The following is a 112,951-nucleotide window of genomic DNA, read 5'->3' as shown; positions in this document are numbered from 1 at the left end:
TTTAATTCATAACTTATAATATAATACCTTTATTTTAATGACAGTTTCCAATTTTGAGTTCTTAACTCATAAATTTAGTCTTCACAGCCATCTCATGTGGAGGACTTTTATTTGGGGGAAGGGGACAATCGTTAGAGATGAGAACACAATACAAGCAATCTACTGTAACCTGCAGTTATGGAGCGAACTCCTCAAGACAAAAATTAAGCGAAAATACATTTGTTTGGCTTAACTTGTATTTAAAACTGTGACTTTAAAATAAAAAACACCGCGCGATAAAAAACATTGTTGGAGCCAGAAAAAAATTGCTTTACTGTATCATTTAGCATACTTTTACGTCACTATACACGTGACCATTGTCCACTGATGTATGACCGCCGCATCTAGCGAATTGCTTTTCCGCATTTGACAATTCATTCTACTTTATACGTCTTACTGATTAGCGGCTTGAATCACCGCTCTGTTTATCGCTGTATTTCTGAGATTTGTGGCAGAGGTCGGCCCTCGTCTATAAGGTCAGCAGCCTTCCTATAGCTCCCAACAACCTCTCCACGCTTCACTGGTGACCCCCTTGTTCTTCGGAAGATATCTGAAGACAGAACATTGCAATCAAAATCAGGCAAGTCTCAGAAAAAACGGACTAAAAATCTCGACAATTAGAGAGACGACAGTCAATCGTCTCTCCTGAAGAAGATACATCGCTCTTTCAACGGCCCCCGGGAAGATCCTCTCGTACGAACAGCCCAGGATTCCTTCACATTCCCCGCACCGGCAGCGTGCGACCTTAAAGACGACCTAGCGTCAAAGGATTATTTTGGAGGAACGGAACCGGCTTCGTGTACGACCTTGTCCCCAGGGAACTTCAGAAGGACGTGCGATTTTCTTCACGTCACAACTATAAAATTAGTAAGATAGACAAGGGATTTTCGTTCGAAAATAACTGATAGTTCGCTTGTCGAATTTTCAAATAAAAATCGTCGAATTTTCCTGCAAAATAATTGTGTAAATTTATCGCATAATTTGCATTAATAAGTTTACGCCCATTGAATGTTGTGTGTTGTGCTGAATGACTGTTGGATTGGCATTTTAATATTTCGAGTAACTGCTTAATATAAAGCGCTTAACCGTAACGGCAGGCACAGCGAAATTTGGCTAACACCAAAATAGCTTCCGGTTCTCACGCTCTAAACCGCGCTTAACCGAGACCGGCGTAAAAGCTTGTTTACGCTATAGCTAACTGAGAAGACCTCTGTTTTCTGTCAGAAATCGAACTCGAACCAATAAACCTTACTAACCCCTCCCCCCTACTAACTACACCACCAAAATGTCAAAACAAAAGCTCACAACTGAGGAAGTTGAAAACCAAGAGACCTTACAGGCAAAGGTTGAATCACTTGAAAAGAATCTTCAAGCAACAAAGGTATTTGACAGCAGTCACAAGATCGTCAAGCAGAAGTGGAAGCTACATTGAAAAGACAAGATCACAAATTGGAAATGAACCAAAGCAGCAAGCCGACCATCTCGAACAAACTCGCTTGCTGGAAGAAAAAATTGAACAACTCCAACAAGCTCAACTCCAAAGAGAAAAGGAAGCCGAAGAATTATCACAAAAGATGAGCAAACTGCTGCGACAACAGGACAAGTCACAAATTCCTCAACACAAGGCCTCAACACAAGAGGAAAACCACGAAGATCAACCAAACACATCGGGACAGCAGTCACTTCCAAAACCAAACTGGGAGAAACTAGGAGAAGAGCAGAAGACACCAGAGAGAACAAAGACATCAACAGAAGAAAGCAGACAAAGAGTTGAAGGAGGAGAAAACGACAAAGACACTCGCTCCGGAGACAGTGACACCGCATCATCATCCTCGTCTTCATCCTCATCATCAGAGACAAGAAGGAAGTCAAGGAAGGCGAAGAAAAAGAAGAAGAAGAAATCAAAGCACAAGAAGAGGCGCAAACGCGACTACAAAGTGCCTGACATGAAAAAAGGCAAAGTAAAACAATGGTTTGATATCGCAGACGACACCTTTGACCGTCACAAGGCAACGGACCAAATGCGATACGAAGACTTGTCAGATGCCATCCCTAGCTCTATGTTTTGGACACTCACCGAGCAAGTGAGGAAAGCAGGAAGACACCCAACTGACAAGTATGGAACTTTAAAAAAAGCACTTTTAAAAGCCTACGGTTTCGAAGACGAATCAGGTTGGATGGATCGACTGGAAAAGACAAGACGCAGAAAGAAGGAATGGCCTTCGCTTTTCGCTGACAGGCTGATTCGGGTGATTGGAGGTGAAGATGAATTAAACATCGACAAAGTCAAAGCTTCAGCCAACAGGAAATTCATAGACGAAAACAGCGCGCCACAATAACTGCAATGGATCCACAAGACTTGGCCGCAAGGGCACAAAAAGCGGACCAGCTTTGCAAGGAATCTCGCATATGGAACAATCAGAGCAGCGGACAAAGCAGCGACTCTGACGACACCAATGACGACACCAGCAATGAGGCAAAACCAAAGACAAAAGAACAAAAAGGAGTACAAAAACAATTCTCCAAGATAATGTTAGAGCTCTCACGAATAAAAGAAGAGAAAACAACAACTCAGGTTCCAGAGTCCGACAAGACGAAGCATCGACAATTTTCCAGAAACTGGAACTCGAAAAGCGGCAGTTGGAACTCAAAAATAAACAGAACTTTTCAAGACCAAACAAGAAGAAACAACAGTTGGAATCAGCCACAGACATCAAGACGCCCATAAGTCCAAAATAACTCTCGATACTGCTGGAAACACAACAAGTTCGGCGCCGAATCAAGAGGTTGCATACCGCCCTGCGCTTGGAAAACAGACCACCCTGTGAAAGAAAAATCAGTTAACAACGTCACAGGAAATGATACAGCCACTTTGCCATTTGTAATGGACAAAACGACTGGTCAACGGTACCTCATCGACAGCGGAAGCCCTTTCTCCTTCATACGCCCAAAACCTCACGCAAAGCCAAATAACAAAAACGACTTTTCGACGACAACGGGAACGCCAATCAACACGTATGGACAGAAAACTTTAACTTTAAATTTGGGATTTTCCTCAAAAATAACACATACATTTATTGTAGCCGACGTAGCCTACCCAATTATTGGATGTGACTTTTTGGGGAGAAACACACTCGATGTGAGCATTGCTGACCAAAAACTACGCAATACATCGACGAACGAACTGATTGACATACAATCAGACCAAACGGAACCACAAAGTGTAGTCGAACGACGTTTTGCCAGAATTCTAAGTTCTTTTCCAGAGCTAGTAAACCAACAGCCAGACTACCACAAGGCTCCGATAAACAAGTACCAAATCAAGTTAGAGACTACGGGAAAACCTTTTCAAGGGAAACCCAGGCGCCTACACCCAGAAAAGTTCAAAGCACTAAACGAACAACTTGATACCTGGGAAAAACAAGGCTTTAAGCCCTGTGAATTTAGTTTCCAAACCGAACGGCAAATATCGCGTCACAGTGGATTTTCGCAAACTGAACTTAGCCACGACGAACTCAAGCACCAACAAAGCACTCCCAATGATACAGGATTGCACTGATTTTCTCAGAGGTTCGACAATTTTCTCAAAACTCGACTTAAAAGACGCATATTACTCCGTCGGCGTAAGGCGCGAAGACCAGCAGAAAACTGCCACAATAGCGCCGGGGAGAAAACCATTCGCCTGGACAAGACTTCCACAAGGACTGAAAAACGCTGCAGGATGCTTTCAAACATTCATGAATGATGTGCTAAAGGAAATACCAAACTGCCTGGTATATCTAGACGACATCCTAGTATTTTCAACAAACGATGAACAGCACGAAACTGACTTACGTCGTGTGCTTGGCAGACTCGCCGAATACAATCTCTATGTCAACACGAAGAAATGTGAGCTCGCAAGACGGGAATTGCAATTTCTCGGACATGTGATTTCAGGCAGAGGAATTCGACCGCCAGAACGCAGAATCCAGGCACTGCAAAAAGTTCAACTCCCAAAGACACAAAGGCAACTGCGACAGCACTTAGGAAGCTTAAATACTTTAATTGTTTTTTACCGAAGTGCGCGGAAACCCTAGCACCCGTGTATGCAATGCTAAAACGCAAGGGGACAAGACAAGCTTTGACCTGGACCGAAGAACAGAAACAGGCCTTTCAAGCTTCAAAGGACAAATTATCAGACGCCGTTGCACTTTGTCGTCCGTTATTAGATGCACCACTGTCAATAACGAGTGACGCTTCAAACCTTGGATGCGGCGCGGTTCTACAACAACGTGTAGACCAAAAATGGGAACCTTTAGCTTTTTTCTCAAAAGCCTTCAACAAAACCCAACAAAAGTATTCCGCGTTTGGACGCGAATTACTTGGCATTTACCTTGCGGTGAAACACTTCATATATTACATTGGAGAGAGAGAAACAACGATTTTCACCGACCATCTGCCTCTCGTTCACGCTTTCACATCGAATGCGGATCGCATAATTCCACGAGAAGCGAGACACTTGGCCTTTATCGCCGAATTCGCCTCATCCATGGAGCATGTAGCAGGAAAGGATAACGTCGTAGCCGACCACTTGTCTAGAAACGCGCTCAATCACATTCAACTCAACACGGAAGCGATCGACTGGAAAGCCATCGCACAAGCGCAAGAAGAAGACCCAGAATTGAAAGCCCTATTGGACAACGGCACTGGCATGTCACTACAAAAACTCACTCCACCAACCATGAAGACGGAATTGTGGTGTGACACTTCCAGCTCTGTGCCAAGAATATACATTCCGCAAGGGTTCAGACATCACGTCTTCCGGATTCTACACTCCGTGACCCACCCAGGAATCAAACCCACCATCCAACTGATTGTAAAACGCTATGTATGGCCACATATGAAAAAGCACGTTCGCATCTGGACCAGACAATGCCACGAATGCGCGACTTGCAAAGTGACACGGCACAATTTCACTCCAATTGGACGATTCCAACCAGTTGAGAGGAGATTTGAATGTGTGCACGCCGACATAGTGGGACCGTTAAACAACAGCAACGGTTACCGGTACATTCTAACCATGACTGATCGTTTTTCTCGTTATACCGAAGTTTCACCTCTAAAAGACATAACAACCGAAACTGTGTTAGAAGCTTTTCTATACACCTGGATTTCAAGATATGGAATATGCAACACTTTGACCACAGACCGTGGATCTCAGTTCACATCACACCAGTGGAAGGAAATGATATATATATTTGGGGATACAACACAATACAACCACCTCATTTCATCCACAAAGCAACGGCCAAATCGAAAGATTTCACAGACAGCTAAAATCGTGTCTAAGAGCACAGACTTCAGCAGAGGACTGGTACTACAACCTGCCGCTCATTATGCTGCAATTACGATCAACGTGGAAAGAGGATCTACAGTGCTCGCCAGTAGAACTTCTCTACGGCCAAACACTGAAATTGCCCAATGATGTTTTTGCCACTACGCCGCCAGAAAGCGAGGCAACAGCAGGAAGCATTCTTTGCAAAATTCGCTCCTACATGGACAAACAGCGATACAAGCCGACACGGCCGCGAAATAAAAGGCCCAACTACGTCGACAAGGCATTTGATGACCTGCAAACACGTCTACGTGAGAAACGACGCTTCAAAACCAAGCCTGGCCCCGCTCTATGACGGGCCATACAAAGTTCTTGACAGAAGCGACAAGTACTTCAAGCTTGACAAAAATGGAAAACCTGATAACGTTTCCATTGACCGCTTGAAAACCGCTTACGCTATTCTAACTGTTCAAACACAACCGTTACCCAACGATGTTTCAACAGATGCCTCCGAAGATGAAGACACTGAAACACCACCTGAAACGGAACGGACTACTGCTAGAGGACGAAACATCCGCCTCCCAGACAGATACCGTGATTAACGCATCACGCAAACAGACTAATTTTTCGTTCGTACTGTGAAAAAAAAAGATGCTTCTCCACTTCAAATAAAGAAAAGATGCTTCTCCACTTCAATACTCAAAAGAAGCTTTTCCGTTTGGAATTCCGAAGCCTCGCCATTTCGTTACACACGTGGAACCTGTGTGATGAAAATACATTGAGATGCCTTCGAGTTCCCACAGCTTTCTGTGACCTGGGCGGACTAATTTTCGCCCCACTACGCTGCAAAATCCCAACGAAGGACTTTCAACCCCCACAAAACTTTACACTGGATCGATACTCTCCTGTGGGTCGAGCGCTCAATAACCTACAGGACAACGTCGAATCACAGCTGACACGAATAGTAAGCGAAATCAATTTGCTCGAGTGTCAGATAAAACGAAGTGCAACTATGACATTAAAGATGCTTTCACGCGTCTACCCCAGCGAGGTTCTTTCAACCATGAAGGACACGAACTCAGCGGGGCTATCAAATTCGGACACAATCAGCCAACTTTCTTGCCGAACAATAGATGGGAAACTGATCACTTCTCTGACACACAACGGCAGGTTCGCGAGGCGTCCGCTGATAAGTTATCGTCACCCCGATGGAACCACTCGAACAGCACAGCTAGGTTACGATGGCTTTGCATACGACCAAGTGGAAGCCCTCGAAGATTACGTTCCGAACAGAGTACAAAAATTTGTCATACAAGGAGTTCTTTACATCTTCAAGAACTACACGTTGGAATACGAAAACGCCCCAACGACAACGCTAATAATGCATTTCGCAATAATTGCGTTGAACTTCACAGCTCAAGACTACGTGGACACGCTCCACACTTTTGCTTCAATGTCTTCGAGTTCAACCGACCTCAGCACTCTCGTGAACTCCATAGAGGAATCACGTCATATTGCTAAAACAATGAAAGCTTACTTCACCGACCTGGCAAACACCACGTCGTCAGGCGGAACAGGCGCAAAACTAAGCTATCTTGCAAAAGTTCTAGACAACGCGCTGATAAGCATGATATCATCTATATCAAGCCCTTGGATACAGGGAATAATTTGCTTCCTTGTAATTCAAGCGTGCATTTGGGGAATGAAACTGACCATCGCAGCTCTATCAGAAAGGCTTCAACAGCGTTTCCCTAACAACCCATTCGAACAACGAATGGCGAACATGCGGATTCGCATCTCAGAGTGGCGCAGTCGCCTACGCAATATTGCTAGGAGAGACCCGAATATGCCACCCTTACAAAACAACACAAATAACCCTACCCAAACCCCTACCCCTAACCTACAGTCGGCGGCAAGACCGTTGACAAATTCGATCTCTGACAGCGCGAACAGCGACACAGAGGCCTAAATTAACGTTTGCTAACAATAACTTTAAAGCCAAACGCTAAGCTTACCGAATTGTGCATGAAATGAATCGCGATGTATCTATTATTCGATGTATCGCATTTCATCAACGTACGCCTGAAATTCATTTGTGTCACAAAGGGTCCGAGCGACCAAGAAAAATATTCGTTCAAACTTAGTTTATCAAACAGACAGCCTTCAGCTGTTCATTTGAGTTGCCGCAGCTTGAAAGAGCCCGGCCAAACATTTATTGCTTCCTGTATTGCATTTTCAATCGTTTGTGTACATCTATATCACGGAGAAAAATCTTTTACAAAATCGCCCCCAAAAAAATTATAAAAACACCCATAAAACGTTGCTCTCTTGAGTTGTAAATATATTGTTTTCTTCCAACGCCACGCTTGTTTTTCGCTCGCCATTTTTGCATGATATTTCTCTTCATGTCCCACAGCTTTCGGACATGCACCCAAACCAAATCCTAATATCAATCTTTCAGATCTCTTTTCCAATTAATGAACAACCCTTCCTACGTCTGGCTTGTTCATTGGAAGGGGACTTCTGTAGCATTTAGCATACTTTTACGTCACTATACACGTGACCATTGTCCACTGATGTATGACCGCCGCACCTAGCGAATTGCTTTTCCGCATTTGACAATTCATTCTACTTTATACGTCTTACTGATTAGCGGCTTGAATCACCGCTCTGTTTATCGCTGTATTTCTGAGATTTGTGAATATACTCTAAGAGCAACTATCTACTAAGTGGATTGTCTTTGCTCAGAGTACAAGAAGTTAAGGACAGGTATTCTAGCGGCCTGCTCCTTTGGAGTCGGATTAAGAACTTGTAAGAGACTTAGGCAGCCGTCGGCCCTCAGGGTCAGCAGCCTTCCTATAGCTCCCAACAACCCCTCCACGCTTCATTACATAGGGAAACTTGGTTCGGCACCAGATTGGAAACTTTTAATTTTGCGAAGGGGAGACGATTTTGCAGCCTGAAATTGACAAATAATAACAACATTATTTGTAAAATTTGCAAGGCTTAAAATGAAAAATGGAGTACTATACTGAAATGGATAAATACCCCCGCGCACGCCTGTAGGTTTCCTGATGTTTAATCAAACTATGTTTAATACACGACTCGTGTGGTAGCAGTGTTTGTTCGACTTGTCCGATACTCAAGCAAACACGTAATCCCGGTACCAAATGGCGTACAACATAAGAAAAATCCGCAATAAGTTTAAAAGTGGAAATTGCTAAACCTCTGCACTAAACGCCATATTAAGCAACGTCCAACGTTAAACAAATCAGTAACCCGTTTGAAATATGCTTACTGTTCAAAGTGCGACAACAAATGCGATATATTGCCAACTCTGCCCAAATTTCGCGTAGTTAAACAATAAATACTGTTAGACGTTTTAAACTGGTCTACTTGGAACGTTGCACACGATCGGTAACAATACATTTCATAACATGTGATGTGTTTTTTTGCGTTTACCGTATAGCCTATTGTAAACAGCAAAGGCCCAGGTTGGAAAGTTTGGCCTGCGCGGGGGATTTATCATTTATCCCCCGCGCAGTAGCACTTTCAGCCGCGGTCACAGCCGCGCATTTTATAGAAAATGTGTTCAGCCGCGCAAATCTGACTCGAGCAAACGCGCAAAACTTCAGCCGCGCAAACTTCTGTATGAAACTTAACAAGCACAAAAAAAATTGGCGGGCCGCATACTGAAGTTGCATAACATTTTTTAACGTAAGTCCATAAGACGTATATAGTGCATCATATAGAATCCCTTGCGAAACGCTAAAAACGCACAGTTCGGCGTTTTGGTCACGCATCAGTGGACAACGGTCACGTGTTTAGGGACGTCAAATTAGGCAATATCGAGTAATATTGCATATCACATGCTACACTATCAAACGTTTTAAATATTTAGCTGCGCCCGCACACCAAACAAAAATTGCGCAAAAGTATTCTATGAACGCTGTAAGTTTAATATAATTTCGCAATTTACAACTTTCGGTAGCCTGATGGTTTATTTTCACCCGCGCAAGTTCAAGTCGAAATTTTATTTTCAGCCGCGCATTTTTTCAGCTGCAAAACATCTCCCCCGCGCAATATCCAAAGTTTCCAATCTGGGCAAAGGCCCTGTCGTCCCTTGACTGTTTGCCGCTATTTGTACACAATAAGACTGGAAGCTACATTGAATCGACAGGCGTGTAGTATAAATTATTATTATCGCTCTATGCGAGACTGTATAATATTAAATTGAATTATTCGTCTTGTGAGATTAAATTACTCTTTTTATATAGTTTTTTTATACATGCAACAAAGTATGTAACAAAAACAATGTTTTGTGCTACCAAACTGCATCCAACGTAAAAGTAATGCCATTTGAAAATGATTATTGCTTTCTGTTAAAACTTCCGTAATAAACGCAGTATATTTACCCGTTTAATTTTACGTGGTAAAGGAATATTGGCGTTCTTCCGTCGATGTAAAACAATTACAACTGCAATAAACGCTATAGCAAAATCTAACTAGATTTTGCGTGTTTAAGCCTATAAAAAAAATAATTATGATGTTGGCTCCTTATCACTATTGTACATTACGTTGTAACATGTCCGTTTAAATTTGTTAGCCTCATAAAAAATGTGTTTGCCTCGTAAATAGACTATGACCATGAAAGATGAAAGGGGCAATTGACATAATAACCATTTGATGTGTGTTTTTTATGTAGCGGTAACCATTTTTGTGTTTTTATTTTGCTGTGATCGGAAAACATGTATCCTACATTGTAATACAAAAAAGGCGGTGATTGTCGCTTTACTGTTGACCGTATTTTGTGTCTAAAAGGATATAACTATAAATGTTTTTTGACTGGCGTGGTATCAAAGTTTGCTGAAGTTTAAATAATATTGTGACATTCAAGGAAAGTGCAGCGTTGTGCGCTATTTCTCTAATGGTGCGAAAAATACCCAACTATAGCATACAACGCATCCATTGTTCGCATTGCGTGATATTCAAGCAAATACAGTACGTAATCCCGGAAAATTGGTTGAAACCACCGCATTAAACGCGATATTTTGCGAACTTTGCCTAAATTTTGCGCGGTAAGATACTAAACATAGAAATAAGTTGGAAATATTAAAATTTATTTTTTTTTAGGCAATTTACTGCAGGTAATTGCCGCTCGAATAAAAAGTTTTGTGCGGTTACATTAAAAGTTTTACGATATATCGCGCGCGCACTTTGACTTCACCTATCCTTTCGTTCGGCGACGATGACGTTGCCCTGTCTGCCTCTTTCCACACATGTCAGTGACCGAGCGGCGAACATATGGCGACCGGCGACCGACGACCGGCGACCGGCGGACAAACTTTGCCATTTATTATAAGAGATAAAATTTTCGAAAAGTTTCGCGCAGTGCCAAAAAAATTTCGGTTATAATTTAGTTCGCAAAAAAATGAAATAATTTTCTTCAAGGTTTTTTTTTTATTGTTTCACCGAAATGTTATTGTCATTTTTACGTTGTTTTAGAAAAATAAAATCCGCTAGAGGTCAGAACCTGCAAACATATTATCGTATTGCAGTGTTAAATCAGGGAAACAGAATGGTGATTCGCTTTTGACGCTCGAGGAGTGCGCACCTACAATGAAGAAGGCGAGTTATGCGCAAGCGACGGTGAAAAGCGCAGGGAGCGCGATGAAGCGCCCAAACTGTCTATCGTTTAGAGCTGATACGCTCTTGAAAAGAGAAGATTTGTGGAAGCTGTTAAAGGACATCAACTTTCCATTGAACAAAGTTCTAGGAATTGCGGAAATGAAGGGAACACAAATTGAAGTAACGTGTACAAGCCGAGAAAATGTACTAGAGCTCCAGAACAAGCTTGCCGAAGTGTCATATCTACGAAATGTGCGTCTTTTCGAGAGTGATGTTATTAATGTGGGTATCGGATGGGTGCCAATTCCTTTCTCTAGTGAAAGTATCGAAGAAAATCTAAGCTCGCATTTTGGCGAGGTGAAAAAGATGACTCATAGAAAAGATAAACAGGGATTACTGTCAGGCATGAGAATTGCAACCATGAATAAAGCAGATGTACAAGAAAATCCCATTCCGAGCTACATTTACGTGGATGGGTTAGAATTTTATGTAACCTACCATGGGCAGCAGTTTACATGCAAATACTGTGGGGAAGCTGGACACAAACAAGTAAAATGTCCGAAAAGGCTGAACGACTTTCCAGAACTCCTAAACCAGGATACAGACAGACAACGGAAAGCGCCGTTAGCTGCCAGCGCACAGCAAATTAGAACGCCTCTCTCGCCTGGTTCGACTGCTTTGACGCAAAAACAACCTGCAGATCAGACTTGTGCTGATAAGCACTTGCATAACGGACAAGCCGCTCCAATGATAACTGATAAGAACGTACACCTGAAGGCTGGCGAAGGAAAAGACGACTCCCAACAAGATTCAAGAAACGAAGCAGCATCGAACAAGACAAAGTTTCCAACAGCAAACTTCAAGAAACGTCTCCGCACGAGCCCTCCAGCTTTGCCAGATAGCAAATCGCAGAGCCTCTGCGAAGACACCATATCTTTGATTTGCTCAAAATGTAAAACGGAAAGCACAATGGCTCCGGATTCCAAGCACTTTTCCTGTTACAAGTGCAAGAGTGATTTCAATGTCGTAAAGGCCTGTTGCGAAGATGCTATGTACCTGGTCCCAGCCAAGCAAAGGGAATTCTGTTGCCCAAAATGCCACTCCAGCATGCGGTGGATGCCATGTTGCCAGGAAATCCAGCCGGAATTTCAAGTGGACGGAGACGTTTTCGAATGCATCCAGTGTGAAAGGTACTCTATTGCTTGTGTATGCAAAACACTTAATGCGGTTCCAAAGCTCACTACGAGCAAGGAATGTACTAACCACCTGTGTAAGTTTAAACTTGTTAACTGTAGCTGTGGACAAAAGTCAGCACAGCAAATCGAACCTAGGTGCCCATATAGATGTGCATGTGGCTTTGAATACGAATGGGACATTGACTTAGGAGTAGAGCGGGTGTAACTCTCTTAGATGTAAGTGTTTTTTATTTTTGTTTAATCTTTATACTTATGCCTTTGCTTCTTTTAATGTTGCCGGTATTCGTGATGGTACCAAACGTAAATCGATCTTTAATTTTATCAGAGACAAAAAATATCATATTACGTTGCTGCAGGAGACACATTGTTGCCCCGCGGACGAAAAATTATGGCGGATGGAATGGGGCGGAGAAGTCATATGGGCACATGGAACTAAACGTAGTAGTGGTGTGGCTATTTTGTTTTCCAAGCGCCTAACGTATTCAGTAACAGATTTAATCGCTGACCCACTTGGAAGGTTCTTGATTGCCTCGTTGATAGTTGGGGATAGAAAGATTACACTAACTAATATTTATGGCCCAAACTCTGACAGTCCGACATTCTTTGATAGCGTATTCTCAAACCTAATGACGTCAAGCAGCCCTGACCTTATAATAGGTGGTGACTTTAACGTTATACTAAATGAAAAATTAGATAAGAGTACAGGCCCACAGCACGCAAACCGCAACTCACGCTCTACTATAAGAGCGCATATGAACACGCTAGGCTTGCATGACGCGTTTCGTGTCTTGCATCCAACAACCCCAAAATATTCCAGGATTCAAATTAATCCAAAGGTAGCAACGCGTATAGATTTCTTTCTGGTTTCCCAAACACTTATGTGTGATGTTTTGACCACCGACATTGTCCAGGGAATCATGTCAGACCACAAAATAGTGACAATTTCTATTAAATTAGCTCCAAGCCTACACGGAACTGGTTATTGGAAGCTTAACAATAACTTATTAGGAGATAAAAAGTACCTCACTGAAATTCGTAGTACAATTAAAGATTATAACATAACCAATCCAAAAGGTCATGTCAACCCGCATGTTAGGTGGGACGCTCTAAAAGCAGTTGTACGTGGGGTATCAATTAAATATAGCTCTGAGTTTAAAAAACAAATTAAGGCCAAACAATATAACTTAGAAAAAGCCATCGGAGATCTCGAACATGAAATAACGACATCCACTCAACCCCTATTCAACAAAAATGATGAACTAACAAAACGTAAAAACGAACTTGACATGTTAGTTGAAACTAGAACAAAGGGGGCTATTATAAGGAGTAGAGCACAGTGGGCAGAGATGGGAGAAAAAAATACAAAATATTTCCTCAATCTCGAAAAAAGACACACCGCTAAAAAGGCAATAAATCGCTTAAATGTGGGAGACACAATATGCACAGATCAAACGCAGATAATGGAAGAGCTAACAAGTTATTTTGAACAGCTTTACAAGACCAACAACAATAAATACTCACTGCCGGCAATTAAATCACGGTTAGCTAAATTAAATCTTCCGCAACTAAACACGGAACAGTTTGCCGCAAGCGAACTGCCTATAACTGCACATGAACTACATACAGCGGTCCTTTGTATGCCAAAAAACTAATCCTCGGGGCTGGATGGGTTTCCGGCAGAGTTTTATCAAGCATTTTGGCCTGAGATTAAAGATATATTCCTCGACTCCTGGTCGCATACCGAAAAAACGGGTCGTTTCAGCCCAACGCAATCTCAGGGCGTAGTAACGTTGATTCCTAAACCTAAAAAAGACCATTTGTTTACAAACAACTACAGACCAATCACGCTGCTGAATACCGACTATAAAATCGTATCAAAGGTAATTAACAATCGCATTAAGGCAAACTTACAACATCTTGTAAGTCACGACCAAAACGGCTTTATCACGGGTAGGTTTATAGGAGATAATCTCAGACTTTTATTTGATATTATGGATCTAACTGACTCTTGCGAGATCCCGGGAGCCGTGCTATCCCTAGACATATATAAGGCGTTTGACACTGTAGAGTGGGATTTTATATATGAAGCTATGCAAAGCTTTGGTTTTGGAAACAACATTTTACACTGGCTGCGGTGCTGCTACAACAACCCATCATGTAAAATCACAAACAATAACTTTCTATCCCGGGTATTCGGAATCGAACGTGGTGTGAGGCAAGGCGACCCACTCTCCCCTACCCTTTTTGTACTGTGCATAGAGTGCCTGGCCTCAGCACTACGCGCTGATGAATTTGTTGGTATTAAGCTTTTTAATAATGAGTTTATAGTATCTCTACTTGCAGATGACACCTTGGTTTTCCTTAAGGGTGATCAGGTAGATTTCGACAGAGTTTTTAATGTTCTCGACGAATACGGCCTAATGTCAGGTTGTAAAATTAACATGAATAAATCACTTGCGTTTTACGTCGGGCCCGGGCGACAGATTAGGACGGAGCGACCTTTTTCAGATAAAGGGTTAGCTTGGCCTGCAGAATCATTTAGGTATTTAGGCATAGAAGTTCCAATCATGTCACGAGATGATCTTTTTAAACTAAATTTCGGTAACTTCTTAAGCAATATAGGTACAATACTTAATGTATGGTCGTCACGAGGGCTCACCCTTTTAGGGCGAATATGTATTCTCAAAAGCCTGGTTATCCCATCACTAATTTATAAAGTCAGCGTCATCCCGATCAACCTTCCAAAAAACTTCCTGCGCAAACTCAAAACAAAACTTTTTCAATTTATTTGGGGCTCTAAATGGGAGAGGATAAAACGAACAAAATTGTGCGCTAGCGTTGCTCAAGGTGGCGCTAACATGATCGATGTGGATGCCTACATCCTCGCGCTGAGTATGAAATGGGTAACAAAACTATTCGATGACAGTTATGAGGCGCCTTGGAAAAAACTGGAAAGAAGTAGTATAAGCAACAATGAAATAGAATGTTGGCTTCGCGGAAGCCAGTCTGCCCTCTCTCAAAAAGCCCGAAAACTGATTCCTTTGCAAACTATCAGAAAAACAATTGCGGACTGCAAACAGTTGATTAGCATAATGTTTACAAATCTAAGGGACGGTAGACCGTTGTGGATTAACGACCAGGTTCAATACCGTAAACAAACCTTTTTTATAAAGACTATGATTAATGCTGGCATATTGGATTACGCGCATCTTATCAACAATACAGATCATTACATGTCTTACGATAACCTCGCCCAATATTACAGCTTTTCCACCAACAATAATGATTGTTTAGAACATCTAAAACTAATTTCGGCTATCCCTGGAAAATGGGACTTGAATGAACCTAGTAACATATCCATGATTGACAACAAGTTGCAGACTTGTACCAAATTTCTCTTAAAACTTGATACAGTTAAAGAAATTTATTCACATATTAAAGATGCTGGCTTGTCCCCCCCAGTCAAACAGCAAATCAAGTGGGAACAGATCTTGCAAGTTTTACCAAACCGAATCCCTTGGGACAAACTTTACCAAATTAACTACGACTGTACCGTGGAAAACAAACTTAGAAGTTTTCAGATAAAATTAAACCTTAGGGCCATCGTCACCAATGACGCCCTGTGCTCATTTGGAATTAAAGACTCAGATAAATGTGTTTTCTGCTGCGATGCATTAGAAACTGTAGCGCACGTGTTTTATTTTTGTACCAAAGTAGTAACTTTCTGGGAAGAAGTAACTGCCTGGATCTCGGCGAAACTTCTTATTGATTTACGCCCTGACCCTGTTCATATGTTGTTTGGTGTTGTGGCGGATCAATCCGAAACCCTTTTGAATTGTTTGTTGTTGTGTGCGCGTTTCGTAATTTACCGCTGTAAGTACGCCGAATCCGTGCCGAATTTCAATATGTTCCTAAATATGGTTAAATCTGTTCAGAAGTCGGAACATCTTATCGCCATTCGGAATTGTAAAATTAACGACTTTCTTTGCAAGTGGCAAGGGCTATTTTAACGCTCACTTCATGTGACTCCGAATCCCCAACTGTATTTTAATGCCTTCCTGCTAGTTCGTCGCTTTCTGACATGTGTTTTATCTCGCCTCTTTTTTTTCTTTCGCACTCGCTTTATTGTGTCGCTATATAATAATAAAAAAAGACGCGCTGCAAAAAAAAAAAAAAAAAAAAAAAAAATAAATAAAAATAAATCAGGGAAACATTCCAAGTCTGGCGCTCGTGGAGTGCGGAGCGAAAAATGGCAAGCAGAGCAAGTTACGCTTAGGCAGTGAATAAAAATGCGGCCAGCTTTAAGAGGCCGAATTGCTTAAGTATGAGGACAGTTAATTTATTGAAAAGAGACGAAATTCTGAATCTTATAAAAAGTATCGATTATCCGCTGAGGAAATTAGTTGGGATTGCAGAAATGCGAGGCCAAAACGTCGACATATCTTGCACCAATAGACAAAATGTTTTGGAACTTTACACAAAGCTATGCGCAGCAGAATCAGTAAAATTTGTTAAACTATACGAAAATGACAAGATTAACATCGCAGTTGGCTGGGTGCCTATCCCTTTCCCCAGTGAACTCATAGCAGAGGAAATATCGGCAAAATATGGAAAAGTTGAAAAGGTGACACACAGGAAGGACAAGGTTGGGTTGCTAACCGGTATGAGAATCTTGACAATGAATTCAACGGACGTGGAAGAAAACCCTTTACCAAGTTATATTAGGGTGGCGGACTGTGAATTTTACGTAACATATCATGGGCAAGTGTTCACTTGCAAGAATTGTGACGAGAAAGGTCACAAACAAGCAAACTGTCCCAAACGTCAAAAAGATTTTCCTCGGCTAGTAAAAAGACAAGAAGAGCACAAGCAAGCCAAAGCACACGGAGAGACAAACGATAACGCAGTTGCCCCCCAATCTAGCGCTGGCGTCAACAACGCTGATAACAATCCATACTCTACAACAGCCGTAAGCAGCATTCTAAACGATGCTGATAACTCCCCGGAATTCAACTCTGAAAACAACGCCAACATCAAGTCAAGCACACCGAAGCTTACCAACAACTGGTCAAGGAAAAGGCTGCAACGAAGCCCAGACGAGCTTCCTAACAGCAAATCTATTAGCCTATGTTCGACCAGAATTTCGCTGACATGCCCTGGCTGCCAAGCTGAAACTGTGGTTTTGGCTCAGTCGAAAACTTTTGTTTGCTGGAGTTGTTCCAACAAGTATTCCGTAGCAATGAAGTGCTGCACGGACGAGTTATTTCTGGTCGAAGGAGGGTAAAGAAACATGTCAATGTCCTTTATGCGAAGGGACATTCAGACGTATGCCGTGCTGCGATAAGCATCGATTTTTAATTTTTTACGTCGTAAAAAGTGTCACGTTGCCCATTTGCAGGAAACCCATGGTAGTGCTAAGCACGAAAAGTTATGGGTATGGAATGGGGAGGGGAAGCGTTTTGGGCGCACGGCACCTCAAGCAGTAGAGGGGTGGCAATACTAATCGACAAAAACTTATCCTATTCCGTCTCAGGCACAAGGGTAGACCAAGAAGGTCGATACTTAATGGTTGAAATTACAATAAATTCAACCCAATAGTAATTGTTAATGTTTACGCGCCGAATAAGGACGATCCAGAATTTTTCATCAATTTATCTTTTCTTTTTTTTTTTTTGCTTTTCCGATGCCCCAATAATCATGGGAGGGGACTTTAATCTAGTTCTGGACAATGTCCTAGATCAAAATGGAAGTAAAAAACATCGTAACCGAAAAGCAAGAGAAAGTCTTTTGCAATATATGACACATTACAAACTAACAGATATTTTTCGCCACAAATTTCCAACCGTTAAAAAGTTCTCAAGGCTTCAGAAACTACCAGCGGCATCATCGCGTTTAGATTTCTTTTTAATTGACGGATCTCTCGTCGAAAACGTTAAAAATGTAGACATAATCCCCGGTATAATGTCCGACCATAGTATAGCAAGTCTAGGGGCTGACGTTAACCCAGCACCACGCGGTAGAGGCTACTGGAAATTTAATACATCACTATTAAACAGGGAGTCGAACCGTTTGACTTTTCCGGTTCAGGTTCGGTTCGAGTTCAAGGATTTTATTGGAATCCGGTTCAGTTCCGGTTTCGGTTCGGAAGAATTTAAAAGTTCCGGTTCAGCTCCGGTTCAACCATTGTTATTTCAAAACCGGTTCATAAAGTTCCGGTTCAGATACAATATAATTTGCGTTAAATCTCAAAATGTGGGTCGATAAATGTAGAGAATAAATCTAAGTTACGTCACTTATTAAAAAAACAGCAACTCATTATTAAAATATCTAAAACACACATAATCAACAATTTTTTCATTCAATATTTATATTTTTTCATAAAATTTCGAACATGGCGTAACTTGACTCTGTAAAATACAAGTTGTGACGTCATGCTGGAGTGAACCGCTTTTATTTACAGGTTCGGGTTCGGTTAAGGTTCAGGTACTTTCAAATTATTCGGTTCAGTTCCGTTTCGGCTCCTTAAAATCTTATAAAAACCGGTTCAGGTTCGGTTACGGTTCGGAAAAAATTGACCCAAAACCGGTTCATAAAGTTCCGGTTCGGTTCCGGTTCGACTCCCTGCTATTAAATGACCAGCGTAACAAGGAAAAAATAAGAAAGGTAATCACTTATTATAAAGGAGAAAACCATATAGGCGAAACCGACCCACATGTAAGATGGGACGCCTTGAAAGCAGTTGTTCGGGGAGAAACTATAAGATATGCGGCCGAACTAAAACGAAGGCTAAATATTAAGCAAATCGATTTGGAAAAACTGATTGGCGAGACGCAAGGCGCTATTTTAAAGAACTCTGAAACAGAATTAGGCCCCTTACACGAAAAATTGTCCAAACGGAACTCGACCAACTAATGCTGCGCCAAACTAAAAGCGCCATAACGCGAAGTAGGGCTCGCTGGGCAGAGGAGGGCGAGAAAAATACAAAATACTTTTTAAATTTGGAAAAAAGACATTGCGAAAAAAAGGGTATTAACAGACTTTTTATAGATGATAAAATAATAACTGACCAAAACAACATTTTGGACGGTCTAGTTGACTTTTACAAGCAACTCTACAAACAAAACGGAGATCTATTGAACAAAACCTTAATCGCCTCAAAATTAAAAACACTAAATCTCCCAAAAATTAAGGCAGAACAATCAAAACTATTAGAAGCGGAAACAACAGAAGCGGAATTCTTCACTGCTCTCTGCAACATGGGTAAAAATAAATACCCTGGGCTAGACGGTTTTCCAGCAGAGTTTTATATCACCTTTTGGGACAATATCAAATGCGTCTATATGGCAGCTTGGTGACATACAGTAAATACAGGAAGGCTATCAGCTTCTCAGTCATGCAGTGGTAACTCTACTTTCAAAATTTTTGCAGTGGTAACTCTACTTCCAAAAGCTTATAAAGATCATCTTCAACCGGGAAATTTTAGACCAATAACGCTTTTGAATGTAGACTACAAAATTGCTTCAAAAGTAGTTAACACCAGGATCCGAGGGGTACCAAACGACATTATCTCGCCTGCGCAAAATGGTTTTATTCCAAAACGATACATAGGCACTATAATATTCGTCTTTTGTTCGATATCATTGACTGCGCCGACTATTACGATATACCTGGCGCGATACTGTCTTTAGACATGTTCAAGGCCTTTGACATAGTAAACTGGGACTTCATATGTACAGCCTTAGCTGCTTTCGGGTTCGGGGACAAGATTATTAAATTGATCGAATGTTTTTACCAAAATCCTTCGTGCGTAATTATTAACAACAACTTTTTATCAAAATCGTTTAACGTTGAACGTGGCGTACGCCAGGGAGACCCTCTCTCTCCAACTTTATTTGTCCTGTGCATTGAATGCCTTGCCGCTGCGTTAAAACAGGGCCGCCAAAACGGCATCACAATAAATGGCAAAGAATTTAAAGTGTCCCTATTTGCTGACGACACTACAATATTTCTATCGGGTAGTGATCAGGATTTTACAGAAGTCTTTCGGATTATTGACGACTTCGGCGAAATGTCAGGCTGCAAGGTCAACATGTCCAAATCAAACGCCATTTTGAAAACTGTCACAAACCCATGAAACAAAGTGGTCTTCTATGGCCATCAGGCACTATTTAATACTTAGGCGTTGAAATTCCCACTAGCTCGAGTAACGACGCCGATCTAATTGAAAAAAACTTCACACCACTTCTGAAAAAAATTAAAATAGTATCAAATATTTGGTCCGCGAGGGGTCTCTCTCTTCTCGGAAAAATAACAGTTATCAAGACCCTCATGATTCCAATCTTAACCTTTAAAATGAGTGTTGTCCCGGTTAGTATACCCAAATGCTTTATCTCAAAAGTTAAACGAATCCTCTTTACATTCTTATGGGGGTCCAAATGAGAGAGGGTGAAAAGAGAGACTTTGAGTGCGAGTATTGCAAATGGGGGGTCAGGAATGATCAATATAGATAATTACTTGTTAGCCTTACATACGAAATGGATCTCTAAACTACTTGACGAAAACGCGGAAGCTGATTGGAAACAAATCGAAGGCCACTTTATCCAAGGTAACAGATTAGAAGCGCTTCTTAATGGGAACATAGGAACAAACAATGCAATCATAAGGCGTATACTTCCTATGCGAACGTTACGTTGCGCAATAAAGGCGTGCAAACAACTCTTGGAAATTATAGATCCAAAGTCAAACAGCCGTCAGCTTTGGCTAAACAAAAAAGTAAAATTCCGCTCAAATGTTTTTTTTATGCCATCACTTATAGATTCCAATATAATTTTTCACCAGGATTTATTGAATAGAAACGGCGAGTATCTACAATATGACACATTAGTAAATAAATTTAACTTTACACCTAACAACACAGATTTTGTCCAATTCATAAAATTAATATCGAGTCTCCCAGAAGAATGGGATTCGGGTAGCGCAACAACGTTCCGATCGTATAGAACCCAAACATTAAAATTATTTATCCAGCAGTATAACTCCACCAAATCGGTTTACGAAAATATACAAACAACAATTCTCTTTCCTCCAAAAGCTCAATTAAAATGGCACTGGACCTTAAATTGCGGGAGTGCACGTCTGCCATTGGAGAAAATTTACCGCAACCTCTACAATTCAACAATCGAAAACAAACTAAGAAGCTTTCAGATAAAGCTTAACTTGGGCGCAATCGTTACAAATGGCTCCCTTTATTCGTTTGGTAAAACCGAATCTAACCAATGTACTTTTTGCAAAAAGGCCACGGAAACCCTGTACCACTTGTTTTATTTGTGTCCTGTTACGTGTCTATACTGGGAAAACGCGAGCAATTACTCTTTGGAGTGCACAAAAACGAACCGTGCAAAACATTTGTGAATTGTGTCCTTTTATGCGCGCGATATGTTATTTATCAATGTAAATATGCCGACACTGTTCCGACTATCTTACGCTTTTTACTGTTGCTATCTTCTGTGCGAACTTCCGAGCGATATTCGGCTTTAAAAAGAGGAAGTATGACAAAACACAAAAGTAAATGGTCGTTAGCTGCTTGAGAGCTTCACTATTTTGATTTGTTTTTCTTGTTCGTTTTTTTCGCTATCTATTTTAATAATAAAAAAAACAAAAAAAAAACAGGGAAGCATTGCGAATGTTCAGAACATTTTAAATATTTGCACTGTCCTATATCCACAGCTTTTGCAATCCTAAAATGAATAAAATATACATATTGCACTTTTTATCTTGTTTCAAGTAGGCCTATACACATTTTTAATAGGTATGTGCACATAATTGCCACTCGATCGTCGAAAGATGGAAGCAAAACATTAATAAAAACGACGCAGTTTTAATGTTTTTTTCCAGGAGGAGGTGTAACTTGCTTTTTAAGGAGACTCAAATCAGTCGAATTAACGTTAAAAATGTAGGCCTATATCTCATCACGGCAAGTATTTTGATCTTATGCAACAATCCAAGTGTAATTTCATGGTCTTCCATTAAATTTAAAACTTTGTTAATGACAATGCTTCTATCAGCTTCTATAACTAAATATAAAATATTTCTATCAGCTACGGATAACTAAATATAAAATAGTTTTTTTTTACTGTTTCAACCAGAAGTACACACATACAACAAATGTTTTCAAACTTTGCACCAAAGTGAAAAGGAAGATTAACCATAGGCTAGAAACCCATAAAACGTCATTAAAAAGATTTTGCATTGCGTGACTGTATAATTAGTTTTTGCAGCTGTTTCGAAAAAAAAATTCAGCAAAAAAAGAACACAGCGTCAATTTCAGGTTTTATTTTTTGAATTATATTAAAAGTTTTCTGTTCTGAAATCAGGTGTTACAAGGGGCTACAAATTTCAGGACTTCAACCGGCTTCAAAAATTTTAGGGATTCTGCAAAAAGACAAAGAAATGTAATACAAAGCAACAATATCTAAATCAGAATAATCAATATTACCATAGTATTAAAACCAACGACAAATTAAAGTCAAGTGTGTAACAATATACCGTAGGCTACACGGGAGAATAGAATTTGGCAAAAAAAAAATTAAAACTCTCGGAATAAGTCCGGAGTTCATGGGAATAAGCCTAAATTGACAAAATAACACCTGGACTGTAGAAAGAGTGTATGGGACGATCGGTCTGGCATCGCGTATTTTGGTGTCGATGTTTTGGCGCCTTTAGTTTAAACGGCGGTTACGGCCCCGCTGTTTTTGCATTATGGGTTGTTTAATGCCTCTGTTTGGGATTAGTGGTTGATTATGGGTGTGGTTAGAAATCATTAGGGGTTGCAATTAGGGAGAGTTTGTGATGTAGTTATGAGTGGGGGTTGGGGTCATAGGCGTAGCCAGGGGGCCTGAGGGGCCATGCCCCCCAAAAATTCATAAAAATTTATTCTTAATAATTTGTTTTTAGCATTGATGAGCAGTACCATAACATTCGATCACAGACATACAACACCTTTAATTGTCATGCATTGTTACGTCACAAACGATATAGTTAATATTACGTTTGCTATATATTAATGTAGTTTTACTACTTTTAGACAAGGGAGGGAAAGAATGCAACAAGACGCGGGACGTAAATGATAATGACGGAGAGAGGCAAGGAAAAGAAAAGGAGAAACGCACAGAAGCAAATAGCATAGAAATCAGAGTTATAGAAACATAAATCATTACATTCATCCCTTCTAGATAAAATACCCTTCAGACAGTCCAGTCTCCGTAGCGGACGGGAGCCCGACGTTCACGACCCGATCGTCGGATGTCGGGGAGAGGTACTTGGACTTCAGGAGAGGAGGCGGGTTCCGAGGTCGGTTCATCTTCAACATGTACCGGTGCCTCGCCTTCAGAGGTCCGAGAGATTTCGGCGTCGCAAGGGCGAAAAGCGTCATGGAGCGACTCAGGAGAACCAGGACACCGAGCGAGGTCGGATGTAGAGACGGTACTTTCGCGCCCATCAGAAAACCGAACATGGGCGTAGGATGGATTCGCGTCGAGCAACGTGACAGGGTCACACAGGGGCTCTCCCTTGGTTCGAACAAACCTACGTAAAAGAAACACCACGATTAAGTAGCCACGAAGGCATAGCGGTTCCGGTTAAAGCTCGTCTCGGGAAACGTAGGAGTATTTCAGGAGGTGTTTCATTAGTCGCCGTACAGAGAAGCGAACGAATAGCGTGAAGAGCCTCTGGCAACACTTCCTCCCAGCGGTTGCCTGACAGACCACGACTGTGGAGGAGAAGTTTAATAGTTCTCCAAACCGTTTGGTTTATCTTTTCGCACTGACCATTACCTTGTGGATGATAGGGCGTCGATTAACTGGTTGCAATGCCCCACGTAGTAAGAAACTGAAGAGTTTCTTTGCTGAGAAAAGAGGTCCCACGATCACTGTGAATATATTCGGGAAACCGAATAAACAGAAGAGGACGGAGAGACACTCGATGACGGAGCTGGACGCCATGTCTCTGCAAGGAAAAACAAAAGGTTATCGACTATACTCATCAACTAGCACTAGAAGGTACGGATTCGGTCCCCGTACAGGACCCTTGAAGTCCATGCTCAGCCGTTCCCACGATCTCGTTGCTTTGACCAGATCCCGAGGTTCCGGTCTGTTGAAACGTGGTTTTAGTTCGGCGCAAGAGCGACAGTTCCGCCCAACGGCTTTGGTTTCTTCGGGAGTGAACGGTAGGTCCTACTTTTCATGAAGTGATACATACGGGCGTATCCCGGATGTCCCATCGCCTTATGTAACTCCTCAAGATTTCGCGTAGAACCTGTGAAAGCACATACCCGTGATAGAGCGTCGGGGCCCACGTTTTGAACACCAGGGCAATGACGAATATCGTAAGAATATTGGCCCAACTCTAGTCTCCATGTAGTGATCTTGGCGTTTTTAATTTTTCCTCGATTGGTTCGGTCAAACATATAGGACACAGACTTTTGATCAGTGACGAGAGAAACACTACGGCCCTTTAGGAAGTGAGCCCACTTGCGGACTGCTTCGACGATGGCGGTCGCTTCCTTCTCAATAGCAGGATAGTTCCGCTCACACAAGTAGAAAGGAGAACGAGCAGGTTCGATAATATCAGACTCCAAGAGACGCGTGATCTCAGCATTGATAAACTTCCAAGTCTTCTTTACTATATCGACGAGAGCGTGCAGCTATGGGAGTACAACCTGGAAGCAAAAACTCAAATAGGCGAGGGGGGAGAAATCATTGGATCTAATTGTCAGGGGTGCTTCCGGTCCACCCATGAAGAAACTAACCTCGACATGTTTCTGTAGAAAGTCTGCGCAAAGGTCATCTAAAACACCGAAGGTTAGGAGGTATGATCGACCTAGAAGGGCTATGGTAGCGGCGGTTCTTCCCGAAGTAGCAATAGAGAGACGAGAGGAGGCCTGGAAGCAGCGGAAGCGTGCTGGGCCCATAACCCAGAGGTCGATGGAAATGGAGGAGTGGGGTCCGAAGGTCTTCAGACGAAGCTTGGTGGCTAACCTTTGTTGACAAAGTTTTCGGAAGCCCCGGAGTCGATTAAAACTTGGACCGGAGTGGATTGCAGAGTCGCATCGACTAACGCAGGACCCAGACAGGAAGGAGCACCGGCCAGAAATGAGGGCGGAAGATGACCGGAAATCATGGAAGAACCAACGGCGGTCGGAGACGCGGGTCATGAATTCACTCGGCGGGAGGAATTCGAAGAACGACTCTGGCAGACTCGCAAAATATGTCCCTTTTTTCCACATTGGTATCAAGTAGCGTTACGTGCAGGACAGGTCGCGCGGCTGCTGTGCTGTCCACCTCCGCAGAAATAGCACAAGTTACCTTTGGCTTTTAATCCTCTGTCAACAGCTGCCAGAGAAATAGACTAGGAAGAAGCGGCGGAACTTCCATTCCCGTCGCTTTCCAGCTCTTTTAAAGGCGGGAACAGACGCCAGAGAAGGAATTGTCTTGCCCATCAAAACAGATTGCTGCTGCGCTTTGGACAGGCTTTCGGCAAGCTGAAAAGCCTTAGTGAACGGAGCCGAAAGACCGTTTATGAAAGCATCTCTGGTAAGATCGTCTTTGTATTGATGAGCTGATACAGGAAGAAAAGTACAATCCTTCGCTAAAAGTTTTAAGTTCCCGCAAATACTCCGCGAGTGTCTCGTCGGGGCCTTGATGACGACTTACAAGTAGATAGCGAGCGAAGACGTTATTTTTCTTCTAAACGTACATTTGTTTTAAAGTACTGACGATTTCTTCGAAGGAGTCAACATCCTCTACATAAGAGAATATGTCCGGAGATAAACAGTTGACAATGATGCGCTTCCTGTTTGCAGCGGAAGTGGTGTTATCGCCTTCGTCGAGATGGTCGATAATACGCGAAGTATTAGGCAGCTCGATCGTCAAAGTTTTAGGCCGCAAAAGTTGTCGGTTTTCCATCATGGAAGCTGTTGTTAATTAAATTGAAGTCACTAACAATAAACGTCGTCAAGTTCGTTTACTATAGCTTTAATTAACAATTTACAACATAGAGTGCTGTAACAAAAAGAACGTTATTTTTTTTTTTTTTTTTTTTAACAAAAAGAACGTTATTAGTAACGAATATAAAAGAGTACCCAATAAGAGAAATTGACAAAGACTGACGAAGCATAGTAAAGTTACACGAGTTATAAAGGGAGGGAAAGAATGCAACAAGACGCGGGACGTATAATGAAAATTACGTAGAGAGGCAAGGAAAAGAAAGGAGAAACGCACAGAAGCAAATAGCATAGAAATCAGAGTTAACAATAGAAACATAAATCATTACAGCACGTGACCGTGGTCCACTGACGCGTGACCTAGCGCCGAACTGTGAGTTATGCTGAGCGTTCGCAGTTTATTTAGTTTATACGTCTTTCTTATGTGCGGCCTTAATCACCGCTTTGTTATATCGTGTGTTTCTGAGATTTGTGAATATACTAAACGAGCCATATTTACTGAGTAAAGTGACTTTGTCAAGAGTTCAAGAAGTTAAGGAGAGGTATTTTTAGCGGCCTACTCCTTTGGTGTCAGAAGTACGTGTAAGCGACTTTGGCAGGCCGTCGGCTCTCAGCGCCTTTTTACTCGTAACTACAGCCCTACATTCGCTAGACTGTATATCTTTATTTCAAACAAATATAAAGTAAACAGATTAAACTAGCTTGTAGTAGGATGCTTGTTAGTCTTTTCAAGGAGTATTTGGCCAGTCAATTTTTTTTAAATGATTTGTTTAAGCACACTTAAAATAGTAAACTGCTTAGCTAAATTTTGCAGAAAAGTCAAGCTGTGGTAGAATTGAAAGAGTCTGCGTGCATAAAACATTGATGGCAAACCTGAAAAACAGATTCCATTTAGCTCGGTTTGCATTTCATCTAAACACTTCCTGGTTCGATTAAAGTACTGGGCAGAACAGCTGTTACTTGTTGCAACGTACATTTCATGGCTTTTGTTGTTTGCCAAACTTGGTGCCTTTCTGATCAGCTGTTAGATTTTGCCTTCCCACAGTTTGCTTGTCATTCGATTTTTCTCATCTGCCTGACTTTTTCATTACATGTCCCTGATTATCGTACCGTTTTCCACTGGGCCTTGTTTTCTTATCAATGGCACTTGGTTGTCGTTCTTGTATCATTATTCTTATTTTTCTTTGGTGTGGTTTAGATTTTCAGTTGAACCAGTGTGCTTCTCAAACAAATAAAACACATCGCAAAAAAGTGGTATAACAGTATATGTTTAAATGGTTTTGATATGATCGTTGTTTTAATTTAACCATAGAATGCAAGTGTTTAACAATCTACTATTTTTTTCTGTGTCGCTGTTAGCAATATGTTGTTAAATCAAAAATTTGATCAATTTGTATTCTCGTGAAGGAGATCTTTAATCAAGTCAATCTGTCATTAAGTTTATGAGAAACAAAGCAGAACTTTTCAGAGTTGCAGGAACTTTTCAGAGTTGCAAAATTGGCAAACTGGAAAAAAGTTGTAGATTTTACATTTTATTCATTGACCTCGGACAACAAATATACTAGTCACCCAAATACAGGCTACTTAAAAGGAACCACCAAAAGTAGTGAGCAAAGCTGTTTTGACAACTTTTAAAGTTCTGTCTAAGTTTAATTTTGATTACCTTATCTGATGAAAAACAAGCAAACCCCATTGTTGTGCAAATTGTGTGGTAATTTATACGGGCTAATTTTTGCAACATGAGGTAAGCAAGTCTGGAGGTTATTTGATTCAGCTTTTTAGACTTAAAGTTTAAGACTTAAACGAGTTGTAGCCTACTTTTAAACAGTTGGCCAAAACACTTGCAGCATTGTGAAGTACAATAAAGTCTAAAGTAGACCATTAACTCTATGTGACGTCATAATGCTGCAAATTACGGAGCTGGCAAAGTTATACATTTGATAGATAAGCGTTCAACATCTCAAATTTTGCAATTGAGATATAAAATTGTAATATATTTGGCGGACCGGCAGGAAAGTTGACGCGGACCGGCGGGTTGGTCCGCCAAATATATTACAATTTTATATCTCAATTGCCAAATGCCAGATGTTAAAGCTCGTCCATCAAATATAGAACTTCGCCAGTTCCGTAATTTGCTGCATTGTGACTAGGGATGTTCAAAGTAGAATCCCAAGGTATTCTAGAATAATAGGTTTCGAATCTAGAATAACGAATCCAGAATAGCGAATCCTAGTATAATTTTATTAAATTATTTAACCTCGATTTTGTTTGGGGAAGGGATTAATCTTAATCTACCCTACAGGGCCCACAATCACAGCAATAAATCGCCCAAACAATTTTCTAACATGTGTACATTATAATTAAAAAACTCTCTCATATGTTTAACATTCTTAACAACTGTCATCTGAAGCCGTTCTGTAAACTGTAATATGTCAACTGTCCAGGTTGTGTCCAAAACTTATATTTTTGCCAATAGTGAGAAAATGCAACACTCCACACAGAAGTCTTAAGCAATTCGGTCCTGATTTTGAAAGCATTGTTAAGTCTTATTGCTTCTTTTTTGACTAACATGATCTGTTATGCAGTCAAATGATGTACTGCAAAGAATACAAAGTTATTATTGACATAACGAATTCTTGACAATTACGTTGTGCATAACTGCATTACTTCCCTGAATATTAGCCTAAAGTTGACCTCAAGTATCCCCATAGCGCATTTTGTGGACGGCCAGCACGTTTTGCAACGCTATGTTACTTTTGCAACTTAACGCATTTAGGGAAATTGCGAACTCCACACCTGACATTACACGTTAGCCGCTCGCCCAATAACGCTTGATTGACACTTAATTATTAGACGAACGTTATCGCGAGACGCGGTAATTGGTCGCCCGAAAAAACGCAGACACTGCACTACGAGGTTACATTTAATGCAAGCACTATAAATTGGTCGCCGCGGCGACAGGCCAACTTACCACACGCGTTTGTGCAATTAGGCGCAACAATCCGCGGTAAAACATTAAATTATATCGGTTCCAATTACCCGAAATAAATGGCAGAATTGGATTCGAATCCCATCTGGATTCGAATCCAAGGATTCGATATTCTACTTTGAGCATCCCTAATTGTGACGCAACAAAGAGTTAATGCTCTACTTTGGACCTTATTGTTCGTCACAATGGTGCAAGTGTTGTAGTAGGCTACAACTCGTTTTAGTCTTACGCTTTAAAACCAGTTGTAGGTGAAAAACTTTAATGAACCACATAAAACACGTATGATATAAAAAAGACAGCAGCAAATTGCTTATTAAATTGACGTTTCCATTCTTTGCTTTTAAGTTGCATATACTTTCGTCGTAATTACATTTTGGGTTGATTTTGATTTTTGAAGGTCCACCGGTCCGCAAACCTTGTTTTGAAATTTTACCGGTCCGTAGGCTAAAAAGGTTGAGAACCACTGGTCTATATACCTAAAATTAATTCGCACAATGTTATTTTTTTTTAAATTAAAAGACATTATAACATCAAGATTCATGAAGTTCTTGAAATATTTATACTGCTGGGCACATCCATCTGTAGCATTGGTTCTCAACCACCGAGTCCCACAGCCGCATTTGGCTAACTATCTTGTTTGCGCCTCCCATAACAACAAAAAACATGAATCATTGAGTTTTATCGAGCTAAATTGCATATTTTACTTCTAAACATTTAATAAGTCTGCAGTACATACTCGCTTGGCTTGGCAAAATATGGCACAGGGTTTAATGAAATCATCAAATAAATATAACATAAACCTTTTGTGACATCACAACAAAAAAATGTAATTAGGACTAATTACAAACAGATAATCTTTCATATGTGGTCATACTGCAGTTTAGTACCACATAACCAGAGGCAGATCCAGAGGGCACCAGGCCCAAATTTTGTTTCATGAAACTGCATGATGTTTCTGCGGCTCTCTTTAAAATCAATTGTTTAAATTTGTCTTTGATGCTAATAAGATTGAGAACCACTGATCTGGAGAATAGCTGACTTCTGTGACAAGAGTTATTCTATTTTTATTAGGTTTATATTTTCTTTTAAACCTCATACACAAGTAACACCTTGGTCATAATTTTTTCTGAGAACACAAATACTCAGTGACTTATTTCTTAAAGAGCACTACAAACTGTCCTAATGGCACCCCTGGACTTTATCTTGCACTACAAAACTGTAGTTCATGCAATTGACATACAGAGAAATCACCACATCAATGTTTTAGTCATCATTTGTGAAATCATCATCCCTATGAATGGGGGAATAGCATTTTACTACATGTTTGTGCTGCAAAATAAAGCCTCCACAGAGATAAAACCACTTCAAGTCGAAACGAAAAACAACCTATTTCTACCTAGTATTGTTTTAAGTTTGAAAAAAAAAATAGAAAATGTTTTCTGTTTTTCTAAGTTAAGCATGGAATGACCTTTTTTCCAAATTAAATTAAATAAACAATAATTATAACAATTGTTTGGTTACCTGCATTGGAAATACTAAACATTTAATTTAAAAAAACTTAGAATTTCAAGCTTTTTAACCTGTTTTGTTATTTGATATTTTAGCACATACCATACTGCCTTATAGTAAAAACAATAATAAAAACATGGGACGTAAAAAGAAAAGACCAATCAAGCCTTGGTGTTGGTATTGTAATCGAGTGTTTGATGATGAAAAGATCTTAATACAGCATCAGAAAGCAAAGCATTTTAAGTGCCATGTGTGTCACAAGAAGCTGTTCACAGGTCCAGGCCTGGCCATTCATTGTATGCAGGTAAGTTATATTAAATATTACTTATTTTGTATTTAAGCTCTGAGTTTCTTGGTGTGTTGTAACTTTTATTACTGGCACCGGGATTAGGAGAAGATCCTGATGACCAACAAGTTTTTCCTTTCCTGACAAACATCAGACCAGTAAGCGCCATGAATAAATAAACCTAAGGATAATGTTTTTTATTTTTGATCGTGTATATTTGTTATGCCTTAAAGTTTTGAAAACATTAGGTTTACAGTAACCTTTTGTTTTAATTACACCTAAAGCGTGATTAAGTATATAAAGCATATTAACAATGATTTCTGGGATTTACCACTGGAACATCAACCGAGAAGCATTTGTAAGTCCGTATTTTGTTTTCATCTTTGTCAGTTTCAGTTTGAATTAGACTTGCTGTTTTAATAAATTGTAAATCTGAAGCAAGTAACATTGTAAACATACTGTTTTAGCTAGCAACTACATCAAAACATCAGATTATCTTCAGGTACTGTGACAAAACTTTTAGTTTAAAATAGAATTTTGTTATGTGTTGTTGCTAATTCTACAAAACTGTGTAATACCTGCCTTAGTTCTTTAAAAACAAATAGTGTGCCATGTTTCAGGTAGGTAGTACCATAACACTAAAACCTAACTTTATTTTATAATAGCTTTGTAAACAAATATCCTCTTTTTAATTTTAAGCTTTTTTATACCCTGATTAGCTAGTAATGTGATACCGGTAAGTAGAGAAGCTGACAGGGTTAACACATTTTTTGAACTATAACATATTGTGTGTGTGTTTTGTGTTGCAGGTTCATAAGGAAACAATCACTGCAGTACCCAACTCTGTTCAGGGCAGAACAAATGTTGAAATTGAAATTTATGGCATGGAAGGCATTCCTGCAAAAGACCAAGAGGAACATGCTAAGAAAGTAAGAGATCAGGGTGGCCCAAAGGGAAAACGACAACGCACAGATGATAGTGATGATACAGATGACAGTGATGATACTGATGATTCCAATAAATTTGGGATGCCTGGTCAGATGGGGTTTCCAGGTATGAGTATGCCCCCTATGGGTATGCCCGGTATGATGGGTGGTATGATGGGGCCAATGGGACCTATGGGGCCTATGGGACCTATGGGTGGGCCAATGGGCATGTCGGGCCCAAACATGCGCTGGCCAATGCCTAATCAGAGAATGATGGGCCCAATGGGTGGAATGATGGGTGGGCCATTTCCCCCTCACATGGGGCCAATGGGAAACATTGGTCCAAGAGGTTCGAATATGGGACCTGGCGGGCAAAATATGGGCCCAGTTGGGCCTGGTATGATTCCCGGTCAACCTAGGGCAATATTCAACGGCTCTGAGCAACCTGGAAGTTCCAGTGATGGAAAAGATAGTGATGTTCCAGTAGATAAACTTGAGCAGGCTCCTCCAATGCCAAAACCACTCTTTCCTGCGGCCTCAAACATTCAGCAGACAAAACAAGATGTTTCTAGTGAAGCCAAAGTTGGGTCGTTTGGCCCTAAAACAATATCTGCCAATAGCACGTTAATGCATCCAGATGATGAAGACGTCTCGTTGGAAGAAATGAGAAGCAAAATGCAGAGATATTTGAGCCAACCAAAAAAGATGCCGATGCGAAACACCTATGAAAATCGTGGCAGTGTTTACTGATTTTTTTGTCTCGCCATTGTGTACAGTTGTAAAATGCACAACATTTTGACTGGCGGTAAATTTTAAATCCGACGGACTGTAGCCGATTTCTACTGTTTGACCTTTTTGTGCGTTAACTTCCATAAACAAGTTGATCCGGAATAAACTAACCATCAGCCGTTAAACCTTTGTCGCGCTTTTAACTAAACCACGCACTCATATTACAGAAGGCAGATTAACTAGTCTAGTAGTTCTAGTATTTATTAACAACGACCAACTTCATTTTCGTCGCTTAAGTTCCATGATCACTGGTCAACAAATTTTAACTTTTTTTTCTAAACGAGAATGTGAGTATTTCATCTTAGATGTGCTTTTTACGCTGATTCCGAATATACCCTTAGTTTTTCTCTAACACAGTGGTTCTCAACCTTTTTTCTTTCGTGGCCCATTTTCGTCGCACAAAAATTCTGTGGCCCACTAATTTTTTATGAAAGAACAAACTATCAAAAAGGTTTCAAAAAGGACAAAAAATAGCGGAGCCTATATTGATACAGATTATCTATTCAACCGTGCATTAGTGAGGTACTTGCTTCTACAATAAATTTACATTCCTTCCCAAGCCATTATTCCTCTAAAATTAGGTATAGTGAAACAAATGAAACTAAATTATTTTATATATCTAGCTTTTTTAAATTGGTCTGTGGCCCATCTGAAAAGTTTCCATGGCCCACTGGTTGAGAACCGCTGCTCTAGCACATAACATTTTTAAGATATCGCCAATTTTAATTTTTCAAAAAAACGCTTTGTAAACAACACACAGCTGTGATACACGGCCTTAAAAACGTCTGACATATCATTTTTTTATACACATAACTTGATTCACCACAATAGTACTTCTATGATGGAATTTTCAACTATTCCCCTTTATAAAATCCTTGGTGCGGGATTTTATAGCTTAAAATGTCGTTTTTGTTCATCACTAACTGAGCCCAGGTTTTCTGGAAACAAGTTTAACGAAGTGTGCAAACAATGCATTTTAAGCGGCATGCATACCCATCTAAATGCTAAGCTAAGCAGATCATCAACACCGACCGGAAAAAAATGCAATTTGCGTTTTCTAAAAAGTTAGCACACAGTCACTAAATGCCAGCCAAGCGCGTAATTCCACCTTTTTACATTGTGCATCCTTTGGAGTTTTACTAATATTTTGTTCCATTAAGATTCCTATCGTTTTGTTTAGCTTAGTAGTGAAAACTTTTTGTAGAGGAATGCTAAACATAGAGCCCCACTCTTCTATTCCTAAAGCATTTCCTATATTGTTTTTTTAGAAATATCAGTAAAAAAAAAGATAGAATGGTGTGTGAGTCACATTGTTGGATAAGGTCATGCGCAATGTGCCTATATTAATAATACAGCAAAACATGGAAAAAAATAAAATGCGAATATTTCAAAAACCTTGTGCGCAAGAAAATAAAGGACATTTTCAGAATCAGCGCCGAAAACACATTAGGAATCAATCTAACACATATCCGTTTAAAATTTGCTGTTGACCAGTGTTATATTTAGATTTAGCGAGGCCAAAATCGTTATGTACAGCTAAATGTTGTAAGTTAAAAAGGGGGATGCATTGCCATAATGTAGGCTACGCTTATTGCTTGATTCCAACTTTTTTAGCCGATGTTTCACAGGACGTAAAGATACATTTTTTCTACGTCTAGGTCGTGCCCTGCATGTTGCCACTTAGGGTAATTTAGTAAACACACCATAAGGCAGTGTTTCTTAACCTTTTTTAATTGGGGGCGCACCTTGAGACGTATGAAAACGTGGCGGCGCACCTTACGAGCGAAGCGAGCGCGAAATTTTTAAGATGTACCGATATTTCTCTTAAATTGGCTGCATTTTTTTATTATATGGGTTTTATAGTTGCCTATCTTTACAGGGACTCACAGCGTTTGAGACTAAAACGTTATTTTGTCCATTAAAGTTTTATTCCGAATAATCTTGGATTATTTCGACATACTTTTTCCTCGCTCGCGGCGCACCTATAGCAGCCTTCCATGCACCGCGGCGCACCGGTTGAGAAACGCTGCCATAAGGTATTGCTTAAATTTCAATCATTTTAATGTTAACTATGTATAATGTACAAGTAACTTTGAGGTTTGAATTATAAGTATATGACTACTTATTATTTTAAATCTGTAAATCAAAAACAAGATCTGTCGTATTAATATCTGACAAATACTAAAACGTCAATCTATAGGGCAGTTGCTTTAAACTGCTTATTAGACGGTGTCGAGCAATTTTTACATGTAGCCTAGCTTTTTATAGCGAATGGTCATAAAATATCCGATATCTGTTTAAGCTGCCTTTATGTTGTCCTTAACCTAAAGCGCGCATGTGTAGTCCAATAACTGGAGGGGTTCGCGAACCAGGCCATTCTCCCTAAACTACATTTTTACCAACTTCATCAACTTAAAAGCAAAAAATTAGAGGTATTATTTGGCTCAAGGTCCCCGTTCATAGCATGGTGTGTTTAGCATCTTTTAAAAATAAATATAAATTATTTCTACCATTAAATGAACAAGAAAAGTTATCCCGTTACCCCAAGTCTTTTACATTGTTTCAAGACAAACTAGTGTCAGGGAGACTCTTTTTTGCCGTTTGAGCTTTAACGATTGTTTTTACAAAATACAATATGGCCATGTATGGTGAGTAACGTCATTTGTTCCAACGCTTCTTTCAAAATCTGAACTACAAGCAGTTTTCAATCCAAAGGAAACTTCAGTGCCATCCCACGAAATCGTATTAGGGTTTTATAAAGCAGTGAAACTATTATTATGTAAAATGAAGCAAAAATCACCCCATCCGTCAGAAATTAGTGCAGTTCTAAGCAAAAAGATCTAGTAAGTACGACTTTTAGACTTTGAGGTCTTGGACAATGCACTAATTTGACTTAACAAATGTGCATAAGAAGATTAAGTTTAATAATACTTTACCACCCTGAACCCAAACGTTAACCAGCACCCTAACCTAAATAATGTGCGTTAATTTAATACTTATAACTATGGGCCGCAAAAGTCAATAAAGTTAAAATTTTAAAAAGGCCTCGTCTTTCCACGAATCGAAGAATAAAGTTGTTTTCAGCACCTACGGGACTGTTTCTAAGAAGTTTATAGGTCAAAATAAAGTCAAAATTTACAATAAAGTTAAAATTTTTTAATAAAGTCAAAATTTGTCAAATTATGGCTTTTGACAAATTTTTGTGTTTCTTGAGAGTAATTTTTGTAAAAATCGTAGTGGAAGCATTGTAAATCAGGAACTGCGACACAATTAAACCATATTAACCAATAAAAGCAGGAAACATGTCACAATGCCCACTTGGGTGAGCAGTAACTGTTACATCGTATTTGCCAGTAATTACCGATTTCTCTGAGACATTGGTGCTGTACCGTTGTGAACTAACCTTTAGATCAGGGATGGGCAATTATTTTTAACCGCGTATTTTTAACCCACATGAGAAATTTAAAATGTTGTCGCGGGCCGGGTCAAAAAAGAGGATCTCAAATGCACGTAATATGACGTCATACTACGACGCTAAAAAATAAATAGGCTAACGAACTTGTTATTACGTTAGGAGTTGTGCTCAAATGTGCAATTTACGTTGAATTTAACACAAAGGAAAAAAATGTGACTATAGGCTATTTCAGTGTTTCGCGAATTTTTTTAGGTGTACCCGTATTTCTCCTAAATTGCCTGCATTTTTATTATTATTTAGGTTTTATATTGTTGCATATCTTTAAAGGGACTCCAGCCTTTAAGACTAAAAACCTTATTTTGTCCATTTAAGTCTTGTTCCGATTAATTTTGAACTTATTTCGTGTTTAGGTCTTATTTAGACTATTTTAGATCTTATTCTGTCGTGGTTATTACTTCGAGTATGGCGTTATTATGTCGATGGTCTCAATAGGTCTACTATGGTAGCCTATTTATAGATTAATTACTGATTTAGATAGTGTTGCTTTGTAGGTCTTATTGCGTTTTCTACTTAAATGGTTGTGGAATCAATGAGCTAAGCTTAATAGGTAAGTAAAAAATATATGTTTTATATAATAGTATAATAGGACCTACATTATTTATTCCTTTTGCTCGCGACGCACCTGGCAGCCTTCTGCGCCGCGGCGCACCGGTTAAGAAACGCTGGGCCATTTGTTTTAAAACGAAAATTTTAATTTAGACATGGAGGGGAACGTCAAGCATTGAGCACAGATAAAAAAATGTACATTGCTTGATATATTGGCCTTTATCAAGTTGTGGGTCAAGTTGACTAAAAAATTAAGGTTATAAATACGTAAAAATTTCCCACAAAAAACTTACAATGTTGTTTAGCTTGTGAGGCTTTAAGTTACCGATGTGTTATACTTTGGTACAATGGCCATATTGCAAAGAAGGCATAAATCGTGAGAACTACACAACATGGCATTAACTAAATTAGGCTGACAAACGTGAATTTGTATGTTTCAGAGTTTAGACAACGGCATGTATTTCGTTCATATTTTAAAGTCGGAATACATTCGAAAGCAGCGCAATATATCTATATTTATTAGGACTAAGTTTGTTAAACTTTTGTTGGAGAGAGTGCCACAGTGCAGAGGACTTTTTTAATCTGTAAATATGGCCAAATAATTCGTGGGAGATACGAAAAAGACAGAAAAGATTCGCGCGAAGCGCAAAAAAAATCATTTTAGTCTTTAAAACAGGCTTAAAATAGAGTTTGGACCCGTCCCTAGAAATTGTGTTAACGATACAACCAAACATGTAGAAAGTCCCCCGTGTTTTCGCTCGGCTTATGTATTTTAAGAAAACTAAGCCGCGGGCCGGATTAAACTGCCTGGCGGGCCGGATCCGGCCCGCGGGCCGTATGTTGCCCAGGTCTGCTTTAGATACATGAGGTCTTTCATTTTCGCCTGACTGTCGTGGCGCAAGTTTGTATTGCTGTTTTTCGTGTAACAGGACGAATTTGTCACTCGGAAGATTATTCTTGGTGAGTTGCGTTGTGAATAATACGGGTTTGCAGCCCTGGTAATATGTATATATTATGTAAATGTAACCTTTGCTAAAGTCTCTACGATGACACAAGTAGTCAGTTCGCCCAGCATTATTTGCCTTGTGTATATAATAACATTTATGTAGTATTTACGCTGCTCTTGTTTTGCAGTGCCTTTTCTTGTGAACTTTAAAAGAGTGAAATTTTCTCTTTGTTGACTGCATTTGCCCTAACTCTTGGTAAGTTTATGTTTATGGGTATGACGTCATAATGAAGCATTGTTTGTTAATGTGCTTGTTTTATTTAGGCGTTTGAAATGTTATGTACTGACGCTGTTTGCTTCACATTCTCCCGGTTCCCCAAATAGTTGGTGAGCATAATATTTGAAATTGTACCACGAGTTAATTGGTTTTGACACGTTGCCTTTGTGTAGAAACCGTCTCCTTCCTGTATTGTGCCAGCTTTGTGGTTCTTTCTTCAGTTCAACAACAAGTTTCAAATTCAAACTATGTGTGGTTGTTTAAGAGGCTGATATAGGAGACGCGTTTCACTACAAGAATTTAGCCTCATATAGCGTTCTGCGCATAGACCGGGCGCATATAACGAACGTTATAGTAACTTTTATCGCAAATTGTCCATTATTTTTTTATTTATTGTTACGTAGGCCTATTTAAATAATTCTTATAAAACACTTCATCTTCATAAACGTGGTCTTTTCGAAGATCAACAGTTTGGATTTTAGAAATAGCCTACTGACATTCTATAATACAAAAATGCCTAAGCGAGCTAATCTATCGCCAACAAAACCGACGCACTTTTCATAATCCATAAAACACCTTGACTTGTTGACAAAATGTTACGTTTCTGTCTGAAATCGACTAACTATTATGTTTGGGTAATTGACAAACGCTTCAGGTCCCAACACCTCAATTTGTGACGTAACAATCCTATATATAATGGACGATAAACTATCTTATTCCCACCCGAGTTTGGGCTTTTTTTTCAGCGTTCCGATAATTGTTAAATTAAACCATATTATTTGGGTTAGCGTTTGGGTTCAGGTGGGTCAAGTGTTAGTAATCCTGTCTCACATATTTTGTTATGTTTTGTGAATTTTCAACGAATATTTTTAATTTATCTACGCCGGGAATTCATCTAAAGGTCCAAATTAGGGCATTGCCACGACCTCAAGGTCTAAAAGGCAGACTTTTCTGCCTTTGGATGCCCTAATTGTCGTAGACCTTTTTGCTTAAGAAATGCACTAATTTCTAACGGATCGGGTGCAAAAATATAGTTGATTTAAAACCGAGAACAACCAAATTAACGAACTTTTTGCGTTATTGTGGGTGTGTACTTGTATTTCGCCCAATTATACATAACCGAAACAGGACGGACGTAGGCATACAGTAATCGACTCCTAGGAAAGCCACAACACACATGATACACTCTGAATTGAGCATCGATTCTCGCTTCTATAACAACGCATATGGGGTAACAAAGATAAAGCAGCTACAAGCTCCAACGGGGGTGTCGAAGATAATATAGAAAACATGACCCCGACAAACTCTATTTTTAGCCTGTTTCAAATACTAAAATGGAAATTGTTTTCGCGCTTCGCGCAAATCTCTTCTGTTAATGTAACAAACTTGGTCTTTTCTAATATGTATATATTTTTGTGCGTTAGTCGAATGTATTCCGTCTTTAAAATACTAACGAAATACCGTCCGTTTTATAAACTCGTAAACACACCGATTTACATTTTTGAAACCTAATTTATAAGAGACCTGACAGTTTGTTTAGTTTCGATTTAGTGGAGTTCAGATAGTACGGTGGTCATGTCTCCCTGTTGAAATATACACTGGTAACATAAGCTTCATAAAGAAAAATACTTGTACTTTTTTTGTGCAAAATATTTACGTATTTAAACTTTAATATTAGAATCAACGGCGTCCCACAACTTAATAAACGTCAATATATCAAGCAATGTACATTTTTTTATCCGTGCTCAGTGCTTGACGAATGTTTATATTAAAGTTTGCATTTTAAAACAAATAGCCTACAGTCGCATTAATTTTTCGTTTAAATTCGACTTAAATTTCACAATTGCGCACAACCCCTAACGTAATAACAAGTTCGTTAGCTTAATTGTTTTAAAGCGTCGTAGTATTACGTCATATTGTGTGTATTTGAGATCCTATTTTTGATCCGGCACGCCACAACATCGTAAGTTTCTCATGCGGCCCGTGGTTAAAAATAATTGCCCACCCCTGGTCTAACTCTTCGGTCAACTTATTCTTCACTACTTGGCAACGTTCAACGTTTAAACGCCAAAAAAAATAAAGTGTATTTTACGTTTTTTTAAACTAAGTTATAAAAGGAATGTAACCAATATTTAATAAGCAGCAATAAAACAAACACATTAAATTTGAAAATAATAGCAATACATTCTTTATTAGCACAACAAACGAAATTTTAATGTATTACATTGCACTAGCCTACAGATAACAATAAAATCTTGGCCAACTAAGAACAAGGTGATATAGCAGCAATTTTATAAAATTGCAATATTACACATTATACAAGGCGTAAACAAAAACCCAATCTGGGTAAATGAACTAAAAAACAAAAAGCTACAGTGCAACTTGGTTTTCAAAAAAATCCAAGTTGTCTTTTTGTTCTGCCAAATCGTTGCTTGTGTGTGGAAATTTTTTTTATAAGTTACTATATATAAGGATTTGTAAATATAAGGATTTGTACATTGAGAACTTATAACATAACTTTTTAGTCACTGAGAAAATTGAAATGAGATCGTAACATGATTTTCTACGATAACATACCACTAAAACAACACTAAAAATAAAAATGTAAATTCATTATTTTGTCATTATGATTTACCTTAATTTGTTTTAAATCAGACGTTTCCATCTGACCTATTTTTTTTCTCACCTCCTGGCAGACCTTTTATTACCTTGCAGAAAAATGGTGAGGCACCACTTTACCTAAATATCAACATAAGCGCACAAGTTCCTGAGATTATTTTCAAGACTCTTTTTGTTTTAGGGTTACAGATAATATAATAATTAGAAGAATAATAGCTAGTGCAATTACAATAAAAAGTTTTGTTCGGAAATCTTTCCACCACATTTGTTTGCGTAATCTTGTTGCTCTGTTGTTAAAATTTGTTGAAGCATCCGCCAAATTGTCCGACTTGTCCTAAAATTAATTTGAAAACTTTGTTAATGTATTTTGTTCTGTCTAACCAAAAATAATTATGTAATAAATAAAGTTTATTTGTTCAAATCATCCAGTAAATAAACAACCATCAAATAACAAGCTATATAAGGTTCTATAACATCCTGCCAATTAGGGATATCTAATAATATCAGATCAGAGCTGATATTCAATGCCAAGTGGTAGTATCAGTGCTGGCCAATATATCAAATTAATATAGAAACTTTAGACATGATTTGTGTTCCAAAACAGAGGTTCTACCTTGAATAGTAAATTTATACAAACATAATACCTTAACAACTGTCGTTGAGTAAACCTCAAAGCATATTTCTGGTTAATACTCTTTAAAAATGAACTGAATGTTTCAAATTTATCAATTTTGCTTGTTTGAACATAGTAATGACGTTATTTGGTATCAGATCAGATCGCGATACTTTTTGTCGAAAATATCAGGTATTGGTATCGGAATAAAATGTCAAGGACCGGGCATCCCTGACTGCCAATTAGTTTATCATATAAGCTTACTCGCAAATCATCCAAGCGTTCTCCTCTGTCCAACACTTTTCCTATGTTATTTTGCATGACATCCACGACCTCATTTACTTGACTTTGTACACGCTTGACCTGATAAATATGGGGATAAAAGTCTGTTGTGTTACACAAAACTGCCACACATTTTTTCCATGAATATTCATTTTAACCTGGACACACAACTACACACAAAGTTAGAAAAAATTGAATTGAACATGTTCTTTTCACAGCTAGCAAAAATCTCCATAAATAACTTTTAGTTGACAGTGTATTAAATTCCTTTGTGATATTAATTGTGGGTCTTAAAACTAATTAATGTTGTGATCGGCCACTTACAGCCATGTTCGGGTGTCACACAATTACTAAAACTATACAAGTAGGGGGCTGTGGGTGGGGATTACACTAAAAAAATTGGAGAAAAATATATTTATTTCATATAATTTTTATAATTCATTCCAGTTTCTACGTTGTAGGTAGGTCATTTTCCAATTAATTTTTTTCGGTATCATGCTTGTTTGAGATTACATCTTAAGGAAACAGAGATAATAAGTGGTGATTAAGAGGTGGCAGCGATATACACTTTAAAGCCACGTGCAATGTTGCCGGTGTAACCTTGCAGCAACTGTTTACTAAGATTTCAAAGGGGGGTGTTAAGATTCCTAGCCACCCCTCCCCCATGCTATGCTCCTGGTTGTGATGCACATCTTGCACTTGTAAGAGTTTGCTCACCTCTGACAAGGATGTTTTTTAAAATGTATTATAGTTATCTTTTTATAGCTGATGTTATTATCAACTTTTAGTGGTTTAATTAAAATATATTTTACCGGAAGACTTTAGGTTTGAGGCCAATAATTAAATCACTTAGCTGATTTTTAATTTTAAACGTTTCCACTGCATGTCAAGGGAGCTACGATAATTTTTGTTGTGTAAACCAGTGCTTCCCAACCTGTTTCAGTTCACAACCCACTTTTAATGCAAGTTTTATTGTGTGACCCACATGAGATATGACCAAATGAAAGTTATATAAAACCTGCATCTTTACTACGTAATGATAATGCAATACATTTCCGATTTAATAGAAAACTGTAACATTTAGAAATGCTTTGCGACCTACCTGAAATAGTATTCCAAACCACCAATGGGTGGCAACCCATTGGTTGGAAAGCACTGGTTTAAACCAACAAATGAAATTATATTTCTGTCTTTTAAGCGTTAACATAAATCTGGTCGGCTGTATTTAAATTGCGATTTAATTTGCAAGCTGGGTTTTACAAAAATGCATTTTAGCCATACAGATGTTGTGTCATTTGTGCAGCCAAAGGACAGTTGAGTCGATGCTTAATGACTCCAACAACTTGTTTGCCTAAATTATTTTGACAAATGATATTTTAAGTTGCGATGTGCAAATCTTTGCTTATTGTTGACTCATAGTTCATAAAGTATTGGTTAATTGAACCTATTGCTCAAACTTTAAGCTTAAATTCAGTTGAATATTAAGCACAGGTTTGACCAACAACAGAAGCTCTTTTTATCTTAAGGGTATTCGCACCTTTGACATCATCTTTAAAAGGTTTTGATAATCCCCTTAAAAAGGTCCGCCTCTGCAATTTAACTGGTTTAGTTAGGGAATATTATGTCGTAATAGTGTTTGTCCAAAAATCAAATCCATTCAATATCATGCATTAAATAATATATTTACATACTTTGTCGTTTGCAGATGAGGGGCCTTTTAGAAAAAAGTCATCGTCAGATTCAAAGTCATCTAGCAATGCAACTCTTTCTGTATTTGCCTTTGATTTGGAATACCGCGGATTCGACATGTTTACAAATCACAACTACAACAAACCAGGGTTGCCAGATTAAAATTTTGATTCAAAGCCAAACCATCTAAGAAAAGCGCTAAAAACAAAGTGCATGGTTTATACCAGGGATGTCTAACCTTTTAGCCGAATGGGCCACATTGCCACTTCATAAATTTTGATAGGCGGCAAAACCTATTAAATTAAATGGGTGACCTCATAAGTTACATCATATATTAACGTCATAAAACAACTTAACTTATAAACACTCGCTCTTTGAGAGTGAACTCGTGCGTAAATATCGCCATGCCGTATCATGTCATGGTACTGTGGGGCGCGCTTTACAGTACGACACCTTACATTTAGAAAAACACCAATCTTGCTTCGCAATAATGGTGCACAAAAGTATTTGACAGATGTTGAAATGCGACATTAGACTCGATTAGTCTTAAAATATATACCATTAGGCCGACATCAAGCACTGCGAGTTCTACACGTTTTGATGATAGTGAAAACAATTGCTTTAAATAAAGGCTACTGAAAGTAAGAATAAGTGGTGGGCCGCATGTTAAACATCAGGCGGGCCGCAGGTTGACATCCTTGGTTTACACAAATCACACAAAATGGTAATTAAAAAATACCCTACAGTTTACAGTTGATGTATAAAATAATGGCGCTCTTTAACTTATGTACGTGAAAATTAATAAAAAAAAAACTTTCTTTAAATGCCGCATACCACAACGCAAATTGTTAGGGTTAGGGTGCGGGTTAGCGTTTGGTTGAGGGTGGGTCAAGTTGTTATTAATAATAAACATAATATTACTTGACCCACCCTAACCCAAACTTTATGCGTTGTGGTATGCGGTATTATTTTGTTTTGTTTTTTGCATAACTTTTCACGTACATAAGTGAAAGAGCGCCAAAATAATCAATGACAATTAATCAAGCACTTATAAGGCTCCAAAAAAAGGTTCGAAAAAAAAGCATAAATATGTTGATAAGTTTTAGCAAACCTGTAACAGAAAAAAAAAAAAACTGAATTTCCGGGACAGGTCTAGAATCCTACCACAGTTATTAAATCAACGCACATTATTTGGGTTAGGGTACGAGTTAACGTTTAAAACTGTGCGTTGTGGCAGGATTCCATACCTGCGTGGTAAAATTGTTTTTTTTAAATGGACGTATACCACAAAAAGTATTAACAAACAGAAGCCTGCATTCATCGCAAGCAACTATAGTCAGGGGCGCGCGCAGAAAATTTGCCAGGGGAAAAATGGACGTAACCAGAAAATAAAAACGGTGTCCTGAATTTTCAACTTAAGGAATTCCCCTATTTTTCATCTTGGAGGGGAAACAAGTTGTGTCCATTGAGAGAAGTGGTGCAAAAAAAAAAAAAAAAAAACACGCCACAGTGCCGTAGCAATTTTTTTGATTGCTCACTGTCCCCTTAAAACTATACACAAAATAACACGTTGTTTTAAATGGTATCAAATTGGGCGAGTGAACTTGTAGTCTTAGATAGGCTTGTTGATACCGATTTCAGTATTGTAACGCTAACGAAATCACTTTATTGAAGCAATCACGATAAGTTTTAAAACCGTGATCGTAAATTGCAATGACGAGCGCAAACACGTTGGAATTACGTCAGTAATGCCACTCTGCGCGTATAGGTCGAGCCTGTGTTTAGCTTTCCTTCTTTTGTCCCACAATTGAGGCCTATGTACGGCATAGTTACTATTACTTAGTTTGTTAAGCTTGGTTTGAAAAGTAAGTTGCCTAAAAATTTCATTGCATGAAAAATGTTCTTCTTTAGGAGCGTCGTGTTGATTTCTATTTTGAGCTTCGCGGTCCCAGAAAATTGTCTCGCGGACCCCAGTTTGAGAAGCACTGTCTTGGAGTATGCTTAAAGAGCATAATTTTGCGTTAACTATCATGCTTAAAAATGGAGACTCAAAAACGCGCACGACAGTTACCATTAAACCTCCTTGTAATAATCCGCTTTTCATAAAAGGTTTGACCTAGCGTTGTCAATTGTCGAATACAATCTTGTTAATCAGTCAACTTAAACAAATAACAAATAAGAAAAACTATCCAGGGTTTACGGTAGACCAAACAAAAGACAAAAAACGGCGTTTTGCGCTTGATTTTGGTTTCGCGCGCGCGACCCAATTACTTAAAAAACACGCTGCTTCGTACAGTTTTTAAACCATGACAAAAACGACCAAAATCGATAATACCACCTACAAAAAGGGGGTTAAGAACTCTCGCCCCCTGGATACGCAACTGGGGGCAATGGATAATATTTTTAACCTTCATAAGTAATACATATTACACTTACAAATAATACTAATAATCGCATTTTGAAATTACAGGGGGGCAAGTGCCTCCCCCAGATTGGAACTAATGGATGCCGAAGCTGCGGTAAAATTGAAGCAGTCTGAAAGGAACTTGCCCTCGATCCGAGCCCATCAATAGTTTGAATCGATTCATCTGTGATTTGCAAAGTATGCAAAACGACAAGCGCCGACTCATTCTGATTTATGGTTCTCTGCAGTGTTTTTTTTAAGGTGTTTTGGGGGACCGAAACGGTTTCTCCAGCGGTTTCCAAAATTTTGGACTTGCAACTTTTTGGTATTTTAAATGAAACACTTGCGGTCTCTTAAAACTACTTAGCGGCCACCCAAACCAAACCTTAAAAAAAACTGGTTCTCTGCACCAGCATTTCTAAAACAAGGGCCCGATAACGGCCAAAATTGTGTGAGACAAACCGTGCAAGTGTCGACGTAGCCGTATTTAAAAAAAAAACTAGTACTCATTTACTGTGGTGGTGGACTCCCCCAAATCTGCTGTTGGTAAGATTATCGTCCCTGTATAAGTGTAAGTGTGCAGTGTCGTGGATGCTACGTTACAAGTTCGATGAAACAATGATTACAATCAACCAGCGAACGCTGACATAAAAATCCTCGTTGCCAAACGAAAAAAACTCGTGCCAACAAGGCAAACAAGAAAAAAATCTCTCAACGAAACAGGAATCGAATCAAAAACAATTGCGCAAATGCGTTAAGTGATCACACAAATCTCGCGTTCACTGTTCCACAAACATTCCACAACAACAAAATATAACTAACAGACAAAAACAATCAAAGCCGTGCTTAAATATGCAGCCCAGCGTCTCATTTTGCGTGGGAGTATTTTGTAGCACCACATTAAGCCTCACATTGTTTATCACAAAGAATTCGTTTTTATCGCTGTTAAAATGTTGTCATGGAAAAATTTCTAAAAAAGCCCATTGCTACCTAGGAAGGTTTGCAAAATAACTTTTATAACACAAATCTCTTGCGCATATCCGTTTAGTGGTAATCATATGGTTTAAAGCGCCATCCAGTAAACATATTTGATATTTTTATCAAACAATCCCCATTGAAGAAGATAGGTTAATTGACCGAGGCAAAATACATTAATGAGAACTCATAATTCAACCCACTTTAACAAATCTATATTTTGCTATTTGAACTCCATTAGGTTGTGGATTAGGCATTTGGTCCCGGTAGCCCCTGTTTGTAAGTGGGTGACACAAACACCACATAATATACTAATACACTGTGGGTGCGAGTCACAATAAAATAATATTTATTACAAACGGTAAACGCTAGGCTACTCACATGTGGGCCTACTTACGATATATGCCTACGGCCATGGGCGCTCGCACGGGGTGGCAAGGGGGGGGCACTTGCTCCCCCCCCCCCTGGAATTTCAAAATGCGATTATCAGTATTATTTATAAGGGTAATATGTATTGCTTATGAAGTTTAAAAATATTGTACATTATCCATTGCCCCCAGTGGCGTATCCAGGGAGGCGGGAGTTCTTACCCCCTTTTTGTAAGTGATATTATCGTTTGTTGTTCGTTGTCATCGTAACAAACTGTTCGAAGCTGCGTGCTTTTTAAGTAATTTGGTCACGCGTCTTAATCTAATTCGAAACAAAAATCGAGTGCAAAACGCCGTTTTTCGTCTTTTGTTTGGTCGACCGTATAAACGCTGGAAGTTTTCCTTTTTCGTTATTTGTTTAGGTTGACTGATTAGCAAGTGTGTATTCGACAATTGACAACGCTAAGTCAAACCTTCTTTTTTTGTCGCTAAAAAACGTCGAGTTATACGCAGTATGTTCCTCGCTATTCGGTTTCTGCGCTAATATCCGATGTTGGTGTAAAATCGACATTTGTTTAACTGAAGCAGATTCTTAAAAGGAGGTATAATGGTGACTGTCGTGCGCGTTTTAAAGTCTCCTTTTAAGTAAATGATGGTTAACGCAAAATTATGTTCTTTAAGCATACTCTAAGACAAAGGTCTCAGGCTCAAATTGTTCTGAGGGCCAAATGAGGACGTGTAAAATGCCCAAGGGCCGCAATTCACAATAAATAAGAACACAATAAAATATAAACACATGTAGGCTGATTTTAGGCTATAGTTATTTGTTCTGGCTACTTTACTGGCAGCGTTTTTCAAGGACAAGGATCTCGATATTGGGCTTCAAATTGTCAGCAGAAACAAATCTTAGAGTTGCTTGCAGATGTGAACTGCCTAATATTGGCAAAGAAACTTCTTTTTTTGCAAAATGCTGGTTTAACTTTTTATTTTTTTACTTTGCCCTGGTAAGCATATTATTTATCGCGTGCATTGTTTCGAAGTGCAAACCCTTGTTATACTTCTTCGTAACAGAGATCTTCTGCCGGCAAATAAGGCAATAACTATACCTCTGACCGCGGTGACAAAATATAACTCCTCCCACTTATCTTGAAAAACTTTTCTTTCGTCTGTGATTTTTCTCATTTTTGAAGCAAAAGAGAAGTGTAATTCAGCTTTTTAAGCTATAGAAATTTATTCCAATACTAGGCTAGAACAATCAAAGACTACAACTCGACAATCAATTTATATATTATGAGATGACCAATTACACTAACACCTGACTGACGCACTTTCCAGCGTTATTGTGACAACTGTACAGAGTTGAATAGGCAATGTGACGTAATAGTAGATCTTTTAGCACATAAATGGTAGCGTTTGAAAGTGGTATGACAGTGAAGTTTGGTGAGTATAGTTTCAGTTTTTTGAAGCAATTTTAGAGTGAATTTTAACTTTCAAATCTGATAAAAAAAGATATGTGGCACTTAAATATTGTTAAATACTTGGAAATCCAAAATGTTCTACAAGGGCCGCACAAAATGTTCTCGCGGGCCGCGTGTTTGAGACCCTTGCTCTAAGACCACGTGCTAAGTGTGCAATGGACACAACTTATTTCCCCTCAACCACAGCTTGTAATTTAGCTGACTTGGCACACAGCTCGGCGCAGATGTTGCGCTAATCGTGGCATAATAACACCCGGGAAAAACGATCTTCGTGTAGTATAGCAGGTGGTGAAAGACGTGCTTGTAATTTAGCGCTCGTTTCGTTCATGGAACTTAAAACTGCGCTGCTGACAGTCGAATTATGTGTGATTCTACCACAATTAATCACACTTATTTCACGGTCTTGGTTTTTTTTTTGCCTGAAGTTAACGATTGCACACCGTGATTTCGCAGCTGGCACCTGACAGGATTGTCGACGACGCACGTGGTCGCTTTTGCTGGACGTATTTGGCCGTTTCTGCTCAGTTTTTTTCTCACGTCTTGCAATCACCATTCTATGATGTCATACTGTCACTGTTTTATGACGTCATTATTCAATGAGGTCAGACGAAAAATAGTGGAATTCCCTAAGTTGAAAATTCAGGACCCCCCTCTTTTTGATTTTCTGGTTACGCCCCTGATTGACCCCCCCCCTGGAAAATTTTCTGCCGGCGCCCCTGCCTACGGCCATACGTACAATAATTTACCTCCGTAACGTACGCGATCTGACTCCACGATGAACAGTTTGAGCAACTGCTGCTTTTGACATAAATGCAAAACACTTAAATAATTAACATATTCCAGCTGATGGTAATTAAATTTCGTGACAACACGCTTCAACGCGAATAATGAAAAACCGAAAATTGTGCACAATTGTCAAAGCGCCTCCAGCAACAAGCTGACAATTTAATAAAAACGTACGGGCTGGCGTCATGGTGTCATCACCGGCCAGACTGAATAAGCAATTCAGCGGGACATCTGTTCACCGAATGAACATAGTTGACCCGGTCATAATTCCCAAGTCCAAAGCCACTACAACAGGAATCATTCTTTAGTTAAACCTAAACCTTAGTACTAATTTCTGCAGTATTATATGAAGATGAATTCTAAAAATATATTTTGCCGATTTGGTAGGGATTAATGACATATTGGTATGCGTTGTACAATACACATTACTGGTTCAGTGGTTACAGAAGGTAAACTAGATAAAAAATAATGTATAGTTTTTTTTACCATAAATTGTAAAATTATTATAAAACGACGCAGTAAAAATGACATTTTTCAATGGCTGATCCGCCTATTTTCTCGGATCGAAATAATTTTTAAATTGCGTAATTTTTATTTTGGACAATGCTGAAGCGCATTTTTTATGATTAAATATTTTTTTAATTTATTTTATATTTTAAAGTAGTTAAACAGAGTAATCCACTCATAAACAGTCGTAAACACTGTCGCAAATGTTTTTATTTTGTAAGTAAGGAACTATTGTTCTTTTATGGGTAAGTCCCAATTATTACTCAGCATATTATTGTTTACTTGCTGCAGAAGCTTTTTCTTGGAGATTAACTCTAATCGGTCTCGATTATGGCGTATGTTCCAAATGATGTACCAGAACATTGTCCGGGAACAGCTAGTACAGATGCTGGAAAAGTAGAAGCTTGTGCAGGTTGCCCAAATCAGAAAATATGCGCTTCCGGAGAACTAAATGAACCAGATCCCGACTTAAACACTATTAAAGAAAGTCTAGCCTCCGTAGAACACAAAATACTTGTTCTATCAGGAAAAGGCGGAGTTGGTAAAAGTACGGTCACTGCACATTTAGCATATGCTTTAAGCAGCAATGAAAATGACCATGTGGGAGTTCTAGATGTCGACATTTGTGGGCCATCTATTCCACGTATCATGGGAGTTTTAAATGAACAAGTTCATAGCAGCGGTTCTGGTTGGTCCCCGATTTACATTGAAGATAACCTATGCATAATGTCTCCTGGATTTCTCTTGGCGAGCCCGAAAGATGCTGTAATTTGGAGAGGTCCCAAGAAAAATGGTCTTATAAAGCAGTTTCTGAAGGATGTTAATTGGGGCAGCCTTGATTATCTCTTAATTGACACACCACCTGGGACATCAGATGAACACCTTTCCATTGTTCAATTTCTAGCCTTGGTGAGTTGTTTACTTGAAATTATTTTAAATTTGATTTTTTAGACATGCAAAGTATTGTGTATGCTTCTCTAATGAAATAGAACAGGATTGGTGTACCTTGTTATAGAGGGGATTACAAATGAGACATTTATCCGTAGAAAACAACTCAAGTGGGTTGTACAGTAAATAATATGTTAATATTATTGCTAAACTTGCTGCTTCATCTTGTTTTACAAATAATAATATCATTTTGGTATTCCACAAGTGTATTTGAGAGGTGATTTCATGTCAAATCACCAAACCCATAAACCATAAACTTCTTGCATTTTGAAACAGCAGAATACTCTAGCAAAGCTATGCTTGCTAAACTTTGAGTGCATTGCTTTCATGTACTATATATGCGTGGTCCAACTATATTTAGTCGGTGGACATCAGAATCAATTCATTTAATAAAACCGGCCATGTCGCGGATGCATTCTAGTTTGAACATCCCTACTTGGGAGTATACTTGAGGCATAAGTTGTTTAAAAGATAAGCACTACACTATCTCCACACCTAAGCGCTGCACAGAAATTAAGTAAAATTGTTGTTCTTTATGGCTCAAGGTGAATACTCTGCTAGTTGCAGTTAAAGAATTGACACTTTTTAAAATGCTTGCTTTTGGTATGGTTAAAAAAACTTCAGTTTACAAATATGCGAATGAAAAAGATGGGCCAGGGGGATACAACAACTTAACTTTGATGTTGTGTTTCACTATTTGAAAAGCAGGGCTTCAAAGTCTGTTTGTTTTGCTTGAGCCAATTCAGGCATCTATTAATACAACATAAAACTACCGGCGTGCTTATGCGCGGTACCAAACTTTTAAGCTGATAAGGTCGCTTTAAGTGGTTGATGGGGAATAGCGTATGGTGAATATTTTCCAACAATGTATTGCAATTATATGACACCCTTATAAGTGGATTGCTGAATATCCACCATAACTATTTAGTTGCACATATTAGAGGAATACTGGAGAGAGAGAGTCTGACCCCGTCTCTGGTTATTTTTGACAGACTCCAAGCCCTGTTGAAAAATGATACAATTGGTAACCACCATTTGTTATCATACTCAAGTGTTAATATCCAACTACATCTTTTTTATTTGATGTGTGACCTGTATTTATACATACTCAGGCAACAATAAATAGTGATTAGTCACAGCATGAGATATTACATGGAAGCAATACAATTAAGTACAGCAAACATACAAATAATATTACCACAAAAATATGCTCTCAAATTTTAATCAATAATTTGCCACTCCACTTTTTGTCCAAAATAATTAAAAAAAAAATATTAATGGACCCTCAATTTTAGCTTAAAAATTAACGCAAAATTTTAGAAATCCAATTAGAAATAACTGACATAGACAAATATGTTAGTCACGTAGTAGTAAATTCTGGATAATTTCAAAGTGCGATATCCTAAAAGCAAACAGTACTTGGTTAATTTTTTTTTTAAATGAAATTTTAGGGTATTTTATTATCCTTAGGCTATTGTGTAAATTGGATGATTTGATATAAAATCAGGACAATATTAACAAATAAAGTTAACAAAGCTTTTTAAGGTATCTAATTAATTTTTAAAAAGCCCAATGCTGGAAGGATTGTAGTTTAAATTGCTTTTAACAACTATTGTAAATATATGGCTGCACTTAAACTGTAATGGATAACTTTGTAATTTCATGGTTCATATTTTATTTTCATGTTTGTAATTTGTTTTGAAAGATACGCAAGGAAAATAAATAATTACTGAGAACAAAAGACCTTAGTGGTTGCCATCCCTGACATAGTTGAATTATATATAATGTTTATATGGCCAAATATTAAATTATAACTCTATAAATCGATTTCTTTATTCTCATTATAATATGTCACATAATTTTACAGTTTACACTGCTGCAATGACTAAAATATGGACTTGTCCTGTCATTTAATGCTGGTCCCAGACATATGACCTAATGGTATGCAAATGGCACTGGCTGGAAATTAAAGCTAATATACAGTAACAGGATTAACTTAACTGTGTCACGTGTGATTGCTTTCCAGTTTTTTAATAATAAAATTAAAACTTATAATAAATGTTTAAAAAATATTCCATAACCTTTAATTAAGTTTTTGTATTTGTTTTTATAGGCTGGTATTGATGGTGCAATCATTGTAACAACACCACAAGAAATTGCACTTTTAGATGTCAGGAAAGAAATTAACTTTTGCAAGAAGGTTCAAATACCCTTAATTGGAATTATAGAAAACATGAGTATGGTTATTTGTCCAAAATGTCACAAATCATCAGTCATATTTCCACCGATTGCTGGCGGGGTGGAAAGTATTGCCAAAGAGATGAATGTACCATTTCTCGGCAGCATTCCCTTGGATCCTTTAATAGGGAAGTGCTGTGATGGAGGAAAATCCTTTTTGCAGTCCTCCCCTAACTCCAAGGCTACTAAAGCATACCAACAATTGTGCCATAAAATAAATGTATTTTGTACAGATAAACAATCTGTAGATTATCAAGTAAACTAATCAAATATAAAGGCGCAACTTACTTGGAATAAAATAAATTTAATTTGTTTGTAGTTTTTGGAGTCTCCTTTGGTTATTGCCTTGTGCCTTGTGCCCCCTTTTCTATGTAAAATAATTATTGTACTGAATGCAATTAATTATTTTCCCATTATATATTAGAAAAACAACATGAAAATACAAAGGTTATCTCCTAACTGCACGAATAAAACTGTGTTTATTTGGTTTGAATTGGGTAAACTATAATATAAGAGACCTGACGCATTGGACAAAATTGCATGTGTATCGATACCCATAGGCGCCGAACGTGGGTGTGCAGAGCGTTTTTTGACGCCCTGGATTTCTTGCAGGGCGTCAAAACGCCCTGGAATAAGACCAAGTTTCGTGTGCAATTATTCTGCACTCCACTTCTGTGAACACTACATTAAAGCTAGCACAATGTACCGGGCAAGTAGCACAATCGTGGTTCACTAACAGTATGTGCGACTTTCCTGAATTAGATGGGGAGATTACCATCTGCGAAAGTGTTCGTTCGCACCTATTAATAAACCGAAGCGGCGCTGAAAAAACGAAATACCAGGTCGCGCTAATGTAGGTCAAGCTTAAGCTGTGTTTAAAAAAAAATGTTTCTGTGATAAAACATGCGTCAAGCCAATTGGTGAGTCTAAAATAGACAAGTATTAACCTATTTCCAAACTTTTAAACACCGTATAACACAGTGCTTCGTCTAGCGTCCCAATTCCTAATGTTTAATATGCTGAGACGTTTGGTCACTCAAATCGATAAATAAACTTAATATTCCGAACATAAGCTTTTAAACGCCAAACACATATAAAAATCCTCGTTCATTAACGCCAACTCCTCTCGCAAAAGTCTCTTCAATATTTAATATTGGTATAGCCCAAAAAATCTCCTCTCGATTTGCTCGCTCCTTCTGCACGTATGGTATGCCTGATAATAAGTTACGAACACTGCTTAAAGTAGATTAGCACTACCCTTCGTCCTTCATAATTTTAATGCAGGACAAAGCACGCATTAGCTTTAAGTACAATTAATTCTGACGAAATTACAGGAGACATACCGCTTGTTTTAAACATAATATACGAAGTTGGAAAATCCGTTTGCGAGACCTGCTACGTTTTGTTGGTAATGAGCAAGCAGTGGTGTATCCAGGGCCGGGTTCGGCACCCGCCTCCCCTTTCGCAAGTGCTATTATCGTTTTTTGTTCGTTTTTGTCAGGGTTTTAACTCACCGGTCAAAGCGGCGATGTTTTTAATGCAATTGGGTCCCACGTCTTGAGCTGATGCGAAACCAAAATCAAGCGCAAACGCCTTTTTCGTCTCCTGTTTTGGTAAACGCAGGATGTTTTCTCTCTTTCGCCTTTCATTATTCGTTCAGGTTAGCTGATTAGCGAGGGTGTATTTAACAAATGACATCGCTAAGATGCACCTTCCCTTTTTCTCGCTAAAAACGTCGAGTTAAACTACTGTTTCTCGCTGTTCGCTGTCTGCGCTAGTATCCCATGTTGGTGTAACAACGAAATTTTTGTAAAAAACGCAGATTCTCTTCAAAGGTGGCCTAACTGTGACTGTTAAGGTCGTCCTTTTTATGTTATGATAGTCACCGCATAATTATTTTCATATCCAAAGACCACGTGTTTAGTGTGTAAATGACACAACTTATTTTTCCTCAACCGCAGCTTGTACTTTAGCTGACTTGGCACACAGCTCGGCACAGATGTTGCGCTGATCGTGGCATAATAATACCCGGGAAAAACGATCTTTGTTTAGTTTTGCAGGTGGAGAAAGGTGTGCTTATAATTAAGCATAGTCCCGTAAATGAAACTTGGGAAACTGCGCTGCTGATAGTCAAAACATGATTCTATCAAAATCAATCACACATACTTCACCGTCTTTGTTTAGTTTTTCGCCTGAAGTTAACGATTGCTCACTAAACGGATTCGACGCACATGTTCGTTTTGCGTCTTTTTATGACGTCATTGCCGTGACTATTTTATGATGTCATTATTCATTAAAATCAGAGGGAAAACAGGGGAATTCCCTAAGTTGAAATTCCGGGAACTTCCTTTTCAAGGACTGGTTGGAAAAACGTCCTGAGATTTTGAAAGTTCGGCGCCTATGTCGATACCTAAGCTGATTCACAGTTGTTAAGGCTGCATAGAGACCATGTAAAAATGTTGCCTGAAGTAAAAAACTTGAATATTGTGTTAATCGTGTTTCAAAAGGTGAGACTAGGACGATTACTTTTTGACGTGTCAAAAAAAGTCAAAATTTTGTCAAAACCAAAATCGTTTACAAACACGGACTTGCCGTCTTTTTCGCTTGTGATTTGCAATGATCTCATTCCCATTTCGATAAGTAGATCTTTTTTAAAAATAACCAGCGAATTGCTTGTTTGTTTTTTCAAATGACAAAAATAACAATAAGCAACTTCAATAAAAATATAAAAGCCATAATATTTGATAAAAGCGACATTTCGCAATTTACGGACGTTTCAGCAATAACTCATGCCATCATCAGTGTAAAAATCAAGTGAAGATAAAAGCGATAAAACGTAAAAAAGAAAGGAAAAAGGACAAAAATTGCAGCGAAAAAAGTCGATGTATGGGTCAATTCGATTTTTGTTCTTTTTTACGTTTTATCGCTTTTATCTTCACTTGATTTTTACACTGATGATGGCATGAGTTATTGCTGAAACGTCTGTAAATTGCGAAATGTCGCTTTTATCAAATATTATGGCTTTTATATTTTTATTGAAGTTACTAACAAAACGTGTATTGTGTTCCAAACAATAAGCATTTTCATGAGTTTTGCATAAACTCGAAAAATTTGTGTTTAACTTTTAGTCAGGAAAACATATAAAACGTGTGGTGGACAAAACCAAAACACTAATGCAGTTCTTCAAACGACAATATGTTGTTTAAATTAATGTATTTCTAATAGGTCAAAGCTTTGTCAAAAAATATATTTTTAGGTAAAAAAATAATCGCCCTAGTGATTACACACAATGCAATAGCCATACTGCAAATAACAGTGTTGTAATGACTTAAGTCATTGACTTGACTTAAGTCACTGTTTTCAAATGACTTGACTTGACTTAAGTCCTTTGACCAAAATGACTTGACTTGACTTAAGTATTTTGGTCAAATGACTTGACTTGGACTTTTTGGCAAATAACTTAGGAGTAAATTAAGTGTTTTTCATTAAAATTTATCTTAAGTTTTGCATATTAAACACTTTAATTGCTGTGTATTGCGTATGTGTTTTTTTAGTTAAATTGTTGCTTATAATCGGACGAGTTTACCAATTTTAATAGTTTAATAATTTACTTTTATGTCAATGACATGACTTGAAATTGACTTGCTCTCATAATGACTTGACTGGGACTTAACTTGGGCAACAGATGACTGGGACTTGACTTGTTATTTTTGCAAAAGACTTGACTTGGACTTAAGTTATTTTTCAAATGACTTGACTTGGACTTAAGTCATTTCAGAATGACTTGTTTACAACACTGGCAAATAACATTAAAATCTATTAAAACATAAAAGCCCAAAATTTTACAAATCGCAAAATCATTTTCTTCAGTTGCTTATCTACACATGTGTAATTTTGATGTAAAGCATAGCACAGCAAGAAAAATTAAGAACAAACAAACACAACATGGAACCAATAAAATCAATATAAAAAAATTAATGATTGGAGTAGAGCTCGCGTAACCTAAGAATTGGTTGGCGTGCCTCCGATTAAGAACCACTGCTCTGTTTTAAAGATCTCTAAATCTTGTTTGCTTTTAAATTTCATGAGAATAATTGAAGGTTACTGAGTTTATTTATGGCATTCAGGGAGGTTTCACAAATATTAAAATTACACAGGTCATACAATATCAGCAACATTTGTTTAACCAACTAAAACCTCTTGGACCAACCATCAACATATTCCACGTAGGTAAAAAATGTTTAAAAAAAAACAAAAAAACTCTAGTAGTTGTGCAATTTAATTTTTTTTATGGATATAAACTATGTTTGTGATGTTTAGTCTACATATATAAAGTTACTTGGAAAATATTTCAAGTTTAAGTATGTTGAATTGTTAATGATATTTCATATTTATATTACTGCAAACATTGTAAGTGCGGGAATACACAGAAAAAATCCATTATGTGCATTTTAGTCCCTTTTTTGCCAAGTCCACTTTTGCATCTTCAATTTGTTGTCTCAGTTCTTTGGCTGCATCATCGCAATTATTAAATGTTACAACTCTGTAGAGGATAACAGCTAAAGAATACAGTCCAAAAAAAAGCACAAGAATAAAGGGCATTGGGAAAACAACATATTGTAGTTCATCAGAGATTCCATCAACCAGGTTAAAGACAACAGCTCCCCAGACCGCAATGATTGCACCAATGCCGAATAACCATTCTAATAATTTTGACATGTTGTCAAAAAGTATTTCTAAACATTACAATTGACAAAAAACATCAGTTAAAGTTGTATACTAGGAAGTTACAATGGTGTTTTTAAAATAAATGTAACAAAACTTTTAATGATTAAAGCTGTTCAATAATTTTATGTGTCGTATTAAAATTAGAAATCTTAAGTATATTGAGTTTGACTGTTCTATAAACAAGTGATTATTATGAAAATTCTTGGTAGGTGTGGTGATTTCAGGTAAATTTTGCACAAGCTCTTATTCACCCAAAGATACCAAATAAAGTGTGTTATTATTATTGATCAGTACAACTTCAAAAGGGGTGTCTCATAGTTATAAACGTGAGTTAAGTACATTTACATTAAGGTTTTTGATTAAAAATAAAGTTTTTGAGTTTATTGAGGCACTGGATGCCTTCGGAAAGGCTCACCAAAGTGTATTATGGTGCAAGGCCAGGTTAGGAAAAAAACTAGCCTGATTAAGGTTTGAGCTCAACCTACGGCTACCTGTGTACTGTCGCTTTACCAACTACGCTGTGCAAGCTCATAGAGAAGCACTCAAAAACAACTAAAGTACCACTGCATCATTTGAAGGATCACCATCCTGTGGTGAGCAACTGAAATGTTCATAAACGCAATGTGTATTTCTGTTATCAAAGCCCTTTTTTTATATACAGTTACACTTCAGGCATTTTTATTCACAAATAAATAAATACAAAATTCCTATCACTTGATGTGCCGCAAGATCAATATACTTCTGCAAGGGGTCATGATGAATAAAGTTTGATAACCACTGGCTTTATTTAATCTAATCTTTGTTTAAAGCCGAACCAAATGGCAGTGGTATATCTGTTAAATTTACAATGCCAGCAAGAATTGTCAAAACATATGAATCACATATATAAGTCAGGAGGCAAAACTTTCGCTTCTGATAAGTGTTTTGTGTAAAGCCGTGTAGCGAATCGGGGTGTTTAGTTAAAGGTAAGAAGGCTGCTGGCTCTGAAGAGGAGAGCCGACGACTGCCTAGTCTTTCTTTTACAAGTTCTTAATCCGACCAAAGGAGCAGGCCGCTAGAATACCTGTCCTTAACTTCTTGTACTCTCTAGGCAAAGACACTTCACTCAGTACACGTTGCCCGTCGAGTATATTAACAAATCTCAGAAACACAACGATAAACAGAGCGGTGATTCAAGCCGCTAATCAGTAAGACGTATCAAATAGAATGAATGCGAAACGTTGAAAATGCACAATTCGGCGTTAGGTCACGCCTCAGTGAACAACGGTCACGTGTATAGTGACGTCAAATTAGGCAATATCGAGTAATATTGCATGATAAATGCTACAGAATCCCCCTTCCAATTAACAAGTCAGACGTAGGAAAGGGTTGTTCATTAATGAAAAAATAGATCTGAAAGATTGATATTAGGATTTGGCTTGGGTGCGTGTCAAAAACTTTGGGACACAAAGAGAAATAGCATGTGAAAGGTAGCGAGCAAAACACATATGTGGCGTAAAAAGAATACAATATATTTACAACTCAACAGAGCAACGTTTTATGGGTGTTTTTTTTTGGGGGGGGCGAATTTGTAAAAGATTGTACACAAACGATTTAAAAATACAATACAGGAAGCAATAAAGTGTTGGCTGTGCCGTCTGTGGTCACAACAACTGAAATGGGCAGCTAATGGCTGTCTGTTTTGTAAATAATGAATTGTTTTGGTTGAACGAACCCTTTATAACACAAATACATTCATGACGTACATTGATGAAATGCGATACATCGAATAATAGATACATGGCGATAAATTTCATGCACAGTTCGGTAAGCTTAGCGTTTGGCTTTAAGGTATTTAGCAAACATATAATTCTCTGTGTCGCTCTGTTAGCGCTGTCAGACACCAACTCTGTCAGCAGTAACGCTGCAGGTGTTAGTATGTTAGTAAGGGTTTGGTAGGGGTTGGGGGGTTCGTTAGAGGGAATAGGGTTGTTTGTGTTTGTGAAGGCATAGGAGTGAGTCGTCTAGCAAATATGTGTAGTCGACTTCTTGCTGGAAGAATTTCCAGAATTGTTTGAAGTTTGCGTCCCACGCGGTTCAATGATTTTTCAGTAAAACGACGTGAATTTGATGTAGAATTCACTGGATACTGCGGTATATTAAAAAAAAAAAAAAAAAACTTCGTTGCAGTTTATGTGTGAAATACATTCACATCAGCTTGTGGTTTGAAGTTCAGAGGAATGTTTACGAAGTGCGTATAGTAAGCGGCGTTGTTGGAGTAATCTAGAATTCCAACTGGTATAGATCTTATGTATATGAAACGCCGTGAAAATAGGTAGACTTAGCTTGGGATATTCTTCTCGATGACGTCCATCCGGCCGAATGGTTTAGTCTCGAATATCTTATCGCCCGCGATAAGTTATTCCACTCGATATGTCATCCAAAGTCTAGAGTTCAGCGAAAGTGGTTTCTTTCAAATTAGGAAGAATTTCGCTGCAGGTTGACGCGTAAAAACGCTTGCGTTGTCAAAGTTGCACTTGTGTTACGTTGACGCTCAGCTGTATTGAAGTGAGCTAAATTTGGACTTTTACCTGTAGGTTATTGAGATCTCGTCCTACAAGGGAAGTCGATGCAGCGTGGGGTTTTACTTCTCCAGGGGAGATTGATGTTTGGGTGAAGCTAAAGTAAGTTCACTAGGTCGCAAACGAATGTCGTTGCTTTGAGACATTGTAGAAAACACCTGTTGATCGGTCCTGCTTCATAGTAGAAGGGCTCCGGTATATTGATGATGTTGGTTTGCGAAAAGTATGTCTTGTCATTAAAATGTAGATTTGTTAGCTATGCAGAACCCAGCTAACACACAACGTTTTTTCGACTTTCGGATTTTGTTTTTAAACTAAGTAAACGTTGTGGGAATGTGTCCAAACGAACGTTAAGAAAATACGTCGAGGCCGTGTTATCAAAACGTAATGTAAAACGTAGCACTAACGTCAAAATTAACGTTAAGAAAAACCGCAATGCGACCAAATTTCAACGTCATTTGTAACGTACAAACAACGTTGATTACAGACGTCGATCTTAACATGTTTTACATCATTTTTGACGTCACTTCGAACGTTTGTTGAACGTTATTTTTTAACGTTGCAACGAACCACAATGAAACAAATTTACAACGTCATAGGTGACATGCAAATAACGTTTATTACTGACGTAAAATCTAACATTTTTAGACCGGTTTAGACGACTTTTACACGTTTAATTAACGCTGTATATTTAACGTTCCGTAAAACTATAACGCAACCAGCTTAGAACGTCATACGTGACGTAGAATTCACGTTCATTTCTGACGTCACAACTAACTTGTTATAGACAAATTTTACGTACAAAAAACGTTGTTTACTGACGTCAAAACTAACGTCTTTTCAGCCACTTCTGACGTCGTTTAAACGTTTTTTCAATGGTATTCTTTAAAAAAATTGTGGCGCACCACAATGTAACCTGATTATAACGTCAAAGGTGACGTACGAACAAGGTCAATTACTTACTTCGAGGCTAATAACTTGTTTTAGGCTATTTTGTACGTCAGAGCGAACGTTTTGCTAACATTATTTTTAAACTTTGTGACCACCATTGATGTAACTAATTTACAACGTGATACGTGACGTACAATCAACATTAAATTCTGACATCAAAGGTAATTTCTGTGAGACCAGGACGCCATTTTAAGCGTTATAATAACGTCATTTTACCGTTTTGACTAACTACAATGTTGTATAATTAAAACGTAAATCGTGACGTAACAACAACGTTACCTTTTGTATAATTTTTTATGTCTTTTTATTTTTTTTGTTTTTTTTTTTTTTTATACAAGGATAATTTTTTTATGACTTTTTTTTACATCATTTCTAACGTTTTAATAACGTCATTTCTCAACCTTATTACAAACCTTAATGTAACCAATTTAGAACGTCATAGGTGACGTACATGGAACGTTAATTACTCACGTCAAAGTAAACTTGATTTCATTTCATACGTTGTCGTGAGAAACCTCAATGGACCCAATTTAGGAAATCATACGTGACGTACAATCAACGGTGATTTCTGACGTCAAAGCTAACTTATTTAAGACCGTTTTGGATGTAATTTTAAACGTTTTAATAACGTTATTTCTTGACGTTGCGACAAACTAAGATCCAACTAACTGACAACGTCACGCGTGAAGTATAAATGACGTTGAATTCTAAGATCAAAGCTAACTTCTTTGACAGCATTTTGGACGTGATTTTAAGCGTTTTAACAACGTTATTTTTTGGTTTGTAACTAACAACAATGCAATCTAATTAGAACTTCACGTGACGTAAAAACTACAGTAAATACTGACATCGAAGCTTAATTGTGTTTAGAATTAGACTATAATATACGTCATTTTTAACGTTAATATAACGTTATTTTTCAACGTTATTACAATCTTCAAAATAACCAATTCAAAACATCATACGTGGCGTATATGCAAAAAGCAATGATAACTGTCGCTGAAGATAACTTATTTGAAACCATTTTAAATGCTATTTTCAAAAGTTCCAATAACTTTATTTCTTGACATTACGAAAAACTAAAACGCGACCAAATTTGCAACATCTTAAATGTTCGTAGTCATTTCGAAGGTTACGGCAAACCACAATGCAACCGGATTAAAACGTTAAACGTGACGTATACAACAAGGTATATATACCTGACATCGAGGTCAACTTGTTTTAGACTATTTTATACATAAATTAAAACATTTCATTAATATTGTTTAGCGTTCATACAAACGTCAAAGGAACCCTATTAAAACGTTAAATGTGAGGTAGAAACAACATCCATTAGCCTAATTACGTTGAAGGTAACTGATTTTAGACGAATTTGCGTGTCATACACAGTTTTTTCGACTGAGCTGAAGTACAATCGAATCAAAACGTCATACGTGTCGTATAAAAAACGTTGTTTAACGACGTCAAAACTAACTTTCCAACTTTTAATTTTCGTTAAAAAGAAATGCTCTCTTTTAAGGAATGCGTCGGGAATATGTAGCCTATGTACAAAATATTTGTTTTTTTCTGTAATGTGTTTAGATTAACTTTTTTAGAAAATGTAAAGAAGTATACTTAGTTATGCTTACATAAAATAGAGATGTGACTTAAATTAAGATAGCATTTTAGTAAGGGTAAAATTGTCTTTACATAAAACCGCATAAAAAGTACTTAGCGCAGCGACCGCTATAGACGCAGTTTCCTGGATAGACAAGAATGTCGCTCCCTGCTGCTTTTTTTTCGCGGTTTTCGAACGGCGCGTAAACTCGTGATTGGCCAATATGCGGATGACATCACAGTCCAGTTTAAACATTTGCTATCAGGACATTGGAATTCAAAATAAGTTTTGGCAGCTCAGCGCTAGAGTGCTTGTTAGATATTTAGGTTGTTTGACCAGCGCCCAATTGTATTCTACGGCGAGTGAACACCCAAATTTTTTAGACAATTTTAATGCAAATCTTGATCTTTGTATCATGCCAGCGTAAATACCTTTGGTGTGCATAAAACCCCAAATGAACACTTGAAAATCAATTACTAAAGATATCGACTAAAGGCTTGATTAAAAGTTCAAGGTGAGATTTGAAGAAGGGTACACGTTAAAGATATTCCTCATGAACTTGGCTGCTCATCAATATTTACAGGTAAATTAGTGATTAATATTTTAAAGATTTTTGTTAATTATTATATTTATTTGACTCTTACTGTTTTGTTTTATGCTTGCAATTGCCCTAGATGCTAACAACAAAGACTTTAAAATGTATCCTGGCTGCGTTTAAATTTCTTTATTTAAGCAGCAATTTTTTTCAAAACCTACCAGTGATAGTTATACAATGTCACCAGAATTTTAATTTTATTTAATTCTGACCAGTCTGCATTATGTGGACCAGAAGCTACATGGCACAAAACGCTATCACACAATAAGTAAAGGCAAAATAAACATAATATGACAGACTAATTGGGAAAAAATTATACCATAGACTAGTACTAAGAATGGTCTATATTTTTTTAATATAAAAACAAAGTTTAAAAAATGTAAAAAATACTAATATTCATTATTAAATGTTATTATTGGCAAGAGATAAAAAATTCTTGATACTAAACTTTACCAAACAAATTCAGGTTGTACAAGAAAATACATTAACAGTGATATAAAATTTCTGTGCTTGGCTAAATTAGTAAATGGCACATCTAAATTTTGAAACTATGGTTGAATTGTGTTAGGATTCCAAACGTCTGGATCATAATATTACCAATAGTGAGAACAATTAATCACAAAACACTTTGCTGGCATAATAAAAAAATCAAAAACATGAAATAACTATCAGGTTGTTTTAATTTTTTTGTTTAAGGCAACCAGTTGGGCATTTATTGTACTATGTAGAAGCATGTGCATCATTGCAATTAGTTTTTTTGGCTTTGCTCATTTCGATTTGGTTTCATAACGTAAATGAAGTTAAAAGTTATGTTTGTAGTCATTAATCACATTTCCCAGTTAATGCAGCTTAAACAGATGAAAGTTGGATGCGGTTTTCCTTAGCTTGACAAACACATGACTCATTTTTATAAGGTATATATTCCCCTGTTCGACCCTGTAGCCCTAGCAGTCACTTCCCTATTCCCTAATTTTTATATTATTTGCCAACAGCTCTCTCGATGTATCACACACGCATTCAGATTCGGATTAAACTGCTGGATTTTCGTTTTACACCGCTGGATTTGTATTGTTCTTATTTTTTCAATACGTTGTTGTTGTTAACGTTACTTTCCTGTTTTAATGTGCATTGTTTTACACATAGTCTGTGAAATGCAAAACTTTTTCAATTTTGTCTTTTAGACTGTGTTAGTGTAATAGAGCAATTTAAGTAACATTCTAAAATTCGTGTGTTTTGCAGGTCCACAGACCAATTTTCTTAGTTTTCTTGTCTTTTTTACAGTTCTTTATTGTCAACATTTTTATACTGCCGTGTTTGTTTTACTTCAATACTACATTATTTCTATATTTTCCTGGATGGTAATTGTTTAGAAGATTTAGTAAGAATTTGCAAGTGTAAATAATTACAGTCAGATATGTCACAACAAGTATAAGTGTTTTAAAAGTTCAAAAAAATCGTTCTAATGTTTCTTTTTTGCGCATTATACCGTAGTTGCGAACGTAATTTGTAACTTCATTGCAAACGTAATTTGTAGGGCATGGAGTCCAAACTATTACGCAAACATAACAATGTGAACGCTTTCAATAACCTAGTTTTACAACGTAGTTTCCAACGTCGCATGAACTTTGTCCGGATCACACATTTTTACGTAAAAATAACGTCTGTGATAAACTTATAAATAACGTCGCTGAACATCGTAATTTGTAACGTCTAATCTACGTCGTCTGGAATAGACACTTCTACGTAAAAACAACGTTCATGATAAACGTATAAATAACGTAGTTGCACAACGTTGCATCTAGGTCGTAAAGTGTCGACGCTTTTACGTGAAAATAACGTTCATGATAAACGTATAAATAACGTCGCTGAACATCGTAATTTGCAACATCTAATCTACGTCGTCTGGAATAGACACTTCTACGTAAAAACAACGTTCATGATAAAAGTATAAATAACGTAGTTGCACAACGTCGCATCTAGGTCGTAAATGGTCGACACTCCTACGTAAAAATAACGTTTATTATAAACGTATAAATAACGTAGTTGCATAACGTCGCATCTAGGTCGTAAAGTGTCGACGCTTTTACGTAGAAATAACGTTGGCTGCAACGTCTTATCGACCAAACTTAAACCAAAAATCTACGTCGCTGCGACGTCAAATTGTTAGCTGGGAAGTAGCTAACAGCTAAAAAATTGAAAACAATTAAAGCACAAACAAAAATAGTCCGTAAAATCGTAGTCTGATGTCCTATGACGTTAACTAATCACGGTATCTGGCTGGGAGGCGAATGTTTCGTCTTCTAGATGTGGTCTGCTCCATCTGAGGTGGTGGGCAACTGTCTTCATCTTTGGTGACATCTGTTGAAATGTCGTTGCTATCTGACGGCTGTCGTTGAACAGTTAGCATAGCGTAGGCGATTTTCAAGCGGTTAATGGAAACATTGTCGGGTTTTCCATTTTTGTCAAGCTTGAAGTACTTGTCGCTTCTGTCAAGAACTTTATATGGCCCGTCATAGAGCGGGGCCAGGCGTGGTTTTGAAGCGTCGTTCCTCACGTAGACGTGTTTGCAGGTCATCAATGCCTTGTCGACGTAGTTGGGCCTTTTGTTTCGCGGCCGTGTCGGCTTGTATCGCTGTTTGTCCATGTAGACGCGAATTTTGCAAAGAATGCTTCCTCATTTCAAGTCTGGCGCTCGTGGAGTGCGGAGCGAAAAATGGCAAGCAGAGCAAGTTACGCTCAGGCAGTGAATAAAAATGCGGCCAGCTTTAAGAGGCCGAATTGCTTAAGTATGAGGACAGTTAATTTATTGAAAAGAGACGAAATTCTGAATCTTATAAAAAATATCGATTATCCGCTGAAGAAATTAGTTGGGATTGCAGAAATGCGAGGCCAAAACGTCGACATAACTTGCACCAATAGACAAAATGTTTTGGAACTTTACACAAAGCTATGCGCAGCAGAATCAGTAAAATTTGTTAAACTATACGAAAATGACAAGATTTACATCGTAGCTATCCCTTTCCCCACTGAACTCATAGCAGAGGAAATATCGGCAAAATATGGAAAGGTTGAAAAGGTGACATACAGGAAGGACAAGGTTGGGTTGTTAACCGGAATGAGAATCTTGACAATGAATTCAACGGACGTGGAAGAAAACCCTTTATCAAGTTATATTAGGATGGCGGACTGTAAATTTTACGTAACATATCATGGGCAAGTGTTCACTTGCAAGTATTGTGACGAGAAAGGTCACAAACAAGCAAACTGTCCCAAACGTCAAAAAGATTTTCCTCGGCTAGTAAAAAGACAAGAAGAGCACAAGCAAGCCAAAGCACACGGAGAAACAAACGATAACGCAGATGCCCCCCAATTTAGCGTTGGCGTCAACAACGCTGATAACAATCCACACTCTACAACAGCCGCAAGCAGCATTCTAAACGATGCTGATAAGAACTCCCCGGACTTCAACTCTGAAAACAACGCCAACATCAAGTCAAGCACACCGAAGCTTACCAACAACTGGTCAAGGAAAAGGCTGCAATGAAGCCCAGACGAGCTTCCTAACAACAAATCTATTAGCCTATGTACGACCAGAATTTTCGCGAATCTAACCAATGTACTTTTTGCAAAAAGGCCACGGAAACCCTGTACCACTTGTTTTATTTGTGTCCTGTTACGTGTCAATACTGGGAAAACGTGAGTGCGTGGTTAAGTACTAAACTACGAATATCATGTTTTTTCCCACGAGCAATTACTCTTTGGAGTGCACAAAAACGAACCGTGCAAAACATTTGTGAATTGTGTCCTTTTATGCGCGCGATATGTTATTTATCAATGTAAATATGCCTACACTGTCCCGACTATGTTACGCTTTTTACTGTTGCTATCTTCTGTGCGAACTTCCGAGCGATATTCGGCTTTAAAAAGAGGAAGTATGACAAAACACAAAAGTAAATGGTCGTTAGCTGCTTGAGAGCTTCACTATTTTGATTTGTTTTTCTTGTTCGTTTTTTTCGCTATCTATTTTATTAATAAAAAAAAAAAAGAATGCTTCCTGCTGTTGCCTCGCTTTCTGGCGGCGTAGTGGCAAAAACGTCATTGGACAATTTTAGTGTTTGCCCGTAGAGAAGTTCAGCTGGCGAGCACTGTAGATCTTCTTTTCACGTTGATCGCGTTGCTTTGTGGATGAAATGAGGTGGTTGTATTATGTTGTATCCCCAAATATTCCATCATTTCCTTCCACTGGTTTGATGTGAACTGAGATCCACACTGTAAACTGAAAAGGTAGAAATATCTACCTTTAGTGGTGGATCAATTTTTATGCCCCTGGGTTCTATTTTCCGTAAACCACCCAAAGGTGGATATAACGTTCTAACTTTCAGGGCGGATACTGCTGTTTACACCCTATGTTAATCCACCCAAAAGGGAAAGGAATTGTACGAATCCACCCTGATATAAGAAAATCTTCCCCGTTGTAAAACACCACAAACCATGGTGGATTTTTCGCATTTCACCCTGATCCATTCTTTATCCACCCTATACCGAACTACACCACATAGGGTGGATTTAGCAATCTACCAATTGTATAATCACACATACTGATGACGTAAACAATGTACAGTATATTTTACAGCATTAACAAAACATGGCAGAATTCCAAAAAAGTAAAAACGTCATAATAAATAATTAACATGATGAAAACACTCAATCAGGGTTGAAGTTTAACTCTTTCTAAACATCAAAAAAATAAGATAAGATATTGTTTGGCTGTCCAAAAACACATTGCAGAAAAGAAAGTTTTAACAAGAAAATAGCACCGATATAAAAACAACATGTATTTGGCTGAAATGGTTATTCCAAAGGTTAATTTAACAAATAGAAACGAAAATGTAGCAGTTAAAAACATTATTTAACAACAGTTTCAAACGAAAAAGCTAATGTGGGCCGCAAAGAAAACATATAACACTACAACTTTTAAAAATAAAATGTTCAGAAAAGAACTTTTACTGAAGCTATGCAAAAATATGTTTATGTAGTTATATTACATTTAAATTAAATCAAAGTGTAAGTTCAACGACACTTTAACACTAATCATATGCTTACTAAGGTACAAACGTGATAATTGGCAGTTACTTGGTTACAAAATTACAAACTGTTTATAACCTGTAAAACACTGCTTGGAATGTTAACGCTGCCTAGCTGCAGTATGTAACCACACAAAAAATCCATTGTTTTTGTACAGCCATGTGGTATAACAATATTAAAAATCCAATATGCTGAAATAGCCGTAGCTACTGCAGTGATTAAGTCTCCATCTACAGATATAGTAGAAGCATCTACATGCACAGAAATTGATTGATTACTGGAAATTTTTATCACCGGATACGGTGATGTAGACTCCTATGAAAGATAAAAAATAAGCAAAAATTATTATTGTAGTTTGGCTAATCTACAGTAATACTGACCAACAGTAATAAGTAGGGCCATTTTTATTTTAACCCAAAAAAAAAATTTTTAACTTTATTTTAACCCAACGAAATTGCTTGTTTGTAGAGGCCACAGTTCTTCCTTGAATTGATGCCAGTTACTCAAACATAATATTTTGTCGATTTCAGACCCAAACGTAATATTTTGTCGCAAAGTCAGGTTGTTTGGCGATGGATTTAGCTTGCTTAGGCATTTTTGTATTACAGAATGTCAGTAAGCTATTTCTAAAATGCAAATTGTTGATCTTCGAAAAGACCACATTTATGAAGATAAAGTGGTTTATAAGAATTATTTAAATACGTAACAATAAATCAAAAAATGGACAATTTGCGATAAAAGTTACTGCTGATCCAAGTGGGCATTGTGACATTTTGCCTGCTTTTATGGCACCCGATCCGTTAGAAATTAGTGCATTTCTAAGCAAAAAGGTCTACAACAATTAGGGCATCCAATGGCAGAAAAGTCCAGACTTTTAGACCTTGAGGTCTTGGCAATGCAATAATTTGGACCTTTAAGTAAACTTCCGGCGTAGATAAATTGAAAATATTCGCTTAACATTCACAAAAGATTACAAAAAGTGTGAGATAGCATTAATAACACATGACCCACCCTAACCCACACGCTAACCCGAACCCTAACTCAAATAATGTGCGTTAATGTAATAATTATTTAAATGCTGGTGAAAAAGCCCAAACTTGGGTGGGCATAAGATAGTTTCTCGTCTGGTACCATAGGATTGTTACGTCACAAATTGAGGTATTGGAGCCTAAAGCGTTTATGTAATTATTAATTCAATGTACTTTATTTGGGTTAGGGTGCTGGTTAGCGTTTGGGTTTAGGTAGGTCAAGTATTATTAAACTTAAATCTTTAAGTCAAATTAGTGCATTGTCCGAGACCTTAAAGTCTAAAGTCGGACTTTTTGATCCTTTGGATGCACTAATTGTTGTAGACCTTTTTGCTTAGAAATGCACTAATTTCTAAAGGATCGGGTAGTTTAATTGTGTCTCAGTTCCTGATTTACAATGCTTCCACGACGATTTTTACAAAAAATTACTCTTGGGAAACAAACAAACTTTGTCAAAAGCCATAATTTGACATATTTTGACTTTATTAAAAAATTTTCACTTTATTATAAATTTTAACTTTATTTTAACCTATACACTTCTTAGAAACGGTTCCCTAGGTGCTGAAAACAACTTTATTCTTTGATTCGTGGACAGACGAGGTCCTTAAAAAATTTTAACTTATTGACTTTTGCGGGCCCTCGTAATAAGACATAATACAAAAAATAAAGGGTCACAGAAAAAGCTTGGTGCAAAAAATTTTGAAAGATGTCGTCCATATTTAGATCAATGCTTTATTCAACCATACAATAAAGGCTTCGCAAAAAGCAAATAAAAGTTTCTTGTATTCAACAATTTGTTCATGTGTACTATGGCCTTTAAACATGCATATGACTTGTAGGGTTGCCACACATTTTTATAAAACAAGTTTGAAGCTATTTTATAGTTTAAAACCAGACTGGTTGACAAAACATAAATATTGTTAGAAAACAAAAAGTATTAATGCCATGGTCAACACAACATTTGTTTAAAAAACATAAAGTTTAAAAAAACACATAAAACAATTTAAAAAAACTTGAAAAATTGTTTTTTCAAGACTTTTCAACTAACAAATCAATTAAAAGATTCACAGAATTTGTAGCAATCCTAACAACAGAAGCCAAGGGTGGCTAACTGAAACAATATAGCCTAAGATTTCATGCAATTAAGGTTACAATAAAATGACTGCAAGGGTCAAACCAACATTGTTTTACGTTTGGAGAAATAATGGTTTAAGTATATATATGGCAAAGGTCACTATTTCAAATCTTACAATAAGTTAACTTTACTGATACACTAGTTAACGAAGCTCTAATTAGTTCTTGATACCTATGTAAAGTTTGTTTAAAATTATTAATATTATAATAATTATATTTTACAACATTACTTTTTCAATGATAAAAAAATGATCCAGATTCTCTTTAAATATACTTGGCAAAAAATGGAATCAATGCGTTTTCCATTTCTAAAAAATAAAATTATTTTTTACAAATAGATGACTACATTCTTTAGTTCTTTATCAATTTGCTGGCTACTTGGCTTTGGGTTCAGCTATAAAAATGTTTAAATTACCTCTACAGTCCTTAAATTTAACCACATCATATTGTTTTTTTATAGAATGTAGCAATGTAGCACGCATTTAAAATAGGTAGACAAAATTGTAGTTCTACAAAAACACATTATGACCCTTATTTTGCCATTTTATCGTACTGAAACCTGTGGACCTGATTCTAGCAAAATGTTTACATACTCAACTTACCTAGAATATCCATGTAAGAATTGGAGATGCTAGACCACCGAATCATCCGTTTAGCTTTCGACAAAAGTGGCTCTCTCAGTCGTTGATTTATGTTTATTCCAACTATTTTACTCATTTCAAACAGAATCTTTATAAAAAAATGGATTTACAAAAAAAGTAATTAAACCATGGGTAACACAAAATCATGTTTCACTATTGACAATTCCAAGATTTATGTCATAAATAAATATATTGTGGAAAAAAATCCACAATATAACTTTACTATTCATTCCATTCCGACAATTCCGACCATTCCGTAAATTACTGAGCGTTCCGACCATTCATCATTCCGTAAATTAGTATTACCCCAAGTAACCTATATTCATACAAAATAATATAAATAAACTCATATTATGATGTACACTGTACAGGCTACTTTATTAGGCTATTTTAGCTGCCTTTCGGTTGCTGTAAACTGTTAAATAAAAGCGTTAACTTACAAAATAACAGCCTGTGTTAGAAAATCTGTCTCTTAGCACTGGATACTTTCGAACTAAAGCATTGCAGACTTCTCTATATTGATATGGTGAAGGATATCTAAAGCATAAATTTCTGTTACATAAACTAGAAAGTTTTTTAGTACAGCGTACATGTCAATGAATAAACAGGAGAGTTAGGACCTAATATGAAAATCATCATAACTCAAACTTATGTAAACAGAATGGTATAAATTTGGCTAAACTTTAGTCTTGATGACATACCCTACATTGCCTAATATAAGGTATGATAGATTTTTGCAACTTTCAGCTTGGTCATAGGATGTACATGCATAATATTTCATATAAAATCTCACTGCTTATATTTTCTTGTAAAGAAATATTATATTTTATATTTTCTTGTAAAGAAAGAGTTTTTCATACATTAAAAAAAAAACAGTTTATATTAGCAAAGACATATTGCCCATTGTGTTCTTCATAATTATATTTAACTTAATTAGTTACCACTAAAATAAATACCTTGCTTTTTATCCGCAGACTATAACTAAACATCGCACTAAAAATAAAAACATACAGGGAAATACAATGTACTTACTCGGTATAGCTGCATAGGTCATCAAAAATAATAGAAATTATTTTTCTTCTAATTTTTCCTCCAACATAAAGCTGTTGATAACTCTACAGATAGAGTTTTGGGGAATGCGGGGATGTTATAAACCACTGGCCAAACCTTTTGTGTTAAACTATTAATTTTGTGTTCATCATCAGAACTATCAGAAGTGCTGCGTTTAAGGGATTCTTCTGTTTCACTGCCATCATACTCCACAGTGGTAGCGCTGCTATTCATTGATGAATTGGGTGACGAATTAATATTTGCCAGTATGTCATTTGAGTTATCCTGACAAAACAACTTTTAGTCTAACCAGTGGCACCAATATGCTTAACATGTTACAAAGTCGCTCTAATCTTACTCTGCGCAAAAGTACTTTGCGCAGAAGTCCTTTGCGCAGACCACATGATAAATTTGCATGTGGTCGAATCTTCAATACAACAATAAATATTATTATAATATTATAACCGAAACCAGCTTGGCTGTATTGAATTGAAAACAATAAATAAATTTAATAGATATACAATTATGTATTCATATATTTTAATGAATCTTGTCCCTAAAAATATTTATGCGGATGAATATTTTCTACTTACTCTTGCGGATAATTAACTGCCAGTACGTTTCCTCTGATTGGTTCATTTTAATCACCTGGTAAACAGCCTAACATTCTTATTACCTCAAGTTACGTTGTTACTGTATTCTAAAACCTGTAAGGTTAACAAGCTATGTGGAGTCATTCATAGTTTATCACGAATTTGTTTTGTCTTTCAAAACTTTTATGCAATTCTCGGAGACAACATATTCGTTTCAGTCTTGGAATTGCGTACTTTTCAACACAACAATAAGGATATATATAGTTGTCTCATTCTCATTTATTTTCAGTAAACTAAAATTGTAAAAAATACAAAGTAATTATCGAGCTGGGTGGTTAACATGATATAACCAAATATACAGGTGTTGAGGGGGTGCGGGTCAGGATTAATGAGTCTTCATTTATATAATTGCCAAGATGAATCGACCACACTCCTACAAGATTTGAGATGGCCTGTCTTCGTGAGGCCATTCAGGTCCAATTCTTTCCTTTAGTTCAGATACATGAACAGTCAATTTTTGCTGTCTTCAGTCAAAGCTGTAAAAGCCTCTATCTGGTTCAGTCACAAAAGCACTCAAGTTTGCTGTCTGAGTAGAAGCTATATAAGCCTCTATCTCTCTTTTTTTTATTGATTGAACACGCTATTTATAGACGAGAATCAGTTAAGAAAATTTCTGCGATAAAGAAAGATTTACGTCATTAATTCTTATAATACTTAACAAAATATCACGTGATAACAAGGCGTGGTCTAAACCTTTTTCACACTTATTTCTGACGCGAAACATACAAATTTTACGTCAAAATGCGATTGCGAAACAGCCTCTGCCTCCAGTTAAAATGTCAACAGTTTAAAAATCACACAACCGGGGAAACCGACTAATGTTCAGACCGCGGTGTTTTGAAACATATACAAAAAAACGGATGTAAATACCTTGACGCATAAAAATTGGTGTCAGCAATTTGAATTGTTTGCAAATTCGGTGCAAATATTATGTGGTTGCAAGAAATCTACGTAACGGAATTTTACCGAAAACTTTCCGCTTATCGTTTGCACATTGGCTCCAAGGAGTAACGTAAACATTACAATGTGGTTGCAAAGAATTTAGGCCATAGATGTTTACTGAAAATTTTCCGTTACGACACATCGATTAAAAACAAAAATTCTCTGTGTAAACACAATATGACAAAATGGCTTCTACAAATATTCCCACGCTAGATTTTGGAACAGCTTGCATATTAAAAGCTGGTTATTTGTTTGTGAAATGTGTGTGGACACGTGGACGCGAAAATTGTTCGATCACATAACGCATTTGCGCAATTGTTTTAGTCAGATTCCTGATTCCTCGAGAAAGTTTTCTCTTTGGTGCCTGAATTAGCAACCGAGGACTTTGATGTCAGCGTTCGCTGAGTTGCTCGAAATTGTTGTGTGCTTGACACACCATTGCATTGCTGTGGATTGAGCTTTTCAGGCGATCTGTGCGGCAGCAGGGGAAACTCCCTGTTTGGTGCGTTGTAATTTTGACGTCACCGGAAAGCCATTCATTGTGCGCTGCGCTGTGCTGTGACCTTTCGCTGTCCAACGTGCTTTTGTATTCTGAAAAATGCGAAATATTTTTCGGCAGATGTGTGTACGTATGTCTTGAACATTTTTATTGCAACACTTCAAACTTAGGTTATTAACATTTTGGTTATAAACACACATATTTTTTATACTTATATATATATATAGGCGCGACAGGTTACACTTAAAGTTTGAGACAATTAATTACTGCAATTTGTAATTACTCACGTTACATCTTTTGCGATTCAATACAAAATTAAATTCTTTTGATTTTTAACATTGAGCAACATTTCCTTAAAAATTTGCATTTTTTTTTTTTAGTTTGCACAATTCGTTCAATGTAAGTTTTAAAATAACGACGCATCACAAGAAAATACGCTTTGAAGTTGCTGCTTATTCACTATTGCTTTCAACAAAAGGCAGGAAATGGGGTGTTCCTAAAGTTGTGATTTGAAAGCTAATGTTTCGCGTGTGGATAAATCATTATGCTTGATACGAGATGTTTAAACTCGTGTGTAAACGCGGCTGCGTGATGAGAGAAAAACAGACAAAAACCCAAAACGTACCAAATGTTTAAAAGAATTCGGAAATTTAACACGAAATTATTTCGTGCACAACAAAATTAAGTCGTGATTCACAAGTTTAACGCGTTGATTTCAAACTATTGAGCTCCAAGCACAAAAATTAAGCTCTTTTAACATTTATCAAAAGATCGTGCGATCGACGTTTAAGCTTAGACTTCATAGATATAGACTATACATAATTTGCGAAATGCGATACATAATGGTTTAATAGAAAGTCGCATTAAAACAATTTACAGACCTTTCAGTCGATATTTTTACTTATTATATATATAATTTTGTTTTTATTTTAAAAGATAATAGATTTTTCACCTGATAAACTAGGCAGAATCAGTTATTGTGAAATCCATAATTCCGTTTCGTTTTCCATGATTCCAAACGGTGGTGATGTCTTTATCGGCAACGCTTGTTTGTATTTCGTGTTTCGAATTCCAAGCAAATGCTTTGCTGACGCTATGGAGCGTCTCTTCACGTATCTTTCGATGAGATTAATTTCTTCTAAAGCTGGCTTCTTGCAAGTTCCAAACATGACAGTTTTTATGCGGCTGTTTGTAGGTGGTCCATACAGATTAAGGCACATATTTTTTTTCTTTGAGCTTCGTTTCTTCAGTCTTCTTGGGAAAGTAGTTTGCAGGTGGTTCGTTCCTCACTCGGGGCACCAATTTTGAGGGGGTGCGGGTCAGGATTAATGAGTCTTCATTTATATAATTGCCAAGATAAATCGACCACACTCCTACAAGATTTGAGATGGCCTGTCTTCGTGAGGCCATTCAGGTCCAATTCTTTCCTTTAGTTCAGATACATGAACAGTCAATTTTTGCTGTCTTCAGTCAAAGCTGTAAAAGCCTCTATCTGGTTCAGTCACAAAAGCACTCAAGTTTGCTGTCTGAGTAGAAGCTATATAAGCCTCTATCTCTCTTTTTTTTATTGATTGAACACGCTATTTATAGACGAGAATCAGTTAAGAAAATTTCTGCGATAAAGAAAGATTTACGTCATTAATTCTTATAATACTTAACAAAATATCACGTGATAACAAGGCGTGGTCTAAACCTTTTTCACACTTATTTCTGACGCGAAACATACAAATTTTACGTCAAAATGCGATTGCGAAACAGCCTCTGCCTCCAGTTAAAATGTCAACAGTTTAAAAATCACACAACCGGGGAAACCGACTAATGTTCAGACCGCGGTGTTTTGAAACATATACAAAAAAACGGATGTAAATACCTTGACGCATAAAAATTGGTGTCAGCAATTTGAATTGTTTGCAAATTCGGTGCAAATATTATGTGGTTGCAAGAAATCTACGTAACGGAATTTTACCGAAAACTTTCCGCTTATCGTTTGCACATTGGCTCCAAGGAGTAACGTAAACATTACAATGTGGTTGCAAAGAATTTAGGCCATAGATGTTTACTGAAAATTTTCCGTTACGACACATCGATTAAAAACAAAAATTCTCTGTGTAAACACAATATGACAAAATGGCTTCTACAGTGTTAAATTTCTAAACTAAATATGTAACTACTAGGTGGGTGGAAAACTAAATCTAACCCAACGTTAAATCAGTGACAGGGGTATTTTTGGAAAACACCACCCCTTTAAAATCACCTTTTAAGGTGCAAAAAAATTTCTAACCTAGCGTTGGGGTGTAAAATTAAAATCTCACCTTTCGTACAACTATAGCTGGGGTATAAATCGCAATTAAATGCCTTTTAGGGGCGAAAACATGCCATTCCACCCTCCTGGCCTTTAAAATCCACCTTTTCAGTTTACAGTGCACGGTCTGTGGTCAAAGTGCAGATGCGAACATGCTTCTTCATATGTGGCCATACGTAGCGTTTGGCGATCAGATCGATGGTGGGTTTGATTCCTGGATGGGTCACGGAGTGTAGAATCCGGAAGACGTGATGTCGAAACCCTTGCGGAATGTATATTCTTGGCACAGAGCTTGATGTGTCACACCACAATTCCGTCTTCGTGGTTGGTGGAACGAGCTTTTGTAGTGACATGCCAGTGCCGTTGTCCAATAGGGCTTTCAATTCTGGGTCTTCTTCTTTCGCTTGTGCGATGGCTTTCCAGTCAATCGCTTCCGTGTTGAGTTGTACGTGATTGAGCGCGTTTCGAGACAAGTGATCGGCTACGACGTTATCCTTTCCTGCTACATGTTCCATAGATGTGGCGAATTCGGCGATGAAGGCCAAGTGTCTCGCTTCTCGCGGAATTTTGCGATCTTCATTTGATGTGAAGGCGTGAACGAAAGCAAGATGATCGGTGAAAATCGTTGTTTCTCTCTCCGATGTAATATATGAAGTGTTTCACCGCTAGGTAAATGCCAAGTAATTCGCGTCCAAACGCGGAATACTTTTGTTGATTTTTGTTGAAGGCTTTTGAGAAAAAAGCTAAAGGTTCCCATTTTTGGTCTACACTTTATTGTAGAACCGCGCCGCATCCTAGGTTTGAAGCGTCGCTCGTGATTGAAAGAGGTGCATCTAACAACGGATGACAAAGTGCAACGGCGTCTGATTATTTGTCCTTTGACGCTTGAAAGGCCTGTTTCTGTTCTTCGGTCCAGGTCAGAGCTTGTCTTGTCCCTTTGCATTTTAGCATTGCATACACGGGTGCTAGAGTTTCCGCGCACTTCGGTAGGAAACGGTTGAAGTAGTTTAGACTTCCTAAGTGCTGTCGCAGTTGCCTTTGGGTCTTTGGGAGTTGAACTTTTTGCAGCGCCTGAATTCTGCGTTCTGGCGGTCGAACTCCTCTGCCTGATATCACATGTCCGAGAAATTGCAATTCCCGTCTTGCGAGCTCGCATTTCTTCGTGTTGACATAAAGGTTGTATTCGGCGAGTCTTTCAAGCACACGACGTAAGTCGGCTTCGTGTTCTGCGTCGGTTGTTAAAAATACTAGGATGTCGTCGTCTAAATATACCAGGCAGTTTGGTACGTTTTTGAGCACATCGTTCATAAATGTTTGAAAGCATCCTGCAGCGTTTTTGAGGCCTTGTGGAAGTCTCGTCCAAGCAAATGGTTTTCTGCCTGGCGCAATTGTGGCCCTCTTGTGATGGTCTTCGCGCCTTACGCCGACGGAGTAATATGCGTCTTTTAAGTCTAGTTTCGAAAATATCGTCGATCCTCTGAGGAAATCTGTGCAATCTTGCATTATTGGGATTGCTTTGTTGGTGCTCGAATTTGTTGTGGCTTAGTTCAGTTTGCGAAAATCAACTGTGACGCGATATTTGCGGTTTTGCTTGGCAACTAAATTCACAGGGCTGCCCCATTCCGACTCGATCGACTCCACCAAGTGTGGAGGTTTAGAAATGTTTGTGCCCGCTTTACTGCCAGCATACTGTTCTTCATTATTTCTCCCAATCGCCGTAACAGAGCATCACATTCTTCTCGAAGTTGGTCTACTTCGATGTCATTGTGATGTCCTTCTGTTTGCAGTGCTTTCTCCGCTTGCTCTTCGTGATCTTGCACCTGCATTTTTGATTGCTTTGCATCTTGGGGATGCTTGTCCAGTGACTGGATTTTTGTCAGCAAAGCCGGCTCCATTCCGTCAATTATAGTTGACGACTGAGCGCTTGTTTTTGACATAGTGTGTGTGAGTTTAGGTTAGGTCAGAGTTCGATTTCTGACAGAAAACAGAGGGATTTTTGTTAGCTACAGCGGTTAGAAAACCGGTCTCAGTTCGCGCGATCTATGCCGTGAGAAACCGGATGCTATTTCTGTGTTAGCCAAAACTCTGCCAAGCTTAACGCGACAGCTATTCGATTAATATACAGCAGTAAAATATACAGTTCCAATCCACCATTCATTCACGCACAACGCACAACATACATTGGTCTTGAACTAATTAATGCAAATTATTCAATTAATTAACACAATACTTTTGCAGAAAAATTCGACGATTTATATTTTTGAAAATTCGACTTGCGAACTATAAGTAATCTTCGAACGAAAATCCCTTGTCTGTCTTACTAATTTAATAGTTGTGATGTGAAGAAAATCGCACGTCCTTCTGAAGTTCCCTGTTGGGGACGAGAGATTGTGTACGATGCCTGCTCCGCTCCTCCAAAAGAGACGCTAATTAGTAAGACGTATCAAATAGAATGAATGCGAAACATTACGCACAATTCGGCGTTAGGTCACGCCTCAGTGAACAAAGGTCACGTGTATAGTGACGTCAAATTAGGCAATATCAGGTAATATTGCATGATAAATGCTACAGCCGGAAATATATTTTATTTGTAAACACAATAAAGGTAGTTTTACAGGGGATTTGATTGATACAATTTTACAACAACACCCTATAACTTGTTTAGTTTACTTTTTTAAGAGGGTTTTTATGTAATTTTGTAGTCGTTTGTAAGTTGTTTATTTAAAGTAAAAAAAAAAAACTGCCAACATAACAAAATTTAGCAAAGACTGTTTATATCTGTTATTGTGTGCTCAAAACTCAAAACTTTTTTTAATATTTTGTGGAATTAGGGTGTGCAAATCCATTTTTTAAATGTGTTTTCAAAAAAAATATCCGGTGTGTACCTGCCACAAGACATAGGACTTTTTTAGATTTATATCCCCCGCAGCTGTTCGTCCAGCCGCAGTCGAAGCCGCATATATCGTGTAAAATAACCTTGTGCCCAGCGGCAAAAAATTACTCAATAGAGCAAAATGTTGTGGCGCTTCAGATTTTCAGCCTTGCAAATGTTAAAAATAACGTTATTCAAGCCGCGCAAATTTCCGTAAAACATGTATTCTTTTTGAGCTGCTTAAAGATATCCCCCGCGCAACATCCAAATTTTTCAATCTGGCCACAGAATGGCAAGAATGCTGACCGGCCGACTGTAAGGCATAGTCCTATTCGCCGTCAATGTGGTTATAATTTCGTTTTTCTTGAGTCCAACATAACTTCCAGCAAAGTCACAAACCAACAAAACTGTAAACGTAATAGTGATGAAACGAAGGCAAGACACCTGTTGCGTTTCGATAACCAGGGTTCCCAGATGGCCAAAATAAAAAAGCCCAAATATGCCAAATCTATACTACAAACTCTAACAAACCTTTATGTTTTTTCCTGCGATAAAATTGCGATGAATGGCCATACTGTTTTTTTAGTTTTTTTCAGCCCGTTTACCACAATATTTCTTTTAAGAAATAAGAAAAGACAAATTAAATCAAATTTTATAAGCAGTTTTTATAAAGCTTTCAGGGAAAATTATTCACTAATATTTTATAAGTTGTCGAGTTAGGACGATTCACTCAAGTTTTATTACAGTTTGTATTGCTATTAAACTAAAAAACTAAGATTGAAAAGTACATTTGCTTGCATAGAACTGCATCCAACTTTCTAAACATTTAAAGATGAAATAAAAATGTAACCTTTTATTTTTAGTAGACAATAAAGATTGCAAGTTCGGGGAAATCCCTTGGTGCTTCTAGGACGTAGCAATAAATCAAACAAACAATGGGCACGATTCACTGTGTTTTACGAGATTTAATTGAACATCAAGGGTTACGAAGATCATGGGCCAGGGTAACAGATTTTACAGTAGGCCTACAGTTTTATTTTGGAATTATGAATTATATTATCCCATTAGGGTCTATCTACAATTTATTGTAGTTGCTGTAGAATACTGTCGAGCGCAAACTTGGCTGGTTTACGCTAAGATTGAATCCGACTCCATTTCTTGAGGTTGGATGTTCCAACAGCTTACCACAGTAATTTATAAAACGAATCTGCGTTTATAAATAACAACAGAACGACAATAAATTTACAGAAATAGCGTTAGTAGGTCCACTATTACATATATGTTAGATGAGTAAGTTGAGCCATTTGTCCAGTTTAGTCACATTCGTTTTTTTGCCATGTTCTCTTTATCGTCTGATAGAGTGCGCTCGTTGCAAAGTTTTTCGAGACAAGAAATGGGGAAAGTTCGTCGATCGTAAGCTGTCTTCTGCCAGCACGTTGTGGGTTTTCTTCCGATAAACGTTGCGATAAAATTTTTTTAAAAAAAAAAGCAAATTAAACTCGAATAATTGTCTTTATTGAAAGATAAAAGATTCTTCTTGAAAACGTGTCATTTCAAATTGAACACTTCATGGTGGGGCTCAATTCCGGATGCTGATTAACGTTTCTTAACGCGAAAGTCACCATTCGCTAATTTTCCTAACCGAGGGAAATGTAACACAAAAAAGGCTATTTCATTTTTTTTGTTCGCCATTCAGATATTTTTAACGATATGGATTTTCCGTAGAACATTGGTTTAACTGCACGATGCTAAAGTAAAGGCAAAATATAAAAAAAAAATTCGAACCGAGGTATTTTCTTAAATTTTAACACAACAGAGCTGAACCATATCTTAACATCATCCCACTTTTATTTTCTTATCATAACGCGAGCCATCGCGGTTTTAAAAGTTGAAACAAAAGTTAAACATGTTCCTCGCCTATCATCACTAAACAACCTAAAATTAGTTAAAATTCCAGCCCACAATAGCCGTTTCTTATTATATAACTTTTTTGAAAGCTAATATATAACAAACAAAAAAGTTCAACTCAATCGATGGAGCGAAAAAGCATCGTAAAAGTATAAAACATTTAAAACACCTTAATCACCGACAATTTATTTTTTATCTCTGCTTTACGAATTTGAAAATCAATGAACAATATAGTCAGGGTCATACCGTGCTTATTTCTAAGAAACGTGCTTATTTTAGTTTTTAAAAGCGTTCTTTATCAATATTTTATTGATATTTACCAAGTTATTTAACCCAGATTATAACAGTAATGCATTAAATTACATAATAACAATGGATTGTGATTGTTTATATAGCTTTAGCAATCAAGTAAACTTTCGGCTTGACGTGAGACTGGCTTTTTTGTGTCAGCACAGACAAAAGGCTAAATCAGCCTAGAGGCTATGGAAAACACAATGTTACTACAAAAAAATTGCTAGATGCCTTACAGTAAATCATTCAATGAACAATTTTATAACAAGCCAAAATCCGCCAAGTGAACCAAACTTAACTACCAGGCAGGGTCAGAATTAGGCGTTTCATGCTGCCATGCACCACGGTTTAAAAGGTGTATAACTGGTGCGCTCTGACGCGAAAAATTTGGCAAAGCTTGCATTAAATAAGGGTGGTTAACTTGCCAATTTCAACCTAATAAACGCGATTTCACCCCGGAGTCCTGGATCTGTCCCTGATCTTTAGTAGCGTGCTTATTTTTTGGTCTGAGCAGATGGTAACCCTGAATATAGTGATAGTCAAATTTTCACCCAATTCGGCGAATTAGAGCGCTTATGTAATTCTAGTTTAAAATTCATTTGTGAATTGCATGTACGTTTTCGTTGCGTTGTAACGTGCTTGCGTTCCATTCTTTTTTTCCTTTTTTTCCTTTGTTTATCGTGCACTGTACTAGTCGCCTTCAGTGTTATTTACCCTGATGAAGACGACCTGTATAGGACGTCGAAACGTCGGAATAAAAATTACATTTGCCAGAAGAGCTCTACAAACTTGATGTATGTTCTTGTTCTAATTTAGTTCTCATCAAATTTTACTAAATAAGCCCTAAAACGTGACAATCTTGGTGTACTTAATCTTGAACATCCACATTTCGACAAGTACGTAAAAAAATGATGTGTTATCAAACATAACTGTCAAAAACGACAGTTTTAGTTAGATTTTGATTTGATTTCTAGTTTCAAATATGGATGTCTAATGCTGACAAAATGAATTCAACCGAAGGTAAATTCGTCTTTTTAAGAATCTTTTTTTTTTTTAATTTCATCTTTTTAAGAATCGTAAATTGTCAGTTGCCTCGGTACATTTAAGATTAATAGAATCCTACATCAGGGCTGCCACTCCTAGTGGTTTTCCACTAGATCTAGTGTTTTTTTAAATAATCTAGTGGTTTAGTGGTTTTCTTGGAGAATCTAGTGGTTTTTATAACCTTGAAATGGAGTAATAAACTTTAAGTTATTTCCCGGCTTCCATTGTTAAAAATGGTAAAGTGAATGAAAATCTCATTTTTTTAATCAAATGTAAAAGCCTGATTATGTTTGGTAATCGTCGATGGTTCGATGCTTGTTAATAACAAGTTTCTATACTGATTACTGTTATTGTCGGGCAGCAGACTATATTTAGAAGTTTGTACAGCTGTAGTGCTGCACTGTAGGGTGTTGGCCTATCACCGCTTGCCAACCAAAGGTGCAAAAGGGAGAAGAGGGGAGTGAGAGGAAGGAGCAGGTCTAGAATAGGTAAGCTGATAAATTAGCCGGCAAAATAAAAATTCCTTTTTCAAAAAGTCGACCTCCTGGGAGGAATTTTTGGCAATCTCTGGCTAGGACCCACAGGGTCAGTTATACTCAGTTATAGTAAATAGAACTGCCCCCAGGGCCCAAACCCAATCCTTGCGATTGGCCCTTTTATTGTAATTTACAGTTCAATTGATATAGTCGGAGTGTGACGTAACTCCGTCACGAAAAAACAAGTTTTTATCGCCTGTTTTACCGTGAATTAGTTGAATAACGACAATTTAAAGCCAGACTGAAACCGGACAAGACTGATAGATATACAGCAATATGCCAAGCTTGCTATATAAAGTTAAAACAACCAAACACAAGTGGCGTTTAACGTACAAAGACAGTGTTAAGCATAAAAGAATAATACTGCCAAACTCAAAACCACTGTTGCTACATTTTTTTAAGTAGGTGCCTTAATATTCAACAAAAAGCGGTAATAAAAGCAGAGCTTTTGTTGTGTATATTTAGCAAATAGTAGCTTTAATAACGCAATTATGGCACACAGACTTAAAAAGTCTGTCTGTTTTTACATTGATTAAACGTCTGGAGATGTTAAATCAACATAAAAATGGCAATACGTTGTCGCGATGAAAATCTAGTGGTTTTTCTCAGGGAGTCGAACCGTTTGACTTTTCCGGTTCAGGTTCGGTTCGGGTTCAAGGATTTTTCGAAAATCCGGTTCAGTTCCGGTTTCGGTTCGGAGTAATTTAAAAGTTCCGGTTCAGCTCCGGTTCGACAATCGTTATTTCAAAACGGTTCATAAAGTTCCGGTTCAGATACAATATAATTTGCGCTAAATCTCAAAATATGGGTCGATAAATGTAGAGAATAATCTTTGAATTGTAATTCATTTAATCTAAGTTCCGTGACTTATTAAAAAAACAGTCAACTCAATATTGAAATATCTAAAAAAAAAAAAAAATGAACGATTTTTTTATTCAATGTTCATATTTTTTTCATAAAATTTCGAACATGGCGATCTTGACTAAAATAGAAGTTGTGACGTCATGCTGGAGCGAACCGCTTTTGTTTACAGGTTCGGGTTCGGTTAAGGTACTTTCAAATTATTCGGTTCAGTTCCGGTTCGGCTCCTTAAAATCTTATAAAAACCGGTTCAGGTTCGGTTACGGTTCGGAAAAAATTGACCCAAAACCGGTTCATAAAGTTCCGGTTCGACTCCCTGGTTTTTCTTCAGATCTAGTGTTTTTTTATAGTCCAATCTAGTGTTTTTTTAATTTTGAGAGTGGCAGCCCTGTCCTACATAAACACAATATTGTAATAATTTTAGGTAACAAAGTCGTAGTCCAGCAGTGTTACAAATGAATAAATAAAATTTGATTGTTGCGCCATCGATTTTTTACATAAAATTGCTGAACAATCTTTAGGTTAGGTCCAAGAAAAAATACACACAAAATAATAATGGTATCGAGGGACGGGTGCACTTGCTTTTTTGCTATCAGCTCGGCTTTGTTAACCTCTAACCAGTCTAACGAATCACTTTATTTGAGTGAAGCAATCACGAACAGTTTTAAAACCACGACCGTACAGTCCACATTGCCAGCGCAGCAAGCAGTAAAAACGCAATTCTCATTAGCGCAACGCAACACTACGGACAATTCAACTTGAAACGTACAATAACGTGAATAAACAGTTAATAATAATCAACTTGGTTTGGTGAAGTAATTTCTTCAATTAGGAGCGTTGTGTTCATTTTTTGTTGGGTGTTTCGCGGTCGCAGCAAATTGTCTCGCGGACCCCAGTTTGAGAACCACTGCTCTATAAGAAGCCACGCTTTAAGAAAAGTTTCCAACATGGAACCTGATATTTTGAACACACATTTAAGCAATTCAGACACTTGAAGCCCAATAAAACATATCACACGGCATATTTATAATATATTTTTTATTGAACGAAAAACAAAGTACAGTAATTAAGGTTTTGCTTTTCGTGCCAAAGCTCAAGCCATTGTAAACAAAGTGTGCAAAAATAATATAGCACTATTCAGTATTCACTGTTCTCTGATAAATATGACTTTTAGTGATATCGAAAATATTTTTTTAATACAACGTGGTAAAAATACCGGCAGTTAATAACTGACTTGTGTATGTCAGTGAATATTGTATAAATAAACTACTCGTATAGCAAAAATATTGATATATACATACAGCAGTACAGGGTTAAAAATCCAAAAAGTTTTTGTTTAACTGTTAAGATCCTTAATGCAAAATTTCTAAATGTAACATTTATATTTTGGTGTTTTGTTTCTGTGAACATACATAAAAATGTTTAACATAACACTCATTTTTTAATCTTTAATGCATAATTTTCTTGTTCTAACAACTTATTAGAAAAATACAAGTCAATAGGGAATATAAGTATTGAAATACAATACCACTTTATGGGATGTAATAGTCACAAAGTGACTTAAGTTTTTTAGGAAATTTCAAAAAGTAAGAATTATTTTTTGTAAAAAAAATACATAATTTTTTATTTTGTGTTTTAAAAATGACATTTATATATATTATCCGTTAAAGTTAACCAAGTCATCATCCAATAGAAAATAGGTTTTACAATATAAAAAATAGGTATCAATCATTCTATTGGAGAGGTTTGACAAGTGTTTAAAAAACATATTTTGAACAATCCTAGTAAATACACACACATACATTATATACATATATACACGCCACTGAAAAAACATAATATTTTAAACAAGTTGAAATAATAATGAAATTTTCTCCAACATTTAACATATCACAAGATAAAAATCATTTTTCTAATGTAAACAAAGTTATTCGCTGACTTTCAGTGTAGTAGACTCACACACTCATGGTAAATTAAACCAGGAGCTTAACACAGCTTACTGTGAATCTAAAGTCTTTTAATTTCACTACTTTACCAGCATGCAAGCTTGGTAAATTACTTTTGTTTTCATTATTTACCTTGATAAGGTCATCCTTTAACTGCTATGGTAGCATCGGTTAATAACTTTGTTTAAAATAGAAGAGTGATTTTATCAATAACAAAAAAATCACAAATTGCAATAGACTATACATGATTCACCAACACAATTAATAGAAAATTAACCACTGCTCTAAGAAATAATTTATACTTAAATGACGAAAAAACAAAAAAAAGAATTTATGTACCGAAAGAATAACTGCCTTTGCATGTACCAGTACAGTATTATTTAATATTGCAATTGACAATTTTAAAACAAAGCGAAAAAATAAAAGATATCACTACTATTGCATATCAACAATACATTGATTTAATAACTAAATAAATACTGCTACTATCTAATGAGACATTTTAATAATTCAAAATAAATATATCAAATGTTAGGATTTTAAATTTTTAGTGGCCCTGATATTCTAAATAAAAAAACACAAATTGAGTTTTTCTAACAGTTTTTAACAGATAGATGTCATATTATAATTTACGAATGTTTGGGATATTTAAAAAAATATTAGCTAATTTGCATTAAATTAGCTTTTAAACACTGATCATCAAAATCAGAACAGTGATTGTTATTTTAAACTAAGATCTCTAATTTAACAACAAAAACCTGAGAAGTAAATTAAAAACTTTGGAGAAAAAGAACATATGTTTAAAATATGTAGTTTTTAAGCATTTTTATTGTAACAACAGTATGTCTGCATCGACTGTTAATCTCAATTGGACCCAGGGTTTTTTGCAATTAAAAATGGGTCCAACTACATTTAAGAAGAAGGCAGTAAAAAAGTGTTTATTTGGTAAAAAATTTAAATGTTTACCATGATCACAACAAAGGTGTAATGACTTTTTTGGGGTAAACAGGATAAATGTCATCAATAATTTGTTTTATGGCGTATTGTAAGTAGCGCTTTTAAACTCACTGTCTTATATTCATATTAAAAAGACAATGGATGTGAGGGAAGCGTAATAAAATGCATTTAGATTAAGGCTGCGGAGTCTGTTAAAAATAAACTGAGTCCGACCCTGTGCAAAAAAAACAAACCCATATTCCACCTTTACAATTTCCAGTTGGCGGTCATATCAGTTTTTGAAATTTGGTACTGCGCATGTCGAATTCAGGACTCTGGTAGTTTTATGTGGTCTTACTTGAGTCCCAAGTCCGACTCTGCAGCCCTGATTTATATATATATAAGTTCTATTCTTAAGTTTCAATCAAGGGTAGACATAATAATGCCTTTAGATTTGCTCTAAAATGCAAACATACTAGATGAGATGCATAATCAGATTTGAGCCATTTACAGAGTTGAAATAGCTAAAATTATAAGATACAGCCTCGTACATAGTTTATAAAAAAGGTGGCGGCCAAGATAATTTACATTGTCAGGCCAGATCCGTCCCGCAAGCCTTGGGTTACCCAAAAGAGTTTTAAGAATTCCATGCAAGTTACCCCCAGCTGTAGGTTTTTCGGTTACCCAAATAGTATTTTGAAATACTTCTCCACATAACACATTTCAAATATATACTTAAACATGAATTTCATTTTGACCTACCTATTTTGATATGAATATACAGATCTGTAGTAATGTCTGATACTGGTCATTTTTTTGCGATACTGACACCCGATATTTAAATAAAAAAGTATCAGGATCCCATACCAAATGACATCATGACTATGCTCCAACAAGCAAAGTAAAACATTAGGTGGCAATTTTTTCTGGGTTATAAGACAAAAAAAGCTTTAGCATTAATAAATTTAGTTACTGCCAGTTCCTAAACTACTATTGTTTAATAACATTACATTTTTATGTAGAAATAACTGAGTTGGATTGCAAATCAACTAAAATTCCTATGTTTTTTGCTGTCGAGCATCAATATCAGCTCCGATCTGATATTATCGGACATCCCTGTACAGAGGTTTAACAACATTTATATATTAGCACACAAATTAACATCATTAGTTTTTCTAATATAACACAGACTGTTTAGTTTAAATTTGCTAAATGTAGGGGAGTTTCAACCTGTAGTTTAAGTATTTGATACAGTTCTTTTCCGATGTTACCAATTATACTTTGCTTTCTGAGAAATTCCATACATGTTTTCTCACCAAGTCCAAGGTACTTCATGTTATAAATAAAAGTACCAAGTTGACCAAAAGTTGCATTTTGTATTGCAAGGTTTACACTTGCCCGTTCTTCCTCTGAGAGTGAATTCCAGCCACCTTTACTGGCAAATTGTTTTTGTCTCTCACTATTTAGGGAGTCAAAAAAAGCAGCATTCCAAAACCTTATAGATTTCCAAATAGCTTGCCTTCGAAGAACTTGATAAAGATATACTTTAGATTGGTTTTCTTCCACAGGTTTTGTAATATAATAAGGTCGATTGCTTACTTGATCATTTTCAAGTTTACTTGACAATAAACTAGGTTCTGATTTATTAATCTTGGTTTCAGCAAGAGATTTTCTGGAATTGTTCGGTTGAAAGAATGGAACAAATTCTTTTTTAAACCAATCATTTACTGCTTTAGACACAAATTTTTTTTCCTTGTTGTTAGATTGTTTTTTTTGGAAGCTAAAAGTAAATTTCTTGCTTTCCCTTTTGCTATCAGCTTCACCTTCAGAGCTATCAGATAGTTCATGTGCATAGTTTTCTACAAATTCACTATCTGGTGTAGGTAACTCAAACACTTCATTTTCAACATGTAATTGAATTGAGGCGGATTCAGGAATGTGGTAAAATGTAAATGACATGTTCATTAAAGTTTTGCTTGGTCCAAAGTCATCTGCCTCACTACATTCAAACAGGACCAGGGCAAAGCTATGGGCAAGCTTATAGAATGTTGTTTCATCAACTTGTTTTAACACACATCGTTGTTTGTTTACATACTTGGCAAACAGTTCTCGGCCATCATTAGTTTGACAAAGCTCTCCAAACTTCTGTTTGTCAATTAAAGAAATTTCCACTAAGGAATCAAAAAGATTACAAACATGATGTTGCATAAATTCACACACCGCCGTACGTTGGTTTTGCTCAATGCTTTCACAGCTCGAAGAGGCATCGCTAGCAAATGACGTTTCAGTTGAGCAGCTTGAAACAGGCGAAAAAGGATCAGTGGTACACATTTTAAAAATGTTGCATATATATCCACATTGTAAATGCTATGACAAAGGCAGAACTTATTAGCAATGTAATTCTTTACAAGCTTTTGAATTTGTTTGCCAATCTGTATATTAATAAAACTAAACTCAATGTCTTTAAAATAACGCTTGCAACTGTGAGGTTACACCTCACAACCTACCTACATTGGTGCTGTTTAAATGTTATTATAAACTTAATTTAAAAAAAGAGATATCCCAATAGACCACTAAACAACTACATTATACAGTAATTTAAAAATACATTTAGAGGCTATTACTAGGGATGTTCAAGTAGAATATCGAAAATCGTTGTGGTAATTGTATAGGCGAGCGGCAAGTTTAGATAAAGGGAAACCGGTTTGTAATAACCCTTGCCCAATAATTAATTGTCATTTAAGCGTTTTTGGGCAAGCGATTATAACATGTAATGCCAGGTCTAGAGTTCGCAATTTTATTAAATGTGTTATGTTGCAAAAATAGTAAATGCGCTAAGGGGTTACTTAAGGTCAATTTTAGACCAATATTCAGCAAATATTACTAAAGTGTTTCATGTTTTTGTTTTTTATTGTTATGCATTACAGTTAACACAACTGCTTCAAACGACAATTGGAACTTTTAGGAGATTATATTTTTAGTACAATATACACAGGTTAGCAAACGTTTTGCAATTAATTGCCCCCTCAATTTTGCACCTAGCTGAATAACAACCTTCAGCCTAAACTAAAGAAAAAAATCATTTCATTCAATATGTCACAATCTGCGACCAGAATTTAGTACAAATTCAGTTAGTAACTTACTACTGATTTCATTAGGCAGAACGTTCTTTAAATGATAATCAACATTTAGCTTATTAAAACAGTTTAAGATTCTTTCTAATGTTAAAAATACTAAACAAAAAAAAAGGAAAGCACTAGAAAATATTCAACGGTTTCTGGAGTGTGGCAAATATCACACATTCCTTTTGGGTGGCATCAAATCCTATACAGATGGTAGTTTAATTTGCTATGGCGTTTGCAAATTCTAAATGGCATTAAACATGTTTTTGGGGCTTTTAAATCAATTCCACTAGTATAAATATCCTTAAACCAAATCTTATATTGTCCTCCAGTTTTTATTGACCTATACGGTTTATTCAATAGATTAGAACCAGAAAAGTCCACATAATATAGCAGAGATGGCGAACCTTTTTATTGCGCGGGTCACAAATACGACCTATCCTTACATAATGCACAAGTGGGTCATATATTTAATTATTTGCTAATTTTATGCGAAACTTGGCTGCTGCTGCTGCTGCTGCGTTTTAAGTGTTATTGTCTGAGTTGGTAATTTAAGGTTTTTGGATGATTTCCAAATTCGGATTTCCCACAAATATTAAGAAGCTAAATAGTTAACAAATGCTGTACAATTTTTTTTTGGATTACATGAATACGGTAGAATGCTTTATTGGTTTGACCAGGGTTTTTAGAATGTTTAGTCTGCAAACTCTTAATTTCCCTTAAGCCAGGGGTGTTCAACACGCGGCATGTGTGCCAAATGTTAGCCATGTTCAAAGTAGAATCCCATGGTATTCTAGAATAATAGGTTTCGAATCTAGAATAACGAATCCAGAATAGCGAATCCTAGTATATTTTTATTAAATTATCTAACCTTGGTTTTGTTTGGGGAAGGGATTAATCTTAATCTACCTCACAGAGCCTACAATCACAGCGATAAATCGCCCAAACAATTTGCTAACATGTGTACATTATAATAAAAAAATCTCCCATATGTTTAACATTCTTAACAACTGTCATTTGAAGCAGTTCTGTAAACTGTATTATGTCAACTGTCCAGGTTGTTGCCAAAACTTATATTTTTGCCAATAGTGAGTGCAATGAAACACTGCACACAGAAGTGTTAAGCAATTCGGTCCTGTTTTTTAAAGCATTGTTGGGTTTTAGTGCTTCTTTTTTGACTAACATGATCTGTTATGCAGTCAAATAATGTACTGCAAAGAATACAAAGTTACTATTGACATAACGAATTCTTGACAATTACGCTGTGCATAACTGCATAACCTCGCTGAATATTGGCCTAAAGTTGACCTTAAGTAACCCTTGACCTTAAGTAACCCTATAGCGCATTTTGTAGACGGCCAGCATGTTTTACAGCGTAACATTACTTTTGCAACTTAACGCATTTAGGGCAATTGTGAACTCCACACCTGGCATTACACGTTAGTCCCTCGCCCAATAACGCTTGATTGACACTTAATCATTAGACGAACGTTATCGCGAGACGCAGTAATTGGTCGCCCCCAAAAAACGCTGACACTGCACTACCACGTTACATTTAAAGCAAGCACTGTAAATTGGTCGCCGCAGCGACAGGCTAAATAACCACATGCGTTTGTACAATTAGGCGCAACAATCGGCGGTAAAACGTTAAATTATATCGGTTCCAATTTCCCGAAATAAACGGCAGAATTGGATTCGATATTCTGCTTTGAACATCCCTACTAAATGTGGCATGTGACCTAATTAAAAATGGCATGCAAGTCCCCCCAAAATACTAAATTTGTTATTCAGCCAATTGTCAAAAATTACTAAATTTGTTATATTGCCATTGTTTATTCACAAATTAAAACAATTGCAGCAATTACGAAAACTAACAATTATACTGTAGTGGAGGCTAGCATTCACATATCATATAGCTTGGTGTGAAGAAGCAAAAGTCAGCTCACCGAAGGACAATTAGATGTAGTAATGTGCATTTCTACTACACAGCTTAAAACCAATCTATCTTTAGAGTTTGGCTGAAAGCAACTGTTTGCAAAGAAGCAGTTTGGTCATTTATGAATGGTTTGCTTGATGAGATAAACAAATGTTTTTCATTGTAAATAAACGTTTTTATTTTTTGTAAAAAAGCGCTTTTAAGATTAAAAAGAATTAGTTACAAAACTTTGGCACATGAAGAAATAAGATAAAAATTGGCACGCCGGCATGTTTGGGTTGGACACCCCTTCCATAAAGGATCGCTGCCCTTACGTTTTACACTCTACAGCGATAAACAAAATGCTTTTAGTTGTCTGCTTTTTGTATGCAGTCATTGAAGTGCAGTTAATGTAAGCCAAACATCACCCTAAAACACCTTTGTACGACCCACAGATTTGCCAGCCCTGATTTAAACAGTATAGTGCTATCTAACAAAGAACTGTTAAATTTTTACATTTATCCTTTCATGAAAATGAAAATTTCAGTATTTATAGAGAGACAAGTTGGGCATGAAAAATCTGTGCTGGGTCACTTCATGACCTGCGGGACAGTGGTTCGCCATCCCTGTAATATAGCATAACCTTCGGCTGGAAACATGGAGGCACATGCGCTTAGTTTAAAGGCATATTTAACATTATGCGTAGGCCACTGTTGAAAGTATGGCAAGTGCACCCGATAATTTTTCAGCCTTTTAAAAGTGAATCCCGAAAAAAATCTGAACTGCACCTCAAATATGTAAAACGCTTGTGCAAGCTTATTTATTGGCACTTTGGCATACCTTCACAGGGCAATGTATGCAATACAGAGTGCATCGGAAAATCATAAAGTGCACCCAAAAATTTAACCAGAGCTGCAGTTTTCATCTTTTCCTTTTGGCCATGCACCCTATAGAGATCTCGTTGAGATCTGGCATACTTTACAGACTGCATAGGAATGTAAAAGACACAACCTATAGAAAATTAAACAGCACAACTTAAAAGAGAATTATTTTTTGACCCATTAGTTAGATCTGGGTCAATTTTGTATACTGATACACCATCAATTAATGCTGATCATTGTGGCTATGAAACATATTTGGGAGTGCGAGTTTTGACAAATTGTGTCAAGGTGGTGCGGCCCAAAAAGTTTAAGAACCACTGGTTTAGAATGAATACATTTAATTAAGTTCCTTGGTAAGTAGAGGCTTCTTGGTCCTAAAATACTACGATCGAGCAAGCATAAACTTCCCAGCCCACTTTTTACATTCACAATCGCCGGCGCTGGTCTAGAATCCTACCACAGCATTGATACAATTATTAAAGCAGTGCACAATATTTGTGTTAGGGTGTCGGTTATTATTATTTAACAATATTACTTGACCCACCCAAACCCAGACGCTAACCAAAGTAACGTTCGGTGTGGTAGGATTCTAGACAAGTGCCCAATCGCCTTTTATACATACATAGCAAAGCAGTATGTATATATTTTAATAATTATTTAGTTTTAAAACATATTCACAATACAATTAGTTTCTTTCAAATTTACAAATAAATCTGCGGCACGAGTTTCTAAAGGCACATTACTGTCGGGCTACCTTGTAACGCATAATCCCTGACAAACATTTTTTTGGGCAATACCTAACCAAACCTGAACCGTTTTTTGTAAGATTTTAAGGAGCTGAACCGGAACTGAACCGAATAATTTGGAAGAACCTTAACCGAATCCGAACCTGTAAACAAAAGCGGCTCACTACAGCATGACGTCACAACTTGTATTTTACAAAGTCAAGTTGTTCCATGTTCGAAATTTTATGAAAAAATATAAACATTTATTAAATAAAACGTTGAATTTTTATTTTTCAGGTATTTCAAAAATGAGTTGCTGTTTTACTACACGTAACTTAGATTAAATCACTTACAATTTAAAGATTATTCTCTACATTTATTGACCCATATTTTTAGATTTAACGCAACTTATATTGTATCCGAACCGGAACTTTATGAATTGAAATAACGATTGTCGAACCATAGAATACATTCTATGGTCGAATCATGGCTGAACCAGGGAGTCGAACCGTTTGACTTTTCCGGTTCAGGTTCGGGTCGGTTTCAAGGATTTTTTCGTTTAGTTCCGGTTTCGGTTTAGAGGAATTAAAAAGTACCGGTAACCGGTTTATCTCCGTTTCAACCATCGTTAATTTAAAACCTGTTCATAAAGTTCCGGTTCAGATACAATATAATTTGCGTTAAATCTAAAAATGTGGGTCGATAAATGTAGAGAATAATCTTTGAATTGTAAGTCATTTGATCTAAGTAACGTGACTTATTGAAAAAACAGCAACTCATTATTGAAATATCCAAAAAGTAAAAAATGAACAATTTTTTCATTCAATATTCATATTTTTTCATTCAATTTCGAACATGGCGTAACTTGACTCTGTAAAATAGAAGTTGTGACGTCATGCAGGAGCGAACCGTTTTGTTTACAGGTTCGGGTTCGGTTAAGGTTCAGGTACTTTCAAAATATTCGGTTCAGTTCCAGTTCAGCTCCTTAAAATGTAATAAAAACCGGTTCAGGTTCGGTTACGGTTCGGAAAAAATTGACCCAAAACCGGTTCATAAAGTTTCGGTTCGGTTCCGGTTCGACTCCCTGGGCTGAACCGGAACTTTGAAATTTCTCGAAACCAGGTACTGAACCGGATTCCGAAAAAATCCGAACCCTAACCGGAAAAGTCAAACGGTTCGACTCCCTGTTTTAAGTTTAGATCGTTGGTCTGAGCAACATAAGGAAAGTCTGCAGTTTTTCAGCAAAACTCTAAATTTTGAATTTTAAAAGATACATAAGTTTTTACACTGTTTTATAAATACTTTTATCGAGATGATTTTGGCAAACAATAAAGTTGTATGCTATATTTCAACAGAGGGGATAATGACCACCGTGCTATTCGACTCCACTAAATCGAAACTAAACTAAACAATAGGATGTGGCATTTTAAAGGGCATACTGTTAGGTCGCTTTTATTGTACATTCAAAAAATTCAGCACAACTCCGCCTTCAATAAAACAGCTTATAGCGCACTAAAACACGTCTCGTCACTAATGCGTGCTTGTCTTGTGTCTGGTTTGCAGTAGAAATCGAATAAAAAGTAACGTTGCAGGAAAAGCGTATGCGTCAAGGATTAACTGGTCAGTTAACGAACTCGGTAGGCAGACTAATGCACAGACTTTAAGCAGAAGCAAACGAACACGTTAAATACAAATGCTCACTCCCTACGAAGTTGTGACAGCCATATTAACTACACAGGTGGTAAAACGTTCGCACAAACTGTCAAAAAGTTTGCATTGCATTTATTTTGATTGGCGTTTCTCAAGATGCAACGAACATCATGGAAAAAAGTGATATATTTCGCGTAAAGTGCCTAGAAATGAACGAAAAACTGAATTAGCAGAAATTGCGTTTAGTAGGTCAAAATTTTTAATGTGGCCAAATATTTTGACAATAAATGGTAAATTTTGGTTTAGAACCATCTTTCAAAGCAGGCTTTTAACAGTAGTCGTACACCCAATTAGTGTTTGTAATGGTTGCAATTCTTGGCATTGCGTAACTATAAACTATTCAATTTAGTTTGCTAGTAAAAACAAGGAAAACTCGTGTAAAAGCAATTGAACATAAGAGATAAAGATGTGACAAGTCTAAGAACGAATGTTGTACTTGTTACTTTTTGTAAACAAAAATAAAATAATTAAAAAGTATACAATTTTAAAAGACCAAACCTTTTAGGGCCTATGTTTAAAACCGCTATTTACGCAGGCTAATGCACATATTAATCAAAAAGATGGATCATCTATTTCACTTCCTATAAGATTTCTGTCAAACAAATATTTCGAACTATGTGTAGGCTATCATTTATGTTAGAGTATTATCGAGAAGCTATAATGGCTAAAATGAAATCATTTCCGTTCCGTATAGACCTGTTACGTACACTAATATGAAGTGCGTTTGGCTGGCAAGCTTTATCCCTCTGTAAACAAACGCAATCCGAATACACTGCATGTCTCATTTATAAAGTCGTAATTGATGCAAGCCTAAACCAGTGTTTTTAACCTTTTTTTATCTAGCGATCATCTGTTGTTGACAAATTCGAATGTGACACAAATCAAACTAACCTATTTAGGCTAACAAGTTCAGCATTTTTCAAAATGCGTTTTTTTTTCAAACTAGTTACTTATTACCGTGACCCAAACTCATTGAGCTGCTGCCCCCTTGGGTAGAAGTATAGAAGTTTGTTTTTTTTTGGGGGGGCTAATATTCGGCCCCCGTGGTCGAAAAATATTACCTAAAAATACAAATTTAATTATCTTTTAACCTTAACAACGAGTCAAATTCAAAACTCATTTCGAAAATCCTTTGACTCGAAAACTATCCATCTCATGATTGCTCGGTACATAAAAACGAGGCTGTATACCACTTCTGGTAAATTGAATAAGTTTGTAAGCACTTTCTAAGAATTAGAAACCAGTAATGACATATCTTGGGAGATTTACATGCCCGCATAGTGTAATTACAAGGCTATGAATCAATAGTCGTGTATTGCGCTATGCTGTATGTAGGCTAGACTGTTATGCAACAAGTTAACGATTTGGTTGCGAATATGAGGCATCGTGTTAAGTATGATCTTCAAGCAATAATAAACAAGCTCCCAATGTTTAATGTTATTTTATGTGTATCCCATACACTGTATCACATTTCTATTATTTTATTTGATAAATGACAGTCGCCTGGTCGGATACAGGATTTTTATAATACTAATAGACAATGGTCATTGTTTACATTCAACATATTTAATTAACAACTTTTGTCGCGCGGACCAATTTTCTAAATTTTGCAGCTAATCTGTTGGTTACTTTTTCTCCAATAAGTTGGCAAATTATTACTTTGATAAATGTAATATGGTTGATCAATGCTAGAATCATTTTTGTGAACAATGCGTCATGTCTCATTTACATCAAAACCACAAACAGATTATTTTGCAAAGCTTTGATGCCTTTGGATATATTTAGACTCGATTTCAATTGAAAAAGTGTGGATGTATATTTTAACAGGGCCACATGACCACCGTACTATCTGAACTCCACTACATCGAATTTAACAGCAATTTTGGGGAGATTTTAGTTATGACGATTAAACACTTGATATTTCAACACGTCAATTGTTAGACATGTTTAATTCGATGCATTCTTGCAAAGTTATAGCTGAAGCCATTTATGGCGATGTAATGCGATGTTGTTGAGAGGTATTGCTATTTTAAAGCACTGATCGGTTGTTTTATGTACGATTGCGTCTATTAATTTCTTCAAATATTTAACTATACAAGTTAGCATGTATAGGCGTAACAGATCACAATAAACAATATGACTTCACGGGTTTCACTTAACATCTGTTCGGCTTATTTGGCGACATTTCATTTTTTAAATACTAAAATAATAAAAATACGGGTTTGTGTTTTTGGCGTACGATTAAATCCTATAAGTGTTTTCATAATACAGCTTGCGAATGTTCATAAGAGATTAAAGTTAAAAATGTAAGTAAATTTTATTTTTACATTAATATATAGTTTGTAAGTAGCAAGTTTAATTTTTTCACCATTTTTCGATGTTGTTTTTTATCTCTACAAAGTTTCTGGAGTACTTCGATATATATATTTTAGTGTTACATTAAATCTTTAAATGTAAAATGTAATCTGTAGTACTTTTGGTATGCTACTGACCCCTTTATTAAAATACACTGTCAGAACGGTGTTTAAATTTGAACACCAAAACGGTCTAATCACGTTTAAAATCTAAACACTTAAACACCTAATTTAAACACCTTTGTGTTTAATTTGAATTTTGATGTTTAAATTCTAAACACCTGAACGATTTTATGCTAAACACCTGATATTTTGACGTGTTTAACAACGAATATTGGGAGATTTTAAGCACAATTAACGATTTTAAACACGTTGACGATTAAACACTTGATATTTTAACACGTTGATTGTGAGACATGTTTAGTTCGATACATTCTTGCAAAGTTATAGCTTAATCCATTTATGTTGATGTGATGAGATGAGATGTTGTTGAGAGAGGTATTGTTATTTTAAAGCACTGAGCGGTTGTTTTACGTACGATTGCGTCTATCGATTTCGTCAAATATTTAACAAGTTAACATATATGGCCGTAACAGATCACAATAAACAAAATTACTTAAATCATGGTTTCCTAACTTAACATCTGTTCGGCCTATTTGGCATTATGTTAAAATAATAAATATACGGGTTAGTGCGCTTAACGCACCATTAAATCCAAGATATGATTTCATTAATGTAGCTTGCCTATAGCTTTATACCAAAGTACAAAGCGAAGCTGTGCGGTTTTGTGCCGCCATGACCTACTTAAATTGCGCCAGCAATAAAAATACGCGCGATGAAAACAATCTACGGCACGGATTTTTTCTAGAGAAAAGCTGTATCGCCATGAAGCTTGTATATTTTTCAAGAATAAATTGTTTGACATATGACGAACAGTAAGTATTCTTTATTAAGTGTTCTATTTACGATATAATTTAACTAATTATAGTAATTATCTTTTGTTTTAAAACAATTTTCTGTGTCATATAAAGTTCATTCAATAAATAAAGTTATAAGGTATTTGAAATTGATTCGGTCCGCTGAACAACGTACTGGCCTGTGACGAACGCGGGATATTGAAACGTCAAACAAAGAAAATGCTTGGAAGTTTTACAAGTTATACATTACAGTTAAAGCCGGTTTTGCGTGTATTTGGCTTTCGAGTTACTAACATTTATGTTAAACAAATACTATAAACTGTATAGTGGTGACATATATACTTTAATTTGCTTTTTGATAAATGTGTAGTAATAATGTTTTATTAGCTGTGCAAGACTGTCAGGTTTAGAATCTAAAATGTATGTTACAAAAGCCTTGTCTTGGAAAACGAAGTGACTGAATTTGGATTTTTGTTTCAGAATTTAAGGTATTTTATTCATAAATCCAAAAGCAAGGAAAGTTGTAAAAGACTATTTCGTGATGTTGCTTTACACTTTATGAAAGGATTAAATTAAAGGAATCATTCAAGGTTTGTATGTTTATTTTATCCTAAATAGAAATTTAATTTTTCTGTTAAACAATCAAGTATGCTTTTAACAATTTAATAATATTAAAGATACTAAGATTACACTGCTTTGTTTCAGGGCAATCAATGACAGCCAACCGATTGCTCTTTTCGAGTTCAAAAATTACTTGCTTTATGGACGATTAAGGTTAAAAATGTAAGTAAATTTTTCTTACATATTTTACATTAATATAGTTTATTCACATTTGGCTTTTATTTCGTATGTAGCTGCCAGCGAGGAGAACTATTGCTTTTCAAAATTGACTAATATATAAGTTTTTGCTTAGAACCTTTCATCATAGAATATGTAAAAAAATATGGTAAATATTATTCCAACATTTTCACCAATTTTGATGTTTTTTCAATCTCTATAAAATTTCTGAGGTACTTTGATATGTGTTTTAGCTTTAATTTATCATTTCCATTGTTTATATATGCATTTTTCGAAACTTTCACTGTGTTAAGCTTTTTGTGTTGTTTTTCACCTTTTTCGCGCAATAAAATGGTTTACCCAATGAAATTTTGTGGAATTGATTTGGAAACACTGAATACTAGCATTAAACACCTGACCGAATAAACGGCAAAACGTCTAAACACCTGAAATTTAAACACGTTTATTTTTAAACATGTTACATTTTCGCCCATTTCAGGTGTTTAATTTTGGTGTTTAATCGAATGACAGTGTAGAATGAACGGTAAATTAGAGGAGGAAGAACAACACTTTTTGAACAAATTGTTAAGTTATATTTCATTGATATTTAAGCCTGTTAATATGCCCGAGATTTAAGTTATCCTTCCAGTTGCTCTGTGTTTATATTTGTTTTTAAACAACCTACTAAAGGCCCACCTAAAAATTTTAACAAGTATAGAAATTATAATTCTTTTGTTGTTTTTATTTACTTTTTCTCGTAATTTTTCTCGCATACATATTTTTGGTTGCATAATCACTTTTGTATTCAACATGTTATATTGTGTAATATGTATATTTTCCGTTTTCCTACCTCTTTTCATTTCTATTGAGCACTTCAATTTCCAATATATAGTTTTCTTTTCCAAGTTTTACACATTATACATTATTTGAAACAATGTGTTAAGCTTGCCATTTTTATTTTCACCTTTTTCGCGCAATAAAATGGTTTACCCAACGAAATTTTAGTGGGATTTATTTGTAAACACTGAATACTAGCCCTAAACACCTGCCCGAATAAACGGCAAAACGTCTATAAACACCTGAAATTTAAACATGTTTATTTCTAAACATGTTACATTTTCGCCCATTTCAGGTGTTTAATCGAATGACAGTGTAGGCTACGTTTGAAGCAAGCGGTTGATTATGAGTCTCATTAATTGTCTTTGTGCCTCGGTGTATCAACCTCACTACTACTTCAAGGTAGATACTGCATTCATATAGAATTGATCATCTTCTGCTTCGTATTTCTGATATAAAGTGACTCGGTTTTCGTTGGCTTAAAACCAGCGAGCCGGCAAACAACAACCGTTCCGTTTATTGGCTAAGACAAGACTGGCTATATATTGATATAAGTTTCGCATATACAAGTTGAAAGTTTGTATGAAAGAGAAAAGGCGACACGAAAAAGCGGAAATGACGAAGCCTTTTTGGCAGCCGGGAACTGTGACAATAACGCGTTCACACAGGTGAAATACTTTTATCTGTAACGGAAATATGTGTCACGATCAGGGCCGGATTAACCAATAGGCTAATAAGGCTACAGCCTTAGGCCCTGGAAAAATTCGGCCCTCAATTTTTTAAGGTTAAATTTTTGTAACTGATAGTGATGTAGATCCAGTGTTAGTACAGTACAGTTTTTGCTTAAAAACTAGTAACTGAGTCGAGTCAATATACGCCTTGTGTCTGAGTAGGTAAATAAATCGTTTTGTCTATGCTGCAAATGAGTTAAGAATTATTTACGTTCTGTGCTATCACTTTTAAAAGGAACACACAACAAAACCTAAAAAGCAACAATACCTAAAGCAGAAAAAATTATAAACCCATAGAATAAAGACCAATGACATAAAGCATAAATACGCAGATTGCTGCTCAGTACAGAATGAGATCAAAATCGTCTGAATAAGACCTAAATCTGTCAAAATACGCCCTAAATTCATCGCAATATTGCCTTAAATGAGCAAAATAACAGCTGAAACTGTGTTAGGTCTGGCATGGGTCGTTTTGGTGTCGACGTTCGGACACCCTAGTTTGACCTGCGCCATTAGGGCGCCGCTGTTTTTGCATTCGATTTTGGCCCTGTTTGGGGTTGTTGGTGGGTAATGTGTGGGGTTAGAAAATGGATAGGGGTTAAAATTAGTAGGGGAGTTAGTGATGTACTTAGAGGTGAGGTTTGAGGATAGGTAAAGTGCTGTTTAGGCCTTATTCTGGCTATTTAGGTCTTATTCTGACGGGTTTTGGACTTCTATTTCGGTCTTATGGCTGGAGTCCCTTTTAACGTAGATAGTGATGTTCTTAGAGGTTTGAGGGCAACCGTTTAAGTGTGATCTGGACAACGCCAGCGTCTTGCGACAGACGCTAACGCTAGAAGCAAAACGCATTTAGTGTGCCAACCTATACGTATGCTAGCTGTAAGGCAAGGAAAATGTAATTTTTCATATAAGCTACATTGTAATAGGGGAGATGTGGGACCAGTGACTAGAGGGCTGTTTTCCTCTTTCCATTTAAAATAGTTTTTGAGGATTTGAGACAGTTAAACGATTTTTGAGGCAAAAAAGTAAAATTATGTCATCTAATAGAATTTGTATTTTGTTCTAGAATCAAGAACAAGCTTTCTCAACCGTGGCCCTCGTTCCCCTTGGGGGACCACGGGCATAACTCTTTAGCTAAGTCGTAGTTTGCAAAACCCAACTACACTAAGTGTCTTTATTTATAAAATTTGTCGTTAGCTTAAATTTGTGATTTTAGTTATGACCTTTCTTGTAACTTATTGTTACTCATTTTTCCGACACATTCTTTGATTTAGGCCTACTCGCAAGTAGGGATGTTCAAAGTAGAATGTTGTATCCTTTTACTACGTTTTTTCGCGAAGTTTTACGCCTAATCGTACGTTTGCGAGTGGCAAGATTGGGGGATAAAGGTCTGTCCATTACTGCGTTGCTTTACATGTAGCCATGTGTCAGCGTTTTTTCGGGCAGCCAATTACTTGACGAAAACCTTCGCCTAATATTTAAGTTTCCGTCAAATGCTGTTGGGCAAGCAACTAACTTGTAATGCCTAGTGCAGAGATTTCCCAATTTCCTTAAAGGGTTTGGAAAAGAACATTCCATCGTGAAACGCGCAAGGTATGCTACGGGGTTACTCAATGTCAACTTTTATGCCAATATTCAGCTAGGTCATGGGTCGGCAACCTACGGCCCGCCAATGTAATTCATCCGGCCCGCCGCCTCATCGACAAACTAGACTCGAGTCCATTTCAAATAGGCCTATTTTTTACTTTTTGACTATACGTAAGTGCGAAAAGTTTCGCGCTTTGCGCGAATGTTCTTTCTGCGTCCGGGTTGTTTACGTTTTGATGCTGGCTTTTCAAGTAGATCTGCGCTTAAAAAATGATTAACAAACGCTGAATAGTTCAACTATTAAAGTTATTGCCTTTCCTGAAAGTAGTTTTATCACATTTTTTATAAGTAGTATGGATAACACGGTTTGGACTCGAATTTTAATTTGCGACAACACTTTACTTCCTCCGTAAACGTAATTAAACACATCTTTTGGTGCAAAAAAGATCCGAGACCCGCCTGATTTACAGTTGTTCTAACATTTTAATATAACAATTCTTAGTTAACATTTTGTGCGGCCCGCGGAGGACTTTCTTATTTTGGTTTTGGCTCGCGACTAGAAATAGGTTGCTGCCCCTGAGCTACCTTATGCACAGCGTATTTGCCAAACAATAGTAACAAATTCTAGGAATCATCTCGACGAATGTAGTGACAAAACATTAGTCGAACACAAAAAAACTCGTCGGAGTCCAAAAACAAGCCGGGCAATGACTAACTAAGTTAATTTAAAACGACTGATTTGTTAAATAATTAGAAAGTAGGTGTTCTCTTCTTACATTTTGAGTTAAATGCTGCTTCACGTTACGACCCCAAAATCCTATTTTACGAGGTAAATAAAAAACCTGCAGATGCAAAAACGTCAAAAGTGACCCACTGGTCCCACAGCTCGTCCCTACAATGAGTCTATGACCCTTAATTATATTTATTACATGTTTATTATATTATGTTTGTGTTATTTTGCAGTATCCTAAATAATTTCAACTTTTCATGTATGTATTTTTACTACTTTTTATAGCCTCGTTTGCAAAATTAGGCCCTTCCCTGGTAATAGCCTTAGGCCCACAATACCCTTAATCCGGCCCTGGTCACGATATAACATTTATCATGTGTGAAACAGCCAAATGCTTTGTTCTCAGAGTGACAGCGAGTGTTTGGTAAAAGGCGTGAAAAAGTAACAAATCATAAATCATAACATATTTGATAAATACACAGCTCAAAATACACAACTCAATAAGCGTCTGAAATACTCAATAAAACATCTTAAATGACCCCAGACGCTACACGTTAATGATGTAGTTTATTTTCAGAACTATTTTGTTGAACAATTATTTCATTTAAGAAGTAACAATAAGGCAGGGGTCGGCAACCCACAAAGTGGCACCCGAGATGATTTTTCAGGGCACGCCAATTGATTCAACGCTCATGTCATATCACCTTACGAAAGTACAACGATTACATCACTACCACATTATGAACATTATTATTACATCACTAACACTAGTGTTAACTAAATGGTTGAACATTCCCAGTTTGTGTCACGAATATGTGTCTCAACTGTTGTATTTAACATTATGTTTTGTGTGCGTTAAACTTGTTGTTTACAACTAAACGTTCGTATTACGTCACAATGCATCGAAAGTGGTGTGACGTTCACTGCGTCAATGCAGGGCATTTTACAGTACCGTACATCAATGGTTCTCAACCGCCGGTTCGCGTCAACTTTCCCACCGGTCCGTCAAATATATTACAATTGTATATCCTAATTGCAAAATGCAAGATGTTAACAGCTTGTCCATCAAATTTAGAACTTCGGCAGTTCCGTAATTTATAGCATTGTGACGTTACATAGAGTTAATGGTCTACTTTGGACTTCATCTTACGTCACAATGCTGCAAGTGTTTTGCCAAAGTGTTTAAAATTAGGCTACAACTAGTTTAAGTCTTAAACTTTAAGTTGTACGTGAAAAACTTTAAAAGAACCACGTAAAACACGCATGATATCAAAAAGACAGCAGAAAATTGCTCGCGTCATTTCATTTAAGTTTCCGTTATTTACTTTCAATCTGCGTATACTTTTGTCGTTATTACATTTTGGGTTGATTTTAATTTTTAATGGTTCAGCCGTCCGCAAAATTTGTTTTGAAATTTTACCGGTTCGTATGCTAAAAAGGTTGAGAACCACTGTTCTACATTAAAAGAAAGCACGTGTGTTTTTGTGCTACTGAAAAAACAACTAAAAGCGAAACTTATACCTATCATTTCTAGGTATCGGCTGAAAAACAGGTATCGCCTGAAAAACAAAGTATATGCGTTTCGAAAACTGATAAGGCAGAAAACAGTGCAAATCTAAACATAGAAAAATATCTTTGGAACGCGAGTTGTTGATATTTTGACAGTATTCATAAACTGATAGCTTTTTTTGCGCTTAGTGTGTGTTTTCTTTGTTTTATGGTATGTTTTGCATTATGACGGCAGTCTTTCCGGCATCAACGCGCCGTTTAACATTTCACCTTTTCTTGGTGTAAACAGCCTAATGCCGTGTAAACTTAGACTCTCTACAAAATGCAATTTCTAACAAAATATATATAGTTAATGTAATTTTATATTCAACTTTGTAATATGGCTATTGTATCACGAGTAAAGGCCAGATTAACCTAATGTATTCTTTTTATGAGTTTCGTGCGAACTTTTTACGTGATTGCGGGTGCCGGCATTAAGCTGTGCAGATAATATAGTGTATAACTTTAATGCATTGACTACACGTCTAAGGTAAACGACTCGCCAACTAAACCAAATAGACGCGATTTTTTTGTTTGAGTTTTGCGCGATAAACTTTCTTTAGTTGCATAATACCACACAGGTTGGTTTGAGAACAACACGTTTCTTAAATTACTTGAACTACAACGTTACTTGTTAAGTCAAATGTAAGGATTTTTATGTACTTTTATCTATTCAGGCCTAAGGCGATATGCCATGACTTCTTGCGTCATGCGACTTATAACTGTACAGTCAAATTTCCGTTAAATTATACTGTAAATGCCGTTATTTCGAGCAATATTTGAATCCTTTTATGTAACATATGCGTTACGCATCCTTTTAATTGTAGTTTTGCAATTTCAAAACCAATAAACCCACTTTTTTAATTTATTTATTTTTAAACGCGCAATAGAACTTGATTGTAGCTTCATATTTGTGAACGAGTTGGTTCGAAAACAAACAAGTGTATTTAGGAACAATTATTTTATAACGTTACTTTATGACGACATTCTAATGCCTCCAACTTGAAGCATATATATTCTGAATCCACAACTGTTTTCGTAGTATGATTTTACGTAGCGGGCGTTCAATAGCTCAGAAAAGAGTAACTTGGGCGAGAAAAAAGTTTGCCGACCACTGAGTATTAGGACAAGTACATCTAACCAATTTTCAACAGAAGAATTGCTGCCACACTCGGACCTATACAATATAAGACTATGGCAAAAATTTTGACGGGAATAACATGAGACACAGAAAAGTCTGTGTAGATGATGGCGGGTCCAAAAGGGTACCAGTAACTAAAATATATATATCGCCAATAACATTTCGTTTGACAAGCTTGGGATGGTGAATATGGATTCTGTTATAATCCAACGATGAAAAGTCAGATGATAACAAATCAATCAATGGATAAAGACGTTAGGGCCGAATAAGACGGCCGTCAAGGATCTGATTCTAAACAAAACAAGTAAAAGCCTGTGCAGTTCCATAGGCTATATAAGAGAAGGACTGAGAAAACATTTATGACACAGCAGCCTGCTTCATCCCGATCGTACTACTACGACATCTCATTAAAAGAGAGCTTTGCCTTTTATCTCACAAAATCTCTAATCTTTCTTCAGGTTTTATAACACTTTACTCAGACTATTCCACCTGACAGCTATATCCAACTATCACTATGCTTAATATCTTGCTTTTCCAAAATTGCAACAAATTGTGTATGATTCGATGGCTGTAGCTATAACCAGTGACGTGCGGTGAGGTTCCTAGATGGTGAGGCACATATTTTGTCGATTCAAGTTTTTCTTTAACAACCACAAAAACTGTATCGTACTAATAAAAATAAAAAAAAGTTTTAACTTTTTTTGTTTAGCTTTTTCCATTGTATGAACTGCGCATCGAAAACAAGTAAATATGCTAGCAAACCGTTTCAAGCAGCAACTGACTGAGTTTTAGCGCAATAAAAATGACTAAAAAGTAGTAAAACTACATTAATATAACAAACGTAATAATGACTACATCGTTTATGACGTAACAGTGCATGACAATTAAAGGTGTGACATGTCTGTGATCGACTGTTGTGGTAGGCTACTGCCCATAAAAGCCACAAAACAAATAATTATTAAGATTATAATATTTATAAATTTTTGGGTGGCCATGGCCCCCTGGCTACGCCTTTGACAGCCACACATCCACTCCTTTTTTACCAATCTTTTTGAAAGTTGCGTGTTTTTTGTTTTTTTTGTCCAGTTGTCTGATGCAAAACTGTTAAATTTGCAACAGTTCTGCCTTTATTTATGATTTTAACTTAAGAGCTTTACACTACAAGAAGTCAATGTACACGCAATATGCGGGCATTCAAGCTGGACAAAGAAAGGTTTCATAGCGTGGAAGTCACAATTGAGGCATGCCTCAAATCGTAGCTAAATTGTTCATCATGTTTTACGAGAGAATTTGCGAAACGGTTCGCGTATTCAACGATTTTTACCGCGTGAACGCTTGATATTAATAACGCAGCAGAATTAGAAGAAAAAAATAAAGCACGCTTTAGGTATAGAAACGGGAAATTTGCGGTAACTGATATAGCTTTTGCTTTATATATTTTCTGCTTTGCCAGATCTTGGTATAGGTGAGGCAGTTGGTAGGTGAGGCACACTGCCTCACCTGCCTCCCCTGACTGCACGTCCCTGGCTATAACCTGATGAAGTGTAGGCTACCATATAACAACAATAACAACACGTTTATTTGAATTTATTACTGGCACAGTGTAATGGGCTACTATGCAAAAATAACACATTATGAATTTATTTTAACATCTTTCGCGAATAATTATTTTAGCTTTGCCTATACAGCGATAGAAAATGTTATTATTATTATATGGGCCAAAAATTTATTTCCGGTCATTTCCGACCGATTTTTGTACGAAGCTTTATAGAAAAAGAACACATCGTAGAACTTTAAAATATCTAGACAAGACGTAGAGTCGTCTGTAGGTTTTCACATGGGGATTATGAGTCTGCACCCCTAGGGTCCTTCGATTGGGGGACAGAAAACTCAAAATATTGTGACTTTATCGTTTTAGCTCTATGTAGCTATCGACTCCCATCTAGCGGTAGGAAAACTTCAAGATTGATTTTTCAACTTTTTCTCTTTATTTTACTTATTTTTCGTCTGACGTTAATTAATAATGATGTCATAAAATGCGTCGGGTATGAGGCCATAAAAAAGTGATTTGTAGTGACGTCATCAATAGGAACAAACTAAATAGAAATCGCCCATAAACGTCTAGCACAGCAGTTCCCAAACTTTTCTAAAAATTTTGCCTGGCGGACCCGTTGCAATTATTTTGATATTTCGCGGCCCTATAAAATTTCAAAGTCAGTTAACCCATGTTTCTTATAGTACACTGGTGCAGTCACGATTCTTTCTAATGTAACAACCTTCTAACTCAGGGTGGTCCACGGTTGACTGCATCGCGGGCCACATAAAGTAGGCTACATACGTACCAGGAGCCGATCAACGTTTTTCGTGAGACATGAAATGTTTAAACATTTCTGTTGTCGAACTTGTGCGCAAATAAAATCGAATGTTAGGAGACTGGGAAAAATGGTGTGCGCAAAGCGCAAAAAATTTACGTATTTGACAAAAATTTTAATTAGAAGACTGCATTTTATAAGCGTAGACGCTAAATTACAAAGACGTTATCATTTCGCGCAAAAAGGTTTAATTAGCCAGATCAATTTGGCTGAAATTGCATCTTGGGGTCAAGGCGTTTAGCCTCAAGTCACGGTGAAAACTGTAAAACAATACTTTCCAGCAGCGCGATATATTTTATCGTACATTTGCTTGAAAACGCAAATATAACTTATAAGTTCGCAAAAACAGCCATTTTAGAAAGAAAGTTCCATATGGGACGCACTTCTCTAAACCGGTCTAACACATCCCAAAAATTGGGTATTCTTGCCAACCCTGGATTCGCTGAGAGCAGGTAGTACAGCATAATAGATGCTTTATAATGTCACAAGAGACATCAAAAACACGCTATAATCAAATAATAAAGCGGAACTAAAGACAATAAGGATGACAGATAGTGTTTAAAACATAGACTAATGTTTGAAAACTTAAAAGACTAATTCCCCTTGCGGACCCTCTGAAACTGCTCTACGGACCCCATTTGGTCCGCGGACCCCAGTTTGGGAACCCCAGTTTGGGTGGTCTAGCAAAAGCGATCTGTAGACGCAAAGCAAACACGTGCGTCGTCAACACTTCTGCCACGCGCCAGCTGCGAAATCGAAAGTGTGCAATCGTTAACTTCTGAAAAACTAAACCAAAACCGTGAAATATGTATGATTGATTTTGGTAGAATCATGTTGTGACTATCAACAGCGCAATTACCCAAGTTCATGTCGCACGATACTAATAGCGCAAAATTACAAGCACGTATTTCGCCACCTGCAATACTAAACGAAAATCGTTTTTCCCTGGTGCTATTATACCATGATTAGCAATTAGCATAACATCTGCGAAGACTGTCTGCCAGGTCAGCTAAAATACAACTCCGGATTAGAAAAAATAAGTTGTGTCAATTGCACACTTAACACGTGGTCTTAGAATATGCTTATTGAGAATAATTTTGCGGTGACTATCATTACATAAAAATGACCACTTTAAAACGCGCACGACAGTCACATTAAGACCACCTTTTAAGATTTAAGAGAACCGTCTTAAGACCACCTTTTAAGAGAACCAACTCTTGTGTTTATCTAAAAAAAGGGAGAAGGCTTTGACTTAGACGAAAAACGGCCACGCGTGACCAAATTACATTAAAAACAATGGCGCTTCGGACAGTGAGAACGAACATCACTTACAAAAAGGAGGGGTCCGGACTTTTTCGTTAAATTTTTTTACCATGTCTTGGTCTGTGTAATCATACTTGGAATCTGTTGTTTCGAGCAATATGCAAAACACTTTTATGTGCCTAATACGCCACCTATCAAATCGAAAGTTTTGGGAATTTAAACCAAATAAACGCAGTGTTCTTAAAGATTTATTTTTGTATGACGCCATGTTATGACGTCACTGTGTAACGTTATCCCTAAAAATGCATTCAACTTTAGTACTTTGCTTGCGGCGCCCTTGTACAGTTTTAAGTTGTGTATGCCGTGTTGATATGTTGGTTGGAGAAACATGCACCACAGATGCTAACAGAGAGGTGTACACTGTGTCGCCGGGGTATCTAGACGTGGAAACCCAAAGTTCTTCCATTGGTATTGACGGACAACACACGGTTAACTTCCTTGTTATTGAGGTAGACTAAGAGTCCTCTCAACACTGCGCCTATTCCCTTCAGAATGCAAGATCGCCAAGTCATCAGCGTATGGTTAGAGACTGTGGCGGCAGATCACTGGAATAAACATTAAACAGCAAAGGAGCCAGGACTGATCCCTGAGGCATTCTGTTTCTAAGGCGTCATAACCTGCTTTGATCGATCCGTTGTTTGTCTTAAAACAAAGCTGCGATTATGGACAAGTTCCATGATCATGCTGACCATGTGTTTGTTAAAAATATTAAACACTGATTATGCTGCTATATTAAACGACAATCCTCAGCAACGTGCAAGCTTGCTACAGGCTGTTGAAGATCACAGACGATCATAAACAGGCTTTAAACAATTCGTTAAAATGTATTTTATTGTATATATGTAATAAATTAAATGACAACTCTAAAAATGGGGTAAAGTAGGGCTTTAGGGGCTTTAAGAATACATTTTAAGTTACATAAAATTGGAAAATAGATTAGTGATGCTTTCTTGCCATTGTTTAATATAAAAATTACAAGGTTTCTGTGTTTTTAAAGAAAAACGTACTTTTTCGTGTTAGGGGAAGTCCCAGATTTTAATAATTTTAGTGTGGTAACTTTGGGGTGTCTGCGGAGCCCCTAAATGTTGTCCAATTGTTTTGAAAACTTGTGAAACTGATTTTTATGTGACACATAATGGGAAATCAAGCAGAAAACATAAATTTATAAAAAAAAGTTAAATCTGAACATCCTTACTGTACACTGCCTCCAGATTTCGCATTTAAATTTGTGGCTGCTCTATCATGACGTCACACTAATCAGGTTATTTTTAAAATTTTACATATTCGGCTGACTAGTTAACGACTATAGGTCGCATATACAGACGTTCGCATAATGTCGCAAATACGAGCGAATTTGTCTACCAAATATACTGTTTTCGAGCAATTGCACCGGAGAAAGTAGCTATTTTTCATTTTCTCAAAATAAATTACAATTCGTTCACACTTAAAATCCAATTTGATATTTTAAAATACTTATTTAAGAAGCCTTTAATAATATCTAATAAGCTTTGAGTCGGCGGTAAACTACACTAAAGTAAGTAACTTAAGTACACGAATTGTTTTGAAACACTGTTGCCTATATGATCATACGTCTTTTTAGATACACAATTTTTCTATAAGTTTTCATGTTTTGCACAACGTAACACAGAGATTAACGACTTCTTATATTTTTAAAATCTTCTGTACGTTTAAAAAAGTGTTATCCAAATCTACTATTTGCGGACCCATGTTTAAACAACCATATTCCTCAAACGACGATAACACGAACTACCTGTTGCGGCACCCAAAACCCAGTATTATTTGCACATTTCTTTAAAATAAAATAACCATAATTTTGTGAGTAAATCAAAATTCTTAATGTACTACACAACCTAACACAAAGATCGTGTTGCGTTAGGGGGAAAAAAAATCTAGACATATTGCAACCTTATCTTCATTGTAATGATCACACACAAAATAATTTAGGTCCATACATGACACTAAAGTTTGTGTCTATAAATAACCTTTAAAATGTATTAAATGAAAACTGAACATTTGTTATAACTTCAAGATCAAATCAGGGGCGTAACCAGAAAATCAAAAAGGGCGGTCCTGAATTTTCAACTTAGTGAATCACCCTATTTTTCGTCATAAAACAGTAACAGTATGACGTCATAGAATGGTGATTGCATGACGTGAGAAAAAAACTAATCAGAAACAGCCAAATACGTCCAGCAAAAGCGACCACGTGCGTCATCGACAATCCTGTCAGGCGCCAGCTACGAAATTACGGTGTGCAATCGTTAACTTAAGGCAAAAAAACAAACCAAGACCGTGAAATATGTGTGATTAATTGTGGTAGAATCACACATAATTCGACTATTAGCAGCGCAGTTTTCAAGATCAATAAACGGAACGAGCGCTAAATTACAAGCACGTCTTTCACCACTTGCAATACTAAACGAATATCGTTTTTTCCGGGTGTTATTATCCCACAATTAGCGCAACATCTGCGCCGAGCTGTGTGAAAGTCAGCTAAATTACAAGCTGCGGTTGAGGGAAAATAAGTTGTGTCCATTGCACAATTAGCACGTGGTCTTATAGAGTATGCTTAAAGAGCATAATATTGCGTTAGCCATAATTACTTAAAAAAGGAGACTTTGAAACGCGCATGACAGTCACCATTATACCTCCTTTTAAGAATCTGCTTCAGTTAAACAAATGTCGATGTTACACCAACATCGGATATTAGCGCAGAGACCGAATAGCAAGGAACATACTGCGTATAACTCGACGTTTTTAGCGAGAAAAAAAGAAAGAAGGTTTGACTTAGCGTTGTCAATTGTCGAATACACACTTGCTAATCAGTCAACTCAAACAAATAACGAAAGAGAAAAACTTCCAGCGTTTACGGTCGACCAAACAAAAGACGAAAAACGGCGTTTTGCACTCGATTTTGGTTTCGCATTAGATTAAGACACGTGACCTAATTACTTAAAAAGCACGCCGCTTCAAACAGTTTGTTAAATCATGACAAAAAGCAACAAAAAACGATAATATCACTTACAAAAAGGGGGTAAGAACTCCCGCCCCTGGATACGCCACTGGGGGCAATGGATAATGCATAATATTTTAAACTTCATAAGTAATACATATTACACTTATAAATAATACTAATAATCGCATTTTAAGATTCCAGGGGAGGGGGGCGTGCGGGCGCCCATGGCCAGGGGTGATATTGAGCGAGCCCATAAAAATATTGGCTGCAAAGTTGCATATTTTTTTATTTGAAGAAACCACACTAAATAATTACTGT

The 112,951-nt window shown here is 37.0% G+C and overlaps 6 protein-coding genes and 1 pseudogene across 6 annotated transcripts; 3 read left to right on the top strand and 4 right to left on the bottom strand.

Moving 5' to 3' along the window:
- Positions 1-10,972: 10,972 nt before the first annotated feature.
- LOC146164192 (uncharacterized) lies at positions 10,973-12,382 on the top strand. The gene has a single exon (XM_083382531.1). It carries the CDS (start codon positions 10,973-10,975, stop codon positions 12,380-12,382), a length of 1,410 nt encoding a protein of 469 aa, XP_083238657.1.
- Positions 12,383-23,420: 11,038 nt separating this feature from the next.
- On the bottom strand, positions 23,421-24,227 carry LOC146164191 (uncharacterized; annotated as a pseudogene).
- Positions 24,228-29,315: 5,088 nt separating this feature from the next.
- LOC146164190 (uncharacterized) lies at positions 29,316-32,794 on the top strand. Its single transcript, XM_083381391.1, has 2 exons — positions 29,316-30,978; positions 31,770-32,794. Exons 1-2 carry the CDS (start codon positions 30,811-30,813, stop codon positions 32,634-32,636), a joined length of 1,035 nt encoding a protein of 344 aa, XP_083237517.1. The 5' UTR covers positions 29,316-30,810; the 3' UTR covers positions 32,637-32,794.
- Positions 32,795-40,404: 7,610 nt separating this feature from the next.
- Positions 40,405-43,315, bottom strand: LOC146164189 (vesicle-associated membrane protein 4-like). Its single transcript, XM_083382232.1, has 3 exons — positions 43,125-43,315; positions 41,416-41,514; positions 40,405-40,872 (listed from the first exon to the last, which is right to left on the bottom strand). Exons 1-3 carry the CDS (start codon positions 43,239-43,241, stop codon positions 40,699-40,701), a joined length of 390 nt encoding a protein of 129 aa, XP_083238358.1. The 5' UTR covers positions 43,242-43,315; the 3' UTR covers positions 40,405-40,698.
- Positions 43,316-49,919: 6,604 nt separating this feature from the next.
- On the top strand, positions 49,920-53,298 carry LOC146164188 (cytosolic Fe-S cluster assembly factor NUBP1 homolog). The gene is made up of 2 exons (XM_083381808.1): positions 49,920-50,549; positions 52,702-53,298. Exons 1-2 carry the CDS (start codon positions 49,971-49,973, stop codon positions 53,089-53,091), a joined length of 969 nt encoding a protein of 322 aa, XP_083237934.1. The 5' UTR covers positions 49,920-49,970; the 3' UTR covers positions 53,092-53,298.
- A 3,828-nt stretch (positions 53,299-57,126) lies between these two features.
- Positions 57,127-58,541, bottom strand: LOC146164187 (dolichol-phosphate mannosyltransferase subunit 3-like). The gene has a single exon (XM_083382488.1). The coding sequence runs from the start codon at positions 57,543-57,545 to the stop codon at positions 57,267-57,269; it is 279 nt and encodes a 92-aa protein (XP_083238614.1). The 5' UTR covers positions 57,546-58,541; the 3' UTR covers positions 57,127-57,266.
- A 29,082-nt stretch (positions 58,542-87,623) lies between these two features.
- On the bottom strand, positions 87,624-89,349 carry LOC146164186 (uncharacterized protein KIAA0513-like). The gene has a single exon (XM_083382060.1). The coding sequence runs from the start codon at positions 89,315-89,317 to the stop codon at positions 88,181-88,183; it is 1,137 nt and encodes a 378-aa protein (XP_083238186.1). The 5' UTR covers positions 89,318-89,349; the 3' UTR covers positions 87,624-88,180.
- Positions 89,350-112,951: the final 23,602 nt, after the last annotated feature.

The sequence above is a fragment of the Ascidiella aspersa genome, chromosome 2 (genome assembly GCF_963924565.1).
Source record: "Ascidiella aspersa chromosome 2, kaAscAspe10.2, whole genome shotgun sequence".
NCBI classification, from domain to species: domain Eukaryota; kingdom Metazoa; phylum Chordata; class Ascidiacea; order Phlebobranchia; family Ascidiidae; genus Ascidiella; species Ascidiella aspersa.
This window is presented reverse-complemented; position numbering and strand designations above follow the sequence as displayed.

What these genes read in the sequence shown, in the direction of transcription:
- LOC146164192 (XM_083382531.1), top strand. Translation starts at nt 10,973, where the DNA reads ATGAAGAAGGCGAGTTATGCGCAAGCGACGGTGAAAAGCGCAGGGAGC.
- LOC146164190 (XM_083381391.1), top strand. Translation starts at nt 30,811, where the DNA reads ATGGGACGTAAAAAGAAAAGACCAATCAAGCCTTGGTGTTGGTATTGT. An exon ending in TGGCCATTCATTGTATGCAG is followed by an intron (nt 30,979 to 31,769) that starts GTAAGTTATATT and finishes TTTGTGTTGCAG; the next exon opens with GTTCATAAGGAAACAATCAC.
- LOC146164189 (XM_083382232.1), bottom strand. Translation starts at nt 43,241, where the DNA reads ATGTCGAATCCGCGGTATTCCAAATCAAAGGCAAATACAGAAAGAGTT. An exon ending in CCTCATCTGCAAACGACAAA is followed by an intron (nt 41,515 to 43,124) that starts GTATGTAAATAT and finishes CATATTTATCAG; the next exon opens with GTCAAGCGTGTACAAAGTCA. An exon ending in AACGCTTGGATGATTTGCGA is followed by an intron (nt 40,873 to 41,415) that starts GTAAGCTTATAT and finishes AATTAATTTTAG; the next exon opens with GACAAGTCGGACAATTTGGC.
- LOC146164188 (XM_083381808.1), top strand. Translation starts at nt 49,971, where the DNA reads ATGGCGTATGTTCCAAATGATGTACCAGAACATTGTCCGGGAACAGCT. An exon ending in TTGTTCAATTTCTAGCCTTG is followed by an intron (nt 50,550 to 52,701) that starts GTGAGTTGTTTA and finishes TTGTTTTTATAG; the next exon opens with GCTGGTATTGATGGTGCAAT.
- LOC146164187 (XM_083382488.1), bottom strand. Translation starts at nt 57,545, where the DNA reads ATGTCAAAATTATTAGAATGGTTATTCGGCATTGGTGCAATCATTGCG.
- LOC146164186 (XM_083382060.1), bottom strand. Translation starts at nt 89,317, where the DNA reads ATGTGTACCACTGATCCTTTTTCGCCTGTTTCAAGCTGCTCAACTGAA.